At 42.5% G+C, this 105,787-nt stretch overlaps 4 protein-coding genes and 1 pseudogene across 5 annotated transcripts; 1 reads left to right on the top strand and 4 right to left on the bottom strand.

Annotated features, from left to right (window-relative positions):
• Window positions 1–4,532: 4,532 nt before the first annotated feature.
• LOC139446380 (coagulation factor V-like) lies at window positions 4,533–6,447 on the top strand (annotated as a pseudogene).
• Window positions 6,448–8,050: 1,603 nt separating this feature from the next.
• On the bottom strand, window positions 8,051–8,956 carry LOC139446826 (acetylcholine receptor subunit delta-like). Its single transcript, XM_071228164.1, has one exon. It carries the CDS (start codon window positions 8,954–8,956, stop codon window positions 8,051–8,053), a length of 906 nt encoding a protein of 301 aa, XP_071084265.1.
• Window positions 8,957–16,067: 7,111 nt separating this feature from the next.
• Window positions 16,068–48,156, bottom strand: LOC139444727 (protein draper-like). The gene is made up of 19 exons (XM_071225658.1): window positions 48,063–48,156; window positions 47,702–47,800; window positions 46,722–46,982; window positions 46,295–46,495; window positions 41,907–42,044; window positions 40,487–40,723; window positions 39,348–39,542; window positions 37,161–37,298; window positions 35,919–36,056; window positions 35,293–35,427; window positions 28,509–28,643; window positions 27,782–27,913; window positions 23,440–23,574; window positions 22,366–22,500; window positions 21,290–21,430; window positions 20,019–20,159; window positions 19,341–19,478; window positions 18,591–18,696; window positions 16,068–17,769 (listed from the first exon to the last, which is right to left on the bottom strand). Exons 1-19 carry the CDS (start codon window positions 48,154–48,156, stop codon window positions 17,694–17,696), a joined length of 2,775 nt encoding a protein of 924 aa, XP_071081759.1. The 3' UTR covers window positions 16,068–17,693.
• Window positions 25,506–27,578, bottom strand: LOC139445260 (golgin subfamily A member 6-like protein 24). Its single transcript, XM_071226401.1, has 3 exons — window positions 27,558–27,578; window positions 26,088–27,443; window positions 25,506–25,952 (listed from the first exon to the last, which is right to left on the bottom strand). The coding sequence occupies exons 1-3, from the start codon at window positions 27,576–27,578 to the stop codon at window positions 25,506–25,508; spliced, it is 1,824 nt and encodes a 607-aa protein (XP_071082502.1).
• A 2,321-nt stretch (window positions 48,157–50,477) lies between the features above and the next one.
• Window positions 50,478–98,958, bottom strand: LOC139444726 (receptor-type tyrosine-protein phosphatase epsilon-like). 2 transcript variants are annotated; one of them, XM_071225657.1, is made up of 34 exons: window positions 98,882–98,958; window positions 98,224–98,325; window positions 87,939–88,190; window positions 87,260–87,448; window positions 86,833–87,069; window positions 86,520–86,657; window positions 84,968–85,105; window positions 82,897–83,028; window positions 76,530–76,667; window positions 75,535–75,672; window positions 74,371–74,508; window positions 72,989–73,126; window positions 71,929–72,066; window positions 71,382–71,516; window positions 68,999–69,139; window positions 68,597–68,737; window positions 66,357–66,456; window positions 65,672–65,736; window positions 64,776–64,906; window positions 64,386–64,473; window positions 63,656–63,732; window positions 63,353–63,389; window positions 62,633–62,730; window positions 60,014–60,142; window positions 58,585–58,730; window positions 57,930–58,065; window positions 57,327–57,473; window positions 56,833–56,932; window positions 56,050–56,123; window positions 54,388–54,522; window positions 53,685–53,798; window positions 53,332–53,486; window positions 53,012–53,147; window positions 50,478–52,790 (listed from the first exon to the last, which is right to left on the bottom strand). In XM_071225657.1, the coding sequence occupies exons 1-34, from the start codon at window positions 98,955–98,957 to the stop codon at window positions 52,710–52,712; spliced, it is 4,320 nt and encodes a 1,439-aa protein (XP_071081758.1). In that variant the 5' UTR covers window position 98,958; the 3' UTR covers window positions 50,478–52,709. The 2 variants fall into 2 exon arrangements, with proteins under 2 accessions (XP_071081758.1, XP_071081757.1); XM_071225656.1 differs by lacking the exons at window positions 86,520–86,657; window positions 86,833–87,069; window positions 87,939–88,190; window positions 98,224–98,325; window positions 98,882–98,958 and having other exon boundaries at window positions 87,260–87,311.
• Window positions 98,959–105,787: the final 6,829 nt, after the last annotated feature.

The following is a 105,787-nucleotide window of genomic DNA, read 5'->3' as shown; positions in this document are numbered from 1 at the left end:
ATAGCTGGAATATTGCTGAGTGTGGCGTTAAACAACAAACAATCAACAATCAATACTGTCGCACACCATACAGGAATTAACACAACACACGGTTTGATACTCATATAAAGTAACTACACTTCAGTCAATCTATGACTGCATAGTTGCAACAGGATAGACTTGCTCACTACGAGTTAATACTCCCTTAACCACTAGAATGTTTTTTCAAGGTGCCCTAGTCTGCTTGCCCACTGCGTGCCCTGAGATACAAGTTTGGTTTGTTAATAACATATCAGACCATGATCACATGTTGTTTGTCGTAATCAGATGATTCCTGACCTGTCAGTGACAGGTGTTATCATCAATCGATTTCGTAGCCTTATCGCATAATTTCGCAATTTTATCTGTCCAGTGTTTCCAAGTAGTTATTCAGAAACACTTTGTAGAAAGCATCGGGGATATAGAATTCATTTAATGCATACCATATGACAATATATATATTTATGTCACATCAATATATGATATGCAATGTCCCGTCTACTTCATATAGGCGATCCTTTTGTCTTGTACAACGCTTGTTTCTGTACCTTAATATACCCTGAGTGTCAGTAGCACGCACTGATACGGCCTTTAGAAATGGTAAATCATCTCCGTGTAACTTATTATTTGGTATATACATAATAACACCTGTTTCAAACAATGTTTCCATACGAAATGTTTGTCGTAGGCTTTTCAGGACACCAAAAGCATGACTCTCTCAATAGGGAAAAGATTTAAAGGCCGAGTCATTATTGACAAGATGCATAACACAACTTTTGTGTCTTAACTTTTACTGGAAGATATGGCTATTGAGGTGGATCTTCCTTCATCATGTTAATTCGATCTTCATTTACTCGATGATATCACTTTTAAGATGATACAGATTTATTGTCCCGGTAAGAATCGTGTTCTGCACTATGGTCTAATATCGAACACACCCTCTTAATTCGAAATATTTTACAGTCACGGTGGCTACGATTTGATATAACCGTGCCCTTCAACTATTGTAGTAGGTTATACCTAGACGACCAAGGTGCCTGGACATGGGTTACACTACATCTGTCCGTGGTCATGTGGGCTCCATTCTGGGAAAGCCATGTTATGCTGGATTTCCCTGTGAAGAATGTGGTCAGTAGATATAGGGGTGTATTTTGCTGATCAAGATGTTCCGAGCAGTGGGGAAAGTATAACCTTCCGCATTCATTGTGAAGTGTAGGAATGAGTTGCGGGTGCTGTCCACACCCAATGATACCCCAGTTACCGTAGAAAGGCAGTTGTAGTGTCTGCCTACGTCGTCTGGAAGCCCGATGTGTCCTTATAGCGGTAAATATATAGCTCTTAGCCGTGGTAAAGATAATGCTACTTTTACATAGATTTGTATGTCATATTTGAACAGTCGCCAGTAGACTTACTACCTCTTCATTAACTACCTTCTTTCGCTACCTCTTCCTTAACTCGATACATCTTTAAAGGCGATATAACCTTTCATCCCGACTGAATCAATCTATCGCCAGAGTTAACCTCGCCCCTTACAAGATGGAGGGGGGCGGTCGGGTAGACTGGTGGTTAAAACGTTCGCTCGTCACACCGATGACCCGGGTTCGATTCCCGACACGGGTACAATGTGTTAAGCCCATTTCTGGTGTCCCACGCCGTGATATTGTTGGAATATTGCTAAATGCAGCGTAAAATCAAACTCACTCACGAATTAGTTATCCACATGTATGGGCATAATAAAACAAAATCTGTGTTTTTCCAGTAATGAATCATGTTACATTTCCGGGGATACTGATGTTTCTGAGTGACATTGTCGAATATCTGTTTAAAATATCTATCACTTTGTCGGACGGGTGTTAAATTGTCGAACACAATGGACTTTCAGATTAGTTGGTCATGTCTCGAGAGCTTATATTGAATGATATAAAATTTGCCTCTCTACACATATGTATTTTTCTCAAATACAGTTCTATGTACTCGTCCAAGCAAGGATTGAGTGAGTTAAACTTACCGTAACAGTTGATTGAAAAATCGAAAAAAAACCTTCTCATTAAACTCGGACATAAATGTTTAAAACGCATGCACAAGTCTCATTCGTGCCACTAGCAGCTACCACAAATGACTATATTCTGAAAATGCGGGCACATGTTAATACAGCCATGCATATCGTATTTCAGATTCTTCGTATTCTGTTTAAGCCACAAACATATCATTTTCATTATGACCAGTAAGTGACTATTGTTTCATGCCGCTTTTAGCAATATTCCAACAATATCATGACGGGTATTGCGATCAGGGTGACATGTATCGATGAAGCAATAATCTTACTCAATATAGTAATAATGTATATATTCTATTTCTCTGCTGACGTCAATCCATCTACATGTACCAAGAGGTTAATTTAGGCAGTGGGCAAAACGCTATAAATGTCGTCAGTGCTTTCCCAGAATTGGTATTCTATCTTGGTTTATCCTAGTTGAGGCACCCATTTCTAATTTTAATTTTAAGGTGCAAGTAATGTATCTGGTAAGCCACAATAATTGTGCAAAGGTATTACATTTCTTTCCTGAACAATTTAAGATTGTAATTAGGCAAGATAAAAATGACTTTGAAGGGTCAAATTTTGCCCATTTTGGCTTGCCACAAGCCTGAAGGCCCAACTTCATGATATTCAATTTTAATCCAAAATATTTTTTTTGTCAGACATTTTTGCATATATCTATAAAGATTATCTTATATTAAGTATAACAAATAATTTAATTATTTTTGAATGAAAAATATTCCATTTATTTCCTTTTTTATGCTTGACACAAGGTTACATGTCACTACTGTTATCAGAACTAAATAAATCGAATAAGTGGCGTCTCCCTTGCTGACTGTTTAAACGACTTCCTGTTCCAAAGCCTTGCTTTTTGGATGTCAACATGGCTGCACCTGTTTTTTGGAGACTGCAGAAATAAATAAATTACAACACATAAGGTAAGTCGTTTTTCATATTTCTTGTTTTGTAATGTCACTACTGTTACTGGGCTTGAAAGAAAACCTATGTCATATAATTGTTGTGTGCATATGTGTACTGCTTTTCCATTTTGTGCATAGTTTGGGAAGCATGTGTGTTTTGATCCTAAGGGACCAATCATTATTTTAGAAATGAAAGTTCAGTGATTTGTCACTAATGTTCCGGTCACTACTGTTACAGTGTCATTTGTGTTATAATGTAACAGTGGGGACCTATCGTCAGTTGAACTAGTATTCTGCAGGACAAATGAAAGAATAATTCATAGCTGTTTGTACAAATAATTATTATAATGAATACAATGATTTTGCTTGAACGTTCTGAAAAATGCACACATGCATGGCCAGAAAACAGACAACACGGCAAGTATATGTAACAGTAGTGACGAAGGATGGTAACAGTTGAGACTGAAATGAATCTCAATACAGATTCTGCTTTACTTACATAACCACTCAAACTAATATACTTTGTTTCAATTAAGTTTTATGAATTTATTTTCAAAATTATCAGAATCACATCTGTCATTGCAACAGTAATGACTATTTTAAATACTAGTAACAGTAGGGACAGTTAATTGTAACAGCAGTAACTGGGGATTTAGTGATTGTAACACATTTTGACTAAAGTGCATAAATAAAAGTGTCAGCTAACATTCTTAGCTGTTTTGAAACAATAATATATGTAAGTTTGACATTGCTTGACAGATTTGTTTGAACTGATTGACATTAGTGTTCATCTAATACGTTTTAGTTGTTTTGTAACAGTTGGGACACAAAATGTAACAGTAGTGATAACTGATTTAATGTTGTAAGAAAATGGTTTGGTGGATTAAGTTTTACAATTGCAGAGAATTACTTTCAAAGTGCATTTTTCAGTAAAAACTGTTTGACAAAAACTGATACTGATTTCATTGAATTACCAACAGTTTTACTCGAAGTGCATATAATATGTTGTAACTGTGGTGACACTGAATTGTAACAGTAGTGACTAGGGATTTTACAATTTGAAAGAATATGTTGTAACTGTGGTGACACTGAATTGTAACAGTAGTAACTTAGTGTTACTTAATTTTAATACATGTTTTAAATTGTTATAAAACATATCTCTTTAAGTTTTACAAAATTGACTTGAACTGAAAGATTGGTAGACATATTTTCGCCAATATTATGTGTTTAGTGGTTCTGTAACAGTAGTGACAAAGGGTTATAAGGGTTTTGACAAACTGTTTATAGATAAGTTTATGTTTTCAATAGTGACATAGAGTATTGTAAGATTAGTGATAAGTTCTTGAAACCCAATTAGTTTGACGTCTTTGAATATTGTTTATGTTTTCCTTGTAATATTTCAGAAGACAGATGGCTTTGATGTAATTGTCAACATAATAGTTTCACCATTCAGTTAACACATGTTTTTGCAATTAAAGTGACAAGGGTTCTGAAATTTTCTTTAAATGTTATGTTTTCAATCATATATTTGTCTTTTTCTGTGCAAAGAATCAAAGATGGGTATTACCGGCAAAAGGAGAGATGGCACTCCAGAAGCATATTAATCTCTGGACAGTTTAGTACCTATGACACCAGTGATTGGAGCAGGATGTTCAAGAGACATCTTCAGTTCTGGACAGTTTGGAAGCACCTCTGACACCAGTGAATCTTGGGCAATCCATGTTGCAGGATGTTCAAGAGACATCTTCACCTCTGGACAGTTTCGAGACACCAGTGAATCCCAGTCAATCCAAGATGCAGAATGTTCAAGAGACATCTTCAGTTCTGGACAATTTGGAAACATCTATGACACTAGTGAATCCCAACAAATCCATTTAATGCAGGATGTTCAAGAGACATCTTCACCTCTGGACAGTTTGGAAGCACCTCTGACACCAGTGAATCTCGGGCAATCCATGACGCAGGATGTTCAAGAGACATCTTCACCACTGGACAGTTTGGAAGCACCTCTGACACCAGTGAATCTCGGGCAATCCATGATGCAGGATGTTCAAGAGACATCTTCACCTCTGGAGTGTTTGGAAACACCTCTGACACCAGTGAATCTCAACAAATCCATGATGCAGGATGTTCAAGAGACATCTTCACCTCTGGAGTGTTTGGAAGCACCTCTGACACCAGTGAATCTCGGGCAATCCATGACGCAGGATGTTCAAGAGACATCTTCACCTCTGGACAGTTTGGAAGCACCTCTGACACCAGTGAATCTCGGGCAATCCATGATGCAGGATGTTCAAGAGACATCTTCACCTCTGGACAGTTTGGGAGCACCTCTGACACCAGTGAATCTCGGGCAATCCATGATGCAGGATGTTCAAGAGACATCTTCACCTCTGGAGTGTTTGGAAGCACCTCTGACACCAGTGAATCTCGGGCAATCCATGATCCAGGATGTTCAAGAGACATCTTCACCTCTGGACAGTTTGGAGACACCAGTCAATCCCAGTCAATCCATGATGCAGGATGTTCAAGAGACACCTCTGGATGAAGATGGATATGGAAAATCCCATGTCAGTAATGTTTATGTGCTTTTTTTGTGAGTTACCCATGTCTCAACATTCTTCTACAACAGCATATTGTTTGAAAATATTTTCGTCGTAAAACCGACATGTTAACCAGTGAAACAGTTTTTTTCATTCAAATTAAAACTTATTCAGTTGATATGATGTGTTTGTGTTTGATAACATTATTTTTTGCGTTGAAAGATGGCATGCAATATCTTACAAATTTTGAAAACGACTCCTTTGATATATTGGAAAATTTGAATAGATAACATACCAAAGTGACCCAATCAGATCCATAGTCAGGTGTCATGTTCAATGTAACCTATTCCCGATATTCTATCGTGCTCCCCTGCATTCTTATGTTGTAATGTCCATATTCGGTTGTTGACAGGGCCTAATGAGCTACACGTATCTCTATATGTTCATGTATCATATTACAATTGATCCATGGTAATTATATTATATGTGAAGTGTAATTATTGCGTACTTGTCGTCGCTTCACTATCATAAACTTCTTTTTAATTTACGCAATATTCTCCGAAACCGCTGATTGAATGAAGCCTAACTATTTTGAATGTGATTCCAGTAATATTAATTGAAAACCATCTCACAGAATTGCAATCTGGCTTTCGGATTTGGTCTCCTTTAATCCATGTCTTACACCAGAGTTGTCTTCCAGAAAGCCGTGCATTGTAAAGTACATGCTTTGACGGGACATTTTTTAGCAATACCGTTTTCTCTCCGGTGTGTCCTGTAATCGTGTGCCATCAGAGCAATATTATCTGTCATAAAATATAGGTGTTGTAGTTATGGTATCTCTGTATAGCACAATCCCTGATAACAATGACAATATCATTCGGTCAGTTACCTAGCCACTGTGGTATCCGTTCACCAGGTTGACCATTGACTTGAGTAATGGAGAAGTACAACTTAATTCACGTGTACATCATTGGCATTTTGAGGTCTTCCATACAATGTATAGAGGGATCTTTGACTCAATATATACATGTAGCTTGCAATGCGAGGCTGGCGAAGCCAAAAAAGCTTTTCGCTGCTAGTGCCTTGTTGTCCCGGTTATGTATTTTCACGTACGTCCTAACGTAATTGAGGAAAGGTGTTGAGACGAATAATCTTAAATCACTCATTTCATAAACTGAGTGAATGAGTTGGGTTTAACGCCGTTTTGAACAGTATTTCAGTTACATCTTGGAGGAAAGCCCGAAGTGATGCAGGTCTTAGACGTTTAGTACTTTGGTGAAAGCCAACGAGCATAGGTATGGTGCTGACAAACCTAGAAACATATTCGGGATGAACTGGGATTCGAACCCACGATCATACGTTTTGGCATGGCATGGCAGTCAATAAAAATTACAAAATTTCATTTGAGGAGGAACGTTTATTTGCTGAACAATAAGCTTGCAGAGAAATTGACTTGAACAATTAATACACACTCAAGACAATAAAAGCGTCTGTCACCACGTATGTGACATGGGCAATCAGCTCCAAGTAGCAGTTTAAAAAACATATGTATTGAGTATAAGTTAAAGAATACATAATATTATATTACTTCATTTGTTTATTGTAATTAGTCAGAAAAAGTATACCTTCTATCATATGAGTATGTGGGTTGTTTAATCTACAGTGTTATTGGAGGACGGGGCAATTTCAGTTTCAATTATAAAAATATCCGAGTACGCTATTTTAATCTGCGCATAATTTCAGAGGCATGTGCATTGCATTTTTAAAACTTCCTGTGAAGCGACACTTATGTACCTCGTCTTGAAGGGTGGTACTTTTGTCCTCGATGGAACGGGGCAATTTCAGTTTCAATTATGAAATATCCGAGTAGACAATTTTAATCTGCGCATAATTTCAGAGGCATGTGTCCTGAAAAAGCTAGCCACCTTATGACAGGTTGCATGAAAAACAATAATTTGAGTGAAACCTTAGAATAAAACTACATTGCATTTTTAAAACTTCCTGTGAAGCGACTCTTATGTACCTCGTCTTGGAGGGTGGCACTTTTGTCCTCGATGGAAACGGCATCTGCTAATTCATAAACGAGGGTTGAAGATTTACCATGTATTCATGACAGTGAATGTACTTCTGATGTCTGATTAGAATTAACAACTGAAGGAAGTAAGGAAGTATAAGTAAGATGAGATTATTTACAGACCGCCGTCATATAGGTTGAATATTGCTGAGTGGGGCGTTAAACAACAAACAAACAAACGAAACATCTGATGTTAATCGGCACTCTCAAACTGCGTTAGAAATAGGCAAAGAAAACATATACTATCGTGCCTTTAACAGCATACGAGTAATGGCTTCAGCACAAGATGTCATAGGCAATACTTCAGACGAAGGTAACCTTAATTCTAACCTTAGTGGCTAAGGTTAATAGCTTTGGCTGTTATGTGTAATGGGGTCTTGCTTGTCTACAACTAGCTCCTGTGCAATCATTCCAAGGATAGCACCTCCACCTCGCCCCGTTCCTCTCTCACTCACAATCAACCATATAGCACAATCAACCATGTAACACAACCACAAACAGATATTGCCAACGACAATACAAAGAACACTCCATCCAAAGCTCTCTCAAGTGAGCAACACCTGCATCTCCCCAAGAATCGCCTTCCATGTCTCACTTCAACCAAATCAGTCGTGTTGACGTGTTCTTCCTTCGCCTTTACTGCCTTTTCCTCAGCCTGCTCCTTCCGGTGATGCACACCGAGGACGACGATGGACGCGAGGATGGTGAGGAAGCCCTGCGTCTCCAGTAGAACCAGGAACAGGGCCAGCAAGGACAAGGAGTCGGAGGTGGGGGGCATGGTCTGTTGAATGAGGTTGAGGAACACAGCGTGGGAGACAAACACAGCCATCAGGAAGCCAAGCTTCTCCCCCGATCGGGCGGGGATGAGGAACACACAGGGGTTCAGGATGGACATCAGCGCCATAGGAAAGATGATGTTGATGATGTAGTAGGTCGACTTTCTTTCTAATGTTATTGTAAACACGGCTGACTTCACGCCTGTTCCCTGTATCGACACATGATAGCAATTCATCTGTAGATAATTCCACTCCCCATTCTGAATGGTTATGTCTTTAAAACTTTCTAAATTTTCTCTTTTTATATTTAGATTTATTTTGTATCCGAAAGTCGGCATGAAGTTGACGCTGCACGTTTGGTTATCGAAAGGGTATTTTAACACGTCTATTTTACACGATGTGCGGAAAGTACCTGGGAGTTGCCACGTCACAAAACCTTGCCATGTTACAATAATATTTTGCCTGGCGACTGTCACCGGACTATCAATGGCGTTCGCCAAAAATACATTGGGGGTCCACACACTGTCAGGTTCGACTTCAATGAAGGCATTGTCATTGTACTGAGATGTGTTCCATGTTAAGTTCATATCCCGCCAATCAAGTTCAAAGAAGGCGAGTACAGACAGGACCTGGCTTGCCGAATCCAGATCAGTGATGGATATCGGCTCAAACGTTACATTCACATCAATCGTGGAGCTATTGTCAAAGAAAGGAGGAATGTGTTTGTTCGTTCGCCCAAGCAAGACATCATGTAGCCTCCTCAGAGCCGCTCGTTTCTCTGAATGCCCCCATACAACACACCATAGTGTGATACAGCACAGTATGACGCCCCCGGTGGACATGGCAGTCTCGGTATTGGCATACGCAACACTTCACTGTCTTTATCATATGCCAATCTACTTTAAACTAGATTTTATTGCATTCACTTTACTCTGGATGTGATTTTGTTGTAGTCACTGTACACCAGATGGGATTTTGTTGTAGTCACTGTACACTGGATGTGATTTTGTTGTAGTCACTGTACACTGGATGTGATTTTGTTGTATCACTGTACACCAGATGGGATTTTGTTGAAGTCACTGTACACCAGATGGGATTTTGTTGTAGTCACTGCACACTGGATGTGATTTTGTTGTAGTCAATGTATACACTGGATGTGATTTTGTTGTAGTCACTGTACACCAGATTTGATTTTGTTGTAGTCACTGTACACCAGATGGGATTTTGTTGTAGTCACTATACACCAGATGGGATTAGTTGTAGTCACTGTACGACAGATAGGATTTTGACTCGTCACTGCACGTCAGAAGACACTGTATCCTATGCCGCCGTGCTATACACTGTCCAGCATCACTTTGAGTCCTACGTCACGGTACCGTCACTCCACAAAGCCGGGTAGTGGTGCTACTCTGATGTTTGATTACATAGCGTCACTCATACGGTCTCACACAGGGAAGCTAAAGTGACATAGCATGCATGGTATCTTGGCGGGGTGACTTGATCTGGTCTTGGTACAATTTCGTTCACAGGATTTACCTCTGTTCTTCCAGCCTTCAGCAGCTCAAGGTACGAACGTGCTTCTCCCTTAAGTGATATTCTTCGGAAGAAAGCACCTGTCACACAGCACGTTCTTATCTGGACAACCAGTCCTGGATAACTGATAGTCTCATTATAGCTCGTAATGTAATAACTATTATTTACATCTCCATGAACCCATTGTGGAGTGCGTGTATTACTGGTGTTAGTCCTTCAATCCCTTTTACAAAATTAACTCTCTTTGTTGACAGAAGTTTGTTGATGTGACCCTGAAAGAGGAGCGGATTCAAAAGCTGGACAGGATTGCCCGGCAATGCGCCCTGACTTCCGGCCTTTGTGCAATGTGATAAAAGAATAACGCAGAATTTACGGTGTCGACATTTACATTCAAATGGGCGCGTGGTATATTGTCCAAAGACCTCCTGATTTATGTTGACGTTGTGACATGTCGCCAAGAGGTGTGCATACACATTCCCCATCACCAGTTTAGCCGAAATGCCTCTTGTGTTTACATTCAGCTTGAAACATGCTTCCATCTGAAACGAACTCAGTTTTAACACAAAGCAGTTAAGGTGAATGATGCTTTATCATGGCTGGAAACACCGCCCTTCAATCACCAAATTTCAAACTGGTCCATTAAGCCAAATGTTTTTCCACAATTTCATGATTAGTTTCTGCAAATCAAAAAAGTTTGGGTAAGCTTATGAATTAATATGTGAAGCTGAAATGTTATTTGTTTTGTGTATGAGGTGCTGGATGTTTAATATACTGTACTACCGACAAAAAATAAGTTAATTGATGAAATGATAGTGAAGGTGTTACGAAGCTAATGTCTGTAAAATATATTTTGGTGGTGTAGATCAATATCTGGTGTGTTCAGCATGTTTGGCTATACATGACACCTTCATGGCATACTGTTGATTAACTTGCGCATGGTTGCCCTTGGTATTGCTCGCCATTCCGCCTGAAGACCTACCCCAAGCTTGGCCAATTTTTTGGGTGCCGGGTCTCTGGCGTACATACTCCTCACGATAACATCCCACGGTTGCTCTGTTTGGTATATGTCAGGGGGCTTAGGAGGCCAGTCAAATGTCCGCAATGTCCGTGGGAGATAATCGGTGACGACCTGAGCACCATGTGGTCTGCCATTGTCGCCATGTAATTCCAGCGAAGAGAACAACAGGACGCACAATTCAAATGTCCTTTCACAATTATCAGGTCGCAAGTCATAAGCGATACCGCCCTACACCATGACACTACCACCCCCACACGAATATGGTCAAGAATTATTGTCCTGGCACACGGCTCGCCGCTACGTCACCAATAACGTTTTCTGCCATGTGTCAATAGGAGGAAAAACCTTGATTCGTCTGTAAACATGGCCATTGGCGCACAACCCGTCCCTGGTTTTGCCTAGGCCACTGCAATCTTTGCCGTCTAAGCTGTTAGGGTCACACCCTTCAGAGGACACCTTGATTCAAGGATGGCTGCATAGAGCCAGTTTTAACGGTAGATGTTGACATTCGCCTTTCTGTTCTTGTATGGAATTCTCTATTGATAACAGGGGCAGATCTGAACCTATTGCATAGTGAAATTTATGTAATGATACGATCTTGTCTAGGTGTCGCGTTTTAGGCCATGCGCTTTAAGATCTCATACGTGAGTGTTTGGTTTGAGATTATTTTCTTATTGTATAGGTGCTCAATTATTTTCTTTAAATAGATAAAATTGGTGAACTTTTTTGGACACTTTGTTATAGACTTCTGTATACGATGATCAGCTTTTTTTCTTTTTTTATCTGTAGGCATCCGCCAATCTCGAGATACCATGGATTTGTGGCAGGGTTAAAAGTAGGTCAGTTGCAGCTGGCAGAGCAACGCCTGTTGCAATCTAATTAAAATCATATCTTAGTTCTCGCTACCGCTAAACAAAGATCTGAGGACATCCCATTTGGGGCCACGTCAGACCGACCTTGCGCGAACTTTGACTGACCAATGGAAGGACTGACAAGAAGTTGACATTTGCCAATCCGAAGGCAGCTTTCTCGTGCTTTCCGGCACTAATTTCAAATTGGCGACTACTTTCGAAACATATTTTGACAAATTCTCGATTAAAAATTTGAAACCTGAACAAAAGAACATTCTGGAATGGCTAATAGATGGTCTAGATTGTACGGGTTCAGTCGTTTAACTATCGTTTGGAATACCCCGTTTTAAAGTTTTCGAGGTTGCTTGATTAGAGATCACCAATCTTATTAGAATCAGTTCTTAGTTCTCGCTATCGCTAAACAAAGATCTGAGGACATCACATTACGGGTCACGTCAGAACGACCTTTCATCCGATCAAACAAAGCGTCGCTTACCAGATCACTGAAGTTACAGTTGGAATGAGTTTTCTAATCATGCAACCTCGAAAACGTTAACACGGGGTATTCTGAACGACAGTTACGACCCACATGACTGATTCCATCAAAATTATCGTCTGTCTCTCGCTTCCATGGGATAAACAATTGAACGGAGGAGGAGTTGCACAGTATGTGGGAAGCACTGCTATACAATCTCAACCATACATAAGCCATTCCGGAATGTTGTAAACATACTCTTCAAGCGTAGTCTGAAATGGAAGTCGCCAGTGCCGTAAAGGACGAGAAAGCTGCTTTCTAACTGGCTGATGTGGACTTCTTGTTAGTCATTTCAGTGGTCGGTCAAAGTTCGCGAAAGGCCGTTCTGACGTGACACGTGATGGGATGTCCTCAGATCTTTGTTAAGACGTCTTTGAAGAGGAGGTGGGGACGACCTTTGCCGGAGGGGAGCTCGCCGTACAGGGTGTCATTCAGGATCTCTAAGGCCATGCGACCCATGAAGACTCGGCTAGAGAATAAGTCTTCAGCAACCCTTGCTTGCCGTAAGAGGCGACTATGCTTGTCGTAAGAGGCGACTAACGGAATGACGACCATCCGGAAGTAATGACTAGTCACAATCTGCAGCTGCACGCACTGCCATTTGATACATGCTCATTGGCATTACTCTTACAGTCACCGCTTGTACTTTTTGATTGGGGAAAAAGCCTAATGTTGCCATTGTTTATGATCTGGTCTCGGCATAAAATATGGAAAGGGTTTTGCGGACAACTTACTCATGTGGAGTGTATCGGTTAAGATGGTTTTTACTGACCAAAACTGACCACCACAGTGTCAGTAATAAACTGAATTGTAACACGTCTGTCAGCTATAACCATGCGGTGGACTAGAAGACATCTTGTTACGCATAATATTGAAGTTGGATTTTCCCGGTAAACTGATCCGGATTTTGTATTGGTCCCGGTCGGTATACTGATCCCGATCTTGTTTGGTCCCTGTCGGTTATCTGCTCCGGGCGACTCCACTCGACAAAAGCATCGTGCGTGATGGTCACTGCGGTGAATAAGACTTGAAGGGGTGCAAAGGGCCAAGAAAATTTGTGAGTAGTGTTCATATTGATATTTTCATTGATTTACATTCTTATTTATTACCCATGCTAACTTGGAAAGCTGTAAATAGAGTAATCTTCAATGCTACTTCTGCAGTTCATTTCTGTACAGTCATCCACATCCTTTTCATGCATTTTCACTCGTGACATGCTCTTGTTGTGCAGGTACTTGATCACAGCTCGTTCCCTAGTTTTCTCCGTGTTTACAGTTTCTCACACGCTGTCAAATTCCCGAGTGGACGTCTCGAAAACTGACTCAGTTATCAGTCTGTAACCTGCTGTTATGTTTTCATTAAAATATATGGGAATGTTCCTATTTCCTTGAAGTTGAGGGAAAGTACAATCATACAATCATCATGTTTAGCACTGCCGGTTAAAACATGAACATTGCCCCGCTCACTCATTCGCTCACTGACGAGACGGTAAATCGAATAGTTGATATTTCTGTGTTTAGTTTCAGGTTTCAACAGTGGACGTCTAGAAAAGGGATTCAGTTTTCAGTCTGTAACTTGGTGTTATTTTTTCCAATAATATATCGAAATGTTCCAATATCCCCGAAGGCAAGTTTCTCCACGTTCGCATTTGCTCTAGGAAATCTTTGTAAGAACTCGGTTTTTCATTGGTCGCCGGTACTACTTTTCATTTGTTCGTCTATTTAGTCTATAATCCACGAGCTGATATAGAATAAGAATGGAATATATAACTTGTTCATTTTCGAAAACTTAAATATTAGCTTCAACTTGTTCATTTTCGAAAACTTAGATATTGGCTTACTGAGCTGCTGTAACGTTACGTCAATACGTGTGAACAAATTCTCTTCCTCGGCGATGTCGATTTGTTAATTTGCATTTGTTAAAGTTAACGCATTAAATACAACACGTTTAAATTTCTTGCATTTTGCATGTTTTGGTATAAGTGTAAGTGTTACATAATGAACTAAATTTAAATGGTAATAGCAAACTATTTTAAACAATCCGATATGCCGTGAAAAAGTCGCTTGTTTACTGTTGCGTAGGGATACATTTCTTTCGGGTTACAGTCGCAAGAACATTCGTCACTACTCGCCCCTTTCCGTAACCTGCAAGAAGACTCGTCCACCTGTCGATGAATGTTACGACAAACCAATCAGAATATGCGTATGATTTCAAGTTCTTCGTCAAAGAATTCCTCAGAAATATTTTTTTTATCTTACATATGTCTTGCATCTAAAAATATACCCAATACACAGTTAAATGTGTTCCATCATACTGTATAGTTCCGCCTGTCCTGACGTGCTTTCAATTGCAGGTGAAATATATATGATATATGGGGAAATATATGTGAACCATTGCGCAACGAGTTGACAATTGTTTTAGGTATGCCCGTTTGCGCTAAGACGGAACCCGATCGCAAAAAATGGCCATGAGAGGGGCCATTCGTGACCAACTCGTGTTATTCCGGGACAAGCCCAATAGCCACTCGTGCCCCTCTCATCGGCATTTTCTGGGAGTCCTACAGGTTACGGAAAGGGGCGAGTGTTGACGAATGGAGAGGGGCACGAGTCGCTCTTCGGCTTGTCGCGGAATAACACGAGTTGGTCACGAATTTCGCAAGAAATTTCGAAGGTGGTAAGTGATGGAGAGGTTCCCATTAAATTTGATTATAGGTAGGAAAGACCAACTCGAAACTGGGAATAACGGTTTATCTTACTCTCGGTAGATACTATACTATTTAACCGTCTCATCAGGTTCATATTTAGATCTGTGCATAAATGGTAAATAAATAAAGATTGACAGTGTCAAATATCCACAAGACTGTATGACAAGAGGGATGACGTCCACGTTATAGTTGTCTACCTCCCCTTTACGTCGAGCAGTATTTCAGCAGCTCCAGCCTCTGCTGCCTACATTTCACAACGTTGGAGGTTCAGTATTTTCTTTCTACCAACATTTTAAAGACTCCTAAACATGATACGACTTTTGTTGAAAACAGGGTGATCGGGGTTACAACATTCAAGGCGTCAATACAGCCTTCAAGGCTTTCAAAACTGTTTTATGGTATACATGAGGCAGAAATTTAATAAATGATGTATCAGTTAAAATAATATATGATTTCTAATGCAATTCCCTATTTTGACATGGGCCATGTAGTCCCGTCTTTTGTTCAGGTGACACATGCCTTTGCATTCAAAAACTCATTTCTTGTGTAACGTCACACTCTGCAATATTACAGCTATATGACAGAGGTCTGTCGATAATCGATAATGGCCATTGACATCATAAGCATCGACCCACGCAAATGCAATACAATGACATGCATCAACTAAGTCAGCGAGCCTGGCCGTCCGATTCCGTTTATCGCCTCTTACAACAGGCATGTTCGCCTATTACTCATGTTTGTGATACAGTCGAAATCGTATAATGAACCCTCTTCTAGCAAATTTTCTTTATAAGTATGGAAAGGGTTTTGACGCTCTTGTTTAAAGACGTATTTTGGGGATATAATATGTCCGTGTCATTTACTTTTGTAAGCTGAGTTTAACCAAAGTGAATGTCACATTAAACACAATCTCAAAATGGAAAAAAGATAAATAGTTATTTATACAACCGGGATGGTTTATCGATCAGTACCTGCAACCAATACTTACTTCATTGTTTCGGCAACTTCAGCAGCTGTGTCTTTCGATGACGTTAACACGAAAACAATCAACACATAATGGCATAAAATACATAATTTATATAAAACATAGACATACATAAAAATATGCTCCAACATTTATCACACATTGTATAAAAGAATATCTAAAAATACATGATCAATTCAAAACAATGACATGTACAATAGGTGAATAAACTTAATTATGTGATGATTTTCCGATGACTTTAAACATATTCTCAGAAATAAAACATTCTCTCTTCAAATGTCATCTTACTGGTGTGCCAATACAGTAACAAACATTGCATAACAGCTACCCATAATGCGTTGGGTATTGGTTACAATATTACCCATAATCCCTGGAAAGGTTAGACATTACCCATAATCCCTTGAAAGTTCAGACATCACCAATGTTCAGACATTACCAATACTCCCCGGAAAGTTGAGACACTAAAGCAAATAATCCTCGGAATGTTCAAGCATCACTTTTCATCCAGGGAATGTTCAGGGATTACGCTTTATCCCCGGATTGTTTAGACATTACCATACTTATCGGAATGTTCAGACATTACCCATAATCCCCGGAATGTTCAGACATTACCCATAATCCCTGAATGTTAAGACATTACCCATAATCCCTGGAATGTTCAGACATTACCCATAATCCTCGGAATGTTCAGACATTACCCATAATCCCGGAATGTTCAGGCATTACCCATAATCCCTGGAATGTTCAGACATGACCCATAATCCCCGGAATGTTCAGACATTACCCACAATCCCGGAATGATCAGACATTACCCATAATCCCCGGAATGTTCAGACATTACCCATAATCTCCGGAATGTTCAGACATTACTCATAATCCCCGGAATGTTCAGACATTACCCACAATCCCGGAATGTCCAGGGATTATACATAATTCAGGAAACATTTACACGTGGCTCCTTTCATCAGGTCAACGAGTTTACACGCCTACGTCGACAAACAGGGCACACTATTGTGTACAGAACACAGAATAGGAGATTTGACTTGAGAATAGTCTGATTCTTATCAAATCATGTTCGGTACCACAAACTGCCAGGTCAATTATAAAGATCAGATCAAGAACTGAAAATGTCCACATTACACGACATCTTCCGGAGTCAATTGAGCAAATCAGTTACTCGTATGTAATGTTTACAGGTTGCAGAAAATGTGAATATATTGGTATGTATAATACCTTTGTTGTCATGATGTATCAACGAGAATTTTGCAAACTGATACACAGTTACATCTGTGCTTTCATAGATTTGTTTGAAATTAAATCAGTGATGTGGTGTATATTGGTACAATTTTCATTCATGCTAAAATCGTTTTGAGTTGTCGCAGATGTAGTCACAACAGTGTGTTGTGTTGTGAATGGTGCTTTGTTAACGAATATTACTCAACATAATAGAGTAATTACTGTTACAATCAATTATAAAACAACGTATAAAACATGTCTGCTAATGTGTCGTGATTATGTAACTAATGTATGTTATTGTGTGATTGTCGTCATTGTTTTTTGTTATCACATATCTGATGCCAGTAGAGTTGGTGGGGTTAGTTTGTATCACCAGTGCATCACATACGTCTCTGGTGTTGTCACTTCAGTATATCCCTTTGACACATATCGCTGCATGTCCTTGGTGTGAATTGTGTAGCATCAGCGAGTGTTCTGACGTGGTGGCCTTCTGACATTCGCCATCTCTTGGTCCGAATGGTCCTTCTGAGCACGCCGGCTGTGGAGATAGGGACGACATGACTTTACTACAGCAATACCTTGTATCGTAAAACACGTCTCTCTGTAAAATTTCCTATTTACTGTCAAGAATAAGGGGCATGGGCGGCCCGTGCGTCTAAGGCGCCGCAATTTGTTGGGCAGTTGCGTCCCAGAAACTTATTATTGTCGGTTCGAATCCAGCTTCGCACCGCTTATGCTTCTAGGTTTGTCAGCACCACACCCGTGCACGTGTGTTTCATCATCACTTCAGGCTTTCCTCCCACATTATGCTGACACGCCGTGATATACCTGGAATACTGTTCAATAATGCGTAAAACCCAGCTCATTCATTCACTATCAAGGATACCTTAAGATGGATTGTTGCGAATGAGAAAAAAGACGAACAAAATGACTTTTCTTGTAGGATTTGTACGCCTGCAAACCCAGTTCAACTCAAACACAGTTGATTCTGGCAAAAGTTTCCCATTTAACACACTTCCTACAGGATACAGGGGACGGTCGGGTAGCCTAGTGGTTAAAGCGTTCGCTTGTCACGCCAAAGACCCGGGTTCGATTCCCGACATGGGTACAATGTGTGAAGCCGATTTCTGGTGTCCCCCGCCGCGGTATTGCTGGAATATTGCTAAAAGCGGCGTAAAACCATACTCATTCCCACAGGATACAGCCTGGTCACTCGCTTGCGTTACATTTATAACATGGCGACACACAAACCGAGCATTCAACTCCTACTACAAGTATGGGGATGCTGTGGACCTATTCTGCGCCGCAAATCTCATCGAGAGCGTTTAGAAAAAATACAAGAGTAACGCTACAACTCACCACTTCCACCACAACACAACACCGGCACCCACAACAGCCAACAGAGGGAGCAGTACCGCCAGTGCTATCCCCCATGGTTGTATTCCAGACTGGCTGGGATTGGCAACTGGAACAAAAACATTTCGAAAGATTGGCGAGGTTTTTTCTTGAAGACAATCTATCCGTTCGTCATTTTCAGAAGCTTCAGAATATGTGTTTGAAACAAGACGACCCTAGGACCGAGGATGAAGGGAATAACTGCCCATTTTGGCTCACTGTAAATGTCGTTAAATTAAAAAAATGCCTAAAACGTGAACATATTGGTTTGAAAATAATTATTATCAGACAAGTTGAAATGACTCACTCGCGTTATCTTTCATAAACGTGCAAGTTCTTTGCTTCTGAGATATGATCGAAAACACGAATGTGGCTGAAGTGAGTTTAAAAGGCCCATAGTAGCCATTCGTCTTTTGAATTGGACTCCAAAGCTCCATAAAACAATCCGTAAAATAGAGATATATTGCTGGGTCCAGCAAATGTACCACCAAATCCCTCTCTGAAAGATTAACAATAATCCTTAACAAAATCAAGGAAGGGCTTTTCATGTATTCACAGAAAGTATTTGAGACGAAGTGAAGACTGTGAAGACATGCCGTCCGGTGTTTTCCGAGAGGTTTCACGTTATGTCCCTGGGGCATATATGTGTTGACAATAATAGTGATTTATGTGACGATTAAAACATCCATAATGTATTTGTTATCAGTTGGTTACCTGTCATGCATAAGTCCCCCGTCCACCCGGGAGCGCAGTCGCTGTTGTTACAACGCCCGGTTACAATGTCGCAATGCAGATCCAGACAGTGGCCACATGAATGTCTACAATGAATGCCGATTGTTCCCGACGGACAACCTGCAACAACGCAGGAAATCAAGCAAAGTGTCCCCCTCTCTGCTGCTGAATATTCCATAAGCGTCTTGTCTGTCACTCTTGTCTTGTCCCCCCCCCCCCCCCCCCCCCCCTCCCCCCCAAAGTCTGTTATTGTGTCGGCGACCTTCTCTATATATGTTCATCAACATTTTCCTTTCATAAGTTAATATTAAACCTTATCAACATGTTAACATGTGTCATGAACATGCCACAAATTATTTGTATCATTGTAATATTTGTATCCCAATTGCGTGCATCGATGCTCATGATAATAATCACTAGATTGTCTGGTCCAGACTCGATTTTTTACAGACCGCCGTCATATAGCTGGAATATTGCTGTGTGCGGCGTTAAACAACAAACCAACCAATCAACAATAATAGTAAAAATAAAATAAATTAGTTAAATTAAAACAATGCATTTTGAATCAGTCCGCTTGAGATCCAAGAGATAAGTCAAAGCGAAATTGCTGCTCGAACCCCCTGTATCCTCCCCCACCCTCATGGAGCTTGACCCACCCACCTCCGTGACACCGTGGTGGCTTGTAGCCCTTCACGCACTGGCCGCCAGGACACAAACCAGACGTCTTGTTACAGGGTGCGTTGTGGAGACACATCCCACATGGGAACTCGCAGTTACTGCCGTAAAAGCCGTTTGGACATTCTGAAAAGAAAGTTAATGTGATATTTCCTCATGAGTAAACTTGACACACTTGAACCTTGCTAGATAACTCGTCTATATCCGGAATCAAATGATACGCTCTCACTGACTGGTAGAACATGCACATTGTACTCTACCACATGAGCTTATCCATAAATCAGAAAAAGAGAGTCAAATTGCGAAAACCAGAAAGCCTTTCAACACTGACCATACGGGAACTGGGGTGAATAGTACGTGAAACACACATACCCACACTCTACCTGGAACGGCTAAGAGTCCAGAACACACCATGAGCGCACGAGTGCAGAGAATATCGCACCAGGAACACAATAAAAGCTTTAGTTTTTATCCCTGGAGGAGAAGGGAACCGACCATACAACCCCGGTATTACATTGAGCCTTGTACCCCGGGTGAACGGGACGGCAACCGACTATGCAACCCCGGAATTACCTGTTGTGCACATTGTTCCTTGCACCCCGAATGAACGGGACGGCAACCGACTATGCATCCCCGGTATTACCTGTTGTGCACATTGTTCCTTGCACCCCGAATGAACGGGACGGCAACCGACTATGCATCCCCGGTATTACCTGTTGTGCACATTGTTCCTTGCACCCCGAATGAACGGGACGGCAACCGACTATGCAACCCCGGAATTACCTGTTGTGCACATTGTTCCTTGCACCCCGAATGAACGGGACGGCAACCGACTATGCATCCCCGGTATTACCTGTTGTGCACATTGTTCCTTGCACCCCGAATGAACGGGACGGCAACCGACTATGCATCCCCGGTATTACCTGTTGTGCACATTGTTCCTTGCACCCCGAATGAACGGGACGGCAACCGACTATGCAACCCCGGTATTACCTGTTGTACACATTGTTCCTTGCACCCCGAATGAACGGGACGGCAACCGACTATGCATCCCCGGTATTACCTGTTGTGCACATTGTGCCTTGCACCCGTGGTGAAGGGGACGGGAACCGACCATACAACCCCGGTATCACCTGTTGTGCACAGTGTGTCCTTGTACCCTTCGGCCCACGGGCATTTCCCTCGCACGCGGTTCTACATTTTTAACCGAAACCTCGGAGGCGTGTTTTATTCTATATATACAACCCCGGTATTACCTGTAGCGCACAGTGTGCCCTTGTACCCCGGCGCACAGCGGGAGGCGGGGCAGGAACCGTCTACATTGCTGCACCTGAAGTTGTTGGCACAGTTTCCACACTCCGATGTACAGTTGTCTCCGTAATAGCCTACGGAACACTCTGAAACATGATGCTGATAATCAGATGTGAAATATAACGATACGGGTCCCGATGAGTTGCACCTGCTACTCAGTATACCACAGATAACTGCAAGCTTGTGCGATATAATATGGCTCACCTTTAGGAATTGAAAATCCTTATTTTCCCCGTTGATGCTTCATTACTGTGTTTGTTTGTTTGTTTGTTTGTTTGTTTGTTGTTTAACGCCGCACTCAGCAATATTCCGGCTATATGACAGCGGTCTGTAAATAATAGAGTCTGCACCAGACAATCCAGTGATTGACATCATGAACATCGATCCACAAAACTGAGATACGATGACATGCATCAACCAAGTCAGCTAGCCTGATCACCCCATCCCGTTAGTCGCCTCTTACAACAAGCAGTCACCTGTTACAGCAAGTATGGGTTGCTGAAAACCTATTCTACTCCAGATCTTCACAGGTCGATTCATTACTGTGATAAACATCAAAGTGAAAAACGAGATAAGCGAATTGTCCATTCTGTGAAAACTATATAGAAACTTGTGATGTAGCGGAACATATTGCGGTCGACTCTGCAGCTTATGTAGTGACATTTGAACAGTTTATTAAGATCGTTTCTTATTTTATTTTTTTTCGTTTTAATATCGACCGACCGTTTGATATTGCGGGGGGGAGGGCTTGGATTTTATTGTAAAAAGTATATTGCCCCAGGAAATGCTTGAAAAGATTATTATGCTTCAGATTGTTGAAAAAAAGAAACTGACTGCCACAACAAATACATTCTTCCAACATGCTTTTGTTTTCTAAACTATGTAGTCTCATAGTTAAATAAAGAATATCTGGGTTTGCAGCTCCAGTCTCGATAAAACATCCCAGGCCGCCCACCCCGAGAGTATCACATTGTCGGTCCCTCAAAACGAATTGACATGTTTATTCAACAAATATCGTTACCTTGGCTACAGGTATTCGATGTCCACCCTGGGTCACAGTTTCCTGGGCACAAACCGGATGTCATGTTACATGCCACATCACCCAAGCAATGGCCGCAGGGGAAGCACGTTTGCCCGTAGTAACCTAGCCTGCAAGCTGAAATGGTGAATATGAAGTGAATCCTTCGGCCGTTCTTCGCAATATACCACTGAAACGTCACGCCGGGGAACACCAAGTAGGCTGACACACTGATCCCAAGTTGGGAAACGAACGTGGTATAAACAAGGCCATTCATTAAGCGCACGAATGTCCTGTCACGTCAACTGTGCCGTCACATTGACCTTTAACATGCACGGAATGCACAAACTGATATTTTTCAGCATGAAGTGAAAAAGTAAACATTGTTGTTTTTATCTTGGCTTTTCATAAATCCTTGAGATGGTAAAGTAAACTGGTCCGGTGAAATGCGGTGTACTTTGACGATAATAACAACATTGCTTATTCGGATTCAAAGGAAGTACAGTAAAATACGTTCATGACGAACACGCTTTTAACAAACAGTCAGATATAACGAACTGTTTCTTTTTCCCGGCTATTTGCTGTATATATGCTTATAACGAACGATGGTTATAACGAACTAAAATTAGTGGTCCTTTTGAGTTCGGGGCGGTCGTAGCCAAGTGGTTGAAGCGTTCGCTCGCCACGCCGAAGACCCGGGTTCGATTCCCGACATGGGTATAATGTGTGAGGCCCATTCCTGGAGTCCCCCGCCGTGAAATTGCTGGAATATTGCTAAAAGCGGCCTAAAACCGTAATCACTCACCCTTTTGAGTTCGTTATAACCGTAGTTTACTGTACTTTGCATTTGTCAATGAAAGAACCCTTTTAGAATAAAGGGTTAAGGATATAATTGCATTTTAGAAAACCGTGATAAGCTCAGTATAATGAAAATCGCTGATTTTGAAATAAAATAAAGTCTATTTTCCACAAAATCAATAACTGTTGGTTATTATTATTGTTGTTGTTGTTGTTGTTGTTGTTGTTGTTGTTGTTGTTATTATTATTATTATTATTACAGTGAGTGTTCCGACTCACCTAGACACATTCTTCCCGCCCATCCGCCCTGGCAGCCACGTGTACAGTTGCCCGTCACGCGGTCACAGTTCTCTCCATACCGGCAGTGACCACACACCTTCTGACACGCGGGACCATACCGACCAACAATGCAGTCTGGTAAGACAAGTACGTGACTCGAAGGTAAAAAGATCATTAATAAATAATCATAATTGGAAATTAACAGTTACCAAGTTAGTAGCGAGGAAACAATGACATGGGTGACAGGACAATGGTGCGCCTCAGTCATCAAAGTGAGTGAGTGAGTGAGTTGGGTTTAACGCCGCTTTTAACAGTATTCCAGTTATATCAAGGCGTGTCAGCTTAATGTGGGACGAAAGCCCGAAGTGATGCACGTCTTAGACGTTTACCACTTCGGTGAAACCCACGAGCACGGGTATGGTGCTGACAAACCTAGAAACTTTAATCGGAGCGAACCGGGATTCGAACCGACAATCATTGGTTTCTGGCGTGCCCAAGGGACGCAACTCTGCACAGCGAATTGCGGCGCGTTAGACGACTGGGCCTCCCGTGCCCCCCAGTTATCAAAGAAAATGTGAACGAGAACAATGCAAAACCAAAGGAGTCGTCATATACGCAGAACAATGGAGATGCAAATTTCCGGATTCCATTCTGGTGAGGTCACCAGACGTCGTGTCAACACTGACATAGCTTTCCCTTGTCAACATACCAGCATGGTTTAGATTAAAATGTTTGATATAAATTCATACACAGCCACCTGCTTCCCAAGTGATTGATTTCTTTAATGTTTTGATGGTCAGTTGTTATGAACTTTTGTGTCACCACTGGCTATTATCTGCTGGAAAGCGAAACTAGTGGGGTTTTTTTTATTTATAGCTGTGGCTTCCACGATATTTCCCCTGCTTTTTAAACATGTTGTTCACCAGTAATTGGTTGCACGTGTTGACCCCATTTTTTTCCCTCATAGATGAAATACTAGTATACTTTTCCACGGAGTGACATTCCGGATTACGTCATATCGTCTATTGATATAATTGTCGCAGGTTGAGGGGGGGATGAACACCCAAAATGTTTAATGAGAAAAAAACCGAATTTTCATGTTTAAAATGTCCTTTATATGAAATCTCATGAGAAACCGTCATAAGTTGTAATATTAATGTACTGTATCCAAGTGAAATTTACCATGAAACACATGATTCTTATAGTATATCCAAAGGGTGTACATATTTTTCAATTATGAGGTATGTCGTATATAAAAACATCTAAGGACAAGCCGCCATGAATGTCCATGCTCACCAGTACTATGTTTAAATCGAAGAGGCATTCTCCACTTAACACATATTCTGTGATTTCTAGCCTAGAGGAGGCAAAACTATATTTACAGTCCTCAGTTTAAATGTGAAAACCACACATACCGTAAACTATGTAAAACGTCTCCCCACTATATCACCTATAGAAACGAGGATCTTACATCTCTCGACCCAGTTTAAGGATAATACCTCAGTCGCGACTCAGCCTTAGGAATGAAACAATTGTGAACACATGTGCACGTGACCTCGTCGGGCAGCTAAAAGATCTTACATACATAACACTATTATGTCCATGTTAAAGTGTTCAACATTGAAACTAGAATTTATTTTAACAGGAAACAAGTTTTACTGAGATAATCGTTGTTTTTTAAAAATTTCGAAAAATGCTTTTAAGGTGGTATTTCATTAAGACGTAATTCATGTGTCATTACGATAGCTGAGGTTGTTGCTTTTTAATGAGGACGGAAAAGTCAACACATTTTCAGCCAAGACCGAACAAAGACAAGTGAAGTTGTCAAACCGAGCACAACCTACATTTAGGGTAAAGTCTATTAAACAATCTGTCGTTCAGAGGACCAAGGGTGAGATGAACAGACGTAATAAGACAGGGCGAAATCACGTGTTAGGCGTCATGGAGAAGAAGGTAGCATGTTCTGCTGGTGGAAACTATTTTCAAGGATATACACCATGCTCAGACACAAGATAATTGTTCATCTACCAGCACAGATAAGGCCACCAGAAACCATGAAACTACCACTATCCTAAATAGCCTCTCCGCCCCCTCCTCCTCCTTCTCATGCCTCTTTGCCTCCTCCTCATCATGCCCCTTAAGCTTCGCCTGCTCCTCCTCCTTCTCATGCCTCTTCGCCTCCTCCTCCTTCTCATGCCTCTTCGCCTCCTCCTTCTCATGCCCCTTGGCCTGCACCTCCTCCTCTTCTCATGCCTCTTCGCCTCCTCCTTCTCATGCCCCTTCGGCTCCTCATCCTCCTCCTTCTCATGCTTCTTCGCCTCCTCCTCCTTCTCATGCCTATTCGCCTCCTCCTCACCATGCCCCTTCGGCTCCTCATCCTCCTCCTTCTCATGCCTCTTCGCCTCCTCATCCTCCTCCTTCTCATGCTTCTTCGCCTCCTCCCCCTTCTCATGCCTATTCGCCTCCTCCTCCTTCTCATGCCTCTTCGCCTCCTCCTTCTCATGCCCCTTGGCCTGCACCTCCTCCTCTTCTCATGCCTCTTCGCCTCCTCCTTCTCATGCCCCTTCGGCTCCTCATCCTCCTCCTTCTCATGCTTCTTCGCCTCCTCCCCCTTCTCATGCCTATTCGCCTCCTCCTCCTTCTCATGCCTCCTTCTCATGCCTCTTCGCCTCCTCCTCATCCTGCCCCTTCGGCTCCTCATCCTCCTCCTTCTCATCATGCCTCTTCGCCTCCTCCTCACCATGCCCCTTCGCCTCCTCCTTATTATGCCCCTTCGGCTCCTCATCCTCCTCCTTCTCATGCCTCTTCGCCTCCTCCTTCTTCTCATGCCTCTTCGCCTCCTCCTCATCATGCCTCTTCGCCTCCTCCTCATCATGCCTCTTCGGCTCCTCATCCTCCTCCTTCTCATGCCTCTTCGCCTCATCCTCCTTCTCATGCCTCTTCGCCTCCTCCTCATCATGCCTCTTCGCCTCCTCCTCATCATGCCCCTTCGGCTCCTCATCCTCCTCCTTCTCATGCTTCTTCGCCTCCTCCTCCTTCTCATGCCCCTTCGCCTCCTCCTCATCATGCCTCTTCGCCTCCTCCTCATCATGCCTCTTCGGCTCCTCATCCTCCTCCTTCTCATGCCTCTTCGCCTCATCCTCCTTCTCATGCCTCTTCGCCTCCTCCTCATCATGCCTCTTCGCCTCCTCCTCATCATGCCTCTTCGCCTCCTCCTCATCATGCCCCTTCGGCTCCTCATCCTCCTTCTTCTCATGCCTCTTCGCCTCCTCCTCCTCATCATGCCTCTTCGCCTCCTCCTCATCATGCCCCTTCGGCTCCTCATCCTCCTCCTTCTCATGCTTCTTCGCCTCCTCCTTCTCATGCCTCTTCGCCTCCTCTTCACCATGCCCCTTCGGCTCCTCATCCTCCTTCTTCTCATGCCTCTTCGCCTCCTCCTCCTTCTCATGCCTCTTCGCCTCCTCCTTCTCATGCCTCTTCGCCTGCTCCTCATCATGCCCCTTCGGCTCCTCATCCTCCTTCTTCTCATGCCTCTTCGCCTCCTCCTCACCATGCCCCTTCGGCTCCTCATCCTCCTTCTTCTCATGCCTCTTCGCCTCCTTCATCTCATGCCTCTTCGCCTCCTTCATCTCATGCCTCTTCGCCTCCTCCTCATCATGCCCCTTCGGCTCCTCATCCTCCTCCTTCACATGCCTCTTCGCCTCCTCCTCATCATGCCCCTTCGGCTCCTCATCCTCCTTCTTCTCATGCCTCTTCGCCTCCTTCATCTCATGCCTCTTCGCCTCCTCCTCATCATGCCCCTTCGGCTCCTCATCCTCCTTCTTCTCATGCCTCTTCGCCTCCTTCATCTCATGCCTCTTCGCCTCCTCCTCACCATGCCCCTTCGACTCCCCATCCTCCTTCTTCTCATGCCTCTTCGCCTCCTCCTTCTTCTCATGCCTTTTCGCCTCCTCCTCATCATGCCCCTTCGCCTCCTCATCCTCCTTCTTCTCATGCCCCTTCGCCTAACGCCACCTCTCCACATTCAATGTGCAAAGAACAGAAACATTGCTGGACAGACTTTGAATTTCTTTATATTCCAGTAGAAACAAAATCTTGTGAAAGAATATGGGGCCCACCTCCAGCCCAGTGCCAATCATATACCGTAAATTTACAAAAGCAAGAATGTGCTTCCAAATATAAAATTCTGATAAATAACATAACAGAAAAGATAATAATTTTTGCCTTTGAATATATAGAGTTCAGTTTGCGCCAACATCGTAACACCTGTACTTCCGGTGCCTAGGGTGCATCAAACATTTCACATTTAAATCTGTAATATCCTGAATAAAATCATCATCACCTGTACAAGTTTGACCGCCAAAGTCTGTCTGACATCCCCGCGGGCACCTGCCGGTATCCTTCTCACAATCAGTACTGGCACAGCGACCACATGTCATGTTGCATCCCTCACCATACAGCCCCGCCCTGCAGTCTGTGGACACAGCATGGATAAAGCAAACCTTGTTTAGAAGGGAAAATGAACATTATGCCGACATTGGGAGCGTGAGTGAAGTAAATACGTGTTGTTACAGTTATATAAAGGCGGATAAGTAGCTAGGACAAGGTCAAATAAACTAGTGGGAATGGATGGTTTATGCACGATGGTACACTGACAGTCGTATCGCAGCTTAGAGTCACCTACCAATACCCAGTGGCCACTGTATCCGTCAATAATCGACCCGTGAAGATCCGGGATAGAATAGGTCTTCAGCAACCCATGCTTGCCGTAAAAGGTGACTATGCTTGTCGTAAAAGGCGACTAACGGGTTCGGGTGGTCAGGCTCGCTGACTTGGTTGATGCTTGTCATCGATCCCAATTGCGTGGATCGATGATCATGATATCAATCACTGGATTGTCTGGTCCGGACTCGATTATTTACAGACCGCCGTCATATAGCTGGAATATTGCTGAGTGCGGCGTAAAACAACAAACCAAACCAAACCGTCCATAATCCTTGTGATGATTGCATAGCTTGTCTGTATGACTTGGATTCCCTTAAACAATGTATAACATGCATTCGGCTTACTTTGACAGAGCTCTCCTGTAAATCCCGGCTCACATCCAGCAGCGCACCGCCCAGTCTTGATGTCGCAGGCCACATTGTTGCGACACGCACCGCAATCAAATGCACAGTTGGCGCCATATGTGTTATTGACACATGCTGCAATGGACAAGGACAGGGTAAAACTTCACTCTGGTCAGTTCCAACTAAGACCATGAGCTCAGGATTGACGTACCAAAGTCATGAGTACTGGATTCACTTGCCAAGACCATGAGTACATAAGTTACAAAACAAGACCAGTAGTACAGGATTGACATATCAAGACCAGTAGTGCAGGATTGATGTACGAAGACCAGTAGTACAGGATTTACGTATCAAGACCATTAGTACATGACTGACAAGCAAAGACCAGTAGTTCAGGATTGACGTACCAAGACCAGTAGTACAGGATTGACGTACCAAGACCAGTAGTACAGGATTGATGTACCAAGACCAGTAGTACAGGATTGACGTACCAATACCAGTAGTACAGGATTGACAAACCAAGACCAGTAGTACAGGATTGACAAACCAAGACCAGTGGTACAGGATTGACGTACCAAGACCAGTAGTACAGGATTGACGTACCACGACTAGTAGTAAAGGATTGACGTATCAAGACCAGTAGTACATGATTGACGTACCTAGACCAGTAATACAGGATTGACGTATCAAGACCAGTAGTACAGGAATGACGTACCAAGACCAGTAGTACAGGATTGATGTACCAAGACCAGTAGTACAGGATTGACGTACCTAGACCAGTAATACAGGATTGACAAACCAAGACCAGTAGTACAGGATTGACATACTAAGACCAATATTACAGGATTGACGTATCAAGACCAGTAGTACAGGATTGACGTTTCAAGACCAGTAGTAAAGGATTGACGTACCAAGACCAGTAGTACAGAATTGATGTACCAAGACCAGTAGTGCAGGATTGACGTACCAAGACCAGTAGTACAGGATTGACGTACCAAGACCAGTAGTTCAGGATTGACGTACCAAGACCAATAGTACAGGATTGACGTACCAAGACCAATAGTACAGGATTGACAAACCAAGACCAGTAGTACAGGATTGACATACTAAGACCAATATTACAGGATTGACGTATCAAGACCAGTAGTACAGGATTGACGTACCAAGACCAGTAATACAGGATTGACGTACCAAGACCAGTAGTACAGGATTGACGTACCAAGACCAGTAGTTCAGGATTGACGTACCAAGACCAATAGTACAGGATTGACGTACCAAGACCAATAGTACAGGATTGACAAACCAAGACCAGTAGTACAGGATTGACATACTAAGACCAATATTACAGGATTGACGTATCAAGACCAGTAGTACAGGATTGACGTTTCAAGACCAGTAGTAAAGGATTGACGTACCAAGACCAGTAGTACAGAATTGATGTACCAAGACCAGTAGTACAGGATTGACGTACCAAGACCAATAGTACAGGATTGACGTACCATACCAGTAGTGCAGGATTGACGTATCAAGACCAGTAGTACAGGATTGACGTAGAAAGACCAGTAGTACAGGATTGACGTATCAAGACCAGTAGTACAGGATTGACGTACCAAGACCAGTAATACAGGATTGACGTACCAAGACCAGTAGTTCAGGATTGACGTACCATACCAATAGTACAGGATTGACGTACCAAGACCAATAGTACAGGATTGACGTACCATACCAGTAGTGCAGGATTGACGTATCAAGACCAGTAGTACAGGATTGACGTACCAAGACCAGTAGTACAGGATTGACGTATCAAGACCAGTAGTACAGGATTGACGTACCAAGACCAGTAATACAGGATTGACGTACCAAGACCAGTAGTTCAGGATTGACGTACCATACCAATAGTACAGGATTGACGTACCAAGACCAGTAGTTCAGGATTGACGTACCATACCAGTAGTACAGGATTGACGTACCAAGACCAGTAGTACAGAATTGATGTACCAAGACCAGTAGTTCAAGACAAGACAAGGACGTGAGGACAGGTTTGATATACCTAGGCCATGAGAACAAAATTGACATACAAGGACGTGAGGACAGGTTTGTTATACCTAGGCCATGAGAACAGGATTGACATACAAGGACGTGAGCAGGATTGACATACAAAGACATGAGGACAGGTTTGATATACCAAGGCCATGAGAACAGGATTGACATACAAAGACGTGAGGACAGGTTTGATATACCTAGGCCATGAGAACAGGATTGACATACAAAGACGTTAGGACAGGTTTGATATACCTAGGCCATGAGAACAGGATTGACATACAAGGACGTGAGCAGGATTGACATACAAAGACATGCGAACATGTTTGATATACCTAGGCCATGAGAACAGGATTGACATACAAAGACTTGAGGACAGGTTTGATATACCTAGGCCATGAGAACAGGATTGACATACAAAGACGTGAGGACAGGTTTTATATACCTAGGCCATGAGAACAGGATTGACATACAAGGACGTGAGCAGGATTGACGTACAAAGACATGAGGGCAGGTTTGATATACATGTACCAAGGCCAAGGGTCATGAGAACAGGATTGACATACAAAGACGTGAGGACAGGTTTGATATGGCTAGGCCATGAGAACAGGATTGACATACAAAGACGTGAGAAGGATTGATGTACAAAGACATGAGGGCAGGTTTGATATACCAAGGCCATGAGAACAGGATTGACATACAAAGACGCGAGGACAGGTTTGATATACCTAGGCCATGAGAACAGGATTGACATACAAAGACGTGAGGACAGGTTTGATATACCTAGGCCATGAGAACAGGATTGGCATACAAATACTTTAGCAGGATTGACATACAAAGACACGAGGACAGGTTTGATATACCTAAGCCATGAGAACAGAATTGACATACAAGGACATGATGGCAGGTTTGATATGGCTAGGCCATGCGAACAGGATTGACATACAAAGACATGATGGCAGGTTTGATATACCAAGGCCATGAGAACAGGATTGACATACAAAGACGTGAGGACAGGTTTGTTATGGCTAGGCCATGAGAACAGGATTGACATACAAGGACGTGAGGACAGGTTTGTTATGGCTAGGTCATTAGAACAGGATTGACATACAAGGACGTGAGGACAGGTTTGTTATGGCTAGGCCATGAGAACAGGATTGACATACAAGGACGTGAGCAGGATTGACGTACAAAGACATGAGGGCAGGTTTGATATACCAAGGCCATGATATCAGGATTGACATACAAAGACGTGAGGACAGGTTTGATATACCTAGGCCATGAGAACAGGATTGGCATACAAATACTTTAGCAGGATTGACATACAAAGACACGAGGACAGGTTTGATATACCTAGGCCATGAGAACAAAATTGACATACAAGGACATGATGGCAGGTTTGATATGGCTAGGCCATGCGAACAGGATTGACATACAAAGACATGATGGCAGGTTTGATATACCAAGGCCATGAGAACAGGATTGACATACAAAGACGTGAGGACAGGTTTGTTATGGCTAGGCCATGAGAACAGGATTGACATACAAGGACGTGAGGACAGGTTTGTTATGGCTAGGTCATTAGAACAGGATTGACATACAAGGACGTGAGGACAGGTTTGTTATGGCTAGGCCATGAGAACAGGATTGACATACAAGGACGTGAGCAGGATTGACGTACAAAGACATGAGGGCAGGTTTGATATACCAAGGCCATGAGATCAGGATTGACATACAAAGACGTGAGGACAGGTTTGATATACCTAGGCCATGAGAACAGGATTGACATACAAGGACGTGAGCAGGACTGACGTACAAAGACATGAGGACAGGTTTGATATACCTAGGCCATGAGAACAGGATTGGCATACAAATACTTGAGCAGGATTGATATACCTAGGCCATGAGAACAGGATTGACATACAAATACTTGAGCAGGATTAATATACCTAGGCCATGAGAACAGGATTGACATACAAAGACATGATGGCAGGTTTGATATACCTAGGCCATGAGAACAGGATTGACATACAAAGACGTTAGGACAGGTTTGATATACCTAGGCCATGAGAACAGGATTGACATACAAGGACGTGAGCAGGACTGACGTACAAAGACATGAGGGCAGGTTTGATATACCAAGGCCATGAGAACAGGATTGACATACAAAGACGTGAGGACAGGTTTGATATACCTAGGCCATGAGAACAGGATTGACGTACACAGGCATGAGGACAGGTTTGATATACCTAGGCCATGAGAACAGGATTGACATGCAAGGACGTGAGCAGGATTGACATACAAAGACATGAGGACAGGTTTGATATACCAAGACACTGTATGTGGGGCCCCTGGGGTCAATTGTAGTAATTACAGAAACATGACAACGCATTTATTATATTAAGAACTACCGAAAGATTGACAACAACAACAACAACAGAATATATATCCTTGAATTATTATGAGTTCCCGACAAGACATAAGTACAATATTTTAATGTCATCCACCAACCCATTTACTGTTAAGAAACTAGCCATGTATATTCTAAAAGCTATGAATCTAAGGCAAAGTCTGTTGAGATCTCCAACTCCCATCACCACACTGTAACCATAGTATCATGGGCCTATGGCCTACAGTACATCTGAATAAAGTGTATGTAGTTGACAACAATGATAACATCAACAGTCACTGCCAAAAATATAACAATGAGCAAAACAACAACAACAAGAACTAGGGTACAGGGGTGACAAAGGTCTCTGTGCAGGGATTCGTCTCTTATGCGTGCCAGTCACCAATGAACGTGGGTTCGAATCCCGGGATCCTGCTGCGCGCTGTCAACTTACTATTTGTTGATACGGAGCCCAGTTTGTCCTATCTTTAGGGGCGCTGCAGCTACATGTTGTAATTCCGGGTCTATGTTTCTTAGATAAAGGGAACGCTGCATGTGTTCTTGTGTTAGAAGAATGTGAGATAACAGATGTGGGCGCTAACATGTGTGTGAATAAAACCAATACATGTACATTTTGATCAACTATCAGGAAGGATGTTTTGAATTGTTTTAAAGGAAGTATGGCTGGGAAATATACCAATATATTACCACTATCGTCTAGAATGTCATTGATTAATTACCAGCCAGGTTCTTATAGCTATTATCGAATACGGGTTCACATCTTTCAGAGCTACCTCGGGTATTTCACGGCTGGGAACACCAAGAAAGGGCATGACTAATTTCACCCATGAACCTCATTCTTCATCATGACGGCCAACCTACGTGGACTGTAGGTGTTCACACATTGGGACCACTATGTGTTAAACTATCAGTTGGTATTGCCTTTAATTACTTCCCGGAAATAACACGCGAAGGTTACCTAACCGAGCCTCTATATCCCCGCCATACCGCCAGCATAAAGGGTACTAAAATATCCATATTCAAACCCAAATAGTTTAAAACCGAACCGCAAACTAACGATCAGAGTAAACCCACGGGTGTGGTCATGTCCAGGTAATGGACAAACTCGATATCAAACTCACCACCAGAGGGCGCTATACCTTGAACAACAGAATACACAAGGGTATTCTCACATGGTCTTACCTTGTACAGACACGCCCATCGTTACCATGAATACAAGACATGACTGAATGAGTGTGTATGTCGAATATGTCATGCCGTCTCTGTCTGTGTCTCGATTCCCGGAGGATCATGGGAGTACGGTAGTTTGTATGCAGCCGTCCCCCGGTATAACACGGTCAGATAACAAGGCTGGGCATGTAGGTCATTGAGATAACAAGCCCGTCAGCAGGATATGACGTCGTCATTCCTCAGTCCATATTAGTGTTTATTTAATTACCTGTAGTATTGTATAGAACTGTGACGTTTTCGATAAACCTAGAAACCCTTTTGTGCATAGTACTGGTTCAATCACAATATAGATTTTAAACTTGTCAGATAATGTTGTTGCTAAGCACGAAAGTTATCCTTCCGTTTTAGTGGTTGAACAGTCATGGTAAGTATCAGACATGGTTAAACTTTGTTCACTTTTCCGATGTTGTCAACACCTACATTTTCTAACCTGTCGAGTCGCTATGCATGTCTCATTATCAGCATCATCAACAACTAACGTCCTCGAAGATCCGGATTCGAATTGATCTAACGGGATCGGGCGGTAAGGCTCGCTGACTTGGTTGATGCATGTCATCGTATCCCAATCGCGTATTACGATGCTCGTGATGACAATAACTGAATTGTCTGTCCCAGACTCAATTATTTACGGCTATCATACAGCTGGAATACTGGAGAGTGCGGCGTTAAGAAACAAACAAACAAACAATGAACGATATGCAAAGGAGACTTGTTGTCGATGCTATGGTAAGGGAGACAACTATGGCTGGTGAGTTTGAAAAACATTAGGCGGAACAAGACAGTTCAAGACCAGCACCACTACCAATTCTACTACTACTACTACTACTACTACTACTACTACTACTACTTTTACTACTACTACTACTACTACTACTACTACTACGAGATAGTTGGGAGATGCTGCATAGCAATACTGTTATTGCTTGCAAATTTTCACAACCACCAAAACAAGCTGAGGGTTCTATTGAGAAAGATGAATGTTAATTTACTGATCTTTATAAGTCATAATTTACACAAATATGTTTATTAACAGTCAGAAGGAACACGTATGATACCTTCCCTAAGTGTCAAGCCACAAGGAGAGTGTCTGCCATGTCAACTCACTTTCGTTACACAATTCCCCGCTGTATCCAGCACGACATCCCCTCAGGCACGTCCCGGTGATGTCACAGTCGTCGTTCTCACAAGCAAGACAGGGCTCACACCGTTCACCCCGGGGGTAGGTACCCTTCCGACAATCTGTACAGACAACATCCTTCAGTTACCCGCCTTGCCGGTCTAAGTACATTAACTAGCTATGGATAATGTGAGTGAATTTAATACCATTTTAAAATTTTTTTCAGTATTATCACGGCTCTCAGTTTGATGTGGGAGGAAAGGTTTACTACTCTCGTGAATCCCTGGAGCACATTAATGGCACAGAGACATTTGGAAACATTACCAGGACGAATCTAGGATTCGAACCCATGATCATAGGTTTCTGACATAGCTAAGGGCCAACCGCGCCCTCAACCAAGGATTTCATAACAAGGGGGCCATCTCAACAGTTGCGTTACATACAAATGTATTTGTTGAGGTTTTTTCGGGAGGGTGTATCTTTACGTATCTTTACTTTACGTACTGTACGTATCTTTACTTTACGGTGTTAAACAAACAAACAAACTTTACGGTATTCATTTTAGCATTTTAGCGTGTTTTGGTATTATACTATCTTGGAAACTGGAAGTTACCATGACAACGGTCACCAGTCCACCACCCTTCACATAGACCGTCCGGACATTTCCCTGTTACCGTGTGGCAGACAGATCCATAGGCACAGTGACCACACACGCCGGAACAGTTCACACCATAGTGGCCCCCTAGACAACCTGAAACAAGGGACATAACTCCGATGTATTCATGCATGTGGTGTAGCAGATTGTACATCTATATATCATTCCGTAAGTGTTCGTGTTAGACAAGGTGTTTTGCAGTTTACTGTACACATTTAAGAACTGACATACCCGTGTTTTCAACTCGTCATTCAGAAAGTCAGCAACCACCCACCCCGTGTACAATTCATCAGTAAGAAACCTAGCAACCACCCACCCTGTGTACAACGCTTCAGTCAGAAACCCAGCTACCACCCACTCTCTGTACAGCGTTTCGATCAGAAACTCAACAACCAATCATTCAGAAACCCAGCCACCATCCACCTTGTGTAAAGCTCATCATTCAGAAACCCAGCTACCACCCACCCCGTGTACAACTCATCATTCAGAAACCCAGCTACCACCCACCCCGTGTACAACTCATCATTCAGAAACCCAGCTACCACCCACCCCGTGTACAACTCATCATTCAGAAACCCAGCTACCACACACCCCGTGTACAACTCATCATTCAGAAACCCAGCTACCACCCACCCCGTGTACAACTCATCATTCAGAAACCCAGCTACCACCCACCCCGTGTACAACTCATCATTCAGAAACCCAGCTACCACCCACCCCGTGTACAACTCATCATTCAGAAACCCAGCTACCACACACCCCGTGTACAACTCATCATTCAGAAACCCAGCTACCACCCACCCCGTGTACAACTCATCTTTCAGAAACCCAGCTACCACCCACCCCGTGTACAACTCGTCATTCAGAAACCCAGCTACCACCCACCCCGTGTACAACTCATCATTCAGAAACCCAGCTACCACCCACCTCGTGTACAACTCATCATTCAGAAACCCAGCTACCACCCACTCTGTGTACAACTCATCATTCAGAAACCCAGCTACCACCCACTCTGTGTACAGCGTTTCGGTCAGAAACTCAACAACCACCCAGCCCATGTACTCTTCAATTAGAAACTACCTGTACGACTCTTCAGTCACAAACCTATAAACTAACCACTGCGTACCACAGCTACCTATTTAGTCAAACACATCATCTATCCACTTGTATACACTCTGACATAACCTAGCACCGCCCCACCTTGTGTACAACTCTGACCCTTCAAGCCCGGAGTACATCCACTCCGACAATAGCCTGTGGTCTTGTTGCAAACTTCCGTGACGTCCTCACAGCTACAGGTGGCTTCACAGTCCAGCCCGTACTTGAAGTCATCACACTCTGAAGTAAAGCAAGGAGCACAACATTTGGACACATAGCTGACCAGACGTATGTACAGTTGGCAAGTCCATACACATATACACGAGGGGACCCCTAGTAAGAGTAGCTTCCACACTTCCAGTAAGAGCCGATTGATGAGAATCAAGTATTTACAATGTTTGAGCTGGGTAGTTGAGGGTCATAATGCTCCGTCGTCATGAGACGTGTGTCACGCCACTAACCGCCCTGTTATAGCTGAATTATTGCTGTGTTGTATTTCGCAGACCAAACAACAAGTGAAGAATGCATAACAGTGGTATACCATACATCTTCCCGAGGCAAGAGTGTCCATTAGCTTATATCCAAGTCTAGTTTTCACCTTTTTTTTCATTCCAGAATGTTCTTTTGTTCAGGTTTCAAATTTTTAATCGAAAATTTGTCAAAATATGTTTCGAAGCGTAGTCGCCAATTTGAAATTAGTGCCGTAATGCACGAGAAAGCTGCCTTCTGATTGGCTTATGTCGACTTCTTGTCAGTCCTTCAAAAGGTCGGTCAAAGTTCGCGCAAGGTCAAGCCTTCTGTTGTTCGTTTGATTGTGGCGCCATCCCGTGTAGAACACGAGCCGTGTCCCTTCTTGTGAAAACGCGATGTCCAAACAGAACGCTTTTCTTATTTTGAATGGCTTTAAAAAATGACTTCCATAGTTTTTTTTTGTTTGTTGTGTAAAGCTGCACTCAGCAATATTCGAGCCATATGACGGCGGTCTGTAAATAATCGAGTCTGGGTCAGACTATCCAGGGACTTATATAATTAGCGTGGATCCACGCAATTGGGACACGATGGCTGGTATCAACCAAGTCAGCGACGTTGACCACCCGGTCCCGTCAGTCGCCTTTTATGGCAAGCATGGGTCGCTGTTGACCTATTCTAACCCTGATCTTCATGGGATGGCTTTCATAGTAGACATAACGAAAAGATTCGAGAGTTCCTCCCTGAATGACAAACAAAATAACAGATTGCCACCGCAAAGATACTTATTACTGTCGCATTTTACTCTTACAGTACTAGAGGCTCATGAGTACAAAGTATCAAGTTACACTTCACATCCGGTAACATGAAACACTCAGCCGGGGTCTTCTAAAAATAGATGTGCATCACAGGGGGGACTGCGATAAAAGTTGAGTCGTTCGCAATTTCAATAAAACCAGATCTTAGTTCTCGCTACCGCTAAACAAAGATCTGAGGACATCCCATTACGGGTCACGTCAGACCGACCTTGCGCGAACTTTGACCGACCTTTTGACGGACTGACAAGTAGTCGACATAAGCCAATCAAAAGACAGCTTTCTCGTGCATCACGGCACTAATTTCAAATTGGCGACTACGCTTCGAAACATATTTTGACAAATTTTCGATTAAAAATTTGAAACCTGAACAAAAGAACATTCTGGAATGGCCATTAGATGGTCTAGATTGTATGGATTCAGTCGTTAAACCCGTAACTATCGTTCGGAATACCCCGAGTTAAAGTTTTCAAGGTTGCAAGATTGAAAATCACATTCCGACTGTCACTTTCATAATCTGGTAAGCGACGCTCTGATTGGGCGGATGAAAGGTCGTTCTGACGTGACCCCTAATGGGATGTCCTCAGATCTTTCATTAGCGGTGGTGAGAACTAAGATCTGATTTTAATGAGATTGAGTCGTTCGAGTTAAAAAAGGGTGAAGTTTGCACACAGATGTACAAAAGTACCTGTGCTAGTTGATTGAAAACACTCCGTAATATTTGTCATAAGAACGACCTCATTTTCGGACCCTTGATGTTGATTTTGTAAAACGTTCTATGACTGGACTATCGATATATGCGACAGTCTTCTCCCGGGCGAGTTGGTATGAAAGAAAAGGGTCTAATTTAAACTAGACTTTTACATAGGCCAGTGGGCACTCTTACCTCGGGAAGATGATATTGATGAGAATTAAGTGCCCTTAAAAAATCTGATTATTGTCTTCAACAATAAAAATCATTTTAGTAGGAGCATGTATATCATAATCGCGTGTGTTTTTGATTTACCATAAATTTCCACTTCACATAAACTGAGTATACGTTGCCCCGGCAACGCGGATGGGAGAAGAATAGTGACATTAGAACCGGAAATGACGTCAGTGCAGTTAAAGTCAATGACAGCAGGTGGCGTTGCTGTGGTGTCGGCCTGGTAACACGCAGCGCCGTCTACCGTCACTTTGAATCCTCTCAAGTAGTCTAGATCTAAATAAAGAGTACATTTGCGTCTTAAATATACATGACGATGTGAACACACAACAGTTTCGTCTACATTAGGAAATATACTCTGGAAATTACATGGTATTTACATAATAACATTATATCATAGCAGGTAGACTACCTGTGGGATATCACTGTCGTATTGTGATTTTTAAAACTATTTTGCCCGAAGGAAATGATTGAACGGTTATTGCATGATTCCAGAAGGCTATGAATCATAAACATTTAAAGCGTTTTGAGTTGAGTTTAACGCCGCTTTAAACAGTAATCCAGTTGTATCACGGCGTCTTATCTCGTGGGAGGAAATCCCGAAGTGATGCAGGTCTTACCACTTTGGTGAAACCCACGAGCACGGGTATGGTACTGACAAACCAAGAAACATAATCTGCGCGAACCGGAATTCGAACCCACGATCATACTTTTCTGATGTGCCCAAGGGACACAAATGTGGTCGATTTGATTGTGTTTGTTTCATTGCTTAATATACTGTCGGACATAATTACACAAGATTATTGCACTTATATAGCGACGTGCATGTACATGTATGTGTTTGTGTGGCTGCTTGTACTAGTCCGGACTGATGCCGATTTATAGTGCTAGCTCACTGGGATACCATGCCGTAGTTTAACATGAATACCCCACATAGACACAGTATACTGACTCCGAGCCGACCAGTCCTTGTTTTAACCCCTTAATGCCGAGCGCCAGACAGGGTAGAAACAAGTACCATCTTTTAACGTCTTTTGGTATGACGCGGCCGGATATCGAACCATCAACCTTCCGCTCTCCGGGCGGACGCTCTACCACTAGACCACGGAGGCGGTTACACTTCATAATAATTAAACAGAGAAACATGTATACATCCTGATAATTATGTCAATGATTGACCCGTCTGCCCCTTCGTTTGGTTTACTGTAACCTGCACGTACGGTCTTTATTATTATAGATCCTGAAGCTGTGGATGTCCCGAGTCTTCTCCAGGTCAACACTCCAGAAGGACGAGGGTTGACCAGAGTCGGTGTATGAACACGACCCGTTTATACTCCTTGTGTCCCCATCCACTGCGTGATTGGCAGATGTCTCACACTGAGGAGACGTGGAATTGGCACATAGTAACCCTTTGAACGTACTGCTCTGTATGGCATTCCTGGCCAGTGCGACATTAACTGAATAAGCAGAAATATAGTAAGACGTAAGTACAGTAAGAATGTATTTGATGAACGGTCCGGTCCATGTTGGGCGTTTGGACGCCTTTTTATTGAAATGTCAACTTATAAACTTAACATTGTTGTGGTAGTTATTGAACAGGTTCATATCACTGATTGTTAGACTTGCACATTTGAAACTACAACACTATGACTAAATAAGTGAAATAGGCTCTCTGCTCGAATGTCAAGTGAAGATGGAACTCCTTGCAAGTCCGTCCGCGACCATATCAATTGTTCCACTGACTGCTCCTGCCTAATCTTGGGTCACAGTTCCAACAGTAAAATGCGGCCCAGAAGCCTCATGAAAAGCCCCTTCATCAAATTTAATCTGGCTGCTACACTTGGATTTGGTTTCAGTCAAAAACATGCAAATATTGGGATGATCAGAGCATATTTCTTTTTCGTGAGTACACATCTGTTTGTTGTTTTACGCCGCTTTCGGCAATATTTCAGCTTTATGACGCCAGTCTGTATATAATCAGGTCTGGGCCAGACAATTCAGTGATTGACATCATGAGCATCGATCCACGCAATTGAGCTGCGATCAGCGAGCAAGTCAGCGAGTCTGACCATCCGATCCCGTTAGTTGCCTCTTACGACAAGCATAGTAGCATCTTACGGCAACCGTGGGTTGATGAAGAACTATTCTCTACCCGCATCTCCACGGGTCACTTTCATATGTAATTTTGTTTTCTTATTACATAAATCATGCATATATATTTGGCCAAATAGTGTCTTTATACCGTGTCCTATAACACTAAATACAACCATTTAGAAACCGATAAGTTCAATTGACATTGTACGTTAAATGTCTATAATTTCCATCGGTTCCGAATATTTCATAAGTAAGTGAGTTCGGTTTAACGCCCTTTAAATTGTAAATCAGTAACATCGAGCTGGGTCAGCTTAATGAAGAAGGAAAGCCGAAGAGAAGCAGGTCTCAGATATTTGCCACTTTGGTCGAACACACGTGCATTGACATAGTGCTGACAAACCTAGAAACATAATTTGTGCAAACCGGGATTCGAATCGACGACCATATATTTCTGGCATGCCTAATCGTTGATATGAAGAAAGGGTAGGTGATCAATGCGAGACAACTGGCAGTGGTATTAACGTCATTGTTTAAATAAACACGCACTCATCTGGCAATCGGCTCCTGACCTTCCCCGGGCGCACCCAGAAAGACAGTGACCTGTGACCTTGTGACACACTTCCGACGTGTTGTAACAGTAACACCGCTTGTCACACTTGAAGCCGAACCAGAAATCGGTGCACTCTGTCAGTACAAGAAAAGGAATCAGATATCACACACTCTGTCAGTACAAAAGAGGATTCAGATATCACGCACTCTGTCAGTACAAACAAAGGATTCAGATATCACACACTCTGTCAGTACAAGAAGAGGATTCAGATATCACGCACTCTGTCAGTACAAGAAGAGGATTCAGATATCACGCACTCTGTCAGTACAAGAAAAGGATTCAGATATCACGCACTCTGTCAGTACAAAAAAGAATTCAGATATCACACGCTCTGTCAGTACAAGAAAAGGATTCAGATATCACACACTCTGTCAGTACAAGAAAAGGATTCAGATATCACGCACTCTGTCAGTACAAGAAAAGGATTCAGATATCATGCACACTGTCAGTACAATTAAAGGATTCAGATATCACACGCTCTGTCAGTACGAGAAGAGACAGAGATCACACGTGACACATACAAAATAGCCGTAAACTGCGGTTATGACGTGTATTAATAGCTGGATCATAATGGTGATGATGACGTCGACATCAGATACGCAAGTGCCTTCAGGTTCTTACTTACTTACTTACTTTGTAGATTTAACGTGCGCTTTCCGACTGATGCGTATTTCGCACACGGGCCCGGCCAGGCCATTTAATGTGTTTCCGAAAGGGGCGAAAGTGGTGTGTGCAACCCAAGAGGGGGCTTTAGGGGTTGCTTATACATAATTTGGGAATTTTGAGATTTGGAATAGATGCCGATGGGGTTGGGGAGGAGAACTAAGGGAGCTGGGTATGGTGGATTTTTGTGTGTTTATGTAATTTTGATTTGGTGGATTATAGTGTTTTTAGATGCGTTTTATTAGTTCCGTTTTGATTAAGAATACGCCTAAGGCCTTGAAGTTTTCTAGTTTATTTTGTGGGTTTAGTATTGCTTCTAGAGTGAGAGCCTGGTTTAGATTGAGGGTGGTTTGTAATGCGGTTCGATGTGTTAGGTAGTGTGTGCAGTAGATGAGTGCGTGTTCTGGGGTTTCTAGTTGTTTGCAGTGTGGGCAGTTACCTGTAGTATGTTTTTTTATTTTTTTTAGGTGGTTATTTAGGTTGGTGTGTCCTGTTTGGAGTTTAGTGATTACTCTGTCGATTTTTTTTGATGGATGGTGAATTTTTGGTTTGGTTAGTGGTTTGCTGAGTACTTTTTTGATTTGGCTATTTGAGTTTAGATATAGGTTATGCCATTTTTTGGTGATTTTTTGCTTATTTACACTTTTAATTTCTGATTTTGAGATGGGTAAGTTTAAGCTTATTTCTGGGATTTTGAGGGATAGTTTAGCTGCCTTATCGGCGTTTTCATTACCGTATATTCCTACGTGGGCGGGTATCCACAAGAAAGTTATTTGTTTGCCTGCGTTAGTTAGGTCGTTGGAGCTTTTAAGTATTAGATTTATTAATTTAGGTCGGTTTTTGGTATTTTTGTTTTTGAGGGCTTGCAGTCCACTTAGGGAGTCGGTAAGTATTAGGATTTTATTGTGGTTTTTGGATTCTTGACTATGGAGGGCTGAGGCCATGCCCATTAGTTCTGCCGTGAATATTGATTGGTTGTTTGGGAGTCGGAAGGATTGTGTAGTTTTAGTTGGTTGTGTGGTATGGACTCCGAAACCTGTGTGTTTGGAGGTCGGATCTGAAGATCCGTCCGTGTAAATGTGACACCAATTTGGCCAATTTTCGTGTATGTATGCTAGTGTGGTGGTTTTAGCTATGTTTGGGTCGGTTTGTTTATTTATTTGGCTAGCTAGTGTTGTGTCTATTTGGGGTATTTTAAGTTTAGGGGTGAAGATATTTGATTGTTTGCAGTTTTGTTTAAGATTTTTAATTTGGTGTTCATTTAGGTAGTTTGTTATTCTTTGAGATATTGGGGTAAGTAAGGGGTGTTTACGAGCTAGAGCTTGGTTTTTGGGGCTGATATTTTGGTTTATTAGGTTTTGGATGAGAGGGTTTGATTGGGATGCGGCCCAGAAATTTAAGCTTAGCTGTTCCCTGCGTAGACTTAGTGGCATTTCTCCTGTTAAGGCCTGGAGTGAAGTGTAGGAGGTGCCATGTTGGGTGCGTGTAATTAGTTTGAGAGCCTGATATTGTATTGAGTCAAGTTTTTTAGATAGAGAGTTGTTTAGGGTGTTGTATATGGCGCAGCCGTAGTCTAGTTTTGATCTAATTAGTGATATGTAGAGTGAGAGGAGGGTATCTTTGGAGGCTCCCCAGTTTGAGCCAGTGAGGCATCTTAGGGTGTTTAGGTCTTTACTGCATTTAGTTGTTAGGTTTTGGATGTGAGCATCCCAGGTGAGATGTTGATCGAAGATAAGTCCTAAGAATTTGGTTTGTTTTTGAAATTTGATTGTTTGATTGTTTAGCTGGAGAATTGGGGAGGCGGGTTTCATGTTTTTATGTTTGAATACTATTCCTGTTGTTTTTTCTGAGTTAAGGGAGAAGCCCCATTTGTCAGCCCATTGTTGTATTTTATTAAGAGATTTTTGGAGTAAATTTTGGGCCATATTAATACTTTTTGTGCGGATCCAGAGGGCTCCATCATCCGCGAATTTGGATGTGTTTACTTTAGGGGATAGGCCCTCGAAGAGATCGTTTATCATTATATTAAAGAGTGTGGGGCTGAGGATACTGCCCTGGGGAGTGCCATTTTCTAGGGGACACTGGTCCGATAGAGTATGGTCTATCCCCACTGTTATTTTACGTTCGTTTAGAAAGTCCTGAATGTAGTTTATTATTTGTCCTTTTAGTCCTATTTTTTTAAGTTTTTGTATTAGCCCGTTGTGCCAAACCATGTCGAATGCTTTGGAGAAATCCAGAAAGATGCCTGTTGTGTATTGTTTGTTGAGTTGTCCCGTCTTTATGTCCTGTTCTAGTCGGGCGAGATTATCTAAGGTTGAGCGGCCAGGAGTGAAACCGCTTTGATCTGTGTTTATGATGTTATTTTGAGTTAAGTAGTGTTGTAGTCTATTTTTGGCCATAGATTCCATTACTTTACATAGGTTTGAGGTTAGGGATATTGGTCTATAAGAATTTGCCTGGTTAGTTGGTTTATCGGGTTTAGGGATAGGGATGACTAGTGCCTGTTTCCAGGGAGTTGGTACCTGTCCGTTTTGATAGATTAGGTTATATAGTTTAAGTAGTGCCTGGAGTAGGTTGGGGGGGAGTTTTTTGATTATTTGGTAGGATGTTAGGTCTAGTCCTGGGGCAGTTCCCTTTTTCCTATTTTGGAGTACGTACTGGAGTTCTTCCATTGAGTAAGGTTGGTTTATTTCGAGGTTATCATTATTTGGTACTTTAGTAGGTTTGGCTTCTGCTTTAAGTTTTTGTTGGAATTTTTCGCTGAAGTTATTGTTGCTGCTTATGGCCGAGAAGTGGTTTGCTAGGTTATTTGCCTTTTCGGTAGGGTTGGTTGAATTGTTTATGTTGGGTGTTTTTTTGTGACGTTTTAAGCCTCTAATGGCGTGGATTTTTCGCCAGACTGTTCTGGCATCTGTGCGATTATTTACTCCTTCACAAAATAATTTCCAATCTTTGGTTTTAGCTATTTTGACTAGTTTTTGGACCTTGTGGTTTAGTTCGTGAGCTACCGTTATATGGTTATGGTCGCGTTTGGCTCTATTGAAGGCTGTTTTACGTTTGCGTCTAGTTTGTTCTATTTCCTCGTTCCACCATGGTACCGAGGGTTTGCCTACGTTATTTGTTCAGGTTATTTCCTTCAGGTTCGGATCCAGTATTTTTAAAAGGGAGGGGGCCAAATATCAAAATCCTTTGAATTCTCAGATAATTTGTTTTCAAAGGGGGACACACCATCTGTAATTGTCAGGAGTGTTTTCGTTGTTAAGCATTCGCAATGAAGTGTTTCCGATCCTTGCAATATTGACAGGTCAGCTACGCATCTAAGATACCCATTCTTTGACAAGCTCATCATTGGTTGGCTATCAATTGTGTCGTTATATACAAATTATATGAGCAAAACAGCAAGTCATAAGAACCTTTGCTTTTGAATAAATGTGTGTAGCTATTAGTGGATAAACTATACGTGCTACCCTCTAATTTTCTACCACTCACTAAAAACAAGGTCACCCACCAAACATATGCATATGTATTATTTGCTCTCTCTCTCTCTCTCTCTCTCTCTCTCTCTCTCTCTCTCTCTCTCTCTCTCTCTCTCTCTCTCTCTCTCTCTCTCTCTCTCTCTCTCTCTCTCCACTAAAATGCAGACACTGAATGAGTCACTTACCGTAAACTTGTACTTCACACAAGTCCAACACAGACAGGTTTTGATTCCCGGGACCTGATGGGCTGAGGATGGTTAGGTTGGAGCCAATCAACGCCCGGACGCACGTAATATCTGCCACAAGGTCACCGTCTGACCGTGCTGTCCAGTTCTGACACCACTGGTCATTCACATACAGCTGGAACGTCTTGAAGGTCGATGGCTCTGGTTGAAATACCACACTGCATATGAGAGTCACATCGGTGACCGTTAGCCGTTGCGGATCTTGTGTTTCATTAGAATAAAATAAAACTTGCTATGCCTCGGCAGAACATGGTGAATGGATTCAACCCTTCAAGTGATTTCTATAATTATCTTTATACAATGAATTCAATCAAAATAAGATTTTAAGTCAACTGACTGATATGAAATATCTTTAAAAAAACCTAACGATCTTCGTCAGTGTGAATGACCACGTGACTGATCACGTGACTGTCGCCAAAGTTGACGCTCCATCTTGCGGTTGTGTTGTGGGGTACGGTGTGGGTACACGTCCCGTGCCAGTAGGTGTGGTCGGCATCGCCGTCAACCGCCAGGCTGCTGTTCTTCACCCCACACACAATGCGGCCGAAGCTGGGGTCGGGGGAGGGGCAGAACGCGGTGTCGTTGAAGGAACCGGTTTGTTCAGTAGGTCGACCGAGGGCAATGTTACCTGGAACAACAGTGTGAGGTGTGTTTAATTGGTCATCCGAGGGCCTGGAGAAACAATGTGAGGTGTGTTCAGTTGGTTACCTGGAACAACAGTGTAAGATGTGTTAGGTAAGTCGACCAAGGGCAATGTTACCTAGAACAACAGTGTGAGATGTGTTAGGTAAGTCGACCAAGGGCAATGTTACCTGGAGAAACAATGTGAGGTGTGTTCAGTTGGTTACCTGGAACAACAGTGTTAGATGTGTTCTGTTGGTCGACCACTTCGGGCTTTCCTCCTACATTATATCCCACGCCGCGATATAACTGGAATACTGTTAACAGCGGCGTTAAACCCAACTCATTCACTCACTTAAGGCAGCAGAATTATAAAATCACTTATCGTTTTCAGTTTCAACAAACTTATAATATTATTACAACAAGCACATGCAAATAGCGTGAGCGGAGGGTGCTAGCGGTAGGGCAGAACATGCTGACCCTTTTCGAGAACACCCGGTGTCATAACTGATTTTCATTTATCCGTACATATATTTTTCACGGCTATTCTGACTTTAAGCCCATTGGAATAGGTTTCGTTGGATAATCTCATTTATTGACGTTTTATATTCGGTAGGTTGATTAGTCAGAGAACAATCTGTAATCACTTGAGGTTTCAATGTTACGCAGAGTTCTTTCGGAAGGTGTCAAGTCATGTTGACTCTCGTGTTAGGTACATTTACTTACGTCTTTGACAAAAGCTTCCATCCCGGCCCGTGATGCACCCCGAGACGCAGGGAGTCGGTGGGTAGGAACACCCGGAAGTGCACCCGCAGTCAGTGATACCTGTTATTGTGATTGAGCGAAGAGGGTTTAGGCATCACGTTCATAATCATAACAATATCTGAGCGCACTACAACATGCAATCTGACGAGACAAAGGACACTGTAGGTTTGATATAGCGATGACACACAGACCTCAGGCCATTTGAGCCCGACATTGTATACATGTAATATATGATATTTTGAGCGGTTTATTAGGGTCTTTGGGTGAAAGAAGTCGAAGAAATTGTTCCCAAATCAACCATTTATTTTCCAACTTGTCTTACCTTGGCTACCGACTTTCACCACCGCCACGAGAGTAGAGAAACACAGAATAATAAATATCGTAGTCTGTGTCATCATGTGGTGTCCGACATCCATAGGTGTACGCCAGGTATGCAGCGCATGGATGATAACATGGAGATAACAGCGTTTTGTATTCAGGTCATGGCGATAACAGGACGGGTGATACGAAATTTATAAGAGGTATTTCACTGTATTTCAACTGGATTGAAATGTACTGGAAACGGTGTAACTCTTGTTATTGATAAACGTCGACATATCAGAGATGGAATGTTACTAAGTTAATACAGATTTGTACAAACTGAGTCGAAATGTGATAGAGTGTGATTACAGTAAACTCCGTTTATAACGAACACGCTTATAACGAACTGACCGATATAACGAACTTTTTTTTTAGTCCCACCATTTGTTGTATAATTGTTATACATATGGTTATAACGAACTACGGTTATTACGAACTAAAATTAGTGGCACCGTCGAGTTCGTTATAACCGTAGTTTACTGTATTGTTGAGATCTATGATATTTCGCCTGGACCCAACAGACCAGTGATTGATGTTATGAGCAACGATCCACGCCGTCGGGGTACGATGACACACAATCACCGAGCCTCACCATCCGAACAATTGATGTCACCTCTTACAACATACATACATTGCTGGGCACCGTTTCTATCCGGAAATCCACACTGGGTCATTTGACTTTGTGAACGGATCCTAACATGTCTAAAAGTCATATTTACTATTGCCATACACGGAAAGCAGCTAGAGGCAACGTGCATGTATATTCAAGCACCTCAAACTATTCTTTTTAAATTTCGATCGACTATGTGCGTTTGTTGGTTAAATCACCAATTGTGCAGCTGACCTCCGCCAGTCATGTGAAGAAGGTAGCAAAATTTATCAGACCAATGGATCCGTCTTTATGATGTCAAGTTCCAAGCTAAACGCTTTTGCTAATGTCTTGGCAATAGCAGGCAACGTAGTTGTAAACCGGCTTCTCTGCAACCAAGTCTCCCAGTAGTGATTGAGAAGCGGGTTCCTGCATTCCAGTGGTACTCGAGAATGGTGCTGTTCCATGTTAGAAGCGAATTGCGTGCTATTGTCGTCCTTGACATTTCTAACCTTTGTCTGTCCTCAATGCGCCATGTTTGCCCGTGTTTCTGGATCAGACTACTTTTGATGGTATTGTTGACGTCAAGATTCCTCACTGACGGAAACTGTTTAATTTTTTTTACTAGCTTAGTGTATTTTACTGTTCACTCAGTCACTAACATGTTAATAGACTTTATTTATCAATTAGTATTTTTTTACTAGGTATCAAACATAGTTAAATAGTAATCAGATAAACTTTCATTGTCAGCTTCCTGTATGTGTGTATAATTAGGTATACAGCAACACCCCATTTATTAACACAAAGATGTTCATACCTCTGTGGGATTTGGACCTGCAAACTCTTGCTTTCTAGCCCATTACGCTACCAATTGTGCTACAGAGACTTTTGTCCTCAGAAGTGTCAATTTTTCTCGTCACCATTAGCGTTCAAGATTATTGCACTTACATGTATATAGCGACGTGCATGCACGTGAGTGTGCAGCTGCTTACGCTAGTCCGGACTAATGTCGATTTGATGGTGCCAGCCCAGTGAGATCCCATGTCGCAGTTTAACGTTACCCCACTCAGACACAGTATACTGACTCCGAGCCGACCAGTCCTTGTTTTAGCCCCTTAATGTCGCGCGCCAGACAGGGTAACAACAAATACCATCTTTCATCGTCTTTTGTAATGACTCGGCCGGGGATCGAAAACTGTAATATACATAGGTTTACACACAAGATGCGTGTGTAAACTTCATTTATTTCCCAAAGGTTCCCCGGTGAATTATATATATGGGGTAAATCATCCTGACATAACAGATACACAATAGTAATATGAAAGAATCGGGTGGTCCTTAACTATTTTTGAGTAGTATAGTAAACCCACAAGGAGATAACATATTAACTATGATAATATGAAAGAAGTGGGTAGGTCCATAACTATTTTTAGTAGTAATGTGACCCCATAGAGACATGACAGATTAAGAATAATTATATGAAATAATCGGGGGATCCTTAATCATATTTGAGCAGTATATGTTAACCTCGATGCCCGAACATTTTCCCTTAGCGCATGAGCGTGTTGAGAGACAGGCACCTTTTCTTCATCTATTGCATGTGGCCTCATAAATACCTGTAGTTAATAACGCACTACGTCCTATTTAACATCATATGGCAATCCATGAAAGTATCACCTGTCCTACATGTTGTCAAGAGCACAAAGTTCATACACTTACTTTAAATTCGGGTGTTTTCACTGTTAATGACAAACAATTTAATATTTGAGAGAAATTTTTATTTGCGTCAAGAAGAAGAAGAAATAATATCACAAAGCATCTGTTCATAACCTCGGATGCCGATTTAATTTTGTTGTGCGCGAGAATTACGCACACGCGGCACTGCATCTACCTTTAAGTAATTCCACGGGGTGTAGATTACTTATTAGTTTTCTGTCTCATGGTGTAAAATTATTTTCAGCTCTGAGGCTGATTTGAAAAGTACACAGTGCTTAAATATTGAGTAAGATTATATTTTGCGCAGTTTGTAGTATCGACAGATGATGCCACGGCTATCTCAAGTAGTAGAATTACGTTTCCAAACGAGTACGCGATTCAGAGTACAGCGTTCGCATCTGATATATATAGCTTGATACTTGATCATTTGCATTAGTGACATAGACAATTTATTATCTACATATGCCAAACATGAATTCTTAAAATGTATCTAACAAGTTCGCTTCGGCGTTTGCTTCCAGGTATGTTCTTAGGCATACGAAAGAAATTTAAGGTTCGTGATAATCATCAAGAAATCACAGACACCAGCTATTTTAGTAAATGAATGATCCGAGTATTTATCTAAAATGTAGACTTTTAAAAATACACGAAACAACGACGAGAATGATGCTTCAGAAACATGTCCAAAATAGCAATATTTTCACAATACATGCACCTAGTGTTTAGAGGTCGTTTACAATCTATTTGCTTTGCCCTCAAAGACCTGAAAGTTATCACAAGACACTTTTCAGCTGGCTCTAAACGTGTGAAATGTAGTTTTGTGCGTGAAGTGCATTTTCAGCCTTGTTCAACAATGATTGTACAAATGGAGGGCTTACGGCATCCAGGGGCTAAAGGCATCAACATTATTAGAAAACTTTCATTGTTAAAGCAAAATGTACAGTTATGATAGACTGTTAACAACTCTGTTATCAACTCTGGGATTTGGGGATCTGAGGCAACACATATACTTCCGATGTCGTTTTATGTCAAAGCCAGCAGTAGGTAGCGATCCCTGGAATCCCTGTCAGTAGAGCCACTTTTGTGTTAACTTACTCAATACTTCACACGATGTATAAATATAGCCTTCTCTTATATACCATGTACAAATGCATCACTGATTACTTACTAAAAACTTCTGATGGTGTAGAAAACTAAACAGGACCTGGACCCACTTGTACAAAGCGATCTTAGCGCTAAGATGATCGTAACTCCCATACTTTAACATAGGCTTACAATAGTCTTAGCGCTAAGATCGCTTTGTGCAAGTGTGCCCTGGCCTTATATACCATGTACACATGTATGATGGATAACTTACTAAATACTTCTGATGATGTATGAATCTAAACATAGCCTTGTCTTATTTAGTATTCATATAGATATATCATTGATTACTAACTAAATTCTGATGATGATGAGGTATACAACTGACATAGCTAGCCTTGCCTTATATACATACCATTCATACCTATAGTATGGCATGTGGTTTAGAAATAGTGATAACAGAGGAGGCATGATATAGTCATGAACTAAGTGCAAATACTATTTGACCCAAGGCGATGTTCACATGTATGCAGTCATGCAAAAAACTTCCATTTAGAAAATGGACATGGACCATATTGTGGCTTCAATAAGTTTTTTAAGTTTCAAGCGAATGGCAAGGGGTAGCGATAATATATATTTTGGCATTTGTATATAATTACGATGGGCATGCACATAGAGACACAGGTTATACATAATTCACATGGATGTGAGTGTAGAAAAAACTAATAAATGAGTATAAAATGAGGAATATATAAATCACAGTACATGAAGCAACGTATCAAAAGGATGAAACAACGGATTGGTTTATACAATTTTGAACCACATTGTGTTTTGTCTCATGCTTCCAAAACTTGGCAGTTCTGTGTGTCCAAGAAATATGCTCCATCTAAATAACCGATGTTGTGTTGTATAACAGTAATGATTTACAGTAGACTACGGTTATAACGAACTCGGGGGGACCACTCATTTTAGTTCGTAATAACCATAGTTCGTTATAAGCATACATACAACAAACATATAACAAATGGTCGGGACTAAAAAGTAAGTTCGTTATATCCGTCAGTTCGTTATATGAGTGTTCGTTATAAACGTAGTTTACTGTATTAAGTAATTTGGTATTGCACTGGAAAAATCCCTTGTTCTCCCTCCTCGGCCTGAAGTGGATCGCTGAAATGTTTGGCTCTTTCACCGTTGTGGACACCGAAGATGAAATGCCCCTCCCTATCTCTGGAAGTTCTCATACACAGAGTTGATGGTCTTCTGATGTTCCTTAACCATCCTGTAGCAGAACTGGTACTGTGCCTGTAGACAGAGAGACGTACATGTTATATATGCCAGATGTGTTTCACCCTTGAGAAAACGGGGTGAACGTGCCCTAAAAACCTCGTGTTACAAAACATGTCGATCATGAGATGATCAGAAAGCTGGTCTGACTGTCTGCAGCAATCTGACTGTCAGATACTCACATAGGATGTCAGGACTGGGTCTGACTGTCTGTAGCAATCTGACTGTCAGATACTCACATAGGATGTCAGGAAGTTTGGTCTGACTGTCTGCAGGATTCTGACTGTCAGATACACGTCGATCACCTGGTCTTGCTTCAGTTGTTGGATGATGTTCAGCACAGCACATAACAATCCACACTTGCTGGCACCATCCCTAGAATACGAGGTAACAATTCCAGTATTGCGTATACCCCGTACTCTTACAGTTATTTAACACACAAACAACGCCTTAATAACAAAACGCATTCACATTGCAAACATTTTAATTTGAAAATTTTACTCCGGATACTTTCGATTCATTGTTTAATATCAGATGGACGGCGACGGACTTAACCTACATGCACATGACGGCGATGTTGTCGGAGGTGTTCCGGGCGTCAAGGTCGTTGATGAAGCACAGGAACTGTGACGTATTTGTAGGCGTGTCCACTCCCTCTATCCAGTCACTCACAAACAGCAAGGTGACATCCTTTTCGGTGCTCTCTTCAGCGTTCTGGGAGACACAGAAATGTATAAACCACGAGTTGGCAAACTGTTGCTATTCGACATTAAATAGAATTAAATAATGTTGTGGCACCAGGAATGGCATCAACCATGTGTGTATCTAGTTGTGGCTGTATGTTTGTGATGGCGTCTATTTATGTTCCTGGGTGTTCAGTAGCGATAAGGTACTGGAATTTATATTGCATACCTTTAACCAGACTCGCAAAACTATAGCCTTGTCCTTTGATTCCGTCTTCTTGACAAGAAATGGTCCACACTCCAAAACCCCATCTGTCTTAGGCCAAACGTGGGCTTCGTCGACCTGGTAGTAGATGTATGTTATGTGTTCAGTAAGGCAAGGTGTGGCTCCACTTGAAAGGCTAAGTTATATTATGCGGATAAGGTTGAGTGAGTGAGTTGGATTTAACGCCCTTTTGAACAGGATTCCTATTCTATAATTGCGTGACAGCTTAATTTGGGAGGAAACCCCGAAGTTATGCAGGTCTCAGACGTTTACCACTTTCGTGGAACACACGAGCACGTACGGGTATGGTGTTGAATAACCTAGAAACATAATCGGGGGGGACCGGGATTCGAACCTACAGTCATAAGTATGACGGACGCAACAGTACACTGCGGCGCCTTAGACGACTGGGCCACCCGTAACCCCTGTAGATAAAATACCAAAAGGGATAGCACAGAATAACCCAGACAGAATAAATATTATTAAGATCCAAAAAATATTTTACTTAAAATTATTTTTTTTGGAAAATGTCATTTATTCGGAAATCTCGAGCATAAGTTTGGAATCAATACGAGAACGTATTGACAACTGGTCCACAATTTTCATGGTCAAACAGTCAGCGGGCACCGACACGGCCTCGAGCCCACAGGACTCGCAGCTGAGTTACCTGTGATGAACACTCCTCTGAGACGAGAGACACGATGGTCTGCACATTGTGGTCCAAGACCATCCTCCAGAAGTCCACCACAGTCCAGGGCAGAGGCAGCTGTGTGGCCAGGAGGCCTTTCTGACGGGTCTCCGTCTACACACAGACATTGAGACAGGATGTACAGTAAGGAATACGTGTTGGAGTAAGGAGACGTTGAGATACGTGTTGGAGTAAGGGGACGTTGGAATACGTGTTGGAGTAAGGGGACGTTGAGATACGTGTTGGAGTAAGGAGACGTTGAGATACGTGTTGGAGTAAGGAGACGTTGGAATACGAGTTGGAGTAAGGGGACGTTGAGATACATGTTGGAGTAAGGGGACGTTGGAATACGTGTTGGAGTAAGGGGACGTTGAGATACGTGTTGGTAGTAAGGAGACGTTGAGATACGTGTTGGAGTAAGGGGACGATGAAATACGTGTTGGACTAGGGAAACGTTGAAATACGTGTTGGAGTAAGGGGACGTTGAAATACGTGTTGGAGTAAGGGACGTTGGAATACGTGTTGGACTAGGGAGACGTTGAAATACGTGTTGGACTAGGGAGACGTTGAAATACGTGTTGGAGTAAGGGGACGTTGAAATACGTGTTGGAGTAAGGGACGTTGGAATACGTGTTGGACTAGGGAGACGTTGAAATACGTGTTGGACTAGGGAGACGTTGAAATACGTGTTGGAGTAAGGAGGAGTTGGAATAGGTGTTGGAGTAAGGAGGGAAGTTTGGGAACGTTGAAATACGTGTTGAAGGTTGAAGTAAGAGGACACTGAAATATGTGTTGGAGTAAGAGGACGCTGAAATATGTGTTGAAGTAAGGGGTCGCTGAAATATGTGTTGGAGTACGGGGACGTTGAAATAAGTGTTGGAGTAAGGGAACGTTGAAATACGTGTTGAAGGTTGAAGTAAGAGGACGCTGAAATATGTGTTGCAGCACGGGGACGTAGAAACACATGTTGGAGTAAGGAAACGTTGAAATACGTGTTGGAGTAAGGGGACGTTGAAATACGTGCTCGAATAAGGGGACGTTGAAATACGTGTTGGAGTAAGGAGGAGTTGGAATACGTGTTCAAGTAAGGTAATGTTGAAATACGTGTTGGAGTAAGAGGACACATTGCTCTACTGGGGAACTTGCTATGTTTTACATTATTACACGTGTCAGAGTAAGGACACATTGCTGTATTTACTATGTTTTACAGTATTACACGTGTTAGAGTAAGGAGACACTGAGACTTGTATATGTTACAAGGTATGTGTTAAAATACTGTTAAAAACATTGTCAGGGTAAGGGCGTGGATGAGGAACATATATAAGGAGAAGGATACACTGATAATGTGAAAGGACACCAAAAGGGCTATTTCATTACTGTCTACATCTTTACTTATGTCATTGTGTCAAACGAGATCCGTTGTTTCAGATATTACCATAACTTAATAATATTACTGTTAATTTATACAGATTCTTTCAATACCCTACGCGATACCAACTGAATCTACTTGTACCAACTGAATCTACTTGTACCAACTGAATCTACTTTTACCAACTGAATCTACTTGTACCAACTGAATCTACTTTTACCAACTGAATCTACTTGTACCAACTGAATCTTTGACAAGAGCATCGTACTTACAGGGACAAATACTGCGTTGATGTAATCGTTACTTCCGGCAACTGGAAGACTTAAGATCGGCCGGCATTTATCAGCTGAAAGAATATATATAGGAAGTTAAAATTTAGGTAATTTAAGAAATTTATCTTGTGGTTTTGTCAGATACTATGCATACTATATAGTTAGGGTGAACAGAAGGTGCAATTCTGTGTATCTTCCTTATTTCCCAACATGAAATCATACAATCGCCATTCTCAGACGAAAAGGAACAAGACAGTGGTACACAGAATACAACGTACGTGTCAGAGGTACAGAAGCTCACCTATACTCAGCTAAATAAGACGCGAGTGGTGAGTGAAGATGTTCTGAACCAGATTCTCTGTGTGTACCGTAATAACGAACACATTGACATGATATCATGAGTTTTCACTGACGTTTTTCAATGATACTTCTTCCATTATTTAGGATAATCAAACCTAGAAGCTAAGAGATCTGACTGTAATAATACTGATCAAACTCAACTTTTAAAGTAATAATCAGAACTGATACCCCGTGTAATTTACTATGTTACAATCAACTCATCATGTATATATAATTAAGTTAATACATGTTTAATACATCCAAAATAACCTTCAAAACATATTTTTTGAATACTTGTAGTCTTGATATAAACGACCCGCTAAAATCTCATTAGTGAATTAATACAAGCATATGTTTTCATATTTTAGTATATAGTATACACTTTTTGTGTGGATAACATCACAGGTCTATTTGCCATATTACACATGGCAGGAAAAATGGTACCTGGCAGAATGTCCTTGCTACGGTTTTTCCGCGTGTTTTCTGTCAGAAGAGCACCCTCGGTTTCAGAGGCAGCCAATTCTGCTTTCAATTCAACGAGTTTCTGAAAAATAGAAGCAGGTAAGGTTGAGTGTGGTTTATTTCTGTTCGTAAAGGAAATTTATCTTTATTCTCCTGCAGGTTCCTTTGGCCGGGCACTGCCTTGTGCAAAACATCCATATCGGCTAGCCGGACAGTATGGACATACCTTGACAACATGCATACTTATATCGCCACACTGGCTGTCAGCGAACGGGTCACAAGATATATCTAAATTTCGCCCAAAATATGTCATTGAAAGTAAATGATGGAAGCTAGGAAGTCGTAATGTTGAATTCGTTAATGTGCCGATAGTGGCTTGTAGTGAAGGGAAGTATCGGTGTAAATCCTAATCCCTCACTGAAGGGCATATTGTCAATGTCGGCGAAGGGCAGTGTTGTTCAAAGGCCATGCCTTACCTCCCATTCTCTTTTCAAGATGGCCTCCTCTGGTGCAGAAGCCATGTTCTCGGTGCTGAACCTTCTGTCAAACATGGCGGGCGTCATGTGTGTCATGTCGCTGTTTAGCGCCTCCAGCACCACCTGGTGGAGAAACAGGTACTGCTCCTGGGGGAAGGAGGAGACATGGCGGGACGGGAATTTCATCACTGACGAAGATGTATTCAGGGAAACCGAAATTATATAATGTTATGTGTAGAATAGCTCAGCAATGTCGGAAGCGATCACATTACAAATGAGGCGACAGGTATTTGCTGCAATTGAGTCACGCATGTTTCGTTAAATCGAGGCACAGAAACGTAATATGCCCCTCCACGTACATGTCCCTCCAGAAGATCAAACATTCACGGGACGACTGCGTTTTTCTTTGCAATTCAGAGGGAATGTGCATTTTAGAGATGTAAAACATCAAAGAATGTTATTTTTCTTGCACTATTGACATGCGATGTATGTGTGGTTCAGGACTATATTAAGTTGTGGTTTTGGAATAATAATCAGTTATTGTTAACTTCTACTTCAGTGACTGTCACCAATAACAACGGACACGCGCGATCTCTGTCTGACCTTTGTCTGCACCATGCTGACCCGGTCAGCTCTCATCTTGAGGACGAAGTCATGGACGTCCACCACTCCTTCCTGCCTAGCCCGCTCCATCATCGCGTCGAGTCCAATGAACGTCCCTGTCCGCCCAACTCCAGCACTGGAAATAAACACATTTCTCAGGGCGACTGCATACATGGGGAAGTGAAGGGTCCCTCGTGTGAGTACCACTGAGTGAGTCAGTAATTGTGATTTTAGCAGTATCAAATGTATAAAAAACGTCAATGCCAGAGAATAGTCGGTCTCGAGTATCCGCCGAAACAGATTAGATAGGATCACAAAGGCAAAACTGTGGTGAAAACAACAAGAATGGATCACTGAAAATCAGGGATGACACCATGTGTCACACGTCACTAACATAATTTGCATAAAAGAATCAAGGAAATTACATGACGGAGGACACAACGAAAGCTTCACTTCTTGCACCATTTAGGGAATTAAATCTGTGTCTTGAAACTGACGAACAAACTTAGCCACCATGCTATCACATCTTCCCTATTATCTGTTGAGGGTGATGCATTTTTCACACAAAATCAACACACACGTAAACACATCAGTCTTCATATGATCAGATTTCGAATGGATCAGTTTATAAGATGGTGTAAGTTAATTTGGAAACCTGCAGTGAACGACGACGGGAGCCTGGCCGTCAGCCGTCATTGACCGGAACACCTTCCAGAACCGGACGAGCTGAGGGGTTGATGGGACGTCATGGTCCGGCCACGTGACATAGTGCAGTTGCATCACTTGACGGCGCTCGTTCAGCTATAACGGAACATAATCTGCATATTCATAAAACATATTCATAATGTCTCTCTGAATAGATAACTGAACCCGTTCAGTAAATGATTATATACACTAGGGAATAGGTTGGTAGGTCGGATTCAAGATCATTGCGCTTATTTAGCGACGTGCTACACGTGTGGGGTGCGGGGTGCGGGGTGCGGGGTGCGGTTGCGGGGTGTGGATAGGGTGCTGCTTGTACTAGTCCAGAGTAATGCCGGTTTTTAGAGATACCCCAATCAGACACAGTATAATGACTCCAAGTCGTCCAGGAAGATGATACACTGCCAGGTCACATATTGTAACCATCCTGGTAGGCTCTATTGACCAGCCCGGGGTACAAAAGATCTGGTCAATAGGGATAAGGTATAAGATGATACACAGCCAGGTCACCCATTGTAACCATCCTGGTAGGCTCTATTGACAAACATGTGGTACAGGGGACACGGTCTATAGGGGTAATGTATAAGATGATACACAGCCAGGTAACATATTGTAACCATCCTGGTATGCTCTATTGACAAGCATGGGTTACAGAGGACACGACCTATAGGGTTAATGTATAAGATGACACACAGCCAGGTCACACACTTTAACCTCTCTGGTAGGCTCTCGTGGCAAGCATGGGGCACAGGGGACACGGCCTATAGGGGTAATGTATAAGATGACACACAGCCAGGTCACACACTTTAACCACTCTGGTAGGCTCTCGTGGCAAGCATGGGTTACAGAGGACACGGCCTATAGGGGTAATGTATAAGATGATACACATCCAGGTCACACACTTTAACCACTCTGGTAGGCTCTCGTGGCAAGCATGGGGTACAGGGGACACGGCCTATAGGGGTAATGTATAAGATGACACACAGCCAGGTCACACACTTTAACCACTCTGGTAGGCTCTCGTGGCAAGCATGGGGTACAGGGGACACGGCCTATAGGGGTAATGTATAAGATGATACACAGCCAGGTCACACACTTTAACCACTCTGGTAGGCTCTCGTGGCAAGCATGGGGTACGGGGGACACGGCCTATAGGGGTAATGTATAAGATGATACACAGCCAGGTCACACACTTTAACCACTCTGGTAGGCTCTCGTGGCAAGCATGGGGTACAGGGGACACGGCCTATAGGGTTAATGTATAAGATGACACACAGCCAGGTCACACACTTTAACCTCTCTGGTAGGCTCTCGTGGCAAGCATGGGGCACAGGGGACACAGCCTATAGGGGTAAAGTATACGATGTTGTGGTGGTGAGAACCTTCTTGTGCTGGAGGATCATCTGTCTGATGCAGTAGTCCGGTCTCTCAACGACCCCGTCGTTTGTGATGGTCAGGTCTGCAAGCTGCAGTGGATTGTTCCTCTCCGGCCAGTATTTCTCACATTTCACCTGCAACAAAAACACATACAAAATCTTTCACAGCAACACACATATACCGCCATCCACAGCAATAAACAAAATACACTAAATTCATAGCAACACACACATATACATCGCCATCCACACCATGAAACATATATACACTGACATTGACAACAACACACAAATACACTGACATTGACAGCAACACAGACACTGACATTCACAGCAAGGCAAAACTACACTGACATTCACAGCAACATACTTACATACACTTACATTCACAGAAACACACACATACACTGACATAAACAGCAACACACACACATACACTGACATAAACAGCAACACATGCACTGACATCCACAGCAACACACATATACACTGACGTTCACAGCAACACACACATACACTGACGTTGACAGCAACACACACATACACTGACGTTGACAGCAACACGCACATACACTGACGTTCACAGCAACACACACATGTACTGACGTTCACAGCAACACACACATACACTGACATTCACAGCAACACAGACACACACATACTCTGACATTCACAGCAACACATACATATACTGACGTTGACAGCAACACTGACATTCACTGACTTTGACAGCAACAGACACATACACTGACGTTCACAGCAACACACAAATACACTGCGATCCACAGCAACAGACACACATATACTGATATTCACAGCAACACACGCATACACTGACATTCACAGCAACAGACACACATACACTGACATTCACAACAACACACAAATACACCGCCATCCACAGCAACACACACATATACTGATATTCACAGCAACACACACATACACTGACATTCACAACAATACACAAACATACACTGACATTCACAGCAACACACAAACATACACTGACATTCACAACAACACACAAACATACACTGACATTCACAGCAACACACAAACATACACTGACATTCACAGCAACACACAAACATACACTGATATTCACAACAACACACAAACATACACTGACATTCACAGCAACACACAAACATACACTGACATTCACAGCAACACACAAACATACACTGACATTCACAGCAACACACACATATACACCGACATTCACAGCAACACACAAACATACACTGACATTCACAGCAACACACGCATACACTGACATTCACAGCAACACACACATATACACCGACATTCACAGCAACACACAAACATACACTGACATTCACAGCAACACACACATATACACCGACATTCACAGCAACACACAAACATACACTGACATTCACAGCAACACACGCATACACTGACATTCACAGCAACACACACATATACACCGACATTCACAGCAACACACAAACATACACTGACATTCACAGCAACACACACATATACACCGACATTCACAGCAACACACAAACATACACTGACATTCACAGCAACACACGCATACACTGACATTCACAGCAACACACACATATACACCGACATTCACAGCAACACACAAACATACACCGACATTCACAGCAACACACAAACATACACTGACATTCACAGCAACACACAAACATACACTGACATTCACAGCAACACACAAACATACACTGACATTCACAGCAACACACGCATACACCGACATTCACAGCAACACACACATATACACCGACATTCACAGCAACACACACATATACACCGACATTCACAGCAACACACAAACATACACTGACATTCACAGCAACACACACATATACACCGACATTCACAGCAACACACACATACACTGACATTCACAGCAACACACAAATACACCGCGATCCACAGCAACACACACACATACACTGATATTCACAGCAACACACGCATACACTGACATTCACAGCAACACACAAACATACACTGATATTCACAACAACACACACACATACACTGACATTCACAGCAACACACAAACATACACTGACATTCACAGCAACACACACATATACACCGACATTCACAGCAACACACAAACATACACTGACATTCACAGCAACACACACACATATACACCGACATTCACAGCAACACACACATACACTGACATTCACAGCAACACAGACACACACATACACTGACATTCACAGCAACACACACATGTATACACCGCCATTCACAGCAATAAACACAAATACACTGACATTCACAGCAACACACACATAGACATTCCGGGTTTCCATTACTACTTCTCCATTAAAATCAACACAAAGACACAGCAGGACCATCATAGATAATCATGGCATCTGGCCAATGGAAACTCTTTCAGTTGAGATTGCGGAATATTATCTGGCGTTAACGTTTTGAATCATTATGCCATCCTGTTTACATTGCTCCCCGGTGTCATTTTCCGGAACAAATATTAAATTTAAAGCCAACATTACATAGTTGTGTTCTGATTAAAAAGTCATGTTTAGGGGTATTTAGGAATGAGGAGAAAGTGACAACATTTAGATGCTTGAGCAGCAGCATCACCTTTATCCCCTCCCTGAGTCTGGTGAGCATGACGACGATGTTGGTCTCCTCCTGCCACACCATCCTCCAGAAGTCGCCCACAGTCTTCGGCATTGGACCTTACGAACATAATAACAATGTTATTTTCAACTGGTAACAGGACATTCTAATCCTTCCATTATGTCGAATTATGTTCTACGACAATGACGTTATTGAACAAACGTTGTAAAACGCGACTGACGTGATCGGGGGGTCTGGCTCGCTGACTTGATTGATGCATGTCATCGTATCCCAAGTTCATGGATCGATGCTCATGATATTAATCATTGGATTGTTTGGTCAAGAATCGATTATTTAAAACCGCCTTTATATAGATTGGATATTGCTAAAAAAAAACATGCTTGTGATTTGCTTTTTAGGTTTAAGATAAATACAATGTGTGGTCAATGTTTTATAAATTACCAGTGAGTGAGTGAGTGAGTTTGGTTTTACGCCGCTTTTAGCAATATTCCAGCAATATCACGGCGGGGGACACCAGAAATGGGCTTCACACATTGTACCCATGTTGGGAATCGAACCCGGGTCTTCGGCGTGACGAGCGAACGCTTTAACCACTAGGCTACCCGACCGCCCCTATAAATTACCAGACTAGTTCATGAAATAAACATTATATTAGACCAAAGTAGCAACATGTCTCCACTATTATGATTATAAGGTAAAGTCAGGAGCTTTTAAGCTTACCTTGAGTTGCAATAAAGGCCTTCTTCCTCTTGTAGGTCTGTGTACAATTATACATATCATAAATCATTGTATCGCCCTTTACGTTCCACCCCTACAATGACACTCATATTTATGCAAAATGATATTTTGATAAAAGTTTTTTCTTAATTTTCTTAATTTTTGTATCCGATTAATTATTCCTTTCATTCCAGACACTACTAGCTGTAATACCAACAACACATACCAGCACAGTTATTCAGAATGCTTTCTTACAGCAGAGATGTGTACTTAAATATGCCAGCATTAATGATAAGAGAGACATACGCTGATGTAGTTGGCGTTGATGTAGTCGGAGTTCTTGTCCCCAGGGATCTTCTGCAGGACAACGCGGGAGTGGTCATCTGTAAGAGATCATGTAACCTACTGTGTGACCAATTAAACCCCAACGCCTTCGAGGTTCCCCTACTCGTGGACCCGTGAAGATTCCGGGGTAGTCTTTAGCAACCCATGCTTGCCGTAAAAGGTGACTATGCTTGTAAAAGGCTACTAACGGGATCGGGTGGTCAGGCTCGCTGACTTGGTTAATGCATGTCATCGTATCCCAATTGCGTGGATCGATGCTCATGATATTAATCACTGGATTGTCTCGTCCAGACTCGATTATTTTACAGACAGACGGAATATTGCTGAGTTCGGCGTTAAACAAACAAACAAATCCTACTCGTGATATGCATCAACATTCCAGAAAATAGTTCTTACACAATTAATGATTAAGGGTTTTTCTCAGTAACATACACTATATGTTTCAGCCTGTGTTATTTTGCCAAGGACATCGATAATACGAAAATACCCTCCTTTATATTACTTCAGATAGCCCTGGGCCAGATATTCAACTGAATAGGCTGGTGGGGAAAGGACTGCTTAACAAACATGTACAAGTAGTGGAGTTTATTCTATTTAACCAATGACATTTAGTCAGTTTTCAATTTCATGGTGTTTCGCAATAAACTAGTATACTGTTAATCGCGAATGACATTAAAATCAAAACTCTTACAGGGATACATGGCTTTGAATCTGTTCTTGGCCCTGTGTTCCTGGCTGATGGCGGCGGTGTGGGGGTGAAGAAGACCCCGGGGAACTCTCTGGAAGTGAAGAAACATAGTTGCACGACTGAAATATACACAGCTGTGCAAAAACAATGCTTAACGATGTCCCCGAAGTACTCGGAGTGTGTGCTATACATATTAAAGTTCAGATTGGACAGGACGGATGCTCCTGTATCATGAGCATGTGTTTATGAATCACTATCAAATAGTGAAGATACTAGGTGTTCGCGAAAAGGTGAACACATCATTATCTGGACATCAGCAGAAAAAAAGACGTTAATAGTTCCAAGAGACGATTTTAAAGACTTCTCAGTTACGATTTGATTTGATGAACGTACCCCATACTCAGACACGAACTTGTCCTCTCTCTTGGCGATGTATTCTCGAAGCTCAGCTACCTTCACCTTGGTCTTCTCCACATTGATGTAAATGCCGTCATCATCATTCTCATCCGACACGCCGTCTTCACCTGAAAGATTACAGAACATCGCTGTTGTCACGGATCTGTAGGATAGTAGCTGATAATGTGAGTGAGTTGGGTTTAACGCCACTTTTAACATTATTCCAGTTATATCACGGCGTGTCAGCTTAATGTGGGAGGAAAGCCCGAAGTGAATGCAGGTCTAAGACGTTTACCACTTCTGTGAAACCGGGAACCGGGATTCGAACCCACAATCATAGGTTTCTGGCGTGCCCAAGGGACGCAACACCGCACAGCGAATTGCGGCGCCTTAGACGACTGGGCCACCCGTGCCCCTAGCCTATAATGTATCATTTCGAATGCCAAACCATTGGCAGTTTCATTCCAGTGATCAGTATTATCATTTTCAAAGCAACTACTTAACTTGGGTCTCTTGACAAACTTGGGACGTGGCCATGACTAGCACCAGTTTTCGTGCGCCAAGCCCCGTAATGAGTGAGTGAGTGAGTATGGTTTTACGCCGCTTTTGGCAATATTCCAGCAATATCACGGCGAAATGGGCTTCACACATTGTACCCATGTCAGGAATCGAACACGGGTCATCGGCGTAACGAGCGAACGCTTTAACCGCTAGGCTACCCGGCCGCTCCCCGTAATGTGTGACTCGATGTTAAGAATCACAGACAGGTAATTTATACCTGCCCCATAAAGCTGATAGATGACGTTGTCGCAATAACATTAATGCTTCATCCACATGCACTAGGATTGTCAGCTGGCTCGGTATTGGTTGTATATGCATTTATTAAAACTCACCTGCAAATGCTGGATTAACAATGGCATCTGCAGCGACTCCACCAGTCGATTTCCGTTGTTGCCGTCTGTGGAAAGCGTATATCAAAAACATAATGCTAAGCCTCAGGCTAGAACTACCGGGCATTATTTGCACCAGTAGGACCCCTGTAAGAGCAGCCTGTAACTGTTCATTTTCTTACATCACATACCAGTTAACAATACCGGTTAACAATACCGGTAGATAAGTTATGAGTAACGCACCTTAAACCCTTAATGAAGTAATGAATGCAATTTACAATCCGTACCAATATCCACATAATGCAATAATAGCACGCATGGACTTATCATTAGACATTCAAGGATATTTTGTGCTTGAGTTTTGATATGCCGTAAACTGTTTGTAATGTTTTGTAATGTTGTAAATTGTAATATTATGTGATGCCGTAAACTGTGTGTAATGGTTTGTGAAATGTAAATTGTAATATTGTTTGATGTTGTAAACTGTTTGTAATGTTTTGTATGTTGTGAATTGTAATATTGTGCGATGCCGTAAACTGTTTGTAATGTTGTGTATGTTGTGAATTGTAATATTGTGCAATGCCGTAAACTGTTTGTAATGTATTTTATGTTAGTAAATTGTAATATTGTGTGATGCCGTAAACTGTTTTTAATTATTCAAAATGTTGTATACAAGAATGTGCAGTACCTCTTCAGAAGATACAACGTGATGATCAGCAGCACGATAAGAAAAAAACCAAAGGCGTAGGCCACACCCACACCGGCCTGACCACCCACGTTCGGCGGCTCTGAAATAACACCAAGATCCATATCGAAAACCAAAACATATCACCATGCAAGTAATGTCCACATTCTCCATAGTCTACACACAGCTAAAGTAAACGTATAACATATTCGTACATAATGTATTAGAACGTGACACGCCATCCCTACATTCTCCATAGTCTACACACAACCAACGTACTCTTGTAACATAGTCGTACATACTTCAGAAGAACATGACACGTCGTCTCCATATTCTCCATAGTCTACACACAACCAACGTACTCTTGTAACATAGTCGTACATACTTCAGAAGAACATGACACGTCGTCTCCATATTCTCCATAGTCTACACACAACCAACGTACTCTTGTAACATAGTCGTACATACTTCAGAAGAACATGACACGTCGTCTCCATATTCTCCATAGTCTACACACAACCAACGTACTCTTGTAACATAGTCGTACATACTTCAGAAGAACATGACACGTCGTCTCCATATTCTCCATAGTCTACACACAACCAACGTACTCTTGTAACATAGTCGTACATACTTCAGAAGAACATGACACGTCGTCTCCATATTCTCCATAGTTTACACACAGCGAACGTATACTTGTAACATATTCGTACATTCGTCTCCATATTCTCCAGAAAGTGCCCAGTTGATTTAACGAGCTGCCAGAGTCCGAGCCAGAAGGCCCTTTTAACTTAATGTAAAAGACTTCAGTGTCTGCAGTGGTGTCGGTTGCATTATCAGTGGCGTAGCGTTTGCTTTAGTGACGAATCCCGTTTCTTTCTTAAAAGGAGAGATGGGCGTATCCAAGTAATCTACCGTCCGCTAACTTACCTTGCAAGGTTTGTAACCCTATTTACTCCCGAGCCCGCCCACAGCTAAGTTACATTTGCCAGACAGACCAAGCTACCATAGGTCATGTCACACCCACATTCTACCGGGTCCGCCCACAGCTAAGTTACATTTGCCAGACAGACCAAGCTACCATAGGTCATGCCACACCCACATTCTACCGGGTCCGCCCACAGCTAAGTTACATTTGCCAGACAGACCAAGCTACCATAGGTCATGTCACACCCACATTCTACCGGGTCCGCCCACAGCTAAGTTACATTTGCCAGACAGACCAAGCTACCATAGGTCATGTCACACCCACATTCTACCGAGTCCGCCCACAGCTAAGTTACATTTGCCAGACAGACCAAGCTACCATAGGTCATGTCACACCCACATTCTACCGGGTCCGCCCACAGCTAAGTTACATTTGCCAGACAGACCAAGCTACCATAGGTCATGTCACACCCACATTCTACCGGGTCCGCCCACAGCTAAGTTACATTTGCCAGACAGACCAAGCTACCATAGGTCATGCCACACCCACATTCTACCGGGTCCGCCCACAGCTAAGTTACATTTGCCAGACAGACCAAGCTACCATAGGTCATGTCACACCCACATTCTCCCAGGTCCGCCCACAGCTACGTTACATTTGCCAAACAGACCAAGCTACCATAGGTCATGTCACACCCACATTCTACCGGGTCCGCCCACAGCTAAGTTACATTTGCCAGACAGACCAAGCTACCATAGGTCATGTCACACCCACATTCTACCGGGTCCGCCCACAGCTAAGTTACATTTGCCAGACAGACCAAGCTACCATAGGTCATGCCACACCCACATTCTACCGGGTCCGCCCACAGCTAAGTTACATTTGCCAGACAGACCAAGCTACCATAGGTCATGTCACACCCACATTCTCCCAGGTCCGCCCACAGCTAAGTTACATTTGCCAGACAGACCAAGCTACCATAGGTAATGTCACACCCACATTCTACCGAGTCCGCCCACGGCTAAGTTACATTTGCCAGACAGACCAAGCTACCATAGGTCATGTCACACCTATATTCTACCGAGCCCGCCCACAGCTAAGTTACATTTGCCAGACAGACCAAGCTACCATAGGTCATGCCACCCCCACAGTCTACCGGGTCAGCCCACAGCTACGTTACATTTGCCAGACAGACCAAGCTACCATAGGTCATGTCACACCCACAGTCTACAGGGTACGCCCACAGCTATGACACCGGTTGCAAGACAGGTGACTCCAACAGATTCCAGAGCAAGACCACGGTACGTACGCATACCTCTCAGATGACACGTCGCACCCACATACTTTGGTCTGCACCCTCGGGAACACTCTCCTGTGATGGGGTGGCAGTCCTCCCCGAGACACATCCCACATGTCTCGTTGCAGTTGTAGCCGTAGAGGCCAGTGTCGTTGCAGGCTGATTGAAAGAATAACAATGTATGAGTCACTGACTGTAGTTTCCATCGATCAATTCTGATTTAACACCTGTACCACGGCATTAGGAATATAAAGACGTCAACCTTGCCGTACCAGGGGTGGATGTTGGATACCACAAACAACTAAGAAACTTTTTAATACATTGTTAATGGCAGCTAATGGCGCAACCGTATAGGCCTGAACCTTCATCTGTTCTGATCACATCTTACGTGGATGTACGGCCATAACGTGACCAACCCACCTGTTCCACATTGAAGCCCCATCCATCCTCTCTCACACCTCGAACCCGGACACTGTCCTGTCACCTTGTCACACACATGTCCAGCCAGACACTGACCACAGCGTTGTCCGCAGTTTAGACCAAAGGTACCGTCTGTACATGCTACATACAAGAAACACTGATTTTAATATACACATTCTGATTTGGCATTATAATATTCTAAACAGTCAACGGTCAAAGATTTCAAAACCTGGAAATTGATAATACAGATGAATTCATTAAACTAAAACGGTCTTGAGTTCAATGTATACTGAATACAACATAACAAAAAAATCCTAGATGTTAGATTATTCACACAATGGTCATTGAATTACGAGTATATGTAAATAAAGAGTGTTAATATGTATAACACAATCCTTACATGATAATCATGAATATCAGACGGTTATTGTCTGAACAATACCCTGAATACTTTAACTCGTCATCTGACATTAATAATGAGCAGATGAATGTAATTCATAATTGAATGTGTCTTGGTTGATTCAAGGGCTACGTCACCACCATGTATAGTTGTGTGTATAGGAAAGTTCCTGTGGTACAAGGACATATACCATTGTTGTTTCTAATTTTACATTGTTTGTACAACCAAAAATCAAACCATGATAGACAATGTATGCTATACTTTATGATACTTAGGTACCAACACCACATGACTTATAGCTGTTGAAGATTTTAACATAAAATTGAAGAGGTCTAAATAATACAGCCAAACATAAACAGGTATTAGGATTTATGGAAAAGAAAAAGGACTAAATATTTTTGTTTATAATATGTCCATTTTACAAGCGAACAAGACCAAATTATTGAACAACAATGGGGATATTAGTCCATATAAAAGCAATGCCAGAAGGACAGGTATTATTTTAATTATTTTCGAGGGCGGGGAGGAGTGGGGGGAGTTATGTAGCACTTAATATTAAAACAGAAGAAAAAAAATACCCATTAATAAATATATATGGTCCCAAATCAAGATAATCCTGAATTTATAGTATACATTTAAAAAATGACAGAAGACTTGGATAGTGAGAGATTTATCCTTTGTGGAGACGGGAATCTGGTATTAGATGGCAATAAGGATACCTGTAACTACAAACGCGTTAATAATCCAAAATAAAGAAATAGCTTACTAGAGCATGTGGAAACTTTATGTTTAAAGACCCTCGGAGAGAATCAAACCCACATAAAAGACGATACAACTACATGAAAACCTACAAGAAAACCTACACTAAATCAATACCAAAGCATAAATAATCATTTTACTGGTTCATTAATGAACAACTAGTGTAGAAAATCCTGTAACTAAAAATTAGAGGAATGACAATTTACTATAAGAAATGAGGAAAGATGAAGCTAAAGAAAAAGACTCAGACAATAAGCTGAATAATACGCGTACGGAGAAAGTTCCTGACTTAGTAACAAATGCAGCAGGAAAAAAATTATGTTTTACAAAGGTTAAACAAAGTAATTGAGTAAAATAAATAATTTAAAAAACAAAATGACTGACTACAGGTCACTTACCTACGCCACATCTCTGCCCCGTCCACCTCCCTGACTGACTACACGTCACTTACCTACGCCACATCTCTGCCCCGTCCACCTCCCTCCCTGACTACAGGTCACTCACCTACGTCACACGTCTGCCCCGTCCACCCTCCCTGACTACAGGTCACTCACCTACGTCACATGTCTGCCCCGTCCACCCTCCCTGACTACAGGTCACTCACCTACGTCACATGTCTGCCCCGTCCACCTCCCTGACTACAGGTCACTTACCTACGTCACATATCTGGCTTGTCCACCCTCCCTGACTACAGGTCACTTACATGTACCTACGTCACATCTCTGCCCCGTCCACCCTCCCTGACTGACTACAGGTCACTTACCTACGCCACATCTCTGCCCCGTCCACCTCCCTGACTGACTACAGGTCACTCACCTACGTCACATCTCTGCCCCGTCCACCTCCCTCCCTGAATACAGGTCACTCACCTACGTCACATGTCTGCCCCGTCCACCCTCCCTGACTACAGGTCACTCACCTACGTCACACCTCTGCCCCGTCCACCTCCCTGACTACAGGTCACTCACCTACGTCACATGTCTGCCCCGCCCACCTCCCTGACTACAGGTCACTCACCTACGTCACATCTCTGCCCCGTCCACCTCCCTGACTACAGGTCACTCACCTACACATGTACGTCACATCTCTGCCCCGTCCACCCTCCCTGGCTACAGGTCACTCACCTACATAACATCTCTTCCTTGTCCACCCTCCCTGACTACAGTTCACTCACCTACGTTACATCTCTGCCCCACCAACCCTCCCTGACTACAGGTCACTCACCTTCGTCACATCTCTGCCCCACCAACCCATCACTGCAACCCTCCTGATCACATGTTCCGTCAACAGGGCTGCACTTCCCTGCACACTGACCACAAGTCTCAGAACACCCGTCACCATATCTGCCCTCGTGACATTCTGTCGACAATAGTCAAGCTGTTGAGAAACTCATTTATGAAAAAGGTTACACCCTTGTGACACATTAAAAGTGTTGGCAATAAAACACCACAATGTAGTCGACTGCTTGTTTGAGCAGGTATGAAAAACGTTTCTACCAAACAAAAGTTCGTTTACCAGTATTGATACAGTAAAGCCACTTTTACCTCCTTGACATATTGAGCCCGTCCCATTGCAGGCCGGCCTATCCTTCTTCCCCACCAGGCATAATCAAACAATCACAAGGGTTATAGTGGAATGTAAGAAATGCACAAAGTTACAGACACATAATTAAGTAAAATAAATATTTCCGAAATATTGGACCTTCGTTTGTTTGATGCAAGACGTATTGTCTCTGAGTTGATCCAATGCAAAACGCAAACGACTGTGATACCTTGGTGACATGTCATCCCTTGCCATCCTGGTTCACATCCATCCGGGCAGTCGCCTGACGTTTTGCTGCAGATGGCGTTACCACGACACTGGCCACACCTAGAGTTGCACAGAGCCCCATAGAAATGGTCCGTACACTCTGCGTGGTAGACACAATTCGTTTACATTGTGGACATGCTACGTTGAGACGACAATACGCACACCTTCTCAAATTCAATAGTCTTTTTTATGACGAGACTTTATGTGCTATTACGCTCATATATTTTAGTTTCGGTCGTTAGGAAACTTAAACTAAATCAACTACCTCTTTTTTGTGGAAAAATTCTCAAATCTTTTTGACTAATTGTCACGTGAGTGTAACAGATGGATTTCCTGTTTTATGTCTATTTATTTGATTACAATATTTCCTGTATATTTTGTTATGTATCTGTATACCAGTTTATTGTGTGTGTGTTCTTATAGACACATTGATTGTCGCGTACTAATAAAAGCATATCTTTTGAAATTTTGTTTTTCCAAGCGGCAAATTTTGCCGTGGTCGTGGTAACCTAAAATAAAAAAGTTTCCGCCTAAGTATTGAACTCTTTTCAAATTCTTTGTGGCAATTGTTTGTCAGTCACTCTCCTCCACATGAAGATCCTAATCCTTAGTAGAAATATAAATAGTGATGTGGATGTGTAAATGGAAATATGTATAATTATATCTAGAATAGAATGATCACAAATTATATGGATATTAATGAGTGGACGTTTACTGCAGCATGTGCCTCCGGATTTGATCATGACATTGTTCTAAGTCTTGTTGTCAGCTTATAAATCATGATTTCATTGTTCAGTTGGCAGTCTTTAGTCATATATCATACGATAATCTGTGGGACCGGTCATACAGAATTCACTCCCTCCCTCCCTCACTCACTCATTCACTTACCCACCAAAACACCCACTCACTCACATTATCTTATATTTTGCTATGTTACATCTGTTCTAATGTGCAGCAATGACGTGTGGTCCTGTCCTGGACACTCAGAGAGTACAGACATCTTGTGACAAAAGCTGACTCACCTCCACAACGACTTCCTCCCCAGTTGCCCTCACAACCATGGTGACAGGAGCCGTTGTAGGGACTGCAGTTCTTGTGACCACCAACACACTGACCACACCGCCCTTCACACTTCAGGCCGTAACTGTCGGACTCGCATACTTGAAACAAAACAGATCTATATGAATACAGCAAGGGAAATGGTGAACACCGAAATGGACGTGAATCTAAGATGCCTTCCTGCACACTGACCACACCGCCCTACAGAAAGGGCAATGATAAAGACCTTTACTTGTCATTGAATAAAATCTACCGGGATGGCAAACGTGGCTTATTCATTGATACCAACATTCAGATCTAGATTCATGCTTATTACATTTGTAAGTGCGACAGAATAAAAACACCCAGTACCTGTGACACAGTCACAAGATGAAAACATGTAGAAGGCATAAGTGACATATTCGGGCCATCAGAATTAAACGGGTGTTAGTATACCGGGTTTTCTAAAATGTTACTCCATTGATCTTTGATTAATGAATGTAGAAGAGGAAAAAAATACATTAGGAGATTTGTTCTGATTTGTTTCAAAGTTATGGTACAGAAAGTAAACACAATCAATGTACTGCAAAATAACATATTGGGGACTCGGGTGCAAGGTTGCTTCCTTGATTTCGACACGACATACCAACATGCAGTGCCGTTATGTAAACTCACATTGCTAACAGTCCCTCCCTGTTCTTCCTGCCTGACTACAGGGTATCACAACATGTAGAGCCGTTATGTTACCATATTGCTGACATCCCCTCCCTGTTCTGCCTGCCTGACAACAGGGTATCACAACATGTAGTGCCGTTATGTAAACTCACATTGCTGACATTCCCTCCCTGTTCTGCCTGACTGACTACAGGGTATCACAACATGTAGTGCCGTTATGTAAACTCATATTGCTGACATCCCCTCCCTGTTCTGCCTGCCTGACAACAGGGTATCACGACATGTAGTGCCGTTATGTAAACTCACATTGCTGACATCCCCTCCCTGTTCTGCCTGCCTGACTACAGGGTATCACGACATGTAGTGCCGTTATGTAAACTCACATTGCTGACATCCCCTCCCTGTTCTGCCTGCCTGACTACAGGGTATCACGACATGTAGTGCCGTTATGTAAACTCACATTGCTGACAGTCCCTCCCTGTTCTGCCTGCCTGACTACAGGGTATCACGACATGTAGTGCCGTTATGTAAACTCACATTGCTGACAGTCCCTCCCTGTTCTGCCTGCCTGACTACAGGGTATCACGACATGTAGTGCCGTTATGTAAACTCACATTGCTGACAGCCCCTCCCTGTTCTGCCTGCCTGACTACAGGATATCACGACATGTAGTGCCGTTATGTAAACTCACATTGCTGACAGCCCCTCCCTGTTCTGCCTGCCTCACAGCCGCTCCTGCACTCCCCTGTGGTCTTGTCACAGATCTCCGTCACATTCAGGCAGAGGCAGGACTGGGTACAGTTGACTCCGAAGTGACCATCTCTGCACTCTGGAAAAACGAAGTGTATTGTTAAATTTAAGCTTTCTTACAAAATAGATCAATACCAGTTAAACATAAATATTTGACATTCGACAAGCGTAAGTGTTCCTAAGGATACAAAATACACAGACTTTGAACCTCGGTTGATTATTGGAAGCTTGGTGTCACAGTCTAGTTCCAGGTATTATTTACTGATGGAAACAAAGAAGGAGACGTCTTCAGTATAAAGGAGAGCAATTACACCTGACACAGTATGTTCTTGAGAACACAACAAGACGTTTCTCTAACGCTTCCTGTTTGGTTTAAACATATTTTTATTTCAAATGAAAATTGAGATCGGCAAACAAAACAACGCTTATTTGAATACCCCTCCCTACATAGAAATCAGGTAACAAACATAGTCAAGGTGTATACATACATAATATTTACACAAAAATACCTTGATGGTTAGTTATCAAGTATGATCAGCAGTGTCCGGTTTTGATAGTCCGAATGATGGGGTTATACGTAATATTAAGTACTACACAACGTACACAAGATACATATATATTATATGTGAGGGTTTGGTGTATTTTGTAAGTTTAAATCTGCCAGAATTTGTGAAGAAAGTATGGACAGATAGAAGAATTTCTTGATTTGCTTCAGTTGATAGGCCGTCACATCTGCAAGGTACTGTATTTATATCATATCCTTTTGTGTAATGTAATGAATTGCAAACAAAGAAGAAGTGTAGCGGGTGACCACAGGAACAACCTGGGCTGTCAGTTATGAATTTAGCGAATGTATGTCTGTTCCCCAGGACAGTATAACCAGTTTGCCATGAGGAATTCCATGAGTTCAACGAATACTATACTTCAATTAAATATTCGTAAAGTGCAGGATGATAACAATAATGTTTTCAGATTTTATTCCATGCCAAATAACATTCAGACATGTTCTAAGAGTTGGGAGAACTGTACCTGCTCCTTCGTGCACTTCAGAGTACAGTAGAAAAACGGAAGATCAGATCTAGATGGGTATATATTTGTATTTTACCGTCACACCGAGCTCCCTGCCACTTCTCTTTACAACCGGTCTTACATCTCCCGTCAGTTCTACGGCATCTGGGGTTACCTCCCTTACACTGACCACACACACCTCCACACCGGAACCCATAGCGCCCGCTGGGACATGCTGTGGGGTAGAACATGACACAGTGGTTACCTCCCTTACACTGACCACACACACCTCTACACTGGAACCCATAGCGCCCGCTGTGACATACTGTGGGGTAGAACATGACACAGTGGTTACCTCCCTTACACTGGCCACACCCACACCCACACTGGAACCATAGCGTCCTCTGGGACATGCTGTGGGGTAGAACATGACACAGTGGTTACCTCCCTTACGCTGGCCACACAAACACACACACCTCCACACCGGAACCCATAGCGTCCGCTGGGACATGCTGTCGGTTAGAACATGACACAATGGTTACCTCCCTTACACTGGTCACACAAACACACACACCTCCACATTGGAACCCATTGCGTCCTCTGGGATATGCTGTCGATTAGAACATGACACAGTCTTTACATCCCAAAGATGCTCTATTGGGGACATGTCAGAGGACATAGCGGGCCAGTCCAATGTCCGTATGCCTCCTCGTCGGAGATAATCGGTGAAGACCTGCGCACGATGTGGTCTGGCATTGTCATCTTTCAGTTTAAAATTTCTGCAGATAATTCCAGCGAATGGAACGACAGGACGCATACCAATATTATGACGTCATACCCCCATTGTGACCCCCAATATATATGAGGTCATAGTCGGATATAAAGAAGAGCTTAACATCAATCCTCTTTGTTTCCTCAACATCTGAAACATGCTCTCTTAGTCAATATCCATCATGCTTTTTGCCCATCCCGTATTGTCACACACGCTTTGAAGATTGTTGTGACTGCAACTCTACATTGTACATACACATCATAAGCATATGATACATAGGTTTGACATCTGGAGGTGATCACCCCGACTGCACTTCTCACGTGTTTGACAGTCCAGTCCTGTCCGTCCATCTTCACACCCAGAGACACACTGACCTGTCTTCTTGACACACACTTCATAAGGATCCTTACATTTACACTTCCTGTCACATCGGCCACCAAACCAGAAGTTACTGCACTCTGGAACAACAACAGTCAATCATCCACGGGGGGTCTTGTACAGACAACACATAACAGTCAACAATCCATGAGAGGACGGAGCTCTTGTAAAGACAACCTATAACAGTCAACAAAATAAACAAGAGTATGGGATTCCTTGTAAAAGTTTTGTTCTAAGTATTTTCAACTCAACAAAATAAAAAGTGTTATGGGTTCGTTTGTTGTCAGACAATAATTATTCCACTATTCATCCGTGTCAGTGTCATTACATATCATACAGTAAAGTTCCTGTTGTAAGTCACCATAAGTGGTTATACTGAAATCAGAGCAGTCCTCATATCTTTGGGCAACAGTGTGTGTTGTCCGGCATCCCTTGATGCCTACAAGCGGAATCACCCAACCATTGTAAACATCATAAGATGACAAATTCCCCCACCCCCACAAATTTGAAAGATGAAAAAACCTCTGTTACTTTTTAAGTCGAATTTGAAGAGAGAATTTCTATCAACTTGTTGCCATGGAAACAGGACAAATTAATAGTTTGTAAATATCTTAATAGCAAAAGGCACCACTTCAACCTTTGATTTATACATGTACCAAGTTTGGATGAAAAATGTTGAATAGTTGTTTAGTTGTGCGCCGGAAACGACACCTACTTCCGTTTCTGCTAAGGACCAGGTTTTGATGAAAAGTCTTTTACAGCTTTGAAGTTGTGCTCTGGAAACGACATCTACCCCGTACCCTTTCGAGACTAAGTCCATAGTGTTTCCAGGGAAATCGAGAAAAATAAAGTGCCAAAAATCCACTTCAGCATCTGTGTGATATATCTACTAAGTTTTGTTGAAAGATATTGAACGGTTTTCGAGTTGTACTCCGGAAATGAAATGATTACGGACGGACAGACTCTAGAATAACGTAATGTATTGTTACGTTTTAGCTTTCTTACAATTTTGTAAATAGATCAATACCAGTTTAACATAAATATTTGACATTCGACAAGCGTAAGTGTTCCTAAAGATAAAAAAAATACACAGACTTTGAACCTCAGTTGATTATTGGAAGCCTGGTGTCACAGTCTAGTCTGAGGATTATGTACTGATGGAAACAAAGAAGGAGACGTCTTCAGTATAAAGGAGAGCAATTACACCTGACACAGTATGTTCCTGAGAACACAACAAGACGTTTCTCTAACGACTGTATCTTAACACAACAGTAACTTAGGTTTCTATGCTCTTCCTGTTTGGTTTAAACATATTTTTATTTCAAATGAAAATTGGAATCGGCAAAGAAAACAGCGCTTATTTGAATACCCCTCCCTACATAGAATTCAGGTAACAAACATAGTCAAGGTGTATACATACATAATATTTACACAAAAATACCTTGATGGTTAGTTATCAAGTATGATCAGCAGTGTCCGGTTTTGATAGTCCGAATGATGGGGTTATACGTAATATTAAGTACTACACAACGTACACAAGATACATATATATTATATGTGAGGGTTTGGTGTATTTTGTAAGTTTAAATCTGCCAGAATTTGTGAAGAAAGTATGGACAGATAGAAGAATTTCTTGATTTGCTTCAGTTGATAGGCCGTCACATCTGCAAGGTACTGTATTTATATCATATCCTTTTGTGTAATGTAATGAATTGCAAACAAAGAAGAAGTGTAGCGGGTGACCACAGGAACAACCTGGGCTGTCAGTTATGAATCTAGCGAAGTCAACGAATACTATACTTCAATTAAATATTCGTAAAGTGCAGGATGATAACAATAATGTTTTCAGATTGTATTCCATGCCAAATAACATTCAGACATGTTCTAAGAGTTGGGAGAACTGTACCTGCTCCTTCGTGCACTTCAGAGTACAGTAGAAAAACGGAAGATCAGATCTAGATGGGTATATATTTGTATCTTACCGCCACACCGAGCTCCCTGCCACTTCTCTTTACAACCGGTCTTACATCTCCCGTCAGTTTTACTGCATCTGGGGTTACCTCCCTTACACTGGCCACACACACCTCTACACTGGAAGCCATAGCGTCCTCTGGAACATGCTGTGGGGTAGAACATGACACAGTGGTTACCTCCCTTACACTGGCCACACACACCTCCACCCTGGAACCCATAGCGCCCGCTGGGACATGCTGTGGGGTAGAACATGACACAGTGGTTACCTCCCTTACACTGGCCACACACACCTCCACACTGGAAGCCATAGCGCCCGCTGGGACATGCTGTGGGATAGAACATGACACAGTGGTTACCTCCCTTACAATGGCCACACACACCTCCACACTGGAAGCCATAGCGCCCGCTGGGACATTCTGTGGGGTAGAACATGACACAGTGGTTACCTCCCTTACACTGGCCACACACACCTCCACACTGGAAGCCATAGCGCCCGCTGGGACATGCTGTGGGATAGAACATGACACAGTGGTTACCTCCCTTACACTGGCCACACCCACACCCACACTGGAACCCATAGCGTCCTCTGAAACATGCTGTGGGGTAGAACATGACACAATGGTTACCTCCCTTACACTGACCACACCCACACCCACACAGGTACCATAGCGTCCACTGGATCATGCTGTGGAGTAGAACATGACACAGTGGTTACCTCCCTTACACTGGCCACACCCACACCCACACTGGAAGCCATAGCGCCCGCTGGGACATACTGTGGAGTAGAACATGACACAGTGGTTACCTCCCTTACACTGACCACACCCACACCCACACTGGAAGCCATAGCGCCCGCTGGGACATACTGTGGGGTAGAACATGACACAGTGGTTACCTCCCTTACACTGGCCACACACACCTCCACCCTGGAACCCATAGCGCCCGCTGGGACATGCTGTGGGGTAGAACATGACACAGTGGTTACCTCCCTTACACTGGCCACACACACCTCCACACTGGAAGCCATAGCGCCCGCTGGGACATACTGTGGGGTAGAACATGACACAGTGGTTACTTCCCTTACACTGGCCACACCCACACCCACACTGGAACCCATAGCGTCCTCTGAAACATGCTGTGGGGTAGAACATGACACAATGGTTACCTCCCTTACACTGACCACACCCACACCCACACAGGTACCATAGCGTCCACTGGATCATGCTGTGGAGTAGAACATGACACAGTGGTTACCTCCCTTACACTGGCCACACCCACACCCACACTGGAAGCCATAGCGCCCGCTGGGACATACTGTGGAGTAGAACATGACACAGTGGTTACCTCCCTTACACTGACCACACCCACACCCACACTGGAAGCCATAGCGCCCGCTGGGACATACTGTGGGGTAGAACATGACACAGTGGTTACCTCCCTTACACTGGCCACACACACCTCCACACTGGAAGCCATAGCGCCCGCTGGGACATGCTGTGGGGTAGAACATGACACAGTGGTTACCTCCCTTACACTGGCCACACACACCTCCACACTGGAACCCATAGCGCCCGCTGGGACATACTGTGGGGTAGAACATGACACAGTGGTTACCTCCCTTACACTGGCCACACCCACACCCACACTGGAACCCATAGCGTCCTCTGAAACATGCTGTGGGGTAGAACATGACACAATGGTTACCTCCCTTACACTGACCACACCCACACCCACACAGGAACCATAGCGTCCACTGGATCATGCTGTGGAGTAGAACATGACACAGTGGTTACCTCCCTTACACTGGCCACACCCACACCCACACTGGAAGCCATAGCGCCCGCTGGGACATACTGTGGAGTACAACATGACACAGTGGTTACCTCCCTTACACTGGCCACACCCACACCCACACTGGAACCATAGCGTCCGCTGGATCATGCTGTGGGGTACAACATGACACAGTGGTTACCTCCCTTACACTGACCACACCCACACCCACACTGGAACCATAGCGTCCGCTGGATCATGCTGTGGGGTACAACATGACACAGTGGTTACCTCCCTTACACTGGCCACACACACCTCCACACTGGAATCATAGCGTCCGCTGGATCATGCTGTGGGGTAGAACATGACACAGTGGTTACCTCCCTTACACTGACCACACCCACACCCACACTGGAACCATAGCGTCCGCTGGATCATGCTGTGGGGTAAAAACGTCACACAGTGGTTACCTCCCTTACACTGACCACACCCACACCCACACTGGAACCATAGTGTCCGCTGGATCATGCTGTGGGGTACAACATGACACAGTGGTTACCTCCCTTACACTGGCCATACCCACACCCACACTGGAATCATAGCGTCCGCTGGATCATGCTGTGGGGTACAACATGACACAGTGGTTACCTCCCTTACACTGACCACACCCACACCCACACTGGAACCATAGCGTCCGCTGGATCATGCTGTGGGTTACAACATGACACAGTGGTTACCTCCCTTACACTGACCACACCCACACCCACACTGGAACCATAGCGTCCGCTGGATCATGTTTTTGGGGTACAACATGACACAGTGGTTACCTCCCTTACACTGGCCACACCCACACCCACACTGGAATCATAGCGTCCGCTGGATCATGCTGTGGGGTACAACATGACACAGTGGTTACCTCCCTTACACTGGCCACACCCACACCCACACTGGAACCATAGCGTCCGCTGGATCATGCTGTGGGGTACAACATGACACAGTGGTTACCTCCCTTACACTGGCCACACCCACACCCACACTGGAATCATAGCGTCCGCTGGATCATGCTGTGGGGTACAACATGACACAGTGGTTACCTCCCTTACACTGACCACACCCACACCCACACTGGAACCATAGCGTCCGCTGGATCATGCTGTGGGGTAGAACATGACACAGTGGTTACCTCCCTTACACTGACCACACCCACACCCACACTGGAACCATAGCGTCCGCTGGATCATGCTGTGGGGTACAACATGACACACTGGTAACCTCCCTTACACTGGCCACACCCACACCCACACTGGAATCATAGCGTCCGCTGGATCATGCTGTGGGGTACAACATGACACAGTGGTTACCTCCCTTACACTGACCACACCCACACCCACACTGGAACCATAGCGTCCGCTGGATCATGCTGTGGAGTACAACATGACACAGTGGTTACCTCCCTTACACTGACCACACCCACACCCACACTGGAACCATAGCGTCCGCTGGATCATGCTGTGGGGTACAACATGACACAGTGGTTACCTCCCTTACACTGACCACACCCACACCCACACTGGAACCATAGCGTCCGCTGGATCATGCTGTGGAGTACAACATGACACAGTGGTTACCTCCCTTACACTGACCACACCCACACCCACACTGGAACCATAGCGTCCGCTGGATCATGCTGTGGGGTACAACATGACACAGTGGTTACCTCCCTTACACTGGCCACACACACATATCTACTCTAGAACCAATAGCGTCCCCTGGGACATGCTGTGGGGTACAACATGACACAGTGGTTACAGTGAACACAAGTGTGTATGTAATAAATATAACAGACCTTGAACTCATTTCATGTATCACTCGCATCTGACTTGTACAAACCCACTCCTCTCCAGCATGCGACTGTTATTTTATTACACAAAAAAGTGTTTCAGAGTTAATTAGCTATGAATGACTTTCTGTTGAAATATCCTTTCCCGACATATTCGGTGTAAGATTGAATTGATTAATGTCATTTTGATCTTACGTTTCAGACAGCCGCCCCCTGTCCATCCATCTCTACAACCACTGCTGCAGTCTCCGCTGGTTTTGTCGCATACCTCGCTTGTGTTCTTACAGCGACATTGCCGACTACAATTTGGGCTGAAGCTTTTGTCTTTACACTCTAAAAAAAGGTCGGGGAGTGAAAAAGAAAATCGGCAACATTCAAAAGCTTACATGTGTTAAAAAAAGAATAAATGATTGTTTGCTGCCGGTGAATTAAAACATGGAGGGGGCAAGGCACAATGAAAAGGTCGACTACTGTTTATCATCTGTTTATTGGACACAAAGGCATCGTGATCTTATTCAACATCTTGTGAGTATTTATTCCCAAAACATGTCTTTCCGATATTTCCTGATCATTTTTCCGTTTTGGAGTCGAGTCTGAGACAATCTTAAACACGCGAATCACACACATGTAAGTTGAAACGCTAAAGAGTGGTTTGTAGGTTTGAAACCTTTCTAGCATGTAACTGGGATTAAAAGTATTGCAGCACTTTGTTAATGTCTCCTTACCTTGACAGAGCGGGGTCATGAATCCTGGGTCACACTTGGCACACTCTCCTCCTATCTTTTCACATGGCACTCCATCCCGACATCTCCCACACCTGGATTTACAGTTGAAGCCGTAGGTCCCGTCCTGACACGCTGTGAAGTGAACCCTATGGTTAAAGCACGAAAAAACATGCCTCCTAGTGCGTTGACGTTGAAATAGTTCAGGGCAAAACTATACTTTATTACACTAAACGCAGGGGTAGAGCAAACTTTATTACTTTTATAAGATGCCAAATTTGAGACTAACCTTGTGTACATTTGGGGATAGGTTTGAAATCAAATTCGTTACAAGGGTGTTCTTCAACTGAAAATTCTCGAACAGGCTGTTCCATCAAACTGCCAGCTCAGTTACGTTGTTTAGGTCGTTTAGGGTTAAATAAGTCTCATTGTGATATCAGTTCAGTGGGTGATTATCCATATGTCCGTGTAGCAATAAGGCGATTTGGGGAGTGTAATGGCGTCACCGTGGGCCAAACATGGCAGAGGAAGTACAGCTGGGTATGTACAGCTGTTGTTAGTTTGACTGCAGTGTGTTGCTACATGCCCTACGTTTAGCAACACGTGTACATGTGCTAATGATTGTTCACTCCCGGACGACTTTGTGTCCACTGTGGCACGGATTCCCTGTTTAGGAAATGTTGGTGAAAAACCCATTGCATGAGAGACGGTTAACATCATCTTGCCATTTTTCTCCCAAGGTAATATGTTCAAATATCCGACACCGTTAAATGATGCATATGTTACTCTTACACGTGAACCCACTATGAATCACTGTGCTTGTTTGGTCAACGAAATCGCTTGCATTCCATATTTTGTACAACTCAAGTCTAGAATGATTGGGACCCGTGAAGATTCCGGGGTAGAATAGGTCTTCAGCGACCCATGCTTGCCGTAAAGGGTGACTATGCTTGCCGTAAAGGGTGACTATGCTTGTCGTAAAAGGCGTCTAACGGGATCGGGTGGTCAGGCTCGCTGACTTGGTTGATGCATGTCATCGATCCCATTTGCGTGGATCGATGCTCATGATATTAATCACTTGATTGTCTGGTCCAGACTCGATTATTTACAGACCGCCGTCATATGGCTGCAATATTGCTGAGTGCGGCGTTAAACAACAAACCAACCAACCAACTAGAATGATTGGGCAAGTCTAGATGGCCTCAGCTCCTGAAATTAATCATTGTGCTGGACTCCATTTGGATATCATTATTTTCTATTTTGTAGATATATGTTTTAAAGATGATAACTTCATTTCTGGGACTAAATCTTAGTCTAATTTTGGTATTGAACCTGTAGGTGTGTCAGGAACCCAATCTTTCTTTCAGATTCTGAGATCACAACAACTGCTGAGAGTTCATTATGATAATGTAACAAATCATTATGTTTTATGATGATATCATTATCTTCACAGCTACTCATATGATGTACAATAGATATATCACACGCTTGTTAACTAGGAGAGAAACATACTGCGTTTTCAATGTAGAGCTATGTTGCCTGTAGGTTGATGGTTGTCAATTTGAATTAAGGAAACACCGATGATTTTTTATGGTGTACAGTCTCTGCCCAAGAACACCCCAAAGATGCTCTATTGGGGACATGTCAGGGGACATAGCGGGCCTGTGCAATGTCCGTATGCCTTCTCGTCGGAGATAATCGGTGACGACCTGCGCACAATGTGATCTGGTATTGTCATCTTTCAGTTTAAAATTTCTGCTGATAATTACAACGAATGGAACAACGACAGGACGCAAGATTTACCGCATGCCAATATTATGACGTCACATCGCTCATTGTGACCTAATAGATATGACGTCATAGTCGGATATCGAGAACAGCAATGCTCTCAGTTTTCTCAATATCTGAAATATGCTCTCTCAGTCAATATCCATCATGTTTTCCGCTCATTCCGTACTGTCACACATGCTTTGAAGATTGTTGTGACTGCAACTCTACATTGTACGTACACATCATAACCATATGATACATGGGTTTGACATCTGGAGGTGATCACCCCGACTGCACTACTCACGTGTTTGACAGTCCAGTCCTGTCCATCCATCTTCACACCCAGAGTCACACTGACCTGTCTTCTTGTCACACACTTCATAAGTCTCCTTACATTTACACTCTCTGTCACATCGGCCACCAAACCAATAGTCACTGCACTCTGGAAAAATACATCACAATAAACATTCATTAAGAGGTCTTGTAAAGACAAGACATAACAGTCAACACTCCACGAGACTACGGGAAGTCTTGTAAAGGGTTTATTTTTAAGGTTAAGTTTTTTCAACCCAACAAAATATAAAAATGTGTTATGGGTTCTTGTTTATTGGGACAATAATTATTCCACTATTCATCCGTGTCAGTGTCATTACATATCATACAGTAAGGTTCCTGTTGTAAGTCACCAAAAGTGGTTATACTGAAATCAGAGCAGTCCTTATATCTCTGAGCAACAGTGTGTGTTGTCCTGCATCCCTTGATGCCTACAAGCGGAATCACCCAACCATTGTAAACAAGAGTCATCAGAAGATGACAAATTCCCCTGTCCCCCGCAAATTCGAAAGAACAAATCATCTGACTGTTACTTTAAGTCCAACTTGATGAGAGAATTTCTATCTAATCTGTCTGTCCGTATACAAGAGTAGTTCTTGAGCTATAAAAACAATACCATGGAATTGGGATTCGGAACTTTGTATTTCTATGTCAGGTACACGCCACTATGAACAGACTCAAAGTCAAACTTGTTGCCATGGAAACGGAAAAAATATAAATTCGAAACACCCCAAAGTAGCACATGGCACCGTTTGGCAACCTGGTCTTTGTGTGTGCACAGTTTCAAGAAAGAATACCTATTAGTTTAAGAGATATGGTCCAGTCATACACAAAGTAAAAAAAATATTTTGTAAATTCCTAAACAGCAAAAAGCACCACTTCAGGCCTTGATTAAAACATGTACCAGGTTTGGATGAAAAATGACACCTACCTCCGTTTCAGCTAAGGACGAAAAGTCGTTCACCGTCTTCAAGTTGTGATCCGAAAACGACACCTACCCCGACCCTTTTCAGACTAAGTCCAAATTGAATCCATGAAAATCGATAAATAAAAATGCCAAAAAAATCGCAAATAGCAAAAGTCACCACTTCAGCAATTGTGTGATATATCTGCCAAGTTTTGTTGAAAGATATTGAACGGTTTTTGAGTTGTGCTCTGGAAATGAAATGATTACGGACGGACGGACAAACGAGGTGTTGACTCTAAAAATAAAATAAATATTCCCTATGCTGATTTCAGAGTAGAATAGAGCTAGCTTGGGCTGGGTAGACTTGCTTTTGTATGCGTTTCTAGATTATTATTTTTTTCATAAAATAAATATAATCCACGGTCATAGTGCAGGACTAGATGTATAATAATAACTAAACCACTCCAGTAAACCAACATGAAATGTATGTCTGAAGTAATTGTGTGACTAGATCGTGTAATGTAGGGCAATTCCCCATGTCTGCCTGGCCTGGTACTAGGCTCAGCACAAGCAATTCCAAGACACCAAGGTGTCGGATCAAAGTCTTGATACAAACCTTTGCACAATGTTCCACTCCACTTGTCCTGACAGCCACGGGTACAGCGCCCATCTACCTCGTCACAGTTCCGATCCCCTCCATCACAATGTCCACACGTCTCCATGCATCCCTGGCCATAGCGTCCCGGGGAACAAGCTGTAACGACATTGCAGGACCTTGTAGGGCATCACAATGAAATGTTTTGAAGCATGGGTGAAATAACACAAAACAGATATTTCAATTCCAGCCCTGACCCATCTCTTTTAATTTTACACACTTCTTAACATAATAAATACGTCATGGGTTGGAAGATGAAGCAACATGCACTTACTTTCCTGACATCCAGTCCCAGCATACCCGTCAACGCACCCACTCTCACAGTGTCCAGTGGCTTTGTCACACACCTCGGATGTGTTCCTACAGGAACACCAGGAACTACACCCAGGCCCGAAACTCCCGTCAGCACAGCCACTCTCACAGTGTCCAGTGGCTTTGTCACACGCCTCGGATGTGTTCCTACAGGAACACCAGGAACTACACCCAGGCCCGAAACTCCCGTCAGCACACTCTGATAAGAGAAACAACTTTTGATTAGTATTTTAATGTAAATGAATATAAAACACATTTAAATATTATAAAATTGCTATGATTGCCACATAAGTAAACTTCAAGTTCCCAAGACATGGCTGATCACACAAAACATCCTATTTGATCTAAGTGTATGTCAAATTAGGAAAACCTTAATATGCGTCCATTACCATATATTTCCACTTCACACAGATTGAGAATGTACTCCGAGCCATTCAGTGTTGGCAGCAGAACAGTGACACGTTGTCCACGTGTAGGGGTGTCACAGTTGATGCTGACAGGGGAGCTGGGAGGGTAGTACTGGCTCTGTTGATAGCAGAGGTTGTTGTCTACAACGACCAAGAAACCTCTCATTCGTCCTGGAGACAAAACAAATCCAATATAAATGAAGGCGTCAACACGAGGGTATAACATGGTAATCGATGTCGACTGAATCGAAAACTAACTGTCTGGTTAACCCTGTGTATGTTTCAAGGGAAGTACATTTATTTAACGTCAATAAGATCAAGGGATCTTACCAGTGAAACATTGACGGTGTTGTTTTGTCGTACGACTAGTCCTGTGACAATGCGATGATCACCATCATTGCGATTAGCACACTCACAGAATAAACATTTGGTAAATAAATTAAACGGAAACTGCACACTGTCAATCATTATCGAAAAAATTAGTAATTGGTAATATTCCAATCATATGTCCCCAACAACCGTGACCAGTTTTTTACAAAAGTATTAATAGAGTATTTCAGTTTCCATTTGGTTGTATATTATTCCTCTTGGTTTTTTTATGGAACATTATTAGAGGGGTCAGTCGTGATTCATTACTGTAGAGTGTGTTAATAATACTTGCTTGGAGTTGAAAAGAATATTGTGAGATTGGTGATGAGGTGTGTCTCTCCCAGATACACTGTCCACCAGGCGGGTGTCCGGCCTGGCGCGGTGTGTGTGCAGGTCCCTGACCAGTACCTGCTGCTGGTCACACCGTCCACAGCCAGGGAGGAAGTCTTGTCCCCACACACGTCTCTCTTGGCGGCTGTACTCGCCCACTTACAGTCATTGATAGTGCCGCTTTGTTGTGTTTGTTTGTTCAGAGCGATGTTCCCTGGTAATAAACATATTGCGTGTGTTTTAGTGATTCCATTGAGATTAATTCTTTGGTAAAGCAGTAATGTACCATGAATTTGGAAATTAGTCAATTCTGATTCAGAAGTATTGGATGACAATATCCACCTCTGATTGCAACAGCCGATTCGATGGCCATATCCTTCGTAGAAAGGTGCTTGTTTCTGGTCATTGTTGGTAGACATATAAATAACAATGTACACTGACTACAATAGTCACGGTATGTGTACAGTTAACACGAAAGAAATCGACTGAGAGAGTGTTACTCACGTTACACTGAGCGTCTTGACGTCGTAATAGTGGCGTGCGGTGTATGTGTAGAACTAAACTTGCAAGATTTTCTCTTTTCTCTTGAGGTTCACACACTCAACGCGTGTTGGGGAACGAAGTTGCTGTGCTACACACGTTCAATGCCTGTTCATATGTGAGCACAGTATTATGAGTGAGTGAGTGAGTTGGGTTTAACGCTGCTTTTAACAATGTTCCAGTTATATCACGGCGTGTAAGCTTAATGTGGGTGGAAAGCACGAAGTAATGCAGGTTTCAGACGTTAACCACATCGGTGAAACCCACGAGCACGGGTATGGTGCTGACAAACCTAGAAACATAATCGGGGCGAATCGGGATTCGAACCAACAATCATAGGTTTCTGGCGTGCCAGAGGGACGCAACTCTGCACAGCGAATCGCGGCGCCTTAGACGACTGGGCCACCCGTGCCCCCGCACACTATTATGAAGTACAAATACACACCAGCACCAAAATTGGTTTCTACAGTAGTATCAGTGTATTCAATTCACAACAGGACAATTCAAGTCGACAACATTTTCAAGACGTTGGACAGAACCAAAGCTCAATGTCTCTTCGCTAGCACCAATGCGTTCGCGTCACATTTAATCATTATAGAATCGCGATAAACACATTGTGTGTCAATGTAGGGCTACTGTAGGTTGACTGTAGATTTAACCGTGCTGTATTGAATTTGGAACTGAACGTGCAGAGTTAGGTTTCAAATGTTAAAATAGCGCGGTTAAACCTACAGGTTACCAATATGTAGCATCAATACCAATATTGAAAACACAGTATGTTCATCCTTAAAATCACCTGGATAATTCATCAACGTTGTATAATTTACTATGGCGCCGATACATTTTATTATGAACGTCTATATGATTGTGAACCTCGTTATCTCGAACTCGAACCCCAGTGTGTCGAATTAATAGACGTCAGGCTCTAGTCAGTCTCCTCATTTGGACCTGGGCCCCGTTCCACAAAGTTATCTTAGCGCTAAGTCGGTCGTAACTCCCATTCTTTAACACTGACTTACGACAGTCGTAGCACTAAGATCGCTTTGTGGAACGGGTCCCTGGTCTAGTGTTGTTACATTTGTTATGTGGCAGTGTATTTTATAGTTTAACAGTGATTGTAGAACTTTTGCATTGTAGTTGATTGAAGTCGGTAGACGTTCATTGCATTGTGTTTGGACAGTGATCAGTCGTCAGAAAGTTACTATAATATTATTCAGATGCTCGTGTGCAAGCTCCTCGCAGCGATTTCCCGTTCGCGGAACTCTCTGTACTACCGCTGCCACCGGTGAAAGCTCCCCACTATGATAGGTGGCTACAACCATGCTTGGAGTTGAACTCGCAACCTGCTGACCGTTATGTTTATTGACAAGTGATGACTGCCGTGATTCCGAATACTCTTACCCATGCTAAATCATCATTTGTCATTTGTTTGTCCATTTGAATTTCTATTTCATTTCAACTAGTATGTAATTGGTATAGTAATAAAATAACGTGGAAGTTAAGAGATTTTCCTTTCGTTTGCAATCTCGAACCAACCAGATCAAACAAACAAAAGATAAATTCATCTGGGAAATATGGTGAGTCATAAATCTTTTCCACTATGATGGCATTCCCAAAGACATAACCGCTGTCGTACTAGCTTTCATGTGAGGATCGCTCATCTTCCCTTATTCCCTACCTCGCTTGACAAGTGTCGCTGCTGTGTGAATATATATTATTATCACTGACTTTTGCTATCACCACTGTATTTTTGCATTTGATACTGACAACTGCCTTCATATTATTTATTGTGATATGTTGTTTCTTTTTACATTTGAAAACCTAACTCTGCACGTTCAGTTCCAAATTCAATACAGCACGGTTCAATCTACAGTCAACCTACAGTAGCCCTACATTGACACACAATGTGTTTATCGCCATTCTATCGTGATTAAATATGACGCGAACGCATTGGTGCTAGCTATAGCGAAGAGACATTGAGCTTTGGTTCTGTCCAACGTCTTGAAAATGTTATCGAATTGTCCTGTTGTGAATTGAATACACTGATCCTACTGTAGAAACCAATTTTGGTGCTGGTTTGTATTTGTACTTCATAATACTGTGCGGGGACACGGGTGACCCAGTCGTCTAAGGCGTCGCGATTCGCTGTGCAGCGTTGCGTCCCTCTGGCACGCCACAAACCTATTATTTTGGGTTCGAATCCCGGTTCGCCCCGATTATGTTTCTAGGTTTGTCAGCACCATTCCCGTGCTCGGGGGTTTCACCGAAGTGGAAAACGTCAGAGACATGGCTTTCCTCCCACATTAAGCTTACACGCCGTGATATAACTAGAATACTGTTAAAAGCGGCGTTAAACCCAACTCACTCACTCACTCATTATCAAGGGCAGGATATGCTCACCTTTTCGCGAACACCTGGTATCATCACTATGTGATAATGATTCATAAACACATGCTTATGACAGAGTCGTAATCAAAGAATCTACTCTGCTTTTTGGCAGAGATTTCTTATGAATATGAAAAGGGTTTTGTCGCTTTTATTTATCCTACGCGACTATTCACTTCCGTCCATTTAGTTACATTAAAGAGTAAGACATGGACTTTCTAGGCCACTTCTTGCTTTTTAAGTGTAAGCTTTATAAAATGATGGTATGCATCTGTTTGTCAATCAACGATAATAATAGTTACTGAATTAAGCCAGTGGCCTAACTTTATTGGATAGTAGTACACTGGTTAGTGACACAACCGGGTCTCGAAAAGGCAAGGTGTTCTTGTTCAGCTTGTCTCATGTGTCCGTGTGTAGTACAACTGTGACTTGTAGGTTCCTGGTCAAAGAGGGTCAATAGTGCAAACACAATGTAAAGGGTAACATAAAGAGAAATCACACTTTTGAATAATTTGGGCAAATTAAAATAGATAAGCTACATTTGAGTTTGATAACATATTCACAGATTCAACAAGGGTTACAGTACAATGGGTGCGGTGTTTACTTGTTCACACTAAAGATTACACTTGTTTCAGAATAAACAGTTTTGTGTAGTTGTAGACTGTCAAATATGCTTTTGATAGTGTTTGTAAAAAAATGTTCCATGGTTAAAACTATGTAGATAATAGATACTAGTTAACAAATGTTTGCAGATCCATGTTATGTGAGTATAAATCATGTATTACGTCAATAATCAATTCACAACGTTTAAACGCAAAATGTATTAACATCAACAGAAATGTTATGGTCATAGCTAATTTTCTCTTCTTAGAATATTTGGCACGTAAGCAACAGCTTATGTAGTGTTAGGTATGAGCCCGGATTATGTATTTCTGACTCATTTGTCGAGAGTGTGGTTAACGTGGCTGAACTCAACAATACAGCATTGTGATTTATCATCCAAAATCACAGTTTCCATGACGTCACTTGGAAATGACATCACCAATCCCTCGGTCACTGAGGCTTGTTGTACGGAGGCGTATTTTATTGTTATATGTAAGATAGCTACGCAATAAATCGCAAAGTACATTGAACAACGAAGCGTGGTTTAATTTGCGATAAAACGTTGTTCTACCATGAAGTCATTTCTAGGCATTCAAATATGCGCTGGCTACTTGGTGTCGTCGCACATTGGTCGACTTTAGTTTTGAGAGGGAAACATCTAGCGAGTTGTTCCCCATAGATGCAGCTGGACAGCGCTGATAAACGAAATGGTCGAACGATCTCACCGAATAGTGGAAAGAAATGACAATCGGTATTGGGAGGAATGGTGCAGATAATGGACGTGAAAATAGTGAGAATACCAAAAGAATGTCTTTTTTAAGAACCGTACGCCAGCAACAGATATTTTACGCCTGTTTCCTAAGGTTCAAAGAAAGTATGTTTGAAACATGAAAAAGGTTGATAAATGTTGTTTTAAGTTTCTTTTTTCGGTTTATAAGTTAGATGAAGAACTTCCCCTAGTTTTTTATGATATCTAAAACCTTTAACACTCGGACGTGCTTATCCTACACAAAAGCACTGCAGGGAGAATAAATCACCTGGGGCTGGTTTATTCTCCCTGCAGTGTTTTATTGTAGATAAACAACTCCCACTCATCGTTTATTTCTTACACAATGGTTATAACTGTATTTCATTATTTCTGTTGAGATTCGGTAGAAGCACATTGCATTTGGAGAATGATCAGCTGCTAATGTAAGCAGTGCTGAGGAAATTACTATCTATTATTTAGATGCTGGTGTGATGTGTAAACTTCAAATAGCATGGGTGGATGTCAAGCGCTATAGAAACATATGGAATATTCTGTGATGTGGTGGTACTGTGTGGAAAGTTCTGGGAGCTAGTTGAACGAAATAAGCGGAGCGCGCGTAAGCCTGTCTCATCTCACATTTCATCTGAAATTTGACCAGCTTTCATGTGAAGATTAGTTTCCACCCTGGATTCATAGCCTAGGCCTATCCCGGAAGCTATGCCTACTGTTGCCGCGTGGTGATTATTATTCTTGTCATCGTCATTTCCACTGCTGTAGCATTTTATACTGCATGCCCTTCTATTATGTACGGCCATTGTAATTGCTGTGCAGTAATTTGTATTAATTTGTACACCTTGTAAATTTTGAAATATAATTATTGATTGTATATTGGTGATTCTTCTTTCTTTTAAGTTCTTTTACGTATAAATTTCTGCGCTAACATAATATTTCAATTTTGGAATCGACACGTAACAAACTGCTTATAACTGCTTTTTTTTACCGCTGATTTTACTGTTTATAACAGTATATTGCACAACCCTCGTGCCTTTTGATAACAAATGTGTCAACACGAGTTGATAAATGGATAAAACTTTCATCAACGAGTGTTGATGTATAACATGTCAAAAGACACGAGTGTGAGATTCCGTACATTATAACAGCAATTTGTCAAACATATATCGCATAGGATAGCAGTCGTATTTATAAAGCCATGAGTGGCCAACTCCAGGAGAATTTGCTGGGGATCAGTATTGAAACCATGCTCAGTGAGATATGGCTCCATGTATTGTGTCAGTATTTACAATGTGTTCCACAGAGGGACAATAACTACTTTAACCACAGAGCCGTCATTACTCTAAGTTGATATCAGCATCACACAAAACATACAGGCAGGCAAATAGTTATTAAAGCATCTAAAATTGAGCATACATATCAATTTCTTAAAGATGTTTACAATGAGATGCCTGATCATACGAGAAAATATATGTTTCATATTTCCTCATTTATAAGGAGGAAATGTGCGATTGCAAAATTCGTTCACACAGTCAAGCAAAATATGCCTGAAACTTAACCTTTTGTCATTATGGAATCATTTAGGACGTTCATTCTCATTGGTTTGTGATGAATTGGGTCTAGCAGTAAATATAGCCAAAACATATAAGCAGCTTTATTATCCAAATTTCAGTTTGAGCTGAAAAGGATTGTTGTCCGAATATCAAGTACATGATTCTCAGTTTGGTTACCTTGGCTTAATATTTTCTTTAAATGGGTTGTGAAATCAAACAACAACCACGCTATTTGACAAATAAACACCAAACCTGTTTTACCATAGAAAAATGCTGGATATTAAATTCTGACTGATTTAAGGCAAGAGTAGCAGAATATATTCAATACGACCGTGATATATACGATGATGCGAAGAGAAAATACATACTATAGACAATTATATGTAGAATAAACGCCATCACCACACTATTACTCATTAAATTAAGGATGTTTCCATTAATTATTGTTGATCCAAATGATAATACTTATATATTTATTTAAAATACCCAAAAATCAAAAGTGTGTATTCAATTCAATGTTCACATTTCATGGGGAGTATTGCAAAGAAAGTGTAATTGGTTGAGTCATGTACCATACCTACATTATACTTTATGTAGTAATGCATATCAGTATATTTGGAGCCAAGGGCATACAATCAGTCACTATTATGTAATGGCACTAAGGCTGCACAGCCGAGAACAGTTTACCATACCTACATTAATCTTTATGTAGTAATGCATATCAGCATATTTGGAGCCAAGGGCATACAATCAGTCACTATTATGTAATGGCACTAAGACTGCACAACCGAGAACAGTTTACCATACCTACATTATACTTTATGTAGTAATGCATATCAGCATATTTGGAGCCAAGGGCATACAATCAGTCACTATTATGTAATGGCACTAAGACTGCACAACCGAGAACAGTTTACCATACCTACATTATACTTTATGTAGTAATGCATATCAGCATATTTGGAGCCAAGGGCATACAATCAGTCACTATTATGTAATGGCACTAAGACTGCACAGCCGAGAACGGTTTACCATACCTACATTATACTTTATGTAGTAATGCATATCAGCATACTTGGAGCCAAGGGCATACAATCAGTCACTATTATGTAATGGCACTAAGAATGCACAACCGAGAACAGTTTACCACACCTACATTATACTTTATGTAGTAATGCATATCAGCATATTTGGAGCCAAGGGCATACAATTAGTCACTCTTATGTAATGGCACTAAGAATGCACAACCGAGAACAGTTTACCACACCTACATTATACTTTATGTAGTAATGCATATCAGCATACTTGGAGCCAAGGGCATACAATCAGTCACTATTATGTAATGGCACTAAGACTGCACAACCGAGAACAGTTTACCATACCTACATTATTCTTTATGTAGTAATGCATATCAGCATATTTGGAACCAAGGGCATACAATTAGTCACTCTTATGTAATGGCACTAAGACTGCACAACCGAGAACAGTTTACCATACCTACATTATTCTTTATGTAGTAATGCATATCAGCATATTTGGAACCAAGGGCATACAATTAGTCACTCTTATGTAATGGCACTAAGAGTGTACAACCGAGAACAGTTTATCACAGAAGGGTATGGCATTCAGAGGTTGTAGCTCACTTCCCTGTATTAGCTTGGAAGACGTAATACACACAATTATTTATAGAAAACAAAGGCGTCTACATAAACTTGAGTGAGTAAGTGAGTTTTGTTTTACGCCGCTTTTAGCAGTATTCCAGCCATATCACGGCGTGGGACAACAGAAATCGGCTTCACACATTGTACCCATGTCGGGAATCGAACCCGGGTCTTCGGCTAACGAGCGAACGCTTTAACCATGCCTTGGATGAATCAGGATATATACCATCCCAAAATACATATTAAGAGTAATAACCTCTTTATTATTTAATGTAATTCTTATATGTTTATCCCAAACCACATGAGCTAGATAACCTCTTTAATTTATTATATAATGTCATTCTCAAATTTTATCATCGAAATAATGTCGGTAACGAACGGTGCCTAACTATATATGTGTGTAGGCCGAGTTGCAACAGTACATGTATAGATACATTATATCTATTCTGTAGTGTGGCGAGAAACGACTTTTAGAAGAAACTAACCCATTCAATATAACGCATTTAGCAGATTGATCATTATTTTAGAGATACACTATGCAATGCACGTCATCAACAAATTACTTTAAAAGTACACAAATTTAATTCTCTCACTTTGACACCACTTTATGACTGAAGGGTTAGCGATGATTCTCAGCGATCCATTCATATATTAATCACTGCTATTTTGTCTTTCAACCCCAATAGAATCTGTTAAGGCAGATGACTGAGATGGTAAGTCTCATGCCTTGACGTTGCATATACTGGCATATGACAGAGGCGACGAGCATGATGCTCAATCAAATTAGTCATGACTAAAATGACGGTTATCACATTTTGGCTCATGAAATCATGTATCAAATATCCAGAGTGTAATCTGTACAATTCCGCGCGGCGGAAAATAGGAACATACAAATCAAAACACGTCTACATCACTTTTTATGTATGAAATATTATTAACGTGGAAACGTTTTGTCTATGAAATGTGATATAATTGGATACTGTCTGTGCTCATTTGAAATGTCATTCCTTAATTAAATCAACTGATCAGTCCTAGAATGTTTAGTCCACATGGTAACTTATCTGCCTAATGTTTTCACTTGCGTTTTGATAATCTGTGAATGTTCATGCTGGTCGGCGATGTTGCATTGGTCACACGTGCTACATGACCATTCCTATATGACAGGGATACTCTAATCTATTACTGAGACCCCTGATCCGCTGACCGACTGTATGGCACACAATGAGCGTATTCCTATGTGGGCATTTCTGTATTTTCCGTGCGTACACAAACGTGCGGCATCAGGTGATATGACCAATCTCCATATATGGCATCGGCAACTATCGTCGTAGGTTCCCCAGGGAGTTGACTGTATTATTACTGAAAGCCCCAAATCTGCTGACCTACTATATGGCACAAAATGAGCCTATTCCTATGTGGATGCAGTATGTTACTACTGGACGCTGATTCGCGTACCGAGTATATGGCACACAATGACCGTATTCCTTTGGAGAAAACGATATATTATTAGTGAAGGCCTCTGATCCGCGTACCGATAATATGACATACAATAAGCGTATTCCTGTGTGGGATGCAGTATATTATGACTGAGGACCCCTGATCCGCGTACCGTCTATATGACACCTAATGAACGTATTCCTATGTAGGGTGCAGTATGTTACTACTGGAGGCTGATCCGCGAACCGACTACATGTATATGGCACACCATGAGGTTATAATATTCCTATGTAGAATGCAATATATTATTACTGAAGGCCTCTGATCAGCGTACCGACTATATGGCACACCATGATCGTATTCCCGTGTGGGATGCAGTATATTATGATTGAAGCCCCCTGTTCCGCATACCGACTATATGACACACAATGAGCGTATTCTCGTGTGGGATGCAGTGTGTTATTACTGGAGGCTGATCCGCATACCGATCACATGACACACAAAAAACGTATTCCTGTGTGGGATGCAGTATATTGTTACTGAAGGCCTCTGATCAACTGACCTACTATATGGCACACAATGAGCGTATTCCTGTGTTGGAAGCAGTGTGTTATTACTTGAGGCTGATCCGCTTACCTACTTGGTAACGCACAATGACCATAGTCCTACGAAGGATGTAGAATATTTTTATAGGAGTGAGGCATTCCTATGTAGAACGCAATATACTAGAATCTATTTGCACAAAATGTCCCAGTCGTGGACCCCGCAATTCCAAGAGTTGTGACCTTTGGCATGCCTGTACTTTCTTATCCCTGGTTCGAATCCCAGATTCACCCCGATTATGATCCTATATTTGTATGCACCCTGACTTGTACGAAGGTTCTACCAACATGGTATACACATAAGCTCCGCATTACTTCAAAACGAACTGATGTCTGCCACAATCACGCACTGTATTGCAGGTGATGTGATGATATATATGGCTTTCTGCATCACATTGTGACACCTGCACCCCGAAGATGGTTCCAAGATGGTTGCAATATGAGAATATAAACTGTGCATTAACGACACATAAAATTTTACAAAGTAAGACATAATCCGAAGACATTTTACTCCCTTCCTTATTGAGTGAATATTTTGGAGGAAAGCCCGATCCTGCATTAGTGGATTTGCCGACGGTGTAACTGGTAAGAAGTTGGAACTCTATGGGGAATATTTTATAATGTAACTGTGGCAGTGTTGTCAATCACCATGTGACTTATACATGGCAGGTACGGAATCCACCTGTAGACATGGTATTCTACTCACGGATCTGACACGTGGGGCCTGACCAGCCCTGGAGACAGCCGCCAGTGCACCGGAAGTTAACGTCACATCCGCTTGTACAGTGACACTCACGTGATGCTGATGCTGAAATGTGACATCGTGTTACATCACAGTCGATACATCAACTAAAAAGCCACTTCCTAAACACTCTTAAACAAATTGTACATTTCAGGCGTTGACAAATTGTATTGCGTAAATGTGTTGAGAAAATTAAGTTGTTAGCTGCAAATGGACATTTGTGCATTTTCTGTGCGTACATAGACGTGCGGCATCATTTCTATCATTATTGAAGGCTCCTTATCCTCTGACCAACTGTATGACATACGATGACCATACTCCTATGTGGGATGCAGTATATTATTACTGAAGGATACATACATACATACATACATACATACATACATACATACATACATGCACGCACGCACGCACGCACGCACGCACGCACGCACGCACGCACGCACGCACGCACGCACGCATACATACATACATACATGCATACGTACGTACATACATACATACACACATACCTACACATACACACACATACATACATACATACATACATACATACATACATACATACATACATACATACATACATACATACATACATACACATACACATTGACTCTCTTACCGTGCTGGTAAAGGCGTATGTGGAAGAAATATGCCAACAGAAGATAACAGACGCATGGAGCCACTGCCGTCGCCATGTTTCCCACCAACACACAAGGAAGTACTCTGTCAGACAAGGAGGATGCATGCTGTCATTGTAATCCTACTCTGTAGAGTTAAAGCTGTGTAACATAACATAAGTGCATAGACTGTCTGTGTACTAAGAGTTGCGCCATGGTAAAATGCAATAGTAAATTAAAAAGTACCGTATTTTATACGGTAATAACGGACTCAAAGGGACTACTAATTTTTTTTGCAAATCTTTACAAAAAGTAAGTTCGTTATAACCGTCAGTTCGTTTTTAGCGTGTTCGTTATAACCGTAGTTTACTGTATTAAACTTGTCAACCGATTTGTCCTAAATTGCATCACAAGAAAAGTATTTGTTCTAATTGAAAACATGTTTATCAAGTCTTGACATGATTGTGTTTGTTTGTTTGTTTGTTTGTTTGTTTGTTGTTTAACGTGGCACTCAGCAATATTCCAGCTATATGACGGCGGTCTGTAAATAGTCGAGTCTGGACCAGACAATCAAGTGATTGATATTATGAGCATTGATCCACGTAACTGGGATCAATGACATGCATCAACCAAGTCAGCGAGCCTGACCACCGGATGCCGTTAGTCGCCTCTTACGACAAGCATAGTCACCTTTTACGACAAGCATGGGTTGCTGGAGACACGGGTCTCTTGACATGAATGAAACAAGACATGAACATGAACATCTTGAATTGTACATAAATGAAAATGTGAGCCTTAGCAGGTGTCCATGTAATATGAACATGTTTGTGGACAGGAAGATCCAAACGTGCTCTTTATTATGCATTTTCTCTGTGTGCTAGAAGTGCTTGACAGCTAGACTGCTCGAAGTTCCTTCCGGTGTTTTGTTTCATTTCGCTCACGTCACTTAATTTCACTTAAGTATAGTGTCATGCCTGGTGAAAGATGAAGGAGTAAGTATTTACTCCGACAGGTTGTGTTCCTCATAATAAAGAAGTTGACATACATAAATTCTCTTCCTTAATAGTTGAATAGTTTTTTGGCAAAATGACCATCCTGAATAATGAAGTGTTTCAGTGTACTTCGAAAACATTCACATCATGCTTTTCTGGGAAGATACTATGACAACTTCAGCGGAGTAGGACAAACTTTCAGCTGAAAACACTTGGTCATGTCCGGTGATAGCGATGTCTATAAAGAGTGAGTGAGCGAGTTGAGTTTAACGCTGCTTTTAAAGGTATTACATTTATATCGCGGCATGTAATCTTAATGTGGGAGGAAAGCCCGAGATGATGCAGGTCTCAGACGTTAACCACTTCGGTGAAACCCACGAGCACGGGTATGGTGCTGACAAACCTAGAAACATAAGTGATACACATAAGGAACAATCATAGGTTTCTGGCGTGCCCAAGGGACGCAACTCTGTACACCGAATCGCGGCGCCTTAGACGACTGGGCCACCCGTGCCCCCTGACGATAAAGAAGAAACAAAAACTTTCCAATTGGATCAGTTTGGTTTTTTTTCCTTGAAAAGAAATAAAAGGACGCATCACGCCATATTAATAAAAACACGACCAATAATATAAAATACAAATTGACATTAAACTGTAAAGGGAATAACATTGATACAGACAACAGGAGTTATGCTTCAGTTAGATTTCTGTAAAGAATATAACACCACCCGTTATCCCGTTAAGATAATAAGGCATTGTATCATGGAAAGGCGAACATGTTTAGAGAGACAACCAGCTGTATTTCAATAATGCCATTGACAAGAATAGAAAAGGTACCAGACACTTTGGAAGGCTTCAGTAGACCGCTTCCGTGGTCTAGTGGTAGAGCGTCAGCCAGGAGAGCGGAAGGTTCGGGGTTCGGTCCCCGGCTGCGTTATACCAAAAGACGTTAAAAGATGGTACTTGTTGTTACCCTGTCTGGCGCTAGGCATTAATGGGCTTAAACAGGGACTGGTTGGCTTGGAGCCAGTTTACTGTGTCTGAGTGGGGTTTTAACGTTAAACTGCGGCGTGGTATCTCAGTGGGCTAGCACTATAAATCGGCATCAGTCCGGACTAGTACAAGCAGCACCGCCCTCAAGGTTTAAGACAGTACACTGGAATGACATGTACACAGGTACATATTTATTCTTTCATTTAACCACCTAGGTATGTATTAAGTGTGATTACATTCATGTGAATAATCTATTTTACATAATACACAGGGAGACTAGATTCACGCTAATTAGCAGTCCTCGCAAGTTTGATTTCAAGCCTTCTAAAGCACTACTCTGTAGTTGATAGCTTTGATATTTTATGAAGGACAACAACAGTTGAATATTTCCCTGATAGCACCGAGAAAATGTTGCAATTTCACGCAAGGCCTTACTAATTACTACGTCTAGACCAATACTAGAGTCAGGCACCAGAGCGTGCGATGTCCTCCTAATACTGGCACATGAAAATCACCAACCATATGCTTGAACGCACCACTGATGGCCTGCCTTTAGCCATAAGATAAAAATGGGCTAGTCTCATATATATCATGTTATAATAAGGATATTGTATGAATATATCTATTCGACTTTAACGACAAAAACATATAATTATTCGTTATTTGTGTTTTGTTCTGGAAAGGCAGGGGCGATGGTGGCCCAATCGTCAAAGGCGCCATACTTATTTTTCAGAGTTGCAGCCGTTAATATTTTGGGGTCCAGTGAGTGAGTGAGTGAGTGAGTGAGTGAGTATGGTTTTACGCCGCTTTTAGCAATATTCCAGCAATATCACGGCGGGGGACACCAGAAATGGGCTTCACACATTGTACCCATGTCGGGAATCGAACCCGGGTCTTCGGCGTGACGAGCGAACGCTTTAACCACTAGGCTACCCGACCACCCCTCGGGTCCAGAAACCTGACATTGTTTCAGAGGTTAGAGGCCTCGACCCCCTGTTGTTGATTCTAGATTTGTCAGCATCGTGCCTGTGCTCCCTGATTTCACCACTTTGATCATGTAAAAAATGTTATATTTGGGATTTTAGTACTTTTGGGGGTTGAGTCCGAATGGGTTAGATGGCTGACTCTGTGTGCCAGCGATTAGGTGCCTCACTCTGGCAGTGTGGGTTCGAATCCCGGACGGGTCTCAACCAAAATAAGTACTAGAATCTGTACTTGACTAAGAAAGTATTATCCCAATTATAACATTTGTTACATTTGACCACTTTCTAAATGACATTGTGTGTTCAAAATTGGATAATGATCTTTCAACTGGATTACCCCGGGCGTTCCCCCACATGACGCTGGCAAGACGTTAGATAACTCAAATGACGTTCAAATCGACGTTAAACCAACTCACTCACTCGTCAAACAATAAAGTATTAACAGAATAGAGCCCAAAATAATATTTCACGTGTTCGTACAGCTATGTGTAATAAACTGTGGACCATTGGATGCACATCATGGAATAATGCCAAAACAAATACTGCCTTTGATAAAAGAATTAACTATCGCATTGAGGGGTCTTTTAAGCATCATCAAATACCGTGTATATAACATCACCAGCACGTTTCACCACAGGGACATACATTTCACGTGATTGCAGATCAGTCATTCGTTAGCAAAGGACCGTCGGCCATTAGATTTACGTCGCTGATATGTAACCGGATAGTCGTGAAATAATATTGTCCGGTCTTTAATGTTTAAAAATATTCTCAACCGGTGATACCACTTGGTGTTGCAACGAGACACAATGGGCGCGAGTCATCAGCGGCGGATGCTGTCTGTTACTCCACGTCCTGGCTGGCTGCTGTGTTGGACTCACAGGACGTCCTGGTCTAATGAAACAGGGCTTGTCTCCAAATGATTGGCAGTAACTTTTGTCGTTTTATCCTGTTTATATTTATAAATAAACGAACAATGAATTGTTAATCTCGAGTACATATTGTGAGCGGAATGAACATTTGAAATCACGAGGAAGTGAATGGGGTCAACGCTAATTTGAAAATAATTTGACATTCGTACCCCGTTACTTGTTAAGGGCATAGGGGTACAGTTGCACACACCCTCTGACTGTCTTGATTGAGTTAGTGAGTGAATTCGGTTTAACAGTATTTCGGTTATACTTGATCACATGGTGATTGCTGAGTGAGTGACTGATAGTTTTAGCAATATTCCACTTATATCAAGGCGGGGGACACAAGAAAAGGGGTTCACACATTGAACCCATGTCGGAATCGAACCCGGGTCTTCGATGTGAAAAGCGAACGCTCTAACCACTAGTCTTTTCGAACACCGCGGTGATTGCTGAGAGACAGAAAAAAGACGTGACGTAGGTCGTAGATCAATGCTGGTATTTTTAGCAAGTTGTGACTGCTGTACTGTATCTACAGTTATGTGATGGGTCGTATGACAACGTCACTTAAGCCTCTTGACGATGCTTGACTGGGACAAGTACCGAATAATAGACTTGCTGTCCATCTATTTTACTTCGCTTAGACTAAAAGCAACTTTGTGTATTTTGTTTAATGATCAGCACCGTATAATTGATTGAATTGTTGAGTTGGGTATACGTACAGGTTGTGAATACAGATAAAGTATAAATAAAAACTTTTTAGTCTTTCGACACTGAAACTGCATCTCATTTTGAATTCGGATGTGACCTGATGACGACGAGGCAACAAATATTCTCGTTTGACCTTTCTGAGATTGACAGCTTTTCGTTTTGTTAAGGCCAAGTCAGGTCAGGGGATGTAAAGAGGGTCAAGGACTACAAAGAGGGTCCGAGGCAATAAAGAGGGTCCGAGGCAATAAAGAGTGCCCGAGGCAATACAGAGTGTCCGGGGCAATAAAGAGGGTCCGAGGCAATAAAGAGGGTCCGAGGCAGTAAAGAGAGTCCGGGGCAATAAAGAGGGTCAAGGACTACAAAGAGGGTCCGAGGCAATAAAGAGGGTCCGAGGCAGTAAAGAGGGTCCGGGGCAATAAAGAGGGTCCGAGGCAATAAAGAGGGTCCGAGGCAATACAGAGTGTCCGAGGCAATAAAGAGTGCCCGAGGCAATACAGAGTGTCCGGGGCAATAAAGAGGGTCCGAGGCAATAAAGAGGGTCCGAGGCAGTAAAGAGAGTCCGGGGCAATAAAGAGGGTCAAGGACTACAAAGAGGGTCCGAGGCAATAAAGAGGGTCCGAGGCAGTAAAGAGGGTCCGGGGCAATAAAGAGGGTCCGAGGCAATAAAGAGGGTCCGAGGCAATACAGAGTGTCCGAGGCAATAAAGAGGGTCCGAGGCAATAAAGAGTGTCCGGGGCAATAAAGAGGGTCCGAGGCAATAAAGAGGGTCCGAGGCAATAAAGAGGGTCCGAGGCAGTAAAGAGGGTCCGGGGCAATAAAGAGGGCCAAGGACTACAAAGAGGGTCCGGGGCAATAAAGAGGGTCCGGGGCAATAAAGAGGGTCCGAGGCAATAAAGAGGGTCCGAGGCAGTAAAGAGTGTCCGAGGCAATAAAGAGGGTCCGAGGCAATAAAGAGTGTCCGGGGCAATAAAGAGGGTCCGAGGCAATAAAGAGGGTCCGAGGCAATAAAGAGGGTCCGAGGCAGTAAAGAGGGTCCGGGGCAATAAAGAGGGCCAAGGACTACAAAGAGGGTCCGGGGCAATAAAGAGGGTCCGGGGCAATAAAGAGGGTCCGAGGCAATAAAGAGGGTCCGAGGCAGTAAAGAGGGTCCGGGGCAATAAAGAAGGTCCGAGGCAACAAAAAGGGTCCGAGGCAATAAAGAGGGTCCGAGGCAATAAAGAGGGTCTGAGGCAATAAAGAGGGTCCGAGAAAGATAGTTCAGGGCTAAAAAGAGTGTCCAGGGCAATAAAGAGTGCTGGGGCAATAAAGAGAGTCCACGACGATAAAGAGAGTTCGGTGCTAAAAAGAGAGTCCAGTTTAATACAGAGAGTTCGGGCCTATAAAGTGAGTGAGTGAGTGAGTGAGAGAGTATGGTTTTACTCCGCTTTTAGCAATATTCCAGCAATATCACGGCGGGGGACACCAGAATTGAGCTTCACACATTGTACCCATGTCGGGAATCGAACCCTGATCTTCTGCGTGACGAGCGAACGCTTTAACCACTAGGCTACCCGACCGCCCCCGGGCCAATAAAGACCAACACAAGAAAGTGTCTGGCTGAAGAAGTTGATTTGGGGCTATACAGAGAGACCGGGTTAAAGAAAGAAAGTTCGTGGCTAAAAAGAGAGTCTAAGGACCACGGCAATAAAGAGAGACCACAACAATAAAGATAGTAGGGGGCGATGAAGAAAGTTTGGGACAATAAAGAGAGTCCTGGACAATAGAGAGAGGCGGGGTGAAGAAAGAATGTTCGTGGCTAAAAAGAGTGTCCGGTCCAATAGAGAGAGCCTGGATGAAGAAAGAGAGTGGGTATTCCGTGGTTTTGATAAATATGTGACTTGAACTGACGATAAGCATTAATTAATTAACACATTAGCATTATAAATTGTTTGCGGGCACGGATGGCCCAGTCGTCTGAGGCACCGCAAATCGCTGTGCAGAGTTGCGTCCCTTGGGCACACCAGAAAAATTGTGGGTTCCAATCCCGGTTCGCCCTGATTATGTTTCTAGGTTTGTCACCACCATACCTGTGCTCGTGGGTTTCACCGAAGTGGTTAACGTCTGAGACCTGCATCACTTGGGGCTTTAATCCCACCCGCCGCGATATGACTGGAATACTGTTAAAAGCGACGTTAATCCCAACTCACTCACAACCAATTGTTTGGGATCTGTAAAATGAAATCAAGGCAATTGTCAAAAGCAATGCACGTTCACAAGAGGCCCGTGTAATTTTACCGATACGAAATTATCGAGATGTACGAGCATGTTGTAAGCTTTCT

This window comes from Haliotis cracherodii, unplaced genomic scaffold (genome assembly GCF_022045235.1).
Source record: "Haliotis cracherodii isolate W230 unplaced genomic scaffold, xgHalCrac1.p SCAF_6, whole genome shotgun sequence".
NCBI lineage: Eukaryota > Metazoa > Mollusca > Gastropoda > Lepetellida > Haliotidae > Haliotis > Haliotis cracherodii.
The sequence above is the reverse complement of the archived record's forward strand: the minus strand, read 5'-3'. Positions and strand labels throughout refer to the sequence as shown.

Coding starts and splice junctions, on each gene's coding strand:
- LOC139446826 (XM_071228164.1), bottom strand. CDS start 8,956: ATGAACTTAACATGGAACACATCTCAGTACAATGACAATGCCTTCATT.
- LOC139444727 (XM_071225658.1), bottom strand. CDS start 48,156: ATGGATGTCGGACACCACATGATGACACAGACTACGATATTTATTATT. Junction 39,543..40,486: donor GATCTATAATAATAAAGACC/GTACGTGCAGGT, acceptor CTCTTTATTTAG/ATCTAGACTACTTGAGAGGA. Junction 20,160..21,289: donor GGGCACACTGTGCGCTACAG/GTAATACCGGGG, acceptor CTTTCTTTTCAG/AATGTCCAAACGGCTTTTAC.
- LOC139445260 (XM_071226401.1), bottom strand. CDS start 27,578: ATGATTGGCACTGGGCTGGAG. Junction 27,444..27,557: donor TGATTGGCACTGGGCTGGAG/GTGGGCCCCATA, acceptor AGGTGGCGTTAG/GCGAAGGGGCATGAGAAGAA. Junction 25,953..26,087: donor CGAAGAGGCATGAGAAGGAG/GCATGAGAAGGA, acceptor GAGGAGGTGCAG/GCCAAGGGGCATGAGAAGGA.
- LOC139444726 (XM_071225657.1), bottom strand. CDS start 98,957: ATGGCGACGGCAGTGGCTCCATGCGTCTGTTATCTTCTGTTGGCATAT. Junction 87,449..87,938: donor AATATTCTTTTCAACTCCAA/GCAAGTATTATT, acceptor TTTTGTCTCCAG/GACGAATGAGAGGTTTCTTG. Junction 83,029..84,967: donor AGGACTGGACTGTCAAACAC/GTGAGTAGTGCA, acceptor TTCACTTCACAG/CGTGTCAGGACGGGACCTAC.